Genomic DNA, 141,886 nt, shown 5'->3' with positions numbered 1-141,886 from the left:
ACTGCGAGCAGATCCACAGCCGAGTCCAGAGAATTCTGCAGACACACAAAACCACCTGGGGACCACCAAATGACCTTTGACCTTTAACTTCCTGATCTGTCCACAAGGTGACCAATAACAGGTTACAATACAAAGACTATTCCCAGTTAAAATAATCACTTTAAATTTAAAGTTTAAAGGAATGGATACACTAACACACCTTAATCTTAAAATCTTACACACAATTGTTTTTCCTGGTTAGATTTTAAAAACTTACAAAAACAATATTGCAAGCCATGTTTTCATGATGTGATGAGTTTAATTTACGAGAACAGTTACAAACATTGGTGCCAGTCATCACAAGAAAATATTTTAATGTTCGTTTATGCATGTATATTTAGAAATACTATGATTACTGTGCAGCAAAATGTTTAATACAGGTCCATTTGATTAAAAAGTTTGTTTTAATTGTAAATATAAGCAAGTACACAATTTTTCTGGGCAACTGTACAAAACTGACTATTTTTAATATCATTCAACAGCAACCCACCTCCTGCAGTTATTACATAATACTATGAAAAGCCATTCAGAGTCCGTGTTCATCACATCACGATTCATTTCTTATGGAATTTATTCTTCTTCTTGTTCCTCTTGCCAGCTCCTTGTGCTGCTTTCTCCGTCACAATGTGCTGGTACTTCTTTTTGTTGTTCCTGATAAGACAAGAGGAAAGTATATTTTGTCTGCAGAAATGGCAATATTCTGTCAAGCAAACACCTAACAATGTGCCCACACGTTAGCAAATGAGGCTGTGGTGTTGCAATGCATTCCGTGACCCATCAGATTCTGTAACCTGATGAGAAATTAAGTTTATGATGGTTACATACTGTATTTTGATAGCAGTTTGTCATTAAATAGATTTGAAATATGGTGCCCAGTATAGATTTGTCTGTACATCGCTATCACCTCACATGTCAATATTTGGTCAAACCATCAGTCTATAATAACAATAAAGCCACAGTGAGTATAAGTGTTTCTTTTCATTTCATCCAACTTACTGTCTGAACTCAGCATCAGAGAGCAGCTCCTCCACCATGGTTCTCTTCCTGCTCTTCTTGGGAACACGGGAATGATAGAAGTCGACGGCGCTGTCCACCACCGTACCAACCTGTATCACATGCACACATAAGTTACTCAAATACACTACACAGTTTGATGTTGATAATCCATAAACATAATTCCCCCGAGAATTGCAGACTACATTTGGAGCTTGATACAGCAAGATAAGTTATCTACAAACTTATAGGGAACTGTTCAATTTTGAAAATTAACATGGCCATGATTCTTGCCTTGTTATTGCAGAGGGTGTTTGAGGGGCAGGGGACTCCTGATTTCCACTGACCTGAAAATATTTGGGAAAGCCATCCCTGTCGTTCTTTTTGTAGAACCTCTTGGGATCCATGGAGCCTCTCATCTTCAGGACTTTGAGGTCTCCTTTCAGCTCCTGAGTGATCTCGGGGGCTTTCATATTAAACCAACCATCTCCCGTTGATTTCTCCCTCTCCGTCTGGGAAAAACAGTGATTTAAATTATTTAACAAGCATTGTAGAAGCTTTTGAAGCACAGCATTTGAATGATTACATGTTAATGTTTTTGTTATTTGGGGCAGGATGTGTCATTGTAACTGACTCCACAAATGATTCATGATCCAAGTGATAGAACTTTAGCACATAGCACAGATAAGCTATAGACCAAAGCATAACTTTGTAAAACTTACTCTGTTTTTCAACTTTTGGGCTTGTTTGGATTCACTGTACGGAGGCACTGCATCCTTCTTTTCAAAGTCTGGTCCCATCACACTTTTCTTCATCACCTGCGTCAACAACAAAAACTGCAACACTGCAAAGCACCAAACTCTCAACACCCCACTACTCCGAGATAAAAGGCCAAAGTCACGGAGAACTGGAGAGAGACCATGAATAACACCATCTCAGGTGTTATTGGATTTACTCGTCCTTGCATAACTATAAAGTTCATTATTCATTCTGCATCACAGATCACCTTCAAAAGGAAAAAAAAACACTTATTTACCTCATCTTGGATCTTCTTTTCCTTTAGTTTTTGCAGTGAACTAGAGACAGGTTTTGATTTGCTGCCATCAAAATTGATGTATAAACCCCCGAGCTCCTTCACTCTGATGCCAGGGTCAATACGGCTGGACAACTCTTTCCTGAAACAAATTGGCACAGAGAAAATTCCTCATTTCTCATCTCTGCAGGTATAATATATAATAAATAATAATGAGTGTGGCTTTACTATGGACTCCGTTAACATCTGGTAATATTCTACAGTTTCTATTATAGACAAAGCCCAAGAAATGACCAAAGTCAGAAAGAGTATTAAGAGATACACTAACACATTGTTGGTTTTGGTCTTTTTGTGGGATTTGAAAAAAGAAAGAAAACATAGAATAACACCAGCCCTGTCCTTTGGGATCCATTTTGCTGTAGAATCAGCTTTATTACAGACTTTGACTTACTTCTGCTAAACAGGCCACTCCTTTCACTGGTGCATGAGTTTAGCAGAGTTGGAAAGAGTACTAGAATATTGTACTCTAGTAAAAGTAGTTACTTTAAAGAAATTGTACTCTAGTATTTCTGTACAAATGTAGTTAAATAAAAAGTAGGCCATTTCATTGTTGTGCATCTGTACTATTCCAAGGTGCGACCATCGTTCCGCACACTCTTCCCACCCCTGACGGCTGACCCTCTGCCGGTGAATGGAAATATTTAAACATCAATCTCTTCGGGAGTGTCAGCTGAGTGCAGAGTGTCATCTCTATTGAGCTGTGCCCTCCTGCAGCTGCAGACTGTAACAGATGTGACTTGAAATGTAGCAAAGTACGATACTTGTGATAAAAAGTACTTCAATAAAAGTAAAATTACTAAGTAAAAAAAAAAAAAAAAAAAAAAAGTACTCGAAAAAAAAATATGCTTATTGTCTTTCCTACCAAGACTCAGATGAGAAGGCCAATGCCACCCTCTCTAATCTGTCTTCTAAATATGAAGCTGGAGCCAAGAGACTTAGTTTAGCAAAGCATGAAGAAATAGGGGAGAACAGCATCTCTAAAGCTCAACAGTTAACACATTGGACAGAGCCATGCTGTCTGTCCTCCTCCCGCCCCCTCCGTTTCAAGTCTTTATGCTTAAGCTAAGCTAATCAGCTGCAGCTTCATCTTCTCATCTCTCAGCAGGAAAGCAAATACGTGTATTTCCCGAAATGTCCAACTATTCTTTTAATGGGATTTGTTGACAACAGTAAATTATTATTTACCAATGTGAGGCTGCCACCTATCACATACTTACAACTGAGGATTTCTACTCGAGAAGAGGATTTCTGCATCTTCGTCATCATCATCCTCCCCATCCTCATCCACAAACTCCTCATCTTGCTCCTCCTGCCCAACTCTCTCTTCCTTCGGGGCTTTCTCCTCATCATCCTCCTCCTCCTCTGTAGGCTTCTCCTTGTAGTACTGTTCATCAGCCTCCTGTCCGGGCCGCGTGTCAATCATAAATAGTCCATCAACTGATGTAGCAGCTGCCGCTTCACACTTCTGGGTAGGTCCTGCTCTCTCCTCTGCCTGGTAACCCAAATCCTCCTCTTCAGAAACATCCCTCTCCTCCTCTTCAGCATCTTCATCTTCACTGCTCTCCAGCAGGGTGATTATTTTTGCCTTCTCCACAATGACATCTTTAGATTGCTGTTCTGGGTCAGTATCCACTGTGACATTGTGCTGCTGGCTGGATGCCATCTGAATGGACTCAACTCGGACCTCACTGGAGTCCGCCACCTGCTGAGCGTCTCTAAGCAATGTGCTGACTTCCATTTTCTCCTGCTCACTGGGCCCGGTTTCCACAACAGCATCCTCATCCACAACCTCAGCTCGCTGTGATGAGTGGGTGTCCACATCAGCTACTTCCATAGCTTCATCCTTCTCTTCAGTCTTCTTTGGGATTTCAGAAGCACTCTCACAAAATGTTACTATAACTGACTGGCCAGGCTGTAACACCTCTGATGGTGCGATTGCTTCCTGTATCATTTCCATCTCTGAGATGTTCCCGTCCTTGTTCTTAGCACACGTCTCCTCCTGCTGGCGTCTGAGCGTAACTGCAGGTTTACTAACAGCTTCCTCAGCACAACCAGGACTGTCTGATACCAGGGGAGACCCATGGGTGGAGTCTTCCTCTGAAATGACAATTACTTTCTTTTCCACGCTCTTTGTATCGGCTTCTTTTGATGGGAGATCAGTACTATTCACACCTTGTTTCTCTTTTTCTTCCAATGTTTGGTTCACATCTTCCTCTAACAGTGTGGAGTCTGCATCCTCAAAGATCACTGTACTTTCTAGTTGAGAATCATTTAAAGAAGCGTCCTCTTCAGCTGGCTCCCTGGCTTTTTCAAGAACAATACTACAGGCCTTGACTGAGCTCCTGGTGGTCCAAGCACCTCGACTGCTGCTCCCCGAGCCTGTGCGGCTGCTGCAGGGAGTCCCTCTGCTCTGCGCGGAGCAGGGGCTGCCCATCGGAGACTGCACGTCGGCCAGATCCGAGTCAGAGTCTACGGCTTTAGGACCTGTGGATCGGGTCTTTCCCCGTCTACGAGTCATGTGGATGGGACTGTAAGTGGGCCCGGACTCATGGCTTTCAGACTCACAAGACTGGGGCTCGCTGACATCCGCAGTAGCTGCTGCCTTCCCTGTAGCTGCACAACTCCTTCGAGCTCTGGGGGCAGGGGACTGAGAGCTTTCTGAGCCTTCGCCTAGGTAGATGGGAATGGGACAGGTTTGCCTTTTGGATCTCGTAGCTCTGCGTGCGGTGGACTTAGAAACTTCAGCTCCTGCGATGCTGTCAGCATCTGAGAGCTCCGAATCCTCAGTTTGTTGTTTGGCAGATGATCTGGTGCGAGTAGTTTTTCTCTGACTTCTGGTGACCCTCTGGGAATCAGACACCACAGAGCTGCAGGACTCGGTCTCCAGTACCAAGTCGAGCTTGACGTCCATCGCCTCAACATGAGATGGGTCAAGGCTTTTAGGAATCGCCTCCCTCCTTGTGCTCCGGCGGTTACTTTGGCTAGCTTTTGATGCAGATACTGCAGAAGAGCACGATTCCACCTCAGATATGTCCTCGTCTTCCTGACTTACTGTGCGGGGCTGACCCCTCCTCCCACGGGCGCGGGTCATTGGTAGTGCGATGTCGACCACAGAGCAGCAGGACTCCACATCTGACACGTCCGCTTCGTGGGTGGAGCCCACAGGTGTGCACGGCTGCTCTGGACTGTGGAGTCTGGAAGCTCTGGTGCATCTTTTCAGTGCAGAGGTAGGTGGAGATGCCTGGGGTCCTCCCTCGCTTTTTTCAAGTTGGCTGCTGGTCTCCTCCTGGGCATGCTGGGTAGGGCTCTCTGCTCGTTTAGCAGTACTCCTGGTTCTTCGACCACTGGAAGGAGTGGCCTGTGTGGCAAAAATAACACAGTTATTAGTACAGCTGCAAGCCTGATCCCCAAGGATAAGGTAGGTGACATTCTTAAGTTTTTTTATTGTCAATTCCCACCCCCCTCTAAAACAGCACGGCACTGTATTTTTTCTTCAAACGGAAGCAAGTTTTCTATTTGATGCAAACAATTTTCACCTGCGAATTAATACACATTTGCTCTAGTGAGTATGGAATTGATTCAAACAGAATAAAGCCACGGTTCATAGTGATGAAGTAAAATGTTACCCTGTGCAAAGGTGATACTCACTGATAGGGCTGTCCTCGACTAAAGAAATTCTTAGTCGACTAACACTTATACGATTTTGTCGACTAATCGATTAGTTGATTTAATTGACAGAGCTGTGCGCTTTGAGAGGTGGTTAAGACTAGAAAAGCACAATATAAATGTAGTTAATTAACCATCTGTAAAACTGAGTTTCTCCACAATTAATCCTGCAAAAGCACCACTTTAAATTGTGTGTTTACCATAAATGTGCTCAGAAGTTTCTTGGAAATAAGTAATTAAGCATGAATAAGCATAAAAAATTACTAATCGACTAAGGAAATCTTAGTCAACGAAGACCAAAACGACCGATTAGTCAACTAATTGACTAAGAGGTGGCAGCCCTACTCACTGATGGGTTTAGTTTATGGACTGTAGTGAAGCTCTACGGCACAGAAGAATAAGATATACAGGCTTTGGTTACACAGACAATGCTTGTTAGTAGGATCAATTAATTGTTAGTTCTGCTTTCCAACACATTTGCTGACGATACCTAATCTGAGCAAAGTTATTAAGTGCTCCATCAGTAATGTGTAGGATCGTAAATCAATGTATAACTCCCTCTGAGAGTGTAAGGATATTAAAAGGGAAGTAATTTCTCTCACTGTTAAAGACACTGGTAACTGCTGCATTCTGTACAACTTGTCTGTGGTTTGTGATGTCTGCCTGATAAAAGACCTAACAGTGGTCCAATCGTGAGGCACTGAAAACATGTTTGATGAATTCAGTAGTATCTTAAAGTAATCTTTAATTCAATAGCATTCAAAGCTGCACTGTTGGTCGACCCACTCACTGAAGTCTGCCCAAACACGACTTAAGTAAACTGGTAGTTAAGCATCGTGTTTACGGCATCGTCTTATGCATTTCATTAGACCCTGTTTACTCTACTTGTGTCACAACATCGAAACGTTTACAAACTCTGAAAGGAAAGATGGTGTCCACGTGAGCTTTGAGCAGCTGCACACAAACACACCAGCTAACTGACACGAGACGGGCTTCCTTCACCTCGGACTACACCTTTACATGGCCTCTGATTATATACAGGTTTAAAGAACATCTCTTTTTTAAACGTACCGGGACATCAGAGGGTTGGTCTGAGTTTGTTTTAGTTGGGGAGTACACGCGTACTCCTCTCCTGGTGGCCACCATCTTGCATGCTAGCTTCTCTCTCACTTCCGGTGTGAAAGCTAGGGCCAGACCCGACAAATCGACACACGGAAATAGATATAGGCCGAGCGGACGATCGCAGAGCTGTGACCCAACTTCAAATCATGGTGGCGAGAGAAATGTTCATAGTAAAAGTAAAACAATCTATTAAAAGTACTGCATTGAAAATGTTGCTTAAGAAAATGAACGAATTATTAGCGATGTTCACTTTACTATCAAAACTAAAAGTGTTTAATATGTGAGTGTTGGACAGACTATTAAGATTAGACATTATTGATCCTGCAAGGGGAAATTATATTAGCCTTCTACATTTTTTAGATTATTAATGATCAGTTAATGTGCAAGTAACTTAATAATTGTGTAGTTGCTTGAGGTGGAGCTTATTTAAACAGTAAAAAAAACAAACAGCTAAAACAAAAGCTATATGTAGTATACCAGCGGTACCTGCAGGATGTGTTCACCTCACTAGAGGGAAGACAGAGGACAGGAGGATGGACTGGTACTGATGTCTGTGTTCTTCATTTTTTCTAAACTTCATTCAGTATTTTGATGTCTGGAATATTATTTATTTTATTGACATTTTAGATTTATTTCCAGTGAGATATTGAGTTTATATAGTGACTTTGCTGTTGTAAACATTAGTGTCATTCCAGAAATATTTAGCGATATTTACAATATTATTTATAATCCATTTCTTAAATGTATTATTTTTTAAATATTTTTTTAAAAGTAATTATTCAGTAATAAAAAAAAGAACTGAAAAGAGTATCAATAAAGAACCAAACCAATACGGAGTATCGATAAGAGTAGTAGTATTGATACAATCCTAACGATACCCATCCCTAAGCACTACACAAGCCTATTTTAATCACTTAAAATTTAGGCTCAAACTAGGGTTGACATCACACATTCTGCAAGAGGAAATTATTCAAGTTTTTGTCTTTCCATTATAACTAAATCAAAGCCTGACAAGCTGATTCAAAAGTCAGCGGGAAAGAGTGTGAAACAGTTTAACAAAGTTGGAGATGCTCTTCAGAATCAGATTTATTGCCAAAGTAAGCCTTCACTTGCATGGAATTTGCCTTGGTGTGATTGGTGCATACAATAAACATATGAAAAGGGAAATAGAGCAAAGTACTTTTTTTTATTAATTTAGCTCATACAATAACCATTTTTTTCTATTTATTTGCATCACCAAAATCTTGACTGCAATATCAAACAATCACACTAGCCCAGGTTTATCCCATTTTTAAAATATCTTACACCAGTGTTGACCGAACAAACATTGTTTTATAATTTTACTAAAGCCAATTCATGATATACAGATAAATGACAACATTAAATATGTTTACAGTACAACAGATAACTCGCCTTCATGAGATTAACTGGATCCTGTGTGGAAAAACAACCATGATTCTTAAATAAAAACTTCCTCAGAGTTAACAAATTTTAACAACTCATTGACGCCGAGTTTCCAGTGCTGTAACAATGCATATAGAGGACATAAACCTGCTATGCATGTCAATCTCAAAATACTGCTGTACTCTCAATCCTCAAATTAATCTCATGAACACAGAGTGGGTAAACATTTCAATGCATCATCAAACACAGTGCATGGTTAGAAAAAAAATGCATGATAAAATAAAGTTATATATACTCACATAGTTGTCTGCTTTAGCAGTTAAAGTCAATCAGCATCATAAAATAAACATCTCATATGTAGTTCGATTTGGATTAGCGCATCATTTTTCAAAATTGAGGAATGCAAACGATGTTATATACAGCAGGAAAAATTCAATGCATGAATAAAATCACTTTTTTTCCTCATTTACTCTTTCAAAATGTTTGGAATCATTCCGTACTAAAAAAAAAACAATAAATCTCTACCTCTTGCTTTACCTACTTGTAATCTTTTATTCAGACTGATCAATTTAAAGCTTGATTCACACCGACAATGCAGGTATGAGGACAAAAGACGAAAAAGATGAGGCACTTTAAGTCAGAACAAGGTTAAGAAACCCTCACCTTGGATCAAAGTTTAGCAACTAACACTTTCCAGCATTAAAGCAGCCTCTACTGTGTAATGGCTGATCTGTCAATGTACTGGTCGTCTGTGAAACTCTCACTTTCATAGTATATTCTCTCAAAACTGACTCTGGAGTTGATCTTGCATGTTCATTTTCTATTTTCTCTCACTGAGACGAGGGTTATGAGTAGATGCATCAGTTAAACTGAATAAAATCATACATGATCAGGATTATCTGTGGGATAAAACAACGACTTCAAGACTCATGGTGGATGGCAGCATCCATTATTCAGAGCTGTTACTTTGCAGGTTGTATGTATGTCAAATCAAAAAGGAGGAAAATGGCTTCATCCATGCATCTTCTTCACTAGCAGGGAATGCTAGGGGATTGCCTTCCTTGCACTGACCAGGTAGCCCTTAGCCTTGATAATGCCCCTGCTCTTAACAATAATGGAGTAACGCAGGACCCATTCCAGCCTCCAGTCAGCGATGCTCAGGTCCCGCGTTCCCTCCTGCACCGCCTCCTGGAATGTGGCTGCTGACATCAGCTCTGAGGAAGCATGACGCCAAGAGAGGAGCGGTTTTAAACTTTCACAGGTACGAGTGAACTGTGCAGCTTACACTGTGCAAACAACTTCAACATCAGATTTACCAATACTAAGGTTGACACCAGCAATGCGTTAATTGATTCATAAAGAAAAAGCTTTGAAAAGGTCCCATGGCATGACAATTTCACTTTAAGAGGTTTTTTAACATTAATATGTGTTCCCCCAGCCTGCCTATGGTCCCCCAGTGGTTAGAAATAGTGATAGGTGTAAACCGAGCCCTGGGTATCCTGCTCTGCCTTTGAGAAAATGAAAGCTCAGATGGGCCGATCTGGAATCTTCTCCTTATGAGGTCATAAGGAGCAAGGTTACCTCCCCTTTCTCTGTTTTGCCCACCCAGAGAATTTGGCCCAACCATGAGAGAGAGACATCATGGCTTTCAAACAAGCAAAGTGGCAGTTGGTCAAGGCCACCCCCGCAACTGGCTCTAGTGGCTGTAATTCTGCACCAAGGCTGAATTTCGGGAAAGAGACTTCAGATCCAGTATTAGAGGACCACTAAGGTCTATATAAAAAGCATCCAAAGAGAACCATGTCATGGAACCTTTAAGAATAAGGCTGGCATTTTTCTGTAATTATTTTATTGTCAATAAATCACATAAAAAAGACCAAATAAACAATGGGTCAGTCTGTTTCACAACACTCTTCTAACTTCTCTGTGGCTCTTAGGTCCAAGACCAATGGTTTCTACTAAAGACATCAATCTTTAAAAACATTATAAATATATAGTTTTATATAAAAAACACAGGTCCAAAACACCTGGGCACTGCTGTTTTTAGCAAACAGGATCCAGCTGTTGAACATTGTCCATGTTCATGAAAATGAAGAAACATGTCACCCAGCAGTGCAGTGGTTCATTGATATTTTATGAAAACAGACACCTTTGGCACAGAGGAATAGGATATATCAGGCTTTTTCTACACAAATAATACTTGTTAGTGAGATCAATTCATTGTTGGTTTTGGTCTTTTCATGGCATTTGTTAACAATAAGAAAAATAATATAACAAAACTTACATCCTTTAAAAGGAACACGCCGACTTATTGGGAATTTAGCTTATTCACCCCAGAGTTAGACAAGTCGATACATATCCTTCTCATCTCCTTGTGTGCTGTAATGCTGTCTGACGGCTCCAGCGGCATCAGGCCAGCACAGAACCTGCAGGTGAATGGTTCCAGTAATCCTACTGCTCCGAATAAGTGACAAAATAACGCCAACATGTTCCTATTTACAGGTTGTGATTTATAGAGTCACAGTGTGTAGAAAAAAATAACGTAACATGAGACACAGCCTTCTTCTAACTGTAAACAAACCGGGAACTATATTCTCAGGCGGAAGAATATAGTACTTGGGCGGAGTGATATGCTCACAGCAAGCCTGTCTGAGAATATAGTTCCCGGTTTGTTTACTGTTAGAAGACGGCTGTGTCTCATGTTACGTTGTTTTTTGTACACGCTGTGACTATACAAATCACAACATGTAAATAGGAACATGTTGGCGTTATTTTGTCACTTTTGTCACAATTTGGAGCAGTAGGCTAGTTGGAACCAGTTACCTGCAGGATCTGTGCTGGGCTAAGCTAATGCTGGAACCGTCAGACAGCGTTACAGCACGCACGGAGATGAGAAGGGTATGTATCGACTTGTCTTACTCTGGGGGTTACAGTGAATAAGCTAAATTCCCAATAAGTCGGCGTGTTCCTTTAATGTTTGACTAAGGACTGAGAACACTTGGTTTGGGACACCTCACACTTCTCTATAAACCCATCTGACTGACAGAAGAAAATAAATAATTGAATTTCACCTTTGGGATCGTTGTGTGTGAGCAGCTGGATGTCAAACTCCTTAGCAAAGGCTGTCAGGTCAGGAGGCATCACACAGCAGGAGGCCAGGTTGACCTGGTTACTGCTGGGCTTCACCTGGTACAAGATAGGGGACATAATCAATGACTGGCTTTATTTGGTTCAACATAGGAAACTGCACACAGTGGTACAATGGCCAAAGCTCTTAATTAGGGGTGTGCAAAAAAAAATAAAAAAATACATCGATTCACATTCAAATCGCGATTCAATATCAATTCATACAATTCCAAATATTTTTTTTTATTGCATGTCTACTGCAATGTGGACTGAAAAATAACTATATTTACATACTGTGAGTCGTTTTCTTTTTTTAAATCGAGAATCGTTTGAATCGAAAATCGATTTTGAATCAAATCTTGAGCCTAAAAATAGATATTGAATCGAATTGTGACATTTTCTGAATCATGCACCCCTACTCTTAATAGAAAAACCTGCTTGCAATTTTTTAATCTGTAAACCTGATGTGTTGCCTTCTGAAGCCAGGCACACACTTAAGGTATTAAGCCCGACTTCTGATATTAATGAACGTCCATTACATTCACACCATTGCCTAGTGAGTTGTTACAAGGCCAATTAAGACTATCAGCTCCACACAACTCTCTCTGTATTTCTCAGTATGGCTATGTTCAGAAGATTGTGGCGTCCAGTGACTTTCCCGCGCAGAAACTCGAGTGAAGATATTTACCTCTTCTCAAGAGTCCATCATGTTTTTTAATCCTCCGTGTCCTCCCTGGCTACTAGCAACTGCATGGACGAGGGGGAAGGGCAGTGGGCACCCATGGAAGGCTTGTATCATGTGGACGCGCTGACAGTTTTGTTGTCATTACTTAGAATTCCTCATGGGGGAGACATAAACTACACACTATAGCTTTAAAAGGGCTGTGGTGTGTTTTACAAGCCACCAGATGTCACTGTTTTTGCTGTGTTTGAAACCCTAAAGCTTCAAATCAATTTTTTGGCACAAATAGAAAGAAAGCCCCAAAGTTTCATAAGATTAAGCTTCATGGTTGAATAAAATGTGTAGTACGAGTTAAAGCAACATACACAATTAATAAAAACACACAGTGTCTGTCCAGTTTAAAGATTACACAAATTAGGGTTCACATACACGAGATACAAGATTCCCCACTCACCTGAGCCCAGCTGTAGAGCTGTTCCAGCAGCTCTTTATCCAGGTCAGAGGTGCCAATGGCAGCAATCTGCTGGCTCCTGACCAGAGCCTCCAGCTCCTCCCAAGCTGGCTGAAGGTGAGCCAAACTTTGGCTGTCCCCCTCCAGCGGCCAAGGTGGCGCTATGATAACCGAGTCAAGCTGGGACACTGCCAGCGTCTGGCAGACTAGGGATATGAGACAAGGCAGTATTACAAGTAGAGTTAGTTTCATATCAATTGTGTGTCATTTTTAAAAGGCACATGAAAATTTAGCTGAAGAGATTTAAAGCTCACCCATCTCCACGGCATCTCTGATAGAGGATTGAACCGACTCGCACAGGAATAGCTTGACTGCAAAAAAAAAGCAGCCATACACATGTCATCCCCCACATACTGCAGTTATTTTGTCTAAATCGTTGGTATTTATTACTTAATTACTACTATTTATTACATGTTTAACTGTTTCCTAATTAATTTATTTTATTTTTATTTAGTCATTTATTGGGTCAGCCATCGTATCATTGATTTTCTTTACAAATTAATTGATCAGTTGTCCTTAACATAGATGAGGCAAAGAAATGTTTGGAATCTGTGAGTGACACACTTTTTAACAGCTTTTGTATGTACAGCTACCCTCTTGTTAAATGTACTGTAAATCACTACATTAAAAAGGTTATTAGAAAGAAATCAGATTGAAGCAGGGAATTGGAAAATACATTTACATTTTCTGCGTTAACCCTGGGTATCACCCGTGATAGACACTAAGGTTGACTAACCTGTAACCCTCAGTTCCTCCCTCTCTTCAGGCGTAATAGCATCTGTTGCCTGGGGAATGGAGCAGTCCAGTGTGTCCGGGAAGTCCTACATAACAAGGCAAGCACTTATTTCAAAAACTGTGTGACATGTTTTGACCCTTTTAGACATTAAAAATAGTAACAGTGCTGGCTTCATCCGCCTCTAAATATGACAGCTATTATTTAGGTTATTTCACAATTGACAAGACAGGCAGGAACTTTACAGAGAAAGCCACAATGCTTGCACAATATTTGGCATCTGATAAGCAAGAGGGAGTGATGGCACCGCTGAAATTAGCTAAGGTTAAAGGTTAAAAAGTTATAATATGAAGGGAGAATTGTGTTCTTTCCTGCCTTTTCCAGTCATTGCTGCATATCTTGGCACATTACCACCACCTGTTGATCAGTGGAATAGTGTGGCAGCATTTACAGGAACGTGTAACAAAACAGTACCCACTTAATTGGGACGATAGCAATGCTAGGTCAAAATCTCCACAGGTTACCTTTAATAACCATCATGAGCAGGAAGGACACTGGCCCCTCTGCTCAGAGTGATTCCATCAATTTCATAATTTGAGTATTCTCAAGCCAATTTTTTGTGCTCCGCAATGCCCAAGCATTCAATGACAAGACTTTAATTTGCCCACATGCTGAATATAAAGTGTTTTGACGGATACTCACAATTTTATTCAGGCAAGAAGAAAACAAAATATAGAGAGCAAGTGCTTGTCTGATTTTTTTTGGTTGTATGAGATTATTATGTACATATAATGTTATTTAATATTATTTTTTTTAAATCTTTTTCCCTGCATGATGAGAGGAAAAATAGACCGATCTATCAAGACAGGGATCTACTCAAAATGGTCTTATTCAGTGTTTAATAAACAGATTTTATTTTCTTTGTACAAAAGACTTGATAATAAGTGATACATGGATTACAGTAGATAAACAGGTTTTTTCTTTGCTTTGTCCATAACATTGTGCTGCTGAAGCCTTTACGTTTATCTGACAGCATTCATGTCAGACTTGTGCCAAGTGGGAAATGTTACTTGGTCCAACCTGCTAAGATAGCTGTTGTAACTTTAACGTAAAAGTGACTCTAAAGTGCATTAACTGATGGTTAGCATGTCAACCGTTACACAACATTACAAAGCTTCTGTGTTTTTCCTGAACAGAACTCAGGGCCCCATGACTGAAACATCCCATTCTTGCCATTTCCCTGTAGGGCTTGTGCCTATTTTGCTTTGTATTTGCAAGTATTTAAGACCCCTTAGTTCAACTCTTTCAAACCTCCCCCATTCCCATTTGAGTCCAGTGGGCGTGGTAATAAAAGCCGAAACAGATTAGCTGAGCCTAGCAAAACAGCCAGAGGAGGGGTACGTTCAGCAGGAATGGTGGTTCACTACGTTGGATCCTGCAGCCTTTTTAATCTCCATTTCAGTCTTTTCAGAACACGTTATTTTGACAAAACAGATTATCCAATGACTACTGCTTTCTAGAAATCCTATCACAGTTAATGAACAAAACCCCCAGAGCAAAGTTTGTGTGCCCCTACCCTCCACCCCTACAGACAGACGCACATTTGGAATGGCGCCTTTGGCAGCCAGCACTGCATGAACATTCATCATGACAGCTTCTTTTCAGTAAGCCTAGAGGCATCCTTTGATGTCCATCACTACAGCTATTTTTCTTTCCCAAACACTGGAACCCTACTGCCCGACAGTGTAGTAGCACATTATTGTGCAACTCATTCTCATACTGCTGGTCTGTCCATGACGGACTGTCAATGCAAATACTATTTCTCAGTGACAATGAAAAACACATGCAAAACTGGTTTAGTAGACTATACTCTCACATTGAGAACCCAATAGAACAACATGAAAACATTAATAAAACTGTTAAATGTTTTCCCACCTTGGATGGCGGTTTTGTTGCAGAAAGCCAATCACTCAGTGTGTCTTGAATGCAATCTTGAAGCTGAAATATCAAACAGAAAAACAATGTCAAATTAACATCTGTGAAACATGATATTTTCAGGAAGGATCCCTAAAACTTGGCTGAAGATGAACAGCTTTTTATCCTCAGCAGACCCCACACCAACATCTGGACAGCTGTGACATGCTGCTCCGCCAACTGTGTGTCATAAACAATGAAATCAGTTGGACAAATTGTATAATGTCCCAAACTGACTCAAGTGTGGGACAATGACAGGAGGGACATGTCAACTTTAAGTGTTGATGAATTTTAAAACCTAATTATTTACAAAAGGAGAAGCATGTGGCGAGGAGGCCAGCTGCATCAGCGGTGTAAGAAGTGTATAGATGTGTGAGAAATGTTCGTGCGAGTGCTAAAGCCAGCAGAAAATGTCAAACAAACTAAAAGCTGGAGATGTTGGGCCGAACACAGACAAAGGGAGACAGACTGGAAACATAGGTGGTAAACAGACCTGGTAGAGACTTAACAGGTAACACTACATGAGGCTAACAAACAAACCTCAGCTCTGCTCAGTCCCACGATTGCAGAGTTGGATGTGTGAAGGTTAAAAATAGGGTGATTTGACAATATAGCATTATATCAATTAAATTAGCTTGAACAACCGACTTTGGACAATGTGAGGCATCCATGTTGGTCAGCATTATTTAGTGCCAAGTCAGATATATTGGAACTTAAAAATAGTCTCTATTGACTGTAAGTCATAATAGCAATTGAATGTTGCTTTTTACATAACACAAGCATGGTAACTCCTATGACATATATACATTACTGCAGACTCTTGAAAGAGAGGAAAGGAGGGATGAAACAACAAGTTGTCTAAATCTCCTTTGAAAGCACATATATGTATTATGTACTCTTTATATTTTTTGTTTTTCGTGGTATGTCAGCCACATATAGGCCAGTATATGATGCACTATATGCCATAAAGATAAATATGTGATAATCCAAAAACCTGTCCTCTGATAACTCAGTCAAGCTCAAGTCATATTTTCTGCATTAATAGTTCAACCATGACATTGGCCCTTTATCACAACAATAACAAGTGAAATCAACTCTGGAGGACTAGGCTAGACAACACGTAGCACTGACTGTACCAAATTACAACCATGCTTTGGAAGAAAACAGCAGTTCCTTAAAAAAAAAAAAAAAAGAGTGGTTTAGTATCTGAAGCAATCATGAAAAAGTAACAAGTCTGACCAAACACTTTAAGGATATTGCAGCGACACCTTTATATAACTACAGTGAACATCTATGCAGTGCCAAAACAAGTAGTTGATTAATGGATTAGTCACACGACAGAAAATTGTCATCTATTCTGATAATTGATTAATTGTCTGAGTCATTTACTAAGCAAATGCCAAACCTTCACTAGTTACATCTAGATTCTCGTGTTACTTTGGAAAACACTGTTGATAAATCCACAATACTAAAATTATGTATTAAACAATTCATATGTCGCTATATTTCATGGAAGAGGTGAAATTAAAGCACAGCGATGAAACTCCAGCTTCCCTGAATGCATGAGCGGTCCCGTGGTTAGGGGACACAGCTCCTGTCGGGGCCCGGGGATACGTACCTGTAACAAACACTGTTTCCATGAAGCACCTGCCTGAAGGTAATGTATGTCACCTGTGTTATTATTCCAGGCTTACACTTATTACAGTGAGTTTTGTGCGAGCAGCCTACAACAATCATTCATCACCAGTTACTGTCTGAAAACAAGTCACCTTTGGCTGGATGATAAAGTTAATTATTTGACATGCTTTCATCACATTAGAAAGACACACTAGACTCAAACCTTTAAGCTACTTATCTCAGACACTGTTCTGTAACTATAGACATTGACAGGTACAATTTGAAACTACTTTTTAAAACATCTCAGAAAACATAAAATCAGCTTTTATGGCCAAGTAAGTGTGAACACATGCAGGGACTTTGACTCTGGCTTTTTGTTGCTCTCCAAGTACATGCACAGAAATAGTCATACACTAAAAACAAGGACAACAAAGCTGAAAAAGGTAAACATAAACATTTGTATATATACATATACGCATATGCACATACACACACATGTAAACAAACAGCTCTATGAGGATTGTAAACAGTAAGTAAGACAATAGGGCAATTCTAAAGGGCAAATGGCTGGAATAAATAAATATTTTTTTTAAATGTTAACATGTTGCTTATATCTGAGATAGGTGGATATGACAGTATATAAAGTGACAGATATGTATGTTTTTAGCACTATTATATATATATATATATATATATAATTTAATTGAAAGGTGGATGCTTGGTGTTACAGTTTATCTTTGAACACACACACACACACACACACACACACACACACACACACACACACACACACACACACACACACACACACACACACACACACACACACACACACACACACACACACACACACACACACACACACACACACACACACACACACATCATTAGCTAGTTAGAAATTTAGCCAGGTAGCCTATCGTTACCGTTAACTTAAAAGGTTAGCTAAGCTAATAAGCTAAACTGTCACACCAACACAACACAACTAACGTTAGTCCGTTTAAATTAGACAGGTTTTATGTATCTTACCTCTTCGCTGGGAGAGCACGGACATTTCTTTTTCAGACGACTTCGGTTGACTAGATTTCCGGTGTGCAGCCTGAGAGTCTTGGCGTGGGTCAACAACATCTTCGCCTCACTGTTCCTGTTGGTGATTTGAGGATCCATGTGGTTCTCGGTAGCGAGCTAACAAGTTGCTAATCGGTGTCTGCTACGACGAAGTATGCGTTCACCCTGACACCAACTGCTACTGTAACTCAAACAATAGTGTACAGCCCCCCCACAGCTGCTATAAAATGATGTAGTCAGGATGACTTGCACTCAGTGTTGACTGACCCAATGGTTTGGTGGTTGCTAGTGGCTGTTATGGAATCAAGCCGGTCCGGTCAGGTCACGCCCACATGGAGGTGTCGGTGACTGTCCCGTAAAACCTGGTGAGGATATCATGGAGTTAATGGCTACATGCATAAGGCGGAACTAAGCTATGGAATGGATTTTTATATCGAATGCAGTTCCACTTCTGGCCGTTAGATGGTGATGTAGGGTTTGTAATTATTTCCTCAAGCAAGGATAACAGACTGTTTACAGTCAATGTCATACTCAAGTGCTGTACTTATGTACAATTTGAAGCACGTGCACTAAGTATTTACATGTTCTGCTACTTTCTACACCACTTTATTCTGCTGCTAGTTTCTATTTGTATCTACTTCTATTCTTTTTTTAGTTTTTACTTTCTTTATTATCTGTCCTTGTGCTGCTGTAACAACTGGATTTTAATAAATAAATAAAGGCTTATCTTATCTTATCTTCTACACCATAACATTACACTACACCATAACTAATTATTTATATTTTCTGCTACTTTCTACACCACTACAACTACACCACTTTATTCTGCTGCTGTTGTATAGTTTCTATTTATATCTACTTCTATTCTTATTTTAGTTTTTACTTTCTCTATAATCTGTACTTATTTCTGTCCTTGTGCTACTGCAACTGGATTTCCCCTCTGATGATAAATAAAGACTTATCTGATCTTATCTTCTACACCATAACATTTCAGGGAGCAATATTGTAATTTGTACTCCATTACATTATTTTACAGCAATAATTACCACTACTGCAGATACAAATAAAATAAAACAAACACACATTAATGTGCATGGCTTTCCAACTACTTCTGGCCATATCATTTACCTAACTTGAATCTATAAAATATGCACATACTGTATCTTTTGATATTTATTTTACTTAATTGCAATGTTGTCTCAGTTGCAGCATTATTCTCACGTTCCTCAGCAAGATAATTTGGATTTTTTTGAAGTGGAGTTTCATGAGTATGAAATCTATGCAATATACTGCCCATGGATGGGGGCAGCAGCAAAACATATTTTAGCAACCTAAAAAAAAAGGCCCACCTAAAAAAATCAATATTAGTTCAGTGTGCCGATGTGCTGCAATAGCAGCAATCGGCACAATGACTATTGTTTCTCATACTTATTATTATTAATATTATTCCGCCTGTTTTTTGTCCCGCTAAGGCTCTCGAAGCGTTGCCAACACGCGCACACAAATGACATCATCACGTGGGTAATGCTCGGGAATGGTGTGCTATGACTTTTCTAAGAGATTTGCCGCACGGTTTTCACGAAATCGGCAAAAAACGGCGCAAAATTGTCCCATAGACTTGAATGGGAAATCGTCGAGAAATCGCTTAACATCGCTCAAAACAAGCCCCGTTTGGGACCATGCTGTATCGCCATACTTTAATGTAGAAAAAAAATTTAAAAGTTTAAACCGAAGACAACACTTTGGCCTTTATTGGGCTGAATGGGCATTTGGATATCAAGCACGGTTTCTACGAAATCACAGTTTACGTATCGTCGTCTTTTCAGACCGGTTCAGATTTTCCAATGTGTGTGTATGGGGCCGGAATGTTGAGAGTTAGAGTGGGAGTCAGAGTGGGGAGCTGAAGTACGATTCTCGGAAATTTTTCCAAACAAATTGCTCTACCTCCTACAGTTTTCACTCTTCATACATCAAACTTGGTCAAAATGTAGGAAATCTTGTGGCGGTCGCAGACCACCGGATGTAAACATTTTGCTATAGACACACCAACTGCCGATAGAAACACTGGAGCTGCAGTGCGATTCACTGAAAGTTTTTTCCGAACAAAATGTTCTCTCCCGTACAGTTTTCACTCAACATGCATCATAGTTGGTTAAAATGTAGGAAATCTTGTCCCGGTCGCAGACATGTGACTATGGAATCCATTGGACCTTTACTTTTTGTTATTTTCAAACCAACTGCCGATAGAAACTCTAAAAAACTGAAGCTGCAGTACTTTTTCAGACCGGTTGAGATTTTCCATTGTGTTTGTATGGGGAGAGAATGCTGAGAGCTAGAGGGTGAAACTGCATTATGATTATCTGAAAGTTTTCCAAACAAATTGATGTCTCCCCTACAGTTTTCACTCTTCATACATCATAGTTGGTCAAAATGTAGGAAATTTTGTGACGGTCGCAGACATGTAACTATGGAATCCACTGGATGTAAACTTTTTGCTGTAGACACACCAACTGCCGATAGAAACTGAAAAAAAATCTGAAGGATGCAGATGGTTCCCTGTTTGTTACCTGCTCTGTGTCCCATATGTTTCATACCACAAACATAAAAACCACATCAATGCATTCACCAGACTTTTATCTTTCTGGTGATCATAATATTTTGCCGTTTGGACCCACGGTTTTTGACTTACAGAACAAACTTAAGAGGATTAATTATCATTACATGTATATGTTTGACCCATGGAAGACACTGTCTCCCCCTCCCTACCCCTGCACTGTGGAAATCACCATAGCAACAAGTTCACACCCTCACACACCTCCACTTTACTGTAGGCCATGTTGTCCTCTCTTTACAGGAAAGCAGAGTAAAGGTAGCTCAGATAAGCTGTTACTAACGATATTAACTATATACCTTTGGTGTCGATGGCCTTTACTCAAGCAGTGTTGAATCACTTTAGCAACACATACTGCCACAGGAGAAGAAGAAAAGGAGAGGACAAGAAAACTTAAAACCACAACAATGCGTTGGCCAGACTTTTATCTCTATTGTGATGATGAGAGGAGGAGGAGAGGAAGGAAGGAGAAGTGTTATTTCTCAGCTAACATGATGTAATGATGGACTAACTGACCAACTGACTGACTCCTAACTGACTTCAGACCTAATCACCAAAAGCTGTTTTTCACCAGACTCCATGCAAATAAACAGTCATTTAAGCATCATAAAACACACTACATTAAAAGTCGACAGAAACCAAATAAAGCTATTAAAAGCCGATTTTGGTCTTCTCTACACTTTTCCAACCATCACAACTCTAGTGGTGGTTGAAATAAACACATAGGTTACCGATTTACATGTGAAAATATGTTGGCTCTATTCACGCTAAAAGTACTATTTTTTTGAATGGAGTCTGGTGTGTTTAACGCTAGCTACTTAATAGCTGTTTCTGGTAAACATAAAGGTCTTAAATAGGTTTTAAAAAGGCCTATCTCTGAAGGGTTAAGACACTTAACAATTCACTGTTAAAACAGGCTCACGTCGCTAACCCACCAGACTCCATGTAAATAAACAGTCATTTAAGCATCGTAAAACACACTACATTAAAAGTCGACAAAAACAAAATAAAGCTATGAAAAGCCGTTGTTGGTCTTCTCTGCACTTTTCCAACCATCACAACTCTAGTGTTGGTTGAAATAAACACATAGGTTACCGATTTACATGTGAAAATATGTTGGCTCTATTCACGCTAAAAGTACTATTTTTTAAATGGAGTCTGGTGTGTTTAGCGCTAGCTACTTAATAGCTGTTTCTGGTAAACATAAAGGTCTTAAATAGGTTTTAAAAAGGTATATCTCTAAAAGGTCAAGACAATTAACACTTCACCATTAAAACAACACTGTATGTATTTAAAATTTAAGCAAATCATATATATATTGTATTGCTGAGGCTTGTGTCGGTAAACCCACCAGACTCCATGTAAATAATCAGTACTTTAAGCATCGTAAAACACACTTCATTCAAAATTGACAGAAACAAAATAAAGCTATGAAAAGACGTTTTTGGTCTTCTCTACACTGTTCCCACCATCGCAACTATAGTGTTGGTTGAAATAAACACATAGGTTACCGAGTTACATGTGAAAATGTGTTGGCTCTATTCATGCTAAAAGTACTATTTTTTAAATGGAGTCTGGTGTGTTTAGCGCTAGCTACTTAATAGCTGTTTCTGGTAAACATAAAGGTCTTAAATAGGTTTTAAAAAGGTACATCTCTGAAGGGTTAAGACACTTAATGATTCAATGTTAAAACAGGCTCACGTCGCTGAACCCACCAGAATCCATGTAAATAATCACTACTTTAAGCATCGTAAAACATACTTTATTCAAAGTCGACAGAAAACAAATAAAGCTATGAAAAGCCGTTTTTGGGCTTCTCTACACTTTTCCCACCATCAAAACTCTAGTGTTCATTGAAATAAAAACATAGTTTACAGATTTACATGTGAAAATATATGTTGTCTCTATGCTCGCTAAAAGTACTATTTTTTAAATGGAGTCTGGTGTGTTTAGCGCTAGCTACTTCATAGCTGTTTCTGGTAAACAGAAAGGTCTTAAATAGGTTTTAAAAAGGTATAGCTCTAAAAGGTTAAGACAACTAACACTTCACCATTAAATCAACACTGTATGTATTTAAAATTTAAGCAAATTATATATATATTGAATTGCTGAGGCTTGTGTCGCTAAACGCACCAGACTCCATGTAAATAATCAGTACTTTAAGCATCCTAAATCCATCAAACTCGTATTCTCTCTCTCTCTCTCTCTCTCTCTCTCTCTCTCTCTCTCTCTCTCTCTCTCTCTCTCTCTCTCTCAGTGACAGTGTGACATATGTATCTACTTAGCTAGTGTTATTCGGATGTGCACCAAGTAGGAGGCACACTGTCAAAATTTCTTCCGGAAATTTTTTTTTAGTTTAATAGTACATTATATTTTGAATATTCTCAATGCTTTACTTTGCTGCCAGACAGCCCTTTCCGAGGTGGAACTGAAGCAGAGGCTCTCTTCAGAACCACCAGACTCTTTTGACAAAAACAGTAAATTTACCTCGCAGAACACGGAAGGTGCTGGTCTACCTCTACGTCGATCAGTTAGTTTGTTTGTGTTATTGTGTGACTTTGGTAAATCCGAACTAACCCTTTAAATCCTAGTGCCGTGGACAGTGGTAGTCCAGTAACTACATCAAAGATACTTGGGTGGTATTGACATGTGTCTTTAAACAGGTTTTCTCGTACTTTGTCTTTATTGATGATAGGATTATATTTTTAGGGCTATATAGTACCCCATAGAATCAGACTCAATGTCCTCAATCATAGCTATGACCCTCATGTTTCTACTTTGGGACTGTAATGACTTTGAACAGTCCGTGTGTGTTTGTGTGTGTGTGTGTGTGTGTGTGTGTGTGTGTGTGTGTGTGTGTGTGTGTGTGTGTGTGTGTGTGTGTGTGTGTGTGGTGGAGTATTGGTGACATGAGGAGGTGTGGTGAAGGAGGGAGGGCAGATTTCATGTGTGCACTATAAGAGTACAGAGCCACTACAAGCTATCCTGGACAAAAGGTTTACCTCCCAGGACATCTTATGAAATACTGACTGTGACAAGGTACGTTTCTTTGCATGCTTATGAAACAAATCTCAACCCTCATCATGCTCTTGGTGCTTTTTTAATCCGTTTGTTATCATGTTGTTATGTGTTCCAAGCAATGAGTTTGATAAGATATTAGAGATAAGTGCAGAGAGGGAATCCAGACACAATTTATCTCAAAATCCCTTGGGTTCTGTAAAACAACATTCAAAATGCTTTAAATAAAACAGCTGCGCACAGCTGGAAACCAGACAAGAATTGAAAATGTTTTAATCTGGGTCAAATACATAACCTTTCACAAGAGCACAGATGGAGGGGTTTGTGATGGAAAACATGTAAAATGTTGGCCAAACATGGTCAAAATGTACAAGCAGAGGGGGGTGGGAGGCTGTGCTTCCAATTTTTTGTTTTGCTCTGCTCTGTGATTTAAACTGTTTGTGTCTTTGCAGCAAGAACATCAGCAAACACAGCTATGAAGTTCCAAATGCTTTTCTTTCTTCTGATCCTCAACTGCATGTACCTGAGTCTTGGACAAGGTAAGTGGAACAGGTCAGATTTGATTTGCATCAGAACTATGATATTATAATAGCAAATTGGGATTAGTTTGAGTCTCGCTTTCACCAAATTTCACCAATGGTTGAATTAAGGCTGCAGCTGTATTGCATAATCCACATTCCTTTATACTAGTACTAAATCCTCTCTTTCAATGAGGTGAATTATTCTGCTCAAAACCATTCGTCAAAGCACTTCCTCCCAAATTGTAAGCTGTAAAAACAACACACATTACTTCAGTTACTGTAAGTAAAATAGCTAATTCTCATAAACATTTCCCCTCAGTGAATTACAGCACAAATGGGGAATTTTAAATCGTGGACATGTTGTGTGGACATTGGAATAAAACTGACAGTTTTTTTATTGATACATAAAAATTTAATCTGTCATTCCTCTATTTTTCAACATTCCTATAGCTGATTTCTGCTTGTATAAGTGATCACTGCAGCGTATAGCTCACTAGCTTTTCAGTACCATCATCACGGAATATAATTCGGACCTGGAGCATTGGAGAAAGGGGAAGGGGCACATGCAGATTTGTTGCAAGTATACAGGGTTAGATGATAAGACCATAGGATCAGACTCAATGTCCTCAATCATATCTATGACCCGATGTTTCTACTTTTGGACTATAATGACTTTGAACAGTCTGTGTGTGTGTGTGTGTGTGTGTGTGTGTGTGTGTGTGTGTGTGTGCGTTAGTAAGAGAGAGAGCTAAAGAAATTACATATTTCACTTTTTTCACTTTTGTTAGTTGTTTGATACAGAAATAATAATATCATGACATTCAATTAAATATGTGATTTTTTTTATGCATGATTATGTTTAATTAATATTATGTTTAATAATACACAAATTACAAATTTTAGATCATATCAAGATTTTTTTTTCATTAGCCTTATAGTTTATAGGCGTGCCAATTAAAACAGACAAAAAAAACAACAACTTACCAATGTTAAAATTGAGCTGTATTGTTTTCTCGTTGGACTCTAACTAGAGTATAAAAATTGAGTACTTGCTTCATTTGAGTGACATTTTTAAGTGAGGCAGTTTATCTTTCTCTAACCCTCGTTAACTTTAGCTCTCTCTCCAGGCTCGTTTGGCAACTGCTGTCTCGGCTATGTTGTAGGGATGAAACAAAAGGCAAAGAGAAACATTGAAAGTTACAGGATACAGGAAACAGATGGGGATTGCAACAAAAGCGCTGTTGTGTAAGTAACTTAGTTAGTTGGCTCTTAGCAAGCCTTTTGTTTTCCTACATTGTTAAAACTTCCCACTAAAAGAATTTGGCAAAGACCAATGGAAAAAGAAACGACCTGCTTACTAAGGATGTGATTGATCCAAGCTTAGAGCAGCACTTTTAAATGACTGGTGTCTTTGCATATAAAACCTGTGCAGTAAGATTGATAATATTAAATAATAATACTGACATGTGCAGGTTTCTGATGAAGAAGAAGCAGTCACGTAAAAATCCTGGGACTGTTTGTGCCAATCCAAAGGACCGTTGGGTCCAGGAGCTGATTGAGACTTTGGATAGGAGGATGCAGAATTAGGTAAAATGTTACACAACACACTCTCACAATAACATAATTTAATGCCGTACAATGAAACTCAGTGACTGCGTAAATCATCATCAAACTTTTGTCTCTGCAGACCACTTAAAGGAGAGAAACAAGAGAAGAATGGGAGAGAGGAGAGCAGATGTTTCACCTCCCTGTCAGGCATCATATATCACCTTAACCACTTGGATTATGTTTCAGTAGAGTTGGTATATGTGCTGACAGAGAATGTAAATGTACACGGTTCACTATAACATGAACATACCATATCCTCAATGTTATAAGCCAGTATAGGAAAATTCATTTATATGATTCTGTTCTTTTCTCTGTGATATACGTAGCACTTGCTGGGAATGAGCCACTGTTTTTCACTGTCATAGCTTTGAAATGTATTTGCAGTGTGTTTGTGCAGATGAGTGTGTGTGTGTGTGAACACTTTGGCGATAAGTTGAGAGTTCGTTTTTTTACGACAGATATTTTTATATCAGCAATATATATGTACTTTGTGTCTTTCTTTATCAAATAAAGGCAATACAAACCAGACTCTGGTGTTCTAATAATATTTTGTTATGATTTTTTTGGGGGTGATTGCACCACTCCTCCCGGATGACATGTTTACTGGATATCCATGTGAGCAGGCTCCATTTGAACCAATTATTGACTACATGAGCCATCCCTCAACACTTTAAAACTTGGCTCTCGGGACAGTTGGTCTGCAACGCTGTTTTTCATTGGTTTGATAATAACGCTGATGATAAATCATTGATTTGAAAGTTAATACAGTAATCTAATCTCTATTTAGATTTTCAGCCATTCAACAAGGCTGGATTAAAGGATAAATTCACAATTTATTTGTCTTAAAACAATACTCAGGTTCCCATATGTTCATTGAAATCATTCCTCTTGTTCATACTGGCTGTAAAGTGATCCTTCAATAAGTCTTCCAAGTGATATGGGACAAAATCCACAGTCTTCTTTAGTGTAAAGATGTATTTAAAAGTTTATTTAAAGTTATTATTAGGGTTCAGTTTGACCACTGTTGCCTCCAAATTCCTATCAAGAACAGTGAACACAGCACACTATGGATGGCAGCTTCATTATATTCTACCCTACAAAACAACCATTTCTCATATTGTGGTAAATCTGCTGCATTCCATTATAACTCTGAACTAACCACCATGATAATGATGAATGTTCGGATGGTGAATGAATGAACAACACACAGCACAGCAACACAATTCCTTTTTTTCCTTTTGAGTCTGACCTTGTCAGCGCCACCTTTCCCTTTTCTTTTTTGTCTTTCCATCATTAGAATCACACACTGTCTGTTAACGTTACCGACAGACTTCCAAACGTGACGAAGAAACAAAGAGGTGTTTGATGGCTTTACGTCATAGGCCGACCAGGGCTATGCCATTTGGGGAGAGGCCGCTCACTGATCCCCCTATATTTCTGAAAATCCTAGACATGGTTGTGACCTGCACTTCGTTAGTGCTTTCTCATTACCCTGTGTTTGTATTGAAATAAAGAGTCTGCTGCGGCCCGTCGTACGGGTTGAGCAGAGGCTGCACAGTTAGACCAGCGGGCAGCGGCCGGGCAGCGGCACAATATAAACTAAAATAATAAAGGTTAGAATCAGATTTTGACACAGTGCTCCTCAACAAGAAAAGGACACACAATTACATGAAAAGGTTGAAGCCTAGTTGATATTGAGTAAGAAACTATAGTATTAAAACGCAGCTGACACACAGTTAACCTGGAGCTTTTGAGCAGTTACACATTGAGCAGTTACACATTTTCCCCCACATAATAATCCAGCCTTGTCAAAAAGTGAGTTAAGTCTTTAAAATGTTTCACCAGTCATTAAAGACGCCACTCATTTGCCAGAACAAGATAATGGATTGTGAAATGTCCTCAAACGCCATCAACAAGTTCAAGACATCATGATGGCCTAGGGGCAAAGACATGTACCATCTAAAGCATGATGTCCTTGGTTTGAATCCAGCTGCACGGGGGCTTTGTTGCATGTCATCCACTTATCTCTCTGTTTCCTGTTTATATCTACAAACTATCAATAAAGGACAAAAATGGCTAAAAAATTAAGCTGTGTCCCAAGTCCATAATAATAATAATTTCGTGCAGAATTTACTATGTTCCATTCTCATAGTATAATGTTTTTGCAGTTAGTTTATAACTAAATCAATATACTTAACATACCACTAGATTCTGCCAATTACACTTCATAAACAGACAGCAAAATGTTTATCCAAAGATTTAATACTTCCTGTTTATGTTCTGAGTTATTTCTGAAGCTGTTTCACCATCATCCATCTTCCATTTCTTTTAATGTCTTACAGCTGTGAGCAGCTCCTCCATTCCCTTTGTGTATTGCATTGTGGGACAATGGTGTACATCAACAGCATTTCCAAAAGTTAAGCATTTCTTAAGAATGCATGTTGGCCTTTTTGGGTAAATTTTTCTGGTGTGAAAACACTCAAACCTGACTTAGAGTAAGTTGGAATACAATCATAATTTAGAAATACTGACCTCTCAAAACTAGTTCAGACCTGATTTATTTTAATGTCATACATAAGTTTGCTTTGATAACAGAAAATAGACATTTAAGAAAAGGACAACAAGTCTCCAGATTGTGCACTGAGCCCATTGAACCATTTAAAAACAGGCATTTATTGTAAGGGTGTCTTTTGTTGGAATATTCTGGACAGATGTGACTAATTTCTTTCCGAACACTCACTCCACGGCTTATGATTTTAAATGCTGAAGGAATGTTGTCTAGCAGGCATAGATTCTGCAGATAACATGCTGAATATGAGTCTCAGTTCCACTGCATTGATCCAAATGAATGCCAGGATTAGACTCAGTTACTTTAGCGTTAGAGTGATCAAGTTCAGGTCTCTGATACAGTAGGCACGGTACAGAACAAGAAACCAGACTGTGACCAAAAACAAAAAAGTGCTGGTGTTGATGGTGGTCCTTGTTTTTTATACCATGAAGCATTAAAAAAAAACTAATCAGTTAGTTGACATCCTTTCAGGCTCAGAAAATTGGTGAGAAAATGAATGTGGACTGCTGTGAACTGATGTCGGTTAGTAAAAGCTTTGATATGATTCCTTTGTAATGACACGTCACCTGTAGTTGCTGCTGCATGAGAGGTTGGTTTGCTCCAACTGTGCCCTATTTAAAAACATTCTTTGTTTCTTGCTTTTCTCAAACACTATAGAATAAAGCAACTGGTCATGCATTGATGAATGTAAACAAAGGGCCAAAGTTAGTGGTGCAAATACTGCTGATTTAACACATTCATCTTGCTCTACTAAATAGTTTTTGGGTAAAAGTGAAACTCTCGCGGGACCATTCATCTACTGGTGCTCGGGTTAGGTAGACCATAAAGTACCATACAGGGTGGATACAATGATATAAACAAATTTACTATATAATGTAATCAGAGGTGTCAAGTAACAAAGTACAAATACTTTGTTACCTTACTTAAGTAGAAATTTTGGGTATCTATACTTTACTGGAGTAATTATTTTACAGCATACTTTTTACTTCTACTCCTTACATTTTCACGGAGTTATCTGTACTTTCTACTCCTTACATTTTAAAAATAGCCTCGTTACTCCTATTTCAGTGCGGCCTGTTTTCATTCCGGCTTGTCATCGTTCAAAAAAACACACAAAAAAACCCTATCCAGATAAATCGCGCCATCCGGATAGAGTGAATTTGATTGTGGTTGGATGAGAAGTAGAAACATATACCATTCCGACACACTATTGGTTTGTACGCGATCCATCGCACCTGCACAGACCCGGTGCTAATACGGCACCGGTACCTTAATCTATGCAGATTTCGGTGCCTTGTTAGGTGCTACTTAAATGACTGTGCTTCTCTCTGATGCTCCGAAGACGGACGTTAGAGGAAACTGAAACATCGCCGCACGGGACTCTAGTTAACACTACAGTTTGCAGCAGATAACGTTAGTCTACCATTAGCTAGCAGCTGGAGTAAACACGGTTAAAATGCTGACAGCTAAACGGTGTAAAAGTGTGTCTGTATTTCACTGGAGAGGATTGTAACACCAAACTGTAGCTACCGTTGTCTGAAAAACACAGAAGAGACGTGTCATCTTTTTCAGCCCTTTTTGAGTTTATAGGTATGATTTTAATATAACATTATTATAGTCCTTATGACTTTTAGAAAAATGTTTTTTTGTGGAGGTGGGGTAGTGCACTATTAGGCCCCTGTGGGGCAGGCTAAGCTTTTGTCCTTAATGGCAATTTTTCCACCTTACATTACTTTTACTTTTATACTTTAAGTAGTTTTGAAACCAGTACTTTTACACTTTTACTTGAGTAAAAAGCTTGAGTTGATACTTCAACTTCTACAGAAGTCTTTTAAAACCCTAGTAGGCCTATCTATACTTCTACTTGAGTAATGAATGTGAATACTTTTGACACCTCTGAATGTAATCCATTATAAGAGACCTCCAATCCCTTTTTATGTTTGCATTTTGTTCAGAACAGTATCCCAGTCCAAGTTGTACTCTCCTGCTGTTATAAAGGAAATTGTCCATATAGGGCAAAGTGGTTACTGTTTTGCAACCATCTCAACCGTGTTTTTATGAACTGAACAGATTTGTCTTTCATCCAGAGCTCAAGGCTGCTCTGGAGCTGCCAAATGCCATAACAGACAAATGCTGACTTGCTTTGGGGATTAATATTTTGAGTCCCTATGATAATCACAGAGGGTAAGGAAAGGTAAAGACAAATAAATAACAGAAAAGCAGAAGAGAAGATATGAGTTTTTTTTTATTGTTGAAACCTAATTTCACTAATCACTTTTTTTATTTGAATTAAAGTTTGTTACTGGATCAAAGAAAGCATTGTGTCAAATGACAAGCCATGACACCTTGTGAGTCTATGTGTGTGTGTGTGTGTGTGTGTGTGTGTGTGTGTGTGTGTGTGTGTGTTTGGCATCATGGCAAAATGTGGTCCTAGAGACACATAATGTAGAGAGGCAGTTTGGAGTACTTTGCTGGGTGTTTATATGTCTGTCTGTCTGTGGACAGATTTTGTCACCATGATGGAGTCTCAACTGTGCAAGATGCAGCCACTAAACCTGGTCTGTAATTGAGATCAAAGTGAAGGCAGAGTTCGTAGACGGGTGTACGAGCAGGGGCGCCAGAAGTAGGGAAGTTTACGCTCCTGGCCCAGTCTGGCATCACTGCTGGTGTGATCCAATGCCAAGAAGATCTCTAGTTATATTATGAGATTGATATCTTTAATATCTTCTGTGGCATTTATCTGAATTGTTAAGATACAATACACATCTGATTTTGAACTGATTAAAATGTGATTCTTCCCTAGTAAATAAAAACCTTTAAGTGATGTTAAAATCATTGGTATCATTATCTGTTTTGATTTAAGGATCTCATTTCAGGCTTTAAATATTTAGCTAAAGGCAAATTTCTATGTTTAATGAACCTGATTGACATGTCATGCTCGCCCACCTTTGATCACCTCAAAGTAGGCTAGTCTCGCTTTGCCAGACCATCCTCCAAGGTGCTGCGAAGGAGGGTCTGGCACACAGAAGTCCACACAGAATTCCGGGATTCTGGGAAAGAAACGGGCTCTTATTTATTGGCATTTCCTTAAAACCAATCACAATTGTCTTATATAATAGCCTCGTGAAGGAACTTCTTTTGGTGGAACGTGTATGTTCAAAAGTTGTTTTAGTCGTGCAAGAGAAAACTCAGATTGGACAGATAGTCTAGCTAGCTGTCTCAATTTACCCTGCAGAGATCTGAGGAGCAGTTAACCATAGTCCTTTACCATAGAGTTTAAAATTCCAACAGAAAGAAAGCGGAAGGTAACGGAAATCGGCGAAAAGACATGCATCCGGCGGAATTTCCTGCGGCATCGGGGCAAATCTGGAAGTGCAACGTCGCGGATATAGACCAACCTCAAAGTAAATTATTTACTCTGGTTTAAAACAACTTACTGTCCCACAATGCATCAGTTCAGCTCATGATGTATCAACTCCCTTTTAAATTTGTTTTGAAACGCTACAGACAGATACTGCCGGTTGTTTCATTTCACTGTCACAAGGAACATTATTCACTGCTTCCTTAATCAGGGTTTTTCACAGGAGGGATATTAAGCAAGAACAGGTTTCCTACATAAACAGCAAGTCAAGACTCCTCCTTGGCACTCGTTGGGGCCTTGATAATTAATTTCTGTTTGCTCCTGCCCACACAATGTGTACACATTCCTGTGTGAAAAGGCTGGGGGTCCAACACTTTATTGCAAAATATAATGCTTATCATAGTGCCAAACACTCATAAAAAATACAGCAGGTCTGTGCACACACTGGCAGAATTGGCACTACATTGCAGGGTGACGGTAAAAGGCAAAGAGTGATGCCTGGCTCACAGGGACTGTTGTACCCTCGAGGGGAATTCACAAGTGTGGTGAAGTTGAAGTGGAAGTGAAGGGCCATTATGTGGAGAAAGTTTGACTTCACAGATTAGAAGTGTCACAGACTCAAAAGAACTACCAGTTTTATGTTTAATTAATTCTATAGAATTCACAAATACACGAATGCTTCGTAATTCAGTTTCAGCTCTTTTACCGAAAGTGCTTGAGATGGCTCCAAAATTAGTTCCTGGAAACTGGCTGAAGTGTCAAAGTGTTTTTTCAACTTCAGGGCTTATAAGGAAGCAAGGAATAATTCAAGATTCCACTGGAAATCACTTTGTAAACAGCTGAAATATTGGCTGGAGTCTTGTATGCAGCAGAAAAAGACAATAATAGTATCCTACAGCAAGGAAAGATGAAGAGATTTGAGAAATAACTGTTTAAAATCATTGTTTGAAAATACTTTTATTCTGGTTATATAGAATATGGTCTCACTTATTGCTATAATCATTAATCCTACTAGGTCGACGCTGTAGCCTGTGACAGGAGAAACACATACTTTGTGTATAATTTAATATTTCCAGATCAATACAGCGTAGACTTTTTTTCTGAAGCAGAGAAATCTGCCGTTTCAATGAGGTCCTCTGAAAATTGTAGATCATCCAGAAGCGTTTTTAATCCATCATGGAATTACAGTGTATTTGTAACATAAATAAATCCTAATTATGAATCCAAAAATCAAATCACAAATCTCTGTTTCGCTCCGCAACCTTTCAACCCAGCATCACGTCTTGTTTTTAGCTGTGCAGCCGTTTCAGGCAATATGTTTGGTGTCTTTGTAGCCCTTCCAGAAGTTTAGTAATCCGGCCGGGGAAGACAGTGACTTTTTCAGAGACTTTGCACGAGTAATTCCAAAGCGATAAATCCATCTGAACGGCTATTTAGTCATTGTTATGTATGAAAATAATAATAATACTCCGCTCCATTCGCCCAGGATCAAAGATTGCGTTGACTGACGGGTCTATGAACCAATCACATGCAGTTTGTTAGCTGAATGTGGCGTTTAGTCAGCCAATAGAATTTCCAAGCAGGAGGGACTTGTATTCAGTGTATGTGTATTAAGGAAAAAGACACAGGAAGGCCAGCTGCTTCATGAAGCATTTATGAAAGTATTGCCTTAAAACATATGCAAACATTAGCACAATACTTAAAATAGATATTTACAAAATTAGATTCTAATTGTGCAAAATGTAGAATAATCTGTGCACTCTAGACTTTTTGTGACAATCTGAAAAATTGCATAATATTACATTACATTTTAATTAAATATCTACATTAAATGAAGGCATTTTAGGCATCAGTTGTTGTTCAAAACACACACAAACATTTAAGTTGGCTGCAGACTGGTTTTACATTTTTTTCTTTTGTTCTGGCCTCAGTTGGTCCTAATTTTGTAAGAAGAATTTCTGTTACCCATGCATGTTCTCAGTGTCTATTTTAAGATTTAGGATTATCTGTAGCCCTGGATTAGTTCAGTAGATTTATGCACTGTCTAAAAGGGATTGGAAGATGCTGATAGCCATACAATGATTGATGAATGGTGTGCGTCAGTAAGATTTTGTTCTAATCAGAACACAAAGTCTTAACTAATCACCTAAAAGAGGTGCCCTAGTCCGTAAGATATAATTGACTTACACTGTGGGACAGAAGAACCATCCGACTTTGACCTCAACCTCCATTTGCTTGCCATTTCAGTTCAGTATTGCACAACACAACTTGAGTATTTCTCAACATGTAACATGACACCTCACTTTAGGGAGCCTGAACTGATTGAAGGAGTGTTAGTGAGCTAGTGGACACATGTGAATGTGATAAAGTACCACAACTAAAGCAAGTCCAGTCCAGTGATTTCTCATTAGAGTACAACACAAACAGCCGAGGGATTGTGTTTGTTCACAGGTGATACGGACCACTTCTTTGGACTCCCGTACTCACCAGGGTGAAGCATTGAATAACCCACAGCCTCCACTGACCTCCTCTTCTGGACCCGATGGAGAAGGATTCGGTAGGTCCCAGTCAATGGGCTCCTACAGTCTAAGCAGGGATTGTTTTGGAAATGAACTGTCACAATACCCAGATCTGACAGCAAACTCTTCACCTCCTGCTCCTCCACACTCAGAGCCTGGCTGGCCTGGGCAAAGTGTGCCGGGGACAGGGGCAAAAAGACGTACGGACGAGGGTACTCAATCCCCTGCAGCCAAGTACTGTTTGTAATCTCTGTGAGAGATGAGCGATCAACAGGCACGGGCCGCAGCATGCCCTTAATGACCAGCTGGCATGGTTCGGGCACATAAGGAGGGATACTGAAGGCCCCCTGAAGAATGCAGCGCTTCAGCTTTCCCAGTTTGTCCCCATAAAAGGGCATAGTGGCCGTCACCATGAAGTACAAGAGAATACCTAAAGCCCAGGTGTCTGAATAGCGTCCAATGTAACCTTTATCCTTAAACAGTTCAGGAGCAGCGTATGGTGGTGAGCCACAGAAGTTGGTGAGGAGCTCATTAGGGCCGCTCTCTGTGCTGAAGCCAAAATCTCCGACCTTGATGCAGTAGTTAGTGGTGTAGAAGATGTTCTCCGCCTTAAGGTCTCGGTGAACGATGTTGTTGTCATGCTGAAATAATACAATCAATGGAAAAAATCAGCAGGGGTTCTGTTGTGTCATTTTAAATTTACTTTCAAGTAAAGAAAGTGTTAACAATCTCTGAAAAGGGCGCCTGGGTAGCTCAATTGGTAGAGCAGGTGCCCACATATAGAGGCTTGCTCCTTGACAAAGTGGCCACAGGTTCGACTCCGCCCTGCGGCCCTTTGCTGCATGTTGTTCCCCCTCTCTCTCACCTTTCATGTCTTCAACTGTCCTATATAAAGAAAGGTCTAAAATGCCTAAAAAATAATCTTAAAATAAATAAATATAATGTTTCGTATTTGTCACATGTTTAAAGCACTGTACAAATAGCATTCTATCAATTATTGTTATCATTATTATTATCAATGGTGGAACGTAAGTAAGTACTAATTTTGTACTTTTAAGGCCACTATATTTATCTGACAGTTATTGTTATTAGTTACTTTTAAATTGAGATTTGGTGTAAAATACATATCTACATAACATGTAAAACATAGTTGGAACCTATTGCCATGTTTCAGATGCTTGACTTGTCAGCAGTTCCACCAAAGAAAGAGTTCCCCTCTAAACTTCTCAGATGTTTTTTATCTAAACAACTGTTTTTGGCTGAAAGAGGTAAAATTATCCAATACTGTATTTCACAATAAAAGCAAAAAGCCAAGAACGAAAGAACTTTGTGTTTTCTCCCATTTAATTATTATCTCATGGCCCCTTCAGATTTATGTTGTGACTTTTTGGAGGGGTCCAACACCTAAGTTGGACTAAACTACCAGTATATGAATTAATTAAAACTAGCTCCACTTTGACCAGTTTCAATGGTACTGATGTTGCCAACACATTGATGCATCACTATTAACGATCAAATAATGTCACATACAACAACGCTAACATATCACAGGGGGCATTTTTCTGCAGCATGAGATTTACTTTTGATAATTCAAGTATATTTTGGTGAAAATACTTCCATACTTATAGATAAATTAAGATTTTGAATGGAGTATTTTTACACAATTGCACTGGCATTTTTATTACTGAAGTAAAGGATATGTATATACTTCCTCCAGTACGGATGATTATTATTATTATTATTATTATTATTATCATTAGATTCAATGTTTTCATTCTGAAATAGAAGTCACTGTGATCACAAACACTGATCACAACTTCCCTGGTTTAAGGCTGTCTGATGAACATTTGTTGCATGTCATCTCCCCTAATTTCCTGTCACCTCTCTACTGGCCACTATCAAAATGAAGGCAAAAATATCTAAAAATATATGCATGTAAATAAACTTCAAATTAATATGGTTAAAACATTTACAGATTGAGCCTTTAAACAATTAAACATGGCCTCAAATTCACTTTCGAGTTCACTTTTTCACTTTGAATGTCTCAATCATGTGAATGTTGAATACCTCACAGACTGTGCAGTAGATGATGACTAGGACTGACATACAGGCTCACCATGTGTTTAACAGCACAAATGACTTGTGCAAAGACCAGCTTGGTTTCCAGGTCGTCAAGCTTCCCCCTGGTGGTGATTCGGGAGAACAGGTCTCCACTGCTGCCGTACTCCATCACCAGATACAGCTTCCTGCTGGTCTCCATCACCTCATACAGTCGTACTATGTTGGGGTGGCACAGCTTCTCCATGCAGCTGATCTCTGAGGAAATCATCGGCTGGCTCCTCTTATCCACGCGTGGCTTGTCTATAATTTTAATAGCGACTCTCTCTGAGACAGAAGAAGAGAGAGGATTAGATGTCAGTGATGGATTTAGAGAGGGCATAACAAGATGACAGGTCAAAATAAGGACAGGCATACTTAAGAGATTTAAACACGAGACTGTTACATGCACATGAGAGAAGGCTAAAGAAATGTATTTTTGGCATCTCATTTCATTAGAAGATTGTTGCAGGATTATTTTAAGGTATGACAAAAAGGTGGCTTTTCATGAAGGCCTTTCAACAGAAAATGATAGACTGCAGGGGTCGGGGAAAAACTGGGGTAAGAAAGTTTTTTTCAGGGGATCAGTCTACTGACATGAGCATTGTTAACATCATATTATTCATGTACATCTTACTGTATACATAACAGAAAAGACTAAAGTCTGGCTGCCCACAGGACAGGAGGGAATCTGCTTCCTGTTGGATAAAAGACTCATTATGAAGGTAACTCTTTAGAGTTTACTTTCAAAACGATTACAGTCATCTAAGTGATATTGATGCAAAAAGAGGTTTACATTTTCGTTTTTTCCTTGCATATTTTTTATTTCTACAGTTTTCCTTGATATATATTTACTGTTGTGTTTATTTCTGTAAGAACATAAGCAACAATTGTCAGTCTTTACGAGCTTAGAACTCTTTAAACAGATAGATTCACAGGGCTCTGTAGCTTTGTGCTTTCAAACAATGTACAGTTTGTCAAGGTTGAGGTGAGAATTTAGCTGGATGCTACAAGAAAACAGCTGGTTATGGATTTAAAAAAGCAATGTATGAATTGTAAAAAACACATAAACAACATTTCATTCCTGACCTTTCGTCAAGGCATGGATGCCCAACCTGACTTTGGAGAAATTTCCCTGCCCAACCTCTCCACGGAGCTCGTAGAAGCCAACTCTTCGACCGAGCATCAGGTCGTTCACGATCCTCTCGTTGTTGGTCATGTCATAGACGACCCTCTCAAACGGTGACTGCCTAATTCTCTCTGCTTCGCTCAGCTGTGGGATGGCACACATGGCGGAGGAGGCCGGGGGCTTCTTGGCTGTCGTTTCCACCACTGGAGCCTTGTCTTTGGATTTTTTGCTCACTTTTGGCTTTGGCCATAGGCGTGCTTTGATGGCTTGAAAATAAATGTAAGAAACTTTTTAGAAAACAATAAAGAATTTGAAAGAGCTTTGTGTCACCATGTCCTCCAAGTGCTCGTTACTGCTTTCAGAGTCAACTCACAGAGGTCAAGCCACTAGATAATCGGATATGAACCACAGAACAAACATGATGGGGATTGTTCCACAACACTCTTCCATTTATGGAGCATTGGTAATGAGATTGACCACCATGGTACAAATGTGGTAAAACATTTGGCCTCTTTCACAACAATCCTAACCTGGTTTAATCTTAGTTAGTGCTTAGTTTATAAGTTGTTGGTGTCTGTTACGAGGCAAATAATAACTTATTATGTAGATGTTAAGTTAATTTGCAAATATAAATATTTACGATTATTATCCTTTTGTTTCAGACATACAGTGTACGCATGAACTGACATGATGCAAGGAGAGTTTTGGCATTTTATTTGTCAGACTTCCAACACCTTTGTGGTGCTGTTGTTTTGTGAATAAGTGTAGACAGATGCTGATATCTAATTTTTAACATGTTTGCTTTTCTTTCTTTTTTAATGATGGACAAAAGCAGGATGTGTTGATCTTTCCTGTTTTTTTTCCTTTCTAGTTCACATGTTCTTATTCTTTGCACACAGTTTTCAAGTCTCAGCACTTTTTATTGGCCAAAGCGTTTTCCCAAAAATGACTTGAATGATCCAGTTTCTTTTGTTTCACAGGAAACTCTTGATTAAGGTTTCAGTATTACACAAAGAAAAACGAGCAACAGGGTCAGATGTCGGAATGTTTATCCGTCAAGGCTTAAGCTCTGTGTGGGCATCTTGTAGATCAGGGGTCTTCAATGTTTTTTAGGCCAAGGACCCTTTAACTGAAAGAGAGACGGAGCAGGGACCCCCTACTAAATATGTTGTATAAAAGGAAGTTACATATTAAACTGGGCCTAAAATAATGTGTAGGGTAGCCTAAAACCTTTATACACATCTTTTTTGGATAGAATACTAAGCAATTAAAATAGCCTAATAATTGTTGGCATGATTTTATAAATCATGTTTTTATGTTAAAACTTACATGTGGCACAGTGAATCCTTATGATGAACTGTATTTGGGGATGGATATCTAACTGACGACCTTACCTATAGGCCAGTAAGTCTATCATCAGTGGGGATTTATATTTGCTAATAAAATGTTGGATTCAAAAATTTCAAACTTTTGCAATAATTTGGAGGTCCCCCTGCATTGACTCGGAGGACCCTTTAGGGGTCCCGGACCCCCCTGTTGAAGAGGACCCCCCTGTTGAAGATCCCTGTTGTAGAGCAAATATAACCTCTTCAAATTACAGAACATGGGAAAAATGGGTTACTGAGTTAAATTAAGTAGCCAATGGTTAATAACAATGATACCTGACATTAAACTTCTGCAAATCTACAGTGTACCATATTATTATCAAGCCAGTTCTTCTATTTTGTGTTTTTTTTCATAACTTAAAATCACCAATAAGAATAAACTATTAAAGATGACTCATTTAATCAGCAAACCCATTGGTATTTCTACCCCCAATTTATCAGAGTGTGTCACCTCATCCCTGAACCCCACAGCACTCACAACCGCACATGACCCAGAACATACACTCCACTCTACCCCCTTCCTTCTGGACGCAGGTGTAAACTAGTGAAAGAAAGGAGCTTTGTTCCTACAGCCATACGAGCTATAAATAAGAAACCTCTGTAAGTTTTGGTATGTATGTCTTGTTTGTGCTGTATGCACCTCCTATGGAAAATAATTTCATCATTGAGGACAAATAATAAACTAATACTGTACCTCCTCCTGGTCATTGTGGGCTAAATTTAGCCCCTGTTAGGCTTAAAGGACCCAAGATTACTAGCTTCTTTTAGAAACAGTATTAGTCTGTCTAGTCAATAAATAATGGACAAAATTAGACTACTTAAAAAAACATTCTGTTACTGCTGCACTTTCTAGTATTGTATTTGTTGTAATGTTTGCTGCACATGTTACTTGCTGTATGCATTTTAACATAAAGCACTTTACATTTACATGCAGTGAATTAGGCTATAAATGTAAATAACATTGCCTTGCCAAAAATAAAATAATTTGGGGCTAAACATGGATGTACATTCAGTACCCACACAACCATTTTTCAGTTTGAATGGGCTAAAAAATGGGCTTATAAGTATGTATGTTTTGGCTTTAGTGAGTGCTAAGACATATTTTACTAATGCCTAACAGATTGGTTAGAAGCCATTAATAGAAAGTAGTTTTGGGTTGCCAGGTTATGAAGAATATCGCCGGCTGGTGTTTATCCTTTCTATTAGGTAACAATGCAGTATATTAAACCATAAATTCATGCTAATATGGGTTTTCACTTTCTAATAAGCTACAGAGTCTTTTAACTTGTCAATTATTAGACAAAGCATATGTCATGCTGGAGGACAAACACAAGCAAAGGGTTTATTATTGGCTTAACACCAAAGTTAAAAGCATAAGTAAATAATGTATTAGCCATTAATGAAACCATGAATTACAGCTTATAAACCCTATATGAAGAGTGTCTTATTAGAAAGTACAACCCACATTATAATATTTTCTGCAAACGTTTCTACAAATCTGCAGACAGAAATATTAGAAAAGTGAAGCAGATACATTTACCTGGGAGCTGCAAATCCTTCATGTCTGTCCCTCGGGCTACCCTGACTGTGACCGTAAATAAGTCAGGGAAACCTCAGAGGATTAAATCACTCCTCACAATCCTATTAACACAGTGTATTAGTGGACTGCGGGTTATCTGACATAGACTAAAATGAAGGAAATGCTGCATACACTCTTTTAAAGACTACTAATCACACCTCGTATTAGTTTGCATACTGATTAACTGGTGATAAACTGCTTCTTTATTTAACAATTTACCTTATGATTTGGAATATATAACTGTTGAATATGTGCTCAGGCTGGTGAATATAGTGGAGCATTAGCATTAGCTTTGGCATTACTGCGGAAGAAAATAAGAGACATAAGTATTTTAATTACTTATACTAATACTACTTATTACAGAAATATTTTAATTTGAAAACCATTTATCTGAATGTATTGGTTCTGAGTTCACTTCTTTGAAATTAAAATATGAATTTACTTGATTTACAATTTCAAAAGCTGAATTTGATTATATTTGTTATATTCTTTCTTCAGTGGTCACAAATTCAAATCTCAAAATTCAAGTTGAAATAATTTGAGCCCTGAGTTTGTACATAAACAGCAAACTGGACGATTTACTGGAGCCCTGTTCTTCTTCTGTCATCTTTGAGTTAAAATTTTCGAGCCGCTATCTTGGATCCCATGACTGACAGGCCGTGCTCTGATAGGCCAGAAGTCGGTTTGATTGCCTATTATGTCCTGGGTAACCTAAATGTTGCTATGTGAATTATTTTAACTTGATTTTTTTGGAACGGAATTTGACCATCTACATTTTTATTATATTTTAATTTTTTGTTTTTATTCTGAAACTTTAAGTTTTGGATCTGAATTTTTGACCTTTGAAAAGAAAGAAATTCACATTCAGCTTTTGAAATTGCAAATCAAGAAATTTCTTATTTTAATTTCAAAGAGGAGAAGTCAGAAAAAAACAAATTCAGATACATGTTTCACAAGTTAAATGTTTTAATATTTAGTGGCTATTAAAATTAAAATACTTTTGTCTTATTTTCTTCCATACACTTCCCTCAGGAGTTGGTGGGGATCAAAACAGGACCCTGTACACTAACTTTTTGAAACCCTCCCCTCTGGCTGGAGGCTGCCCATCAGGATCAAAACCTCATGCCACAAGAACAGTTTTTTTCCCAACTGCAGTGGGCCTCATTAACAAGGCCTGGGATCCCCACTGACAGCCTCTTAACCCCCAACCCTCAGTCACTACACTTAACATTAACACACATGCTAAACTATTACCCCTGGCCATTGCACATATTATACATGTTGTGAACTTTTGCACATCCCCTGATCAATATTTTTTCACACCATGCACTAAACCATATAGCATTCCTTATTTCCGTTCCTAAACAGTTATGATGTACACTTATTTTTTATAGTGTCTTTTTACATACTTTTTATGTAATATATCTATTCTGTATATGCTATTTATGTTCTTGATTGTAGCAGTACTTTGCCATATATTTAATGTGTTAATGTATGCACCAAATACATACACCAAGGCAAATTCCTTGCAGGTGAAAACTTACTTTGGTAATAAATATGATTCTGATTTTGAAAAGAGCTAAAGCAGAGTGAATGGATGAATGCTAGGTGATAACATGGCAGTGTTGTTTACAGCTTGTCCACTCTGCCCCCAAGTGGACAAAAAGGTTGAAGAAAGTGAGTAAAGTTGGGTTTTATCCATGTCAATTTCTTACCAGTTCAAGTAAGAGAATAACATTCCCTATCCACAGTATTATTTTCAAAACAAAGAAGACACTTCGATACTATATACAGACATCGCCTCACTATCTTTATCGTCAAGGCAACTTGCTTTGATTGACGTTTATTTCTAGCCAATAGCCAGAGCTTGGTAAACATTCTGGCCAATCAATAACGAAGATTAGTTGGCGGGAGAGGAAGAGGCAGGGCGTCATGGTGACTGGCTGACAAATCAGCGCAGGCCCCTCACCGACAGGCCGGAAACACATGCTGCTGGCGCGCTGTTGTATGATGTTGTTGTCATCATCTGTGACATGTTGGTAGAAAACGGTAGTGAATTGTGTGTTTTTTGAAGTATAACGATCGGGTTAAAAACGGAGAATGGCAGCAACAGCGGCTACACCTGTCACCCCCACGGAGCCCGACCCTGACCGGTGTGTGAATGAGGAGGAGAGCCGCGGGGCCGAGGCGGAGGAGGTGAACACCCAGCAGCAGACAGGCCCCGCGGCCGCCGTGAGCCACAGCCGACTGTCCAAACTCCCGCTGGCTCGCATCAAGGCGCTCATGAAGACTGATCCAGACGTGTCGCTCGCCAGCCAGGAGTCTGTGTTTATCATCGCTAAAGCCACGGTAAAAACAACAACGAAGGAAGTCCTGCAGTAACACAGAATACTCCCCATGCTTTCACAATGTGAACAGCAAGCTAGTCCGTAACGAGTCTTCAATCTTAATGTGATTCTTCTCTAATATATGATCAATATTATGTTTACTAAAACTCCACCAGCAAAGTAAAAGTGGACTAAACCTCTCAAGATGCGCACACAACCTGCAACCATTGAACCTTTTACACTCTTATCCCTGCACCTTTATCAGGAGAGTTGTGCTCCAATTATACAAGTATACAGATATACAAGTTTTTAATGCAACATGACAAATAAACAAAACAGTGACAAATACTGTCTAGAATATTCTCCAGAATAACCTCAAAGGTACTATATGACCTGAATGTAACATTACTTGGTAATACTAACACAAAGTAGTGTCACACTTTACACTTGTAAAGGTTAACTTAACATTCCATTTTTTTAAGCAGTTCATCACAAAACAATGGACCTTGTGCTTTACAGCAACAGACATATTGTACAAGTACAGTACATTGAGAGCTAGCCCAAACTACAGAGGGAATCGTGCATCAAAAAAATGAGTGCCCTTTAAAATGAATTTGGCAGGCAGCTGGTGGGAGTTTATAATCTCTAACTAAAAAGTTAAAGTGAGAATCTGAGCAGAATGAATATAGCAAGGTAAGCCAGGCGAAGAAGCATGGAAAAAGTCAGGAATGTGATAAGTGCTGTGCAAAATCAGGTCCCATTTCTTTTGGGTTCATTTGGGCTCCGGTCCATATCGATATTGGGGGGAAAATATCAATTATTACTATTAGTTTCTGAATTTGTTTTAGTTTCAAATGACAGAATATTAACGCATTTCTTTCTTCCAGGAGTTGTTTGTTGAGATGATTGCCAAAGATTCCCTGGTGTACGCCCAGCAGGGGAAGAGGAAAACTTTGCAAAGAAAAGATTTGGGTAAGTGCTAAAGTTGATATGGTGATGATTTTTGTAGAGGAAAGTAGATTGTTAACATGCTCACTTGGATGTTTTAAAACCTGTATTTAATAGCACATCTGTATAGAAACCTGGAAGGTCTATTAACCAGTTTTGACTTTTATATCTCCCATTTCTCTTTTCTTTGACCTTTTTGTTACCAACAGACAACGCAATAGAGGCCATAGATGAATTTGCCTTTCTTGAAGGTAAGCCTTGCTAGGACAATGTAGTTTTAGGGTCTTTTTATGCCTGATTATAATTAAATTCAGGTTGAATACATTTGTAAAATAAGAATACCACAGACATAACATACAGCATGATCATGCTCATCTGTGCACATATAATATAGACTTTAACACATTTCTTTTTTTAATTCTTTGTACCAGTACAGATTGTTCTAATTCTTTTTTTATTTTCTCTGTAGGCACACTAGATTAAATGCTGCTTCAAAAGACGAGAACATTACATATCTGCAACCATCCAAGTAACTTTCCGTTACAGGGACACGATTTGTTGTGAACACCTTTCTGGTACTTTTTCTAAGTCAAACTCTCAAAATGGATATTTAGAAATTTGTTGTTTTTTACAATGTGCCATTTAGATTTGTCATGCTTAACTTTGAAGACATCAGTGGTAATGTGTAAATTTCTTTGTAAATATTTGTGAAATACTACTGTACAATGGAATAAATGTAAGTTTTAAACAGTTTCTTTTCAAATGAATTAGTCTTCATCAGTTTGTCACATCCCCATTTGCAAGATAAATATTGTCGATCTGTCTGTGATCAATGTTAAAATACCAGTTTATAAGGGCTTGAGATTTTCCACGTTGGTAAATAATTATACTATTACATTAAAAAACAAACTATGCAATGTATTACTTTATCAGCTTTACTTTTTCAGTCCCAGGCTTGACTGGGATGGTAATTCAGGCTGGGAATCTTAGTGCCATTTATTAGGTTTTTTTAAACTCAAGAATGGGAGTTATTATTATTATGAATCAATCTCTCAGGAATGACGGCAAGATGTTTCTAGGTGAGACGCAAGCAACGTTCACTCGGTTGGGAAACCACATTGTTCTACATTACTACATTGTATAGCTTCCTGCTGTCTTCCTGAACAGCTTAGGTGGATCATTTTTACAGTTTTTCACAATCGCTATGACACTTTTTTCAATACTTTTAACAACTTTCCTAAGCTCTTAACACAGTTAGCACAACATCCGTCTGTGTAGGCTATACAATTAACACATTTCTTGTTGCTTTGACACAAAATGCATTCAGTTAACACAAATTTAAAATGCTTGAACTTCTTTTACACACAAGCTCCACCAAGACCAAAACAATGGATCTTCACTGCCAAATTTACAAATGCTTTCACACTGTATGTCAGAACAGATAACATCATGTTCTAAACCTAACTTATAGGCTAAAGTCAAAGTGAACAGCTGATCATATTGTAAATTGAAACACAAATATATTCCCTGCATTTTATATATGCATTTATTGAGAAACAGCTGATTGAAGTAATGCAAATAGATCGATCACAGCTGATTCCCTTCTAGGAAACACACTCAGGTGTTGAGGTTCTTTCAATCGCATGATCATATGGTAGTACAGTAAAAAATGACCTATTTGAACAATATACTGTAGATGAACACAGAAAATAAGAAAATGCCTTCACGAGGGAGAGGAAGAGGAGTACCAGGACAATTCTGTCTCTTTCTCCTTTTTTTCACAAACCGTACTTTCTATAAAGCTACTCTGAGATGGGTCAATCATTTTTTGTATTGAATCTCTGCAGCAAAAGAAAGAAAATGGTGGCTGGGTTGGCTCAGTGGGTAGAGCATGCACACATATACTTGGAGGTTTATGCCTTGACGCAGATATCCAGGGTTCAAATCCGACGTGTGACTATTTCCTGCACGTCTTCCCCTTTCTCTCTGCCCTTTTCTCAACTAGCTGTCCTGTCGAATAAGGGCAGAAAACCCCAAAAAATAATCTTTAAAAAAATTTGCTAAATCCAACAAAACAAAAATGTAGAGGCTTCAACAGAAACTGCAGTCCAAAACACAATCTATGATCAATACAGTCACTTTTGTCTGTTGTATAAGGGCAGACCTGATACATAAAATAATGTAGTTTCTGTTATTCCATGGGATGTTAGTGTTTTTATGACATTGTGCTATGATTGACTAAATGTTCCTGTTGGGAGACAACATGTGTTAGTGTTTTGGAAGAATTATTTGATTTTGAGACATGATTGCATTGTTTTGGTAAACACAGTGTATTGTGTTAGTGAATTATTGTATTTTGAAAATCGGTGTTGGAGTTTAGTTTACAATGTGTGATTTTGAGCATGAAATTAACTGTTTTGCCAATCGTGTGTTGTAGGTGTGTAGGTGCGTTAAGAGTTTAGGAAAGTTGTTAAAAGTATTGAAAAAAGTGTCATAGCGATTGCGAAAAACTGTAACATTCTAAACAGTGTGTCAACACCTCTGTCCAAGGTGCTGATCCTGGGACCTCCAGGGATTCAAGCGCTATCCAGGTTACTGCCCTTGTTGACACGTTTAAAGGAAGGCTCCCTGCTACTTAAAATGGCGAGATGTAATCTTAATTGACTGGATTTTCTGCGTTAAACTGATTTTATTATAGGAAACCTGGCAGCGAATTCAGCTTTTGTTTGTTTATTCTATCATTTCAGGGCACCACTCTGGTATTTTCTTTTCATTTTGGTCATTGGTCTCAATGCAGATACGTTAATGTTACCTAATTGTACTGATTTGAATTTGCTGCTTGATATGTTAATTAGGACCAAAATACACTCATACAAAGCATGTGTAAAGAAGAGGAAATATGCCTCAAACTATACTTTAACCCTTCAGTATTATGGCTTAAAACACTGTGTGCCCTGTTTAATTTTGCTTATAATTTATACAAGATCCTTTGGATTATTTTGCATTGTTGAAAGGTGCGGCCAATATCGTTCCTATATACTGTAGTTCATATATTGTGTTTATATATTATAATAAGAGGTAAAAAAAATAAAGACCATATATTGGATGAGGTTTGTTTTTAACAAACATATCAAAATATTTCATAATGATTTGTTTTTTAAAGAATTGTGACTAGGATATGTACAGAGTGGGACATTATACAGTTGGAAAATACAATTAAGTTAGAGCCCAATGGTGGACAAACTACATAATGGTGACACCAAATAACTACAACATATCTTTGGCATTTCTTTACTGCTATTTCTCTGGTTATCAGCCAACTGATTCTGATACGTCTGTTAAGCTAATGTTGGCCGGGCTCAGTCAGGATCATTGGCGAAAAAAGGACAAAGATGTTTTTTGTATTTTACATATATATTAGATCACTTTACTTTCTCAATGTTACTGACAGTAAATCTCTTGGAAGAGTGTAAATGTAAATATTTGTGTCATTAGCATTTGTTAAATACGCCATTTTGCTGCTGAAGCAGTACATTTCAGTGCAATACGAGCCAGTGGTGAAATGGTGAAGGTTAAATGTCTTGCTCAACACAGTGACTGTTGTAGGACACTGGGAAAATCACATAGAGCTTTGAGTTTGCATTAGGAATGTGTCTGAATCTCTCTAGACCCGAGATGTGTGTTGTTCTTCCTGGCAGCATTTGTTAAACACATCCAAAGTGTTCACTTTCACACTCTAGGCACAATCAAGACCCCTTGAGTTTTTACAGCGGGGATTTTCAAAATAAATGCCTGAGTGTGTTTAAGCTGATTTTCTGGGTTTAGTGTTTCGGGGAGTAATGAAACAGACCTGTGAGAAGCACAGATGTTTGGTTCCAGTATAACACCAGTCAACTCCCTGCAGAGGAATGCCTGACTGGCACAGAGGGACATGGAGTGCTCTTTTCTAATAAAATATAATCACATGTCAAAGGATTGGACATAATTTTAGTTCCACAGTCAATAAAGACATTCCATTAAGGAAATCTCATGAAAAGAAAATGTAGAACCTCCCCCTGCCCAGAGCAGGACATGAACAGTAAATCTGGGGCTGGCCTGATGGTCCTTGGTGAAATTGATGGGAAAATGGCATGCTAAGAGAATGCACTTTTATTATGGGGATTTTTTAGTTATTTCAAATAAACTAGTAAAACAAATTAGAATGACTTTTGTAATACGATCACAGGTACAAATTAGAGTAAAATTATTTTATCTTTAGATAAAGTACAACCAGGTATTTCCACTGTGAATATATTGCTTCTCCTTGATGTTAAAAGAATATTTTAACATTTTGTGAAAAGCGCTTATTTGCTTTCTTGCTGACAGTTAGATGAGAAGATCAATAGCACTCTGTCTGTATGCTAAATATGAAGCTAAAGCCAAAGAGAAATTAGCTTAGCTTAGCCTAAAGACTGAGGTTGTACTGAGGTGCTTTGAGCCAACTGTTAATGTCAGCATGGTGACATGCTCACAATGACAGTGGTAACTAACACTTAGCAAATATGATGTTTAGCATGCTAACATTAGCTGATTAAGTACAGCTGAGGCTGATGGAATGTCAGTTTTGCAGGTATGTGGTCAGAAAAGAAGGTCAATTTAAAATCTTGACCCGATGATGGCACTAGAAGGAAAGGTGAAACTAAAAACAAATGTGAACATAATCGTGGTGCAAGAGGAAAAGTCAGGGAATCACCAAAGTGATTAAAGGTCCTATGACATGCTGCTCTTTGGATGCTTTTATATAGGCCTTAGTGGTCCCCTAATACTGTATCTGAAGTCTCTTTCCCAAAATTCAGCCTTGGTGCAGAATTACAGCCACTAGAGCCAGTCCCACAATGAGCTTTCCTTAGTATGTGCCATTTCTGTGTCTGTAGCTTTAAATGCTATTGAGGAGGAGAGGGGGAGGGGGGGGGGGGCAAGGTGGAGGGTGGGGTGTGGCCTTGAACAACTGCCATGCTTAGCTTGTTTGGAAGCCATGATGTCTCTCTCTCATGGGTGGGCCAAATGCTCTGGGCGGGCAAAGCAGAGAAAGGAGAGGTAAACTTGCCCCTTATGACAATATAAGGGGAGATTCCAGATTTCCATTTCTAGCCACTTGGGGACCATAGGCAGGCTAGGGGAACTCATTAATGTTGAAAAACCTCATTAGGTGATTTTTTTCATGCCATGGGACCTTTAATGCACATTGACAGACACATGTCTGGGCACAGCATGAATATCCATATATTGAGCGTTTCACTAAAAAAAACAATGTCAATAGACTTATTTTAGTTTGGACCTAAGTGGTGGACTGACTGACTCCTTCTCATCCAAAAAGCTGCCCATCTGCACCTTTAAAGCTTACTAATTACATATCTACTTTGTTTAATACATTTAACAACTACAGGGAGTTCCAACTTAGACCATTCCTTTAATTGGGAGCATAAATTTGCGTAAGAAAATCATATAGGCTAAATAATTATCAGATCATCTTAATGTCTTTAGCGCAGAAAAGAATGTGCTGTTTATCGTTCTGCATTCACAACTGCATTCCATTCACCTGGTTGTCTTTTTCATGCATCTTCCGGTTTGCCTCATTTCAAGGATCAGTTGAAGTATTGCCCCCTGCATTTTATCCTTCTGAAATCCCATTCAGGTACAGTAAGGCTCCTAGTAAGGCTACATATTTAGTGAACCCAGCCCTCAAATACATCTGCAGGAGGCCATACTATCCCTCCAGAAGACATTACCCCCTCAGCCCCTCTTTTCACTGCTGTTGCTTTTGTTTCCGATTGCTCACAGCTTTGTGAGTCCGCACACGTTGACATGAGAGATTTTAATTGCTGCAAAGATATGCAGAAAATGTATCTGGCTTACAAGCCGACCTGTAGTCATGTGAAAGGTATGTTTTTGCAGCTGACATCACACACACACACACACACACACACACACACACACACACACACACACACACACACACACACACACACACACACACCTTCCACCAAGTGTTTCAGGAGCCAAAGGATAATTTGCTTAATGTTAAGATCTATTTAACCACAGGAACTTTGGCTGGCCCATATTCCTCTACCCTTACAAATGTGTCCGTTTTATGTCCCACATTAATGTCTAAAGCAATAATTCCTTGCATGAGAGGTGACTCATGGTTTCAATATTGCCCAGCCAATGTAATTAACATTTGTTTTTTTTCCAGAGTACAGTATGTCCAAAGCATTTGACTAATGAAGTGTAATGTATTGTTGGAATTTGTACATTTATGTATTTAACCGTAGGAAGTTTTGTAAGTAATGTAAAAAAAGAGACACAATTACAGATGTATCTTGTATTTCTCTTTCCTTTTTGTTTAGTGATACATTCTTGTTTCTCCTTGCGGATAACTGGCCAACATAAATAACATGGCTCCATGTACGACGTTTCCAAGCATATCTACAACGGAAAATGATAGCAGAAGCCTTTTCAGCTATCTAAACCATTTACTATAAATGTCAGACTTTGATATCAATCCAACATGAATAACTTGAGGGAAGATACAAGTTTCTCCACCCTCCAACAGCAGCCACAGTAGATTCAGAATGAAGTGCACTCAAAAGGCACGTTACATTTTTACGGATGTTCAAGGATGCAATTATACACAATCCTGAATGTCTGCTAATTTGTTGTCATTCTGTAAAGACATACAGGGAACTTTAAATAACCAAAGAGAAAATAATGTAATTACCTGAATAAGTGGCGGACTAGAACCTCAAAGCACGAAACAAAAGCAATCAATGTAACAGGAAAGTTCAGCTTTACTTTGTTCAAGGCAGGCAAGGGTCAAAACCAGGAAATCAGGCAAACAAATCCAACGAAGGTTAAGTTTTTGGGGCAGTTGGTTTATGTTTCTCCAAGAATCAGGAAAAAAAAGTTTAAACAAACAAGCAGGACTCACAAATGCTGCAAAGCTAGGCAATGCACACTAGACAACGTGGCAGAAAAGAATGGCTCTGGGCTGGTAAATATAGAAAGTGGCTAATGAGGGAATGAGGTGCAGACAGGGAGATGGTTGGGGATGCTCAGGTGAGGGGAATGAGATGATTGCAGGGCAGGAGGGAGTGTCAGGATCTGAAACTACAGAAGAGTTAGTGATATGGCATGAAAACAACACATAAATAAATAAAGTTGGCACGGGTGGTGACAAATAAACAGGTTTTTAACAAACTGGTAATGTGTCTGGGGGAACCTGGTGCTCTGGGGGTTAAGGCCCTGACCATGAACCGCAGTGTCCTTGGTTTATGTTCATACACTTCTCTATCACTGCAGCAAGATAAATCACTGGAAGTCAGCTAAAACAAGATTTTCAACTTGTGTTAAGATGCTCTTTAAAGGGTCAGCCATATTACAACAAAACACAGTTTTACAACTCACACATTTCATTTAGAGTTACTCAGCAATTCCAGCTATAATAAAAAAGGATTAGTAAACTGCTGAGGTCTGTGTATTATCAGTACCCAGGATATTGTTTCTCGACATGATGCAAAGTTTTATTGCTTTGTGCTTTGAACACCACAAAAAGACATTCCATTCACCTCCATGTATTTGAGTGGTATTGCTGTTTCACTGGCAAATATCTCAAAACCTCATCAAGTAAAAGATTGATATCTAAAAGGCTGGTTTATACTAAACATATAGGAGATTTGGGTGGCAAGACCTTTTAAAGGACATGGGAATGAGCAGTGCTCCAAGCAAAAAGCAAACAAACAAACAAAGACATTCAAATATTTCCTGGCCCCACAGTCTATATATTATCATAAAGTGAATCAGACCTGCTAGAGTAGACAGAAACACAATCATGTATTTCCTTATTAATAACAATAACATCTCAATTATAGTTAGTAATTAGCAAGGCACATTCAACATTATGTCATTTTAATGTGTCAGCAATGAGATGTAGCAACATTTGTGCATCTGTCATACCTAATCAGGCCTTTGATTGACCATATTTATATTATTGTTATTGTTGGCAGTATCATCTGACTTGGCATCTGTGTTTGTCAATTTTCTCTACCCACAAGGTTGGTTCAAAGGAATATCTTAAAACAGATGCAGACCTCAATTTCTCTGGTTTCTCTTGGTATAATCAGGTCCTGATGCGGCTTTCTGTTGAAGCCACTCTGTAATGGATGTAGATGCTTGACTCTCAGATAGAGCCTCCAGCTTATTCTTGTGGTGTCCAGTTATGGAAACTAAGTAACAATTTTATAATGATTTATGGTCAGACATGGAAAGTCTGCAAATACATATTAAGGGCATATTTTTCAAACATCCCTTTACTGGCCACAAAGGCTGGAATCAAATAATGCCCAGGGATTGGTTTCACACTGGCTGCCAGACTTTCAAGTTTGTTCTGTAAATTAGAGACACAGTTAGAAGGGCCAAACAAAAGAATGTAAGTTTGTCTTTATTTGTTTGAAGAATAATTTGTCATTTATCACTGGAGAAGTGTAGCACACCCCTAAAAAGAAGCTACATTGTAAGTTTAAAATTGAACATGCAGCAGTGTGTCATCAGCATAGAAAGAAAACATTGTTTTGATGATAACCTGAACTAGCAGGAGCATAAAATCTGAACACAGCAAGAGGCCGAGTACCGCACCTTGTGGAACTCCACTTCCAAAATGTGCAAATAAAGAGGTGATATTACCCATAACAAACAAGCAAAATGCATTTACTGTATACAGTATAGCACTTTCAATCAGATAAAATAGAACAATAAAAAATAAAATCAAAAATGGGTCTTAATCTTTTAAAGCTGACTTGGCTTCAGAGTCAATAACAACAAAAGCACAATTACAGGTGGAGTTCAGTACAAGAATAACATACTGTACATTTAATATCACAATCTACAACAGGCATTTTTGAACCATGATTACTTTAAACATGTTGTCTTTTAGGGTTAAGTTAAGACATTCAGTTTATCACAGTTTCTAGTTGTGTTTGGCATTTTGTCTGGAATCCTACAGAGAGAACAAATCTGATCCAGATGCACTAGTCAGACATGCCTACTGTTCTGTCCGAGAGTTTCCACAACTACATTATACAGCTGCAAACCAGGGTTAATTGGATGAAAATTAATGTTTTGTGCCATCTAAATGTCAAATCAGGACTGATCAACCTGAAAGGCACAGGGTGAATCCTTGTCGATTTCACCCATTAAATCTTTTTCAGTCCTAGAGGAGAACATGCACTAAGGACAACAGATGAGGCAGGATGAAGGAGAAATTTAAAGCCTCAAATAAGACAAATCAGGCTTGCCATCCTGAGTGAAGAAGCAGGAAAGAAGAAATGAGTGATAGGTGAGATGAGTGTGAAAGGAAAAGGGGATGAGGGAGGGAATTGAGCTGAGCGTGAGAATGACTGAAAATGGATAAACAGAGGGTGGGAGGGGAAGACGGTAAGACAGAAAAAGAGAGGTGGTGGAAGTGAGTGAGATGGGCAGGGAGGTATAAAGAGAGGGAGGGAGTAATATAAGAGAGGCAGCCATAGAAGGAGAGGTGACAGAGTAGATTATCCTCCTCTCCTCCTCTCTGCCAGCCTCATCATGTTCATGCTGCAGATGTTGACTGTTATCTTTCTGACTGTTATTCTCCTGGTATCTGTGGAAGGTAGGACACAACCATACTTAATATATGTGTGTGTGTGTGTGTGTGTGTGTGTGTGTGTGTGTGTGTGTGTGTGTGTGTGTGTGTGTGTGTGTGTGTGTGTGTGTTTGTCTGTGTGTGTGTGTGTGCGTGCGTGCGTGCGTGTGTGTGTGTGTGCAGGATGCATGGCTTGCATGCACCCTGCAGGTGGACAGTGTAGCAAAGAGAGCGATGGCGAAGACAGAAAAGGAGAGAAGAGGGACAGCAGCAGGAGCAGCAGTGAGGGAGGCATGGATGTAAACAGAGGGGCAGAACGACGCAGGAGGACGAGCATCGTAAATCAGACAACACTCAACACAAAAAGAGTCTCAAGGCTCAGTCTGCGTGATTGGTGTCGTCTCGTCTGTTTTTTTTGTTGTGAAAGCACTGGAAGTGCAGTGATGTTCCTGAGGATGGATTCAAAATCATTTGTGGCATAGCAAAGCAGCACTGTCCTATTTTACAGCTTTTATTGCTCCTGCTTTTTCCATTACACTTTAATTTGATTACACCTTTGATTTGGATGAAAAGGCATCATGGCACCCCCTACACACAAACACACACTCCTCCTCTCTTTCTCTCACTTTCTCTGCCTCTCATTTCTGTATGTTTTGCAGCACAATTGGATGCGATTGTAATTCCTCTGACATTCTTGTGTGTAATTATGTGTCCATATGTGAGTGTGTACATATGAAACTAGAGGGCATGTGCACAGTCTGCAGAGCAGATAACATTCAGCTGTTTACTAAAGCTGTTTCAGTCTTTGCTCATCAGAATATTGACTTCGAAGTGTTTAAAAATCATAATTCTGTGAAATAAATATAAATGGGAAGTAAATATGAATGTTAAATGTTCCTTATCTAATGTCCTGTCCTCACTTGAGAAAAATGTTTTCACTCCGAGATTACCTTGTAAGGTGTGAAATAGAAGACAGTAAGCCAACATAATGAATTGAGCTTGACACCAAGGAACTTCAGTATAATACTTTTGATTTGCTTAAATTTGACATCCTTTCCTAATGTTTTTTCTTTGTTTTCCCCAGGTAAAGGTGTGCAGATGCAAAGAGATGTCCAGTGCTGCATGTTGTACTCCCAGGGCAAGGTGCGTACCAAAGATGTGTTGCGGTTTGAGGTGCAGACGGAGGGGCCCGACTGCAGTATACAAGCCATCATGCAAGTATTTCAACTATCCACTCCTGGAGCTAAAGAGCACACAGCAATCTGCAGGCATGGAAAATATGCCTCTTGTTAGAGGAGGGCAGAGCCGGGCTGAGAGGCATTGTCATCTTTCCAGGTCATGTTGTTATGGCAGGGCTCAGAGCTTTATTTGCCAGGGAAATAAGAAAGGAAATATGTGGGAATAACAAGCCATCTGAAAATACCTTCCAAGCCAGCTGTACCCTGCCGCAGCCATTCAGTCAGAACAGCAGGGTTTAGTTAAGTAAACCATTCCACATTATGATACCTATTGTTTCCAGTGGGTCAGAGAAATCTGATGTAGCTGGGGAATGAGGAGCTTGGTTTTTCATGCGGTCCAGTTAAGAAAAACATGAGAGTTTCTTTTGGTCCTCTATATTTCAGTGGTTCCCAACCTCTTTTCTTCAACTTTGCTCACTTTTGATCACAGTTTGACTTCTCACTACCAGAGGAAAAAAACATTATTTGACTCTATTTCCAGTCACCATCTTCTTTGTGATTCCTTTGGGCTCAAACTCTCTCTGTAACCCTCCCCATTATTGCTAAATCATTGTTTTCTTTGCTAATCTTGTGCTTCCAGAAGATTAAAATGTGGGGTTTGTGCACCTTGTACTGTCACCCTGTGTGGTGTAATAAGTACTGTGTTATTTGTATTAGTCTTTACACAAGGAAGGCGGTGAAGTGTGCAGACCCCAGAGACCGGAAGGTGAAGAGGTTGCTGAGGAAGCTCCGGCAGAGACAGAGTGTCAAGCCCCAACGAACCATGTGGTTCCCTCCTCGTGACAACCTGCCTGTCATGTCAGAGGTACAAGCTACTTCACGGCTTCTTCACCTCCAGCAATACACTTATATAATAATAATAATATATTTTATTTATATAGCGCTTTACATGGTACTCAAAGACCCTTTACAGTAAAACCAGCACATTTAGCACATTAAAAACAGATGAAGCAATAAAACCAACACATGAAACGAGCATATTAAAAGCAATTAAAACAATAAACCCAGTAACTAACAGTAGATAATATGTAAGACTATTTTATGTGGAAGGCTAATCTGAAGAGGTGGGTTTTGATGAGTGATGGTTTTGAATGTGTCCAGGTCAGTACAGTCAATGCAATTAAATTAAATGTAATTAAATCAAATTGATTCAGCCAAAAGTAGATAATGTGATCGATGATGGTTGATTTGAGATATTGAGGGCATTAGCTGAGACATTCATAGATTTCTTCCTCTTGTGATCATCAGGACAAGAAAGATAACTGGGCAGTTCTCAATGTGGAGTGATGGAGCGCCGTCAAATATGGAGGAAACCCATAGTCATAAGTACGTTTTTTTCAGTGCTCGTTATATAATGTGTGAAAGTACCTCTCTTAAATGTCTCACCTTATATTTTTGCATACTTTTCTACAGGCCAAGTAAACTTTCAGCAGCTCGTCATTCTTACACGGCGCAGCTTGCTGACTCTCCAGTCGTCTCGTCTCTCTCTCTATCTACACTATCCGTCTCCCTGGGACCAGACCAGGGCAGCAATACATATTTAAAATGGCTTTAGATATTTAAACATGAACTGTGCTTGAAATATTCTCAAACACATGGCTGGAACAGCCTCAACCGAGGAGTATTTACTTGTAAGATACGTTGAATTGATTCTTTTTTTTAAATGGCTCATACTGTTATTTGCCAGAGTCTGACTGGAAGTGTCTCCCTCTGCAACATTACTACTTGTGGCTGATGTGAAATCAGTGAAAAATGTGTAATTAAGCAAACGATAAACAAGCAGTGATATTTATAGAACGTTGTACATCAGCGAGATACTCTATGCTTATTTGTGACTTGTATTCCTTAGTAATGTGTTTATAACACTGCACACAGTAAAGTAGTAGGGTTTCATCACAGTGCAGTGTGCAAAATATCGGGGAACTTCTCTCTATATAGTAACTTTGTTTGGTTCCATCCAGTTGTCTTAAAGTTTAAAAATCCTTCTTCAGGCTTTGACCTGATGTATTTGACTGTTAGACAGGTGAAATCAAAGTGGGATCAGAGAGAAGATGTCAACATGATACAACTTCCTGTGTCACATAAAGAGCAAATGTTCCTAATGTTCCTGATATGTTGTCCACTCTGTAAATTGACTGTTTGTACTGTAAACTCAGCATGAAACCCGAATCAATCTGTTAAAATGAGGCCCTCAGGCATCTACCCGAGATTTAAATATCTACGCATTTGCAGTTTACATTTGTCTATTTCACCAATAGTCCGTCACTAAACTATGCCAAAGTATTCATGATTCAATTCACCACATGGCAAGGCTGTTTAAACTTAGAGGGCTCAATTGTGTGTGAAGCACACAAGTATTGTATTGTAGAAGAATGCACTGTATGTTAAAACACAGTATCTCAAGTGAACTATTTTATAAATTAATCTGAAGTAATAACCAAAGCTGCCTCACTGTCTTTTTCTAGGTATCTTGTGTGTGACTGCGTGTCTTATTTACTGCAAAGTACACTTTATTTAGCCATGCTGCAGTAAAAGGGACTCACGTGCAGATAGTTGAGGCAGATAGGGGCGATTCAATGAGTGAAGATACAAATAAGCACAGGCAGACAAAGGTAAGCAGGCAGGTACAAAGCAAAGAAACATGACCACAAAGACATGACAACAAGTTGACAACTGACTGGGAGAAAGGGCAGCAGAGCTGATGAGTAAATGAGGTGCAGATGTAGACGCTCAGATGAGAAGAATTAGGTGATTGCAGGGCAGATGGGTGTGGCGGGATCTGGAATAAAAACAGTCTGAAGGCATTTGGTGGACAGGTAAAGAATAACACTGAAGGGGTCTGGTGGAAATGTGTCTTAAGACAGGGACAGAGAGGCAGAATGTGCAGGAATCCACACAGTTGAGGCAGACCTGTAAAACTAAAGACATTCTCAACAGCCTCAGCTGTACTTTGTGTTTAGTACTAACTAGCAAATTATAAGCATGCTAACCTGCTAAACTAAAACAATGAGCATGGTAAACATAGTAAACTTTCTTATATGTATAATATACTATATATATATATATATATATATATGTATGCATTGTCCCTGTGAGCATTTTAGCATACTGATCGATGCTGATGTTAGTATATTAGGCACTGCGGCCTCACAGAGCTGCTAGCATGGCTGTAGATTATAGTTAGGAACCAACACATTCTCTAGTTGTATATTATTATTATTATTATTATGAACTTGTTATCTCATCTTAAATCTGACCCATGTGTGTCTCTAATGAGAACAGCTTCTGGGCAGGAGAATATCCTCCACCAGGGGTAGCCACAAACACAATAATGAGAATCGCACTTCAATTCCTGAGCCATTTATTTGTCACATTTTTTCATAAACTGTCCATCAAAAATGTTAAGCTTTTTACTGAAATAACATCAAGCCTCGAAACTAAAGTCAGACCTCGTAATGGGCATACAAGTGACACAAAGTCATTTAAAGAGCTTTAAATGATATATACCTTTTAACTTTCATAATCATACACTACACCTTCCTCAAAAACAATCAACACCAAAAAGCATAAAGCAACTGTACATTAAATTACTCAAGGCATTCACAAACTTTCTTCACAGTACCTTTTCACAAAACTAAACAAATCAATCATTAGCTTGCAATATATTATCCAGTCCAAATATAACAACATTAAAATTATTAAAGTTCATAGACTTATAATGCAGAAAAGGCAGATAGGCAGGTGTACTGATGGTAAGCACATTGTTGTAACCAACAACAAAAAGTTATCTAATGGTCTTGAAACGACACTTGTTTATACTTCATAAACCAGTAATCTAAAAAAAGATCCAATACAAGATCAATTAAACCTTACGATGGAAAAACAAGAACGTTTTAGAAAAAATGAAACAAAAATTGTTCTCATTCTCTTGTTTAATATTTCCTTCTACTAAAATACTAAAAAGAGAGTATAACTGCAGGTATTCCTGTAAAATGACTGTGTTGCAGTACAGTCTTTTACCCATAATAGTTTTACCCAAAAGCAATAAAACAAAAGAAATACAGGAAATACACACCAATATAATATTTATAAGAAATCACTGAGTGAAAAACATTCTACCAATTCACTTGAAATAGATCAACTTCAAAATGATAAGTAGCAAATATTTTTCTTCACACTACCCTCCAGTGTTTAACAGTCAAGTACATTCAAACTCAAGTAACTAATATTAACTAAAGTAACTAAATATTCTAAACAATTCTAAGATGATATGCTCCATTGAGTATGTCTGTGTGTAGCACTCCATATCTAAGTCCTATGAGAGGTAGTCGTAATGAGAATGTCAATGAATAAGTGTTTCAAAGAAATAATATGTATTAAGTGTTAAGTCATGCAACAGCCAAACTGCAGATTTTCAACTGTCTTTGACATTGAACTTGCCTGACATTATATTAAAACAGTTATCAAACAGAAAAATGACCCCAAATAACTGGCACTCCAGCCAAGAAACAGATTGTAGGCATTAGATGTGTAACGGCTGTATTGTTTTGTATTTTCTTGTTTCCCAGAGAAAGATGTGAATTGTCGTCTGCAACTGCGAAAATGATCTTCAAACCCCAAGCGCTGGCTGAGTTGACCATGAACTATGAACCAAGACTGTCCCTGCACCTTTGCAAGCCATCCCTCTAGCTAAAATGCTTTTGGTACATGAAGCCCTTAAGGGTGTTGCTCTAGTCTTCACATTGGGGTCTCACTGTTGTGGTGGTTGAGTGAATCGTTTTCCTGACAGATAAGCTGGTAGGGCTTCTCATTCTCCTCGATAACCGAGTTGCGAACCTCAGCATCCTGACTCTGCAGCTCTCCACGGGAAAGGTGCTCCACGATGCCAGCCCCGAGCGAGTCACCCAGCACGTTGGTGGTGGTCCGCAAACGGTCCCTGGGGAGAGAGAGAATCAGAGGAGATGTACAGTAGAGACAAACAGACTGGGAAATATTGTTGTATATCTGCTGTACAAACACCTCAAAGCTTAAAATGTAAAAATGTGCCTCTAAACACAGGCTTTCTAATCTGCCACTCTGCATTATGCATCAATAACCTTTGTAGTGATGGGACCTCTGGGCTCTCTGAAGCTTTACAATGACATTTAGGCTGGCAGACCCACAGAACAGTACACAGACCAATCCCCTCAAGCTGACATTTAGTGGGAACTCACAAGAACCAATCCACAGCGATGATCAGTGTTATGTCCTCTGTGGGCAGTCCCACCGATGTCAATACGATCACCATGGTAACCAGGCCAGCCTGAGGGATGCCTGCTGCTCCGATGCTGGCAGCCGTTGCTGTGATACTGAGTGGGCGGTGGGAGGGATGGAGACGAGAGTGAAGACATTTAATAAAAGGGAAACAAACAAACAGCACATGTGCACTCCTGGTGGGAGTAGTAGAGTATTAAAAACACAAGGAATTATAAAATTATGTAAATTATCTACAAGCTGTTCACAGTTATATTTTCTATGAAGTGTAGAAAGTTGTGCACATGTTGTCAAAGTGGATTATACCATAAAGTACTTTTAGTATGAAACGGTGACTATATGTAATAAGATGTATATTTACACACCAGAATGCTCTGTTAATGAAAAGGCTGTCCAGGTGAATCATGGTGTAAATAAACTATCATCACATGTTGATTCTCTGGAGTGAGGTGGTAATAAAGATGATGCAGAGAATTCATGTGGAAGAACATTTCTGCACACAAACTGTGCAGTAAGAGCAAATGAAAGGTGTTGCTAATAAATTGATAATAATAAATTAGACTGCATGAGTCCTTTTTTATACATCATTTAATTGTTTTGTGTTCTCTAGCCAGAATCTTTTTTTTTCGGCCAAAAAAGTTTTCTTTTTTCTTTTCTTTAATACATGGTGATGCTTCAGCAAGAGCAGTGTGCTGGAGTTTCTCTTTCTTCAAAACAATAAGTTACAACATATTTTAGAATGATAAAACAATGTTAATAGATCAAAATAAAAACATACAGAGAAAAAAGAGAGGCAGTATACCACTGGTAGGCTAAGCATTGTACTTGTCAGATTTACGATGGACAAAAAAAGAGATCAAAATCAATGCAGCGGAACCAGAGATACTGTCTTTTTTTATTCTGTGCAAATATGAACAGACAATTCTTTTCCACTGATACTTTAGTAAATTGGTGTGCAATATGTACCGGGTCTACATTTGTACGTACTGCCTCCAGGAAATAACCCTACGCTCGACCTGATTCTGTACATCTGCACATGCAATGAAACTCTAGATTTTGTACTTGACATTTGAGTCCCCATGCCTCCACCATCTACAGTGTTTGTGTCTATGGTGTAAACCAAAACTAAAGTAGGGTTACCTGATGGTGAGAATCTGCCCAAAGTTTAGGTCCATGTCATTGACTTGGGCAATAAAGATGGCTGCCACAGCCTCGTAGAGGGCGGTGCCATCCATGTTAATGGTGGCACCCACAGGCAGGATGAAACGTGTCACTCGTTTATCCACACGGTTGTTCTCCTCCAGACAGCGGAAAGTGATGGGCAGGGTGGCAGAGCTGCAGTGTGCAGGGAGAGAGAGATGTGAAGTCACGATTTGGAACCACTCAGACACACAAAACAATATAATATAATACACAGTATCGTAGCAATGTTACTGTCATTCAGGTCCTGCTATACTATAGGTAATAAGACAACTTTCTTTTTGTATCTGAAAGTGTAACCCTGTAGTTGCCCACTGTTGATTAAGTCAGAATCTATAGTACAGACTGTATGTATTCCTCCAATCAATGACACACCCTTAAACACACTGGATGGGATACAAACATTGAGGTCATGGACTGAGCTGGACAGAGGATGAGATTCACCTAGATGAGGTTCCCAAAGCAGTGATGAGCGCCTGCAGCAGGCCAACAATGAAAGTGTAGGGATTCCTCCTGGTCACTAGGAAGTAGAGCAGTGGCAGGACAATGAGGCCGTGGATGAGGAGACCCACAATGACTGACACGGTGTACATCCCCAGCTGGCCGCCCACCTCTGCCAGATTCTTCATCTCCACAATCTTTCCCGCAATCATGAACAGGATGCCGACAGGAGCATACCTGAGATGTGAGATAATTGTGTAAGATAATGATAGAGAGACAGACACATATGTTAAGCTACTAAAGTGAGTTCCTGTAACTAACTTTGGCCTTCAGAGCTATACAACTGCTTAACACATTTTTGTGAATCTACAGTTTTGTTGAAACTACAGTTATCATTTACTGTAAAAGTTACACACCATACAAAATATTATACTTATCTACTTGAATTATCTTTAGAAGCTTTGGGATCTCCACTGGAGTTAAAATAACGTTATTTGGGTTTGAAAATGTTTGGCTGCACAGCTTAAGTTTGTAACGGTGATTGACCCACCAGCGAGTCAGCAGGATTTAAGAAGGTAAGCAGGTCATGTCAATCAAGTCAAACTTCATTAATATAGTTATAAAGTTATAAGTTATAAATAGATAATCTCAATATGTCTTAAAAACAAGGAATTTAAACTGCATTTGAAAGTTCTATACTAAAATCAAGAGCTTCTGGAGGTGTGTCTTTACTGACCAGATGATGATGGACACCAGCCTCATGATGGCTTCATTCAGGCAGTCAAAGAAGTCTCTGAGGGCCTGGCCCTGCTGCTTCATGTTGCCAATGACCAGACCGAAGCACATGGAGAAAACCACTAAACCCAGAGCGTTCACTCCACTGGAGGACCCGGACACAGGGACAGTCTCCTCCACTGTCTCCTGTTGTAAAAAGTGTGAAAAAAAATGTGTAAGGAAACATTATATGAACTCCTGCTGAGGTGCTTCACAAAAAAATGGTAAGATGTTGTAAAAAGTAGAATGCCCTGGGTTAATGGAGCATTAATGAGTGGATATGGACAGACTGGACAGAACTATTGTTCTTCCCACTTAGACCTGTGTCGTTTCCCCCAGATGAGATGTCTGCCACCGCCACCCACCTGTATGGTATGCAGCACCCTGCTGAGGTTTACGCTCATGTTAGACTCTGTCATGTTTAGAGAGTCGGTCAGGTTCAGGGCCACTGTCACGTTCCTTGTGTGCACAGTCTTCTTGTACACAGTTTTATACTGCAATAGAGAGCATGGGAATTAAATAACGCATTAATTGTGTTTGGGTGTTGAAGTTTCTGACAGTGAAATGTGAAGCAATAACTGTGATTTCACAGTGAAATAATGTTTTTTTTTTTCTTTGAAGTACACTGTGGTTGGTTGAGATGGATGATGGGAGTTGTGTTATAATAAGAAATGTATGTGTTTACTGTTTCTAAAAATGAAAATGAAATATTTTCAATGAAATAATATTAATTTAGTATGTGACTAATGGGAAAAAACCTCACCTGCTTGAAACAAGCCTCTACCAGATTGGGGGGAAACATGTTCCTGAGATAAAATAAGGAAAAATGATTATATTTGTGCTCTTGTTTCAATAAAACAACACCACATGAGCAACAGCAGGTTGTCAATTTTGTTATACTACAATATGTTAATCAATAACCATGTGATAATCTTGTGTGAATGGATGTGTGCATTTCCTATTTTTGTGGATGTCTGAATGTCCTAATAACTATATAAAGCATTTTAAAGGATAGTTCAACATTTACAAATTAGGGAAATACACTTGTTAATTTTCTGGATGAGTTGGATGAGAAGATTGATACCACTCTCACATCTGTCCATTAAATATGAAGCTACGGCCAGCAGCCAGTTAGCTTAGCTTAGCAGTAAGACTCAGAAACAGCTAGCATGCTCTGTCCAAATGTAAAACTGCATTTCAGCATCTCTAAAGCTCACTACTTTAAGAAATATTTTGCTGATTCAAATCCAGCTCTGTGTCTCGGCAGTGTGTGCAGATGAACGGTGTGTGGATTCCTTACTTGGCCGCAGCGCAAGGAGCTCCTAGCTGAGCAGAGCGCCGTGAACTTGCACCAAGGGGGAATCCAAACACTGTTCATCTAAACACACTGCCCACACAAAGATGACACAGAGCTGAATTAAAAATCGGCAAAGTATCCCTTTAACATGGTGTATCTTATGTATTTCAATCCATACAAAAACAAATTGCAAAAGCGATTATGTGTGGTTTGTGGTGTTATGGGCTAGACTATCCCTTTGCCGCTGCTAAGCTAACTGGCTACTGGCTGTAAAACGCAGATATGAGAATTGGTGTTGATCTTCTCATCTGACTCTCTGCATTTCCCAAAATGTGAAACTATTACTTTAAACGTGAAAGATGATACAGTGACAACACCAGTGGTTACCTTCATACGTTAGAGTTTCTAAGCTTTTACCTGATGAGATCCAAGAAAGCATCAGCAGCCTGAACCGGCTCTATGTTTCCAGTGTTGGCCACAGGACTGTCCCTGCTGCCTTTCCCTGGCTGGATGATCATCACGATGACAATACCAATGAACACAGCAATCAGGGTGGTCACCATGTAGTAGACCACTGCACGCATACCCATCTTACCTGACGCTTTGCTGTCCAAGGAGGAAATGCCTGAGACAGAGAAAATTAATTTGAGAATGTAATCAGTTTGCTGCTAGTTTAGATTTTCTTATCAATGTATCTGTGCATGTGAAAATCCAACCTGTGACCAGACTGGAGACAATGAGAGGCAGCACCAACATCTGTAGCATTCTCATTAGTAGCTCCCCTGGAAAGGCAAAGTACTTGATCTCCCTCAGGGACAGGTTGTGGGGGCGTAGAGCAAAGCCCAGGATTACACCTGAATACATTTGCACATACACACACAAGCACAAATGTACATAAAGTCAAATTAACCCAAGTGACTGCACAGAAAACAGAGTTCAACCTCCACTTGGTTTTCCTCTTCCCTCACCCAGAGCCACAGCGGCGACAGTGAACAGAACAAACAGGTTCCTCTTGAGGAAACCTTTGATGCTGTCCCGACTGATGGAGCTCATCCTCTCCTTCATGCTGCTGGCTCTCCTCTCCATGGCCCTGCGTAGGCGTCTCCTCAAGTCTCCTCTCTCTGGAAGGGGGGGTTTATCCACGTCCTCGTTTAGGAAAAGACTAGCACTGTTGGGGGGCTTCTCGTTCATAATCAGCTCCAGCACCTGGTCCAGGAGGCAGGTCTCGTGGGAAACTGGGCAGGGAGAGGACAACAGAGAGAGAGAAATAATCGGTCACATATGAAGTTTTTTCCCATGTGCAATTTTTGGCATGGTGGAGTATGCCTTAAATGGATATCAAGAATGTCCACACACTTCAATAGTGTCCAACAGGCAGAAAGCATCCGCTCCCAAACCAAAAACAGATGATGGAAAATTGCTAAGTGTAAACAGGAGGGAGAGTCACATCGAATGGAACAGGGCTGCTTTTTTTGAAGGATTTAACTTAATGTTTAAGATTGCAAATCAAAACCAAGCCAAGCATTGACACAATATTTAGAGTTAAAGTGAAGCTGATGGTGTAAAACATGTAACCCTGCAGGTCACTTAATAAGTGGTGACAGATACATACTGGCTGGGACAGATATTTAATGTCTTCATTTTAGTGCCCATAGAGTATTCATATAAATTCTCAAATGTGAGGGATTATTGCTTTTTTCCATTCCATCATTGGGGGAATGCTGTTCTACAGCATTCCACCTTTTGTTATTCGATTTTATTTATTTTTATTCCGTATGTTTTTTGGCTCTCCGTAACTTCTGCATACTTTCACCTATTTAAACCATTCAACTTTTCAAATGTTCAGCTCTTTCAGCTAATGATGGGACTTCTTCAACTTTTTTTCTACTATTTATACGTTTTAAAATATTCAGCTTTTTAACACTTTTTTTTAACATTGAAGTCAATGAGAGGAGGCTTCAACTCCTTAAAATCTTCTTCCGCTCCCAAAAGTTTCAGCTCCTTCATACTTTCACCTACAGACGCCAAACAGTTTGATATCTTTTACAGTTTTTGTTAAAAAGCTGTTTAAGTTTAGTGATCATTTCAGGAAATGTTATCAATTTAAACAGAGTGTGTATGTGGCTGGTTAGAGTGATGATGTCATTGCTCAGAGGGTGAAGCTTCAAAAAATGTATCTTTGTCCCTTCTCTAAAAACTGCTCTCACGCCCACAATATCTACTTGTCATACACAATTCATACATCAAAACGTAGGTTTTTTTGTGTCTAGTTTCAGAAAATCTGCTCAGTGTTGTGATATGCCTTTTACTTTTGGCTGGTTGAGCTTCCAAACAACAAGAGTAACACAACTCCCTCCATTCACTCTCCTGTATAACTTTCTTTGCATTTCCCAGCGAAACGCACAGCAAACCACTTTTTTAAATCGCTGATATGCCCAAATTTTTATGTTTATCCATATACATGTTATACCGATACGTTCACAAAGGCCTTGTGGTGCTCAGGATCACGTCATTTGAGTGATAGCATTTATAGTTTTTCCAGTCCGAGGCTTTGTTTGAGAGCTTGCTCTCAGTGTCTGAAGTGCTGGTGTGTGCTACAGGAGACATATTAAGAGCAGGTGCTATCGTTACCAGATCAAAGAGATGTTTATAAACATGGCCCAGGCCCTTAGTAACCATGACAACCCTTTCACAGACAGTCTACCTGATTACTCCAGTCTTGCTGTAGAAGTCAACTAACTAGACTAACTATGATCATCAGGCTATATCATTTCCGTTCCACTTCTGTCTGTCTGTCTATCTGTCTGTCTCCTTATCTGTCTGTCTCCCTCCCTCCTGTCTCCCTCTCTTTCTCTATGCCTCCCTCCCTCCTTTCTCTTTTCTCTGTCTTCCTCCCTCCTCTGTTCCCCTCCTTCCTTCCTTTAGTCTCCCTCCCTCTGTCTCTCCCTCCCTCTGTCTCTCCCTCCCTCCATCCTTCTCAATCTCTCTCTCCTTCCATCACTCCTCTGTCTGTCTCTCTCTCTCCCTCCCTTCCTCTCTTTCACTCCCTCTCTCCCTTCCTCCTTCTGTCTCTCCCTCCAGGGTCATTTGTGATTTGTGATTTCATCCATGTATATAGCCTGTTTCTTTTCAGGCAATATATCCACCTCTCAGCTCTTTAGGGTCATGCTTGTTTGTTCTACGCAATGGATATGGCTGATAATAATACAAAGTCTTTAAACTTTCAGCCTTTTTAGTCAATGTTAGTCAAAGTTGCTGTCTTTCTTTTCCTCTCCTCTCTTTCCTCTCTCTCTCCTTCTTTCTTTATTCTCTTTCTCTCCTCTCTCCTCTCTCCTCTCTCTTCTCGTCTCTTCTCTCCTGCTCTCCTTTCTTCTCTCTTTCTCTCCTCTCTTTCCTCTCTTTCTTCTTGTTCATTCTTTTCACCTAATATATTTCACATCTCATCTCAGCTAGATTGATGCTTTTTCGTTCTATGCAGTGTATATATCTGATAATAATAAAAATATTTCTTCTTTCAGCCTTTTCAACTTTCATCTTTAACAGTATTACAGTATTAATTTGTTTCATATTTCTGCATATGTGAGTCATTATCAGTTAGAAAATCTACTCAGACCTCACAATGTTCTACATATTTTGTCATTATTCAACCTTTAAAGCAAACAGTTCAGTTTAGCATAAACTTTTAACTTTTTAATGAAATTCATACTTATTAAAATGATTTCCGCTTTTTCAACTATTTTCACTACTTCAACTTCTTCTTACGGATTTAAGCTATTCAACCAGTTTAGCTTTAGCAATTCAGCTATTCAGCATTTTCTGCAGGAAAGGCATTTTCTAGTTGTATATTAAATAAATTTGGGATTTGGGCCGTTCATTGAACAAGCAATCAATGTAAAGGCATTCCCTTGAACCCTGAGAAATTGTGATGGGTATTTTTAGGACCTTGTATAGACTAAATGTTAAATGAAAAAATTATCAACAATAAATAAAGAAAATAATTAGCTGCAGCTCTACTCCAACCTGAAATCACCTGAACCAATATCTAATAGTCCATTATAGACTCATTCATTACTCAGAAATGATTGCCAGAAATGAAAGAAAACATTACCAGTAACAACATAAATATCCCGTTTCTCCATTCTACTTTCTACTGTAATGACAATATATAACTAAAGTACTTGATATATTAGTAACTGTGTATCAAAATTAAATTGTACAATACTTACGGCAATTTTGTCTCAGTTGAGATTATGAAAAAACACTTGATAAGAGTGATTTTGATAAGACAATGCACAGTGAGTATATCAAAACAGAATATAGAGCTGTCCTGTTGTTGGTCCTCTCCAACTGGCAAAGTTAATATAAACAGAGAACATGTTAAACTATAAATTACACTGCATGACCTTGAAGTGTAGTTCTGGTTCCCTAATTACATGACTAAAGCTGAATCTACTGCCTTTGTTGTACTATAGCAAGAAAGTAAATATCAACTCTGTGTTTCTGAATCTTTTCAGTGATAATTTTTCCAATACTTTTAAATAGATACTACGAGCTATAACAACACTGTGAAAGTTAAAAACATTGAGCTTCTGCAGTCTTACTGTGTTTTCCACTCAGTATGTGTGTAGTACGTGTCTGTTGGTCTCACTTCTCCTTATCTATCTAGGTTGTTAATCTGTGTTTCCTCTAAATCAAACTCGACAAACAGACCTGCGCTTAAAGAACAATATAGTATACAACCAGCCTCTTCATCTGCTTGTCCTCTACAATATAATCACTCTGAGCTCCAACACCTTTATATTTGTATTCTTCCCTGGGGGATAAATACTTACCATACAATCTCCAAAGACTTACTCTCTTTGCACCATTCTTGTGTATTGATTTTCAGTGTCCGTTCTTGTAAAGTGCCCAGAGTCAACAATGCAGCTAGAAGTTCTTTTTTTTATACAGGTATAACATTGTGGAATAATCTGCCACTTTGCCTCAAAATTGTAAATACCAGGGGGGCTTTTAGACACAAAGTAAAGGTATTTTTATGGAATAGAGTAGCCAATATTTTTTTGTTAGAGTAGACTGATTATTTTATGTGATTTATGATTCTTTGATTTTAGAATGCTTTCAAACCTTGGATGATTTGTATTATATGTTATTGTCTTTGACCAGAAATAGGTCTTCGTTATGTGTTGCATGTTTTAACACAAAGGACCATGTTGGAAATAAGTGTTTACACTTTAACATGCTATCCTTTGGATTATGTTGTTTGTCAAATCCAAAATAAATCAAATCAAATCAAAAAAAATGCCAGCAACTAAACACAGCTTTGAAATTACAGATTTGTAAATACATAAATTTAAAGCTATAGTGCCTAGTTTCTGTCGCCCCCATGAGGAATTCTAAGTAATGACAACAAAACTGTTGGCGTGTCCACGTGATACAAGCCTTCCGCGATCGCGCACAGCCCCCACCCCTCCGCCACGCTTATTGAATATTTAAGTGTCATCGCCCCATGGCCAAGGAGGTAAGGCAGTGACCATGAACCTCCGCCAGCCAGGTCAACAACTGTGTGCTGAATGCCATTTTAAAATATTTAATTTGTTTTAGTAATGAACAGAAACACTGCCAGAATTCCAGATTTTTATTTCATTCACATCCTGAGTGAACAGCTGCAGTTTTAACTGTATTACACTGTTTTATTGTGTTTGTCACTAAGTTTTATTTGAGCAGCTGTGTTCAGTGCCATGCCAAAGACCAAAGACGCAACTTCCAGTCTAAAGCCACCAATTCTGGCTCAAACTGCTCAGTCCTGGTTAGTTTGCAGGCAGCGCTCTTCTGTCTGACAACCCAAACATCCACCAATAAATGAGGACATCACCAGTGATAAACATGCAAGGAATTTAGGGTCTATAATAGTAATGGAAAGAATCAATTACCCTGAGATGGTTATACAGATATAACATATATTGCCATTAAATCTACAACCACTGCAGCACTAAACACTAGCAAACTTTTAAAATTGAACTCAGTGTCATACAGCTGGTAAGGCAGAGCACATTTCACACCTTGACAGAAAGCCTCTGTCATGTTAAAACATACTAGAACACAGAGACCTCATATCAAGCTGTTACGTACACATTTCTAAAACTGAAAAAAGCCTTTTCTCAATGATTTCATAAAACAAGAATTGTTCCTTCAAAATCAGGCAGGGTGCACCTTATATGCTGCCATAGAGGTACAATAATCTCAAAAAGTTGCAAATGTTCTGTCCTGGTAAATTCTAATAACCCGTATTCTCCACATAATCACACAAAATATAGAGGTAGAAGAAGCTTTTAAGCTTTGCAAACTTCAATGAACTGCTTGCTGGTTACTCACCACTCATGGTGTCAAACAATCCGATCAAAGTCAGGTAACACTCTCAACTATAGAGACAGAGAGTCAGGACGGTGTGTGTGAGAGTGTCCAGAGCTGAGCGGCACAATGACAGGATGTCTCACGGCTCTGCTCTCATAAGCAGACAGACATGAAAAGGCCTCTCATATGGCCTGACCTTCTCACACACACACACACACACACACACACACACACACGCACACACACACACACACACACACACACACACACACACACACACACACACACACACACACACAGAGACACATACACACATATACACAGACACATATACACACACACACACACACACATACACACACACACACACACACACACACACACACACACACACACAGTGGAACAGCCAACCTTTTGCAGTCCATAACAAGTCCATCAAAGTCAAATGCAGCCATCTAGTTTCTGTCCCCAAATACGACTTTGCACCTTCAGCAAAGCTTTTTGGAGCTTGACCCACATTAGGAACTAAAGGTTGATATATAGTTGTGCAATAAGGAGTTGGGATATATACATATCTATGTACTAAGGCTCAGTCCTTACCGCAGCGGCCCAGGACCGAGTCCGACCATTCCCCCGCTCTCTCTCCCCCCTTTCCAATCTTCAGCTGTCCTCTCAAATAAAGGCCACAAAAATCCTGAAAAAAAAGATACATTCACGTGCTCCAAAGCTGACGTGTGCCTCGTCTTTTTTCTGTTTTTCAACATACACCAACAAAAATCCTAAAATCCAAAAAGCAAAAATCTAAACAAGCAAACAAGCAAACAAACAAACAAAACAAAAAATACTTATACAACAAATACACACAAAATTCAAATAAATACAGGGGTTTGACGTGCACCTCCTCAAAAATGTAGCTACAGGTCAGGGCGGCTAGGGTGATACCACTGGGGGACTGCAACAACTGTGATTGGCCGATTGTGTATTCTTCCACAAGTTTCTGATGACGATGGAGATTGTTGAGAGTGAAGACAACATTAAGGAAGACTCAAAAGTCACTGAGTGGCGTTACATGAAGAAGCTGAGAAAGTTTCAACTTTATGCAAACTACCCTCTGACGCATGGGAGAGACAAGGCCCAGTTGTTCAAAAAGTTTAATGGAAATCCAATGTTTTGCTATCCAGGATCAGGCAATCCACGTTACTTTTGTGCCAGTTTTTCAAAGAAAATTGGATTGGATCACCTTTATTCAGATAACAATTTTTCAATATTACGAAATCCAGATTACCAGGGATCTAAAGTAGCCTACAGATCACAATGTAAACTATCAGCTATGTAAATAACAACAGGTAAGCCAGCATGGGTTCACCACCACATAATACTGGCCTGTTTGTCCTGCACAACATCGCTACCTGCCGCAATGTCCCTCTCTGTGATGATGTTTACAGTATGATGCACCTGAACCTGTTGAAGACACAAACCAACCTCCGGCGTTCTCTCAGAATGGGGGACTGACAGGACCAAGATTGGATTATGTTATCTAATCTGATTTCAGAAGCACAATGGCACATCAATAGAATTGTCATTTAGATTATCATGGTATAGTTTTTCGCTCAAAAGCTGTAAAAGTGCTTTAAAGTAAATGGAAGAACATCTAATTGTCAGGGGCAACGACATCCCACTTCTAAATGATAACTTTAACATCCTATTAGACGTGAGTATGTATAACATTTCCCCAGTGCTAAACCCGCCTGCAGCTGCAGTTCACTGGAGGCAAAAGGGAGATGTGTGAACACACGTCATGATATCTCAGGCACTACTGCGTTGATTTTGTCCATTCAAATGTAAATCTCTATCTCACAAGTCCCCCAACTTTATGGAGGTGCAATACTAAATTGCTGGAATATCCCTTTAATTTGTAGTCAGTTGAGCATCAGTATGCATCAAAATGATCAGAATTTCATAATGGATGGATGGATAGATATACTGTAGATAGATAGATAGATAGATAGATAGATAGATAGATAGATAGATAGATAGATAGATAGACTACATGAACAGATTTTATTACAAATGCATGTTTTCTTTCTTGTAACCCTCTTATGAAAATGCAAGAGCTACATGAAACTTGCTGCAAAAGAAAGAAAAGATAAAGCCAGGTACCCTGTTTTCTGTATTTAGTTGTGTCAAGCCGTCATCAGATCCTTCCGTCTTCACCTGGTTGTCCTCCCTAAAGAAGCTGCAAAAACAGGGATTCAAACTTCACAATCTCAGGCACAACTTTCACTCAAACAGTGTCAGACCTATCTATAAAGTGATCACTTATTAGACGGCTACAAAAACGACAAATTACAAATAAAATCTCACACACCTCTGTCTGTCCAAGACGCTCCTCATACACTCATGTGGATGCCTCTCTCTCTCTCTCTCTCTCTCTCTCTCTCTCTCTCTCTCTCTCTCTCTCTCTCTCTCTCTCTGTGTGTGTGTGTCTCCACCACGCAGCCAATAATGAACTTGTGGTGCCCACACACTGTATCTCATCTCATCAATTTCACTGTATCTCCCGTTTTACTATCAAGCGGCATGTGCGCGTCCATGAAGCCTCCGGTGGAGAGGAGCGCCTTGCAGGTCTGCGTGGGAGGAGGAGAGGTTAAAGGATCCTTCAGGAGAAAAAAAAAAAAAGAATAGATATGAACCACCTGCTGCCCGTGCACAACAATGAAGCCTGTGTAAAATACTCTTAATTAACTGCTTTCTTAATGGATTTCGTAATTAGAAAAGCAACGTTATGATCACGTGATTAATTGGCTTCACATACCATCAGTTTATTAAACACTGACTTTGGGTCCTGAAGGAGCCTGCAGTCTACTCGCTGCTCGCTCACTGCTCAGAACCTCTCTGGGGAACTCGGGTATTTTTAACCCTTTGGCACCCAGCTGCCCAGCTTTCCATTCTAACACCTACTCATTATGTTCACGTTCACAAACGTTGCATTAATATGCACGACGCCTACCACAATCTGAAAAAAAAGCTGCACCAAATGCGTTTTTTTTTCACATATTCAAATATCATGAAGAGGAAATTATACAGTGCAGGTTACAGGTAGGCTACTAGCGGTGTGCACTTAAACAGCTAACTTTCAACAGTAAATTGTTATTTCAAAAAGTTCAATTCAAAGGTTTAATGCCATTATAAAAAGTCAAACGCGATGTGCTTTTGAGCACATTGCTTATTATGGAGATACTTATTATGGAGATACTTTGAAAGGGAACACTTGTACTTTGTTTGTTTTTTTAAATAAATTTTGAAAGAAAAAAAAACATGACAATATTTTGCATTATCTTGTTCCAAGCTTCATAGCAGATGAGATTGAACCACTTACCACAAGGTCCATAGAAAATGTTCTTGAGCTTTCCATCAAATGACAGGATCTTCCTCGGCAGATGAAGTTGCTCAGTTGTCATGGAACTGCAGATGTTCAAGGTTTTATTTTTCTCAGCACTTTAATATCACATTGCTGTGATGAGATTGTAAACCACAATGGACGAGAAGTCTTTAAAGTGCTCAGAAAAAAATGAAATTTAAACTTATAATTCCAAGAAAAATAGACAACTCCATGTGCTGAAGAAGATTGTGTGATACAATCGAAAGCTTTAGAGCAGCAACTAAATACACTGTGTGCTGAGATTATTTAGTCAGCGTCATTGCAGCTGTTAGATGCAGACACTTTGTGAAACCTTTGAATCACAATATGATGTTTTTTTATAACAGCTACATGACATGGACATAATATTCTATTATAAATGTAGCCAAACATCATTTGGAAATTAAAAGTTCTTTGGGTTTGCACAATTTGCCATAGTTAATGAAATATAAAAGTATCACACTTCTCTGCCTTTTATTAACATAATGAAAACACACAGATAACCTCTGCATGCCTGCACATTCACTGCAAACATTCAGCAAGCTATTATTGCACCTAACATGCAGATGAATCTGAGGCTGTGGACTTCCCTCTGGTTCCAATCTGGTGGAGGACCAAAGTGATAGGAGCAGATTGCATCGCCATGGCAACACAATTATGCTGCCATAACGTGGGCGGCAAGGATCATGTACGATCCACGGTTAGATAGTATAATTATTCACCCGCCTGAAGAAAGTAACGTTTATCTCATGTGTTACCTTTTAGCATGCAGAAATTGCATTCTTCTTCTAGTTCAACAAATCAACAATTTTGTTTAGTTTGATGTGTTTGTCTGAACGAACACATTAAATAGATTTCAATAAGTCAAAGTAATCAAATCAGTTTTGGGGACCATGGCAACAAAATTATGAAGAGTAAATTTGTAAATGCGGATTAAATTATAACACACAGTACCTCCTGCGATGAAGTTATGTGGTCATTGCTCCCACTTATAGCTGCCCATTAGTTACCTAGCAACATGCAATATGTCAATGTTGTGGTATTGGGTACTGGCTGTGATGTTTGTGCAACCACTTTATTGTCTCAACATGGTATAATAGTATTATGATGGCCAGGCAAGTGGAATGGAGCATGCTTCCCTCTGTCCCTGGAACAAAAATAACACACACACACACACACACACACACACACACACACACACACACACAGTATGCTCATCAATTATTTCTCAAGGAGGGATATTAGCTCAGTGTTGCCCTAAATCAACCCATGATGTGACAGGTGTTATTTTAAGACCTAAAAAACATTACATAGCAAATTCAGCTCAGCTATGTTTAGGCTTCAGAAAACAGACAATTCCTGAGTAGTACATTATATGCCATTACAAAGTTAATAACTAATCATCAGTACAATTACAAGCAGCTAATAAATCAAAGATTATGAAATACACTGAGAAAGAAAATTAATGGCAACTGACTAACTGGAAATGTATCTAAGTTGCTTGTTCTTTCAGCTCTAACTGCAGTTGCTTAGGAGAGGAAATGGAGGAATAAGTGCTTCTAAAAGACTAAATGGTTTGGTGCAGCACATTTAAATCTAACTTTCTCACAAGCTTCTTTAATAGTGAGTCGCTTTCTGCAAATAGTTTTTCTAATTTTGTGGCACTGTTTGTTTCCCAGAGTCCTCAGTTCAAAGGCGAGTGATTGTTTCCAGACTCCCATATTTAAGAGATGAAAGTAGGGAAAGCTCTCTGTATCAAAATGCCTTGGTAAACACAGAAAGGTCAGGGAATAGATTCTTTGCTTTGAAATGTCAGCTGATTACTTTATAACAGGCAACATGAAGCTATTTGAAGGGCCTGTAAGATAATAAAATAAAAATAAAAGGGGCTTTGCAGTGTGGAGCAGAGGGGGTAAAAGATAGACTTATTCTGGATCATATTATATTGGTAGTTTATCAATAAGAAGTAGAGAGGCATATTCAGTTTTCAGTTTTTTTACATCAAAGAAACATGTATATAATAAACTGTATACATCAAAAGCAAAACTTTTGTACTCAAAACAAAATCTGACGTAATTCATACAGGAAATACTGCAAGTGACTTGTCTCTCATGTTGTACTCATTTCTACATGTACCACTGTATTGAAATTCTGTAAAGCAGTGGTTCCCAACGTGGGGGTCTGGAACCGCCAAGGGGTCCTCTTAAGATGATAAAAGGAATATGACGAAAAACAACCTGTAAATCTGTATTTCTGTTAAACAAAATTGTTTCGTCTTTCACCTTGTTAGACCTCTAAAGATCCTTTAAAATGAAATGATTTTAAGAACTGGTCATAATTGTTGTCAATACTGAGGCCATAATCTGTGATGAGGGGTCACAAGCAGATATAGATTGATTTTCAGGGCTCACAAGCCAAAAAGTTGGTAGTCAGTGCTGTAAAGTATCAGAAGGTTTCATTCCAAAATGTTTTTTTATTGTAAAAGTGCAATATTGACTTCACCGATTTAATATTTTGACTTGTTAGAGAAAACATTGCGAGACATAATTTAGGCAGACTGTACCTTTAACATTCATTTATTGCCATCAGCATATTGTTGACTCCCTATTACATTACCATATACCTGTTTTTTTTTTTTTTTACAGTTCATTTTGGAACAAAAACGTAATTACACACTTGAATATTAGATAAGGTTATTAATATTATACAAATCAAATGGTTGTATTAAACACAAAATATATTATATAAACCACTAGCATAATAAAAAAGAGCCAATAAGATCACCCAAGGATGTAAGATTAATATTGTAATTAAACTAACATTTCAAAGCCAAAACATGGTTTATGATTTGTACTAAATCACTCATCTGTAATATAAATGCTGCATCGGAGACAGGAAATAATTTTCATCAAACTCAGTGGTATTAAGTATTCATTTAAGGCTACTGTGCAAATTCTTAGTTATCAAACAACATTCACTCCTGCTTGGTTAAGGCTTATAGTTTCATCTTGTACTTTTGGTCATTGACAAAAAACAACTTCAACACATTTTGAGACAGTTTTCTCAACGTAGCTGATTCCAGTGTGAAACTATAGTGGGTCTGCTTCTATTAAAACAGCAAATGACCAACTTTCCCTTGCTGAACCTGATAAAGGTGAGAGTGAATATATTGAAAAATGATATGATAGGTGTTATCCAGAAGTAGGTCCAGCTTCTGGAATGTTGTTTGTTTGAGACATAATTAGTGTGACTTGGAAGAAAAACATTGTTGAACTACAGTTGTTATTTTAACAGCTGCAGACACAGAAAGAGAGAAGATACTTTTCCACATGTGATTGACATCAATAAGAAGCAAGATAAATAGAACAGAAAGAAAAATTTGTGAAAAGACATTGGTATGCATTAAAACATTGTGCATACAGGTATATGGTTTGTTGTACAGAATACTGTACCGTTATAATAAAAGATTACAAACACTGCTTAACATATTTTGATCACTTTACAGTGCCTTGGCTTTTACTTTGGCATTTGATGCTGTAATCTTGACAGGAATGAATGCAAAGCAGTTTTGTTTTTATTTAAATGAGATGAAACGCTGATCATACAATAAACACCAATGAACAATCTCGATGTATCCAAACCATCAAGACCAACTTTGGTCAGCTGTAGGCAAAAAGGATCGAAGACTAGGACTGCTTCCTAAGAACTCATATCAAGCATGGATTGAGGACATTTGGCAAATATCTCCAAAGCGGGAATGAATCAAGAAGGCTATGCTAAAATCAATTTAAAGCTCCATTGTGTAATGTTTTGAGTGTATTCTTAGCAAAAAATAAATAAAAAATAATTCATTCATGTGTAATTACTTCCACCAACTAATCAAAGTATTCTCGTTAGCGTAGAATCTGCCATTCAGAATCGTTCAGAATACATGTCATATTCATGACATGCCAAAGAGGGACATACCTCCGCCTTTCGCGCTTTTACGCTCGGTGGCACCGTGACGAATGCCGGGGGGAGATTACTTGATCTGCCGGCAGATTTGAAAGCCTGTTGAAGATGGAGGATCACGCGGATACTTTACTAACATTAGCTTGCAGTCATTTGGGAACCTGATAGCTGAGGTTAGCCATGAAATGGTACCAAAATAACGAGAACGCAAAACTATTATTACACTGGAAGGAACACTCACGGACAAAGTCGTAATTCTTGGAATAACGCGGCCACCGTAGGAGTTAAAACGCGATCGGAATGGGAGGGGCTAGAAAGTAATATTCAGTTGGTTGACATATACAATTTCACCGCTAGAAGGAAGAAATTCTTACACAATGTAGCTTTAACAATGATGTAGCTGTGTAGCAGAGAGATACGGAAGCATTATTTTATGAAAAAAGGTCTTCAGAAAACTCAATTTCAGCTCACTGTTGTTCAAAAATCCAAATTATAGTAATAATGATGAATATCTGCCTAAACTTTTTAATCCTTAATACTTGTTATACAACAAAATTCTAAAAATGGGCAAAAATGTAAATTGTGTGGAACACTTCTCTTTACGTGAAAAGGTCGGCAATAATTGGATGCCAAAGGTGGATCTAAAGACTGACTCTCTCGCTCTCACGTTGAATTCTTCATTTAATTCGAGAACAGATTTGGATTAAATGTATTTCAGCCCTGTAGATCTGAAAAAGAGTTTTGGATTGCTCCATATTTGACAAGGATAGGCTACAGATATCTATAAAAAAGTAAAGCAGATAACTTTGAGATGAGTAGGAGTGTGTTTGGAAAGAAAAAGCACCATCTCTTTGTCCAATGACTATCCTGCACAGACTCAGGCATCTGGATAAATCACCTAGATATTAACCGATCTGTTGTGGTCTCCTTAATATTTTTGCATTGACGTAGTTATAAAGGCCACGGTGATACCATCATCTAAATTTGTGGGAGTCTCAGTGTATGAGAGTGTTGGGTCCTGGGTATTGCATTAGTCTGTGGTTGTAAGTAGTGCCACTACATTACTGCCTGGGGAAACTGCCCATAGATTGTTTGACAGCCTCCTCCAACGACTTCCTGGTTACCAGTAGCCGCACCACGTCCTCGTTCTTCTTTGTTAGTCTTTTACGAGCCTGGTCGTGGGTCACCATGGTCATATCCCAGCCGTTCACCTGGGAGGAAGAAACGGATTTTGTTTCAGAAAAGCTGAAGCCATTTTCTCTAATTTGAGTTGATTACCAGTAGGTGAGCACAGTGCCTATCTGACTCTAGTGTACACATGGTGCCATCTTGTGGATGTAGATCAAAGCTCTGTTTCACTACACACACCTGCATTAGTTTGTCTCCCATCCTCAAGCCTGCCGCATCTGCTGGTCCTCCGGGTGTTATCCTGGTCACATAGATGCCCTTTGGACAATAAAAAAATACATTCACTATTCCATATCATCGATCGCATAAGAAATACAGACAGATACAGATCTAAAAACACCAAACAAATTTAAGAAAAAATTTGAAATTACAACATTTAACAAATACTGTAGTATAATATAGTCTCTCTGGTTTGATGATCGTAATTCTTGGATTATTATTAATTACATCTACGGAATTCAATTGGTAGCACAAACTGGGGTAAGTCAATTGCCCAAACCACCAGAGTGTATGTCTGGGAAAATACTGAATAGTATAAACATTGTGAAAGTAACACTGTTTTATTTTTATTTTATAATCTTGATTTAAAAAAAACAACTCTATAACCTCAAACTATTACAAACAAGCAAATTATGATGATGACAAAGATGGCATTCATTTTAATGAGGGCAAATTTTAATGAGGGCAATGTCTTGAGTCAATAAAAGAGTATAATGCTGATTCTATTTTTAAAAGTGCCTTCTAATACCCAGCACATAAACCACAAGAACTTGGACTGCAATTTTGCATTATTTATATATTATTTTTGATTAATCTGCCAATTATTTCCTTGGTTACTCGCTTGTTGTCGTTTAGTGAGAAATGTCACAAATTGCTTGTTTCAAAGTCAAAAGATGCTAAAATAACAATAAAATAAAACACAAAAAACGGCAAATACTCACATTTGAGAAGCTGGAACCAACATATTATTGGCATGTGAGCTTGATGATGACTTACACGATTAATTGTAATTAAATGGGTAATTTTCAGCACTTTGCAAAACCAATACTTAAACAAAATGAGACAGAAGCCTATTGTTCTTTGTGTTCAGCGGTATTGTGTGATAAGAGCACAGCTCTGTGGGAGTTTTCCAATAATGCTCATAAACATGTCAAGAATATCTAAAGTAAAGCCTGAAAGCTCAAAAGGTAGAGGCCAATATCTAAACTTATTATTCCCCGTAACAAGATATCTTTGCCTGCCATCAGTTGGCCCATTTCCATCTCTCCAGCTCACACTGTATACAGTCAGCAGGTCAGACACGACTCTGTGTAAACCTGCAGTATTCCTCTCTATGACGACATCAGTAAGGTGAGTCTGGTTTGTTCCCACCTGAGGCTGCAGGTAATGTGTTCAGGCTTGTCCCTCATTTATAGCTCACCAGAGTACTGCTCTAGTACCACTGTGCTTCAACAGGTCAGAGATGTGATCAGGAACAGAAGAAAAAAACAAGTATTTCACTATTCCCATTTATCATCTTTGTTACGGCTTTTATGGATTTCTCTGTGTATATCTTTGTGTATTTTGAATTGTCCTTGTGTATTTTTGAATGCCCAACTATGGATAACAAATGAGACTATGGATCCTGTGATTCATTGAGAATCACAGGATTTGGTTTGGGTAAAATACTTAAAATGTATTAATGGGTTGAACATCAGTTTGACCTTTTACCGTTTGATTTTGAATAATTGAGCACAAAAATGTAGGATTAAATAATGTCTTCATAAATAAAGACATGTTGACACACACACACACACACACACACACACACACACACACACACACACACACACACACACACACACACACACACACACACACACACACACACACACACACACACACACACACACACACACACACACACACACACACACACACACACACACACACACACACACACACACACACACACACACACACACACACTTTGTCAGTCTTGTCATCAGAGAAGGGGTTCTGTCCAGGGTCCTGGTCTATCCCTCCTCCGATGCTGAATCCCAGGATGAGATTTTCTCCCTGCCGCAACTTCTGGATCTGAATTCGTTGCTGTTCAACAGAAGAAAAAAACTAAATCAGATCCATCTGCATAGAGCATTACTTGGCCAATTTATAAACCCTGACACACAAAATGCATTCAGTAGTTTATAACTACTGTTTTTTAATGACATGATTGCCATGATTTCCCTGATCAGGAAAACAGAAGACATTGGATACTGGCTTACAGACTTAAAACCAATCACTTCCAAACTGTAGTTATTTATTGGTCTCAAAATAAATAAAAGCCCAAAAATTACACACGTTTCTCAAGGAAATGTGTCACTTTGGGTGTTCTTATGTGGTAACTGTCATTAACCTTAACTGCAACATGAACTTCACTGTTTGTGGTAATTTAACATGTGCATGCACACTAATTTACATAACAGATGATGTCAGTAAATAATAATGAAGTGCAACAGTTTTGAAAATAATGTGCAAATGCAAAAGAAAAGGAGGGAAACCAAGTTGCAATGCATGACAAATGGTGGGTTTGAGAGGCTGTTCCCTAGTTATGGAAGTCCACACTGGAACAGACTTTGTTAGAGCAGCCCTGCCCTTGACACTGACAAGCAGCTGCAGGGTCACTAACCAGATGGATGGATGACTCTGACAGTAGCACTCCTTGCAACACTCCTCAACACAAAGACTGCCTGTGTGTGTTGGGATGAATAACCAGACATTCACTGAGTGGGGTGGCTGATAAAATGAAGTCTGAGGATGTCTGGAACGTTGTTAATACTATGTCAGTCAGTCAGGACTTGCTGGCACTACAATACATTTTTCTCTTCCAGTAAAAATAGGTTTATAAGCCTGACTGATAGATCTTCTAGCACCAAAAAAAATTATGCTAATCAAGGTTTAATTAAATCATGTTAGTATTAATAGGTATTTATATTAAATCCAATAAATTGGGCATGTCAATATATTGGCTGATATTAGTCTATTGCAGATATATCACTATGTACATGTCAGCCAACAAGAAAATGGCCAAAATATGTTTGAGGTCATTTAGAAAGAGTGTCTTAATTTCATAGTTTTTCAACCAGGGAGCTGTGACAAGTTTCTAATGTTAAAGGGATGGTTCGGAGTAATTTCACCCTGGGGTCCTTTGCAGCATGACCTCAAGCCAAACAACCCCCCCAGAAGCTTTTTTCCCTTGGTCGAACATTGGGCGAGCATGACATCTATTGCCGGTAACGGTAGCAGCAGAGAGTAGAAGCCATCAGGCCAGTGTTATTTAAATAAACTCCTGGTGTACTTACAAACGTTCCAATGCCTCGTTTTATGAGTACAGAACCTATTTGTACTACTGTAGAAGTTTGGTACCATTCCGGGCATTATTAGTGGGGTCATTTACGAGATACACCTTTGGTTCCATTAGCGCCTGCACTAAGCCATTTGGCTGATAATGCTAACTCGCCCAATGTTAGACCAATGGAAAAAAGCTACTGGGGGGGGGTGTCTGGCTCGAGGTAATTGTGCAAAGGACCCTAGGGTGAAATTACTCCGAACCATCCCTTTAAGTGTCCCACTCAGTAAATACCGTGGTCACAACTCTTTGATAACTAAATGAAAGGGATATTTATCAAAAAAAATCACATTGGCTAATATAACTCTTGAAGATCAATTTCAGTATCAGCTTCAATAATACAGCATTAGTCAGGCTATAATAAATCATTTCTTTGATAGTTAAGCCTTGTCTGGCTGGGAGTATTCCTGATTGTATAAATTGTCTAAGCACTTTTAAACTATAACGTTAGACATCCATGATATACAAACTTAATGGTCCTTTTACTGATAGTGGATGCCACACCATGAGGAAGTTAACCTGCATGCTTTCTTAACACTTACCTGCTCCCCACCCCTCACATTAAATCTTCGCAACTCTGACCTGGCAAACTCCCTGCTACCCCGGTTATATCTACCACCTCTTTGGCCTAATCGTAAATATCTGTTTGCAATGGTGACAAGTCCGACTTCATTTGAAGTCACTGCAAAAAAACCACAACACTTTATATTCCGTAACTTTGCATTAAAGTCAAGTAGGGCTGCTCCATCTTAGTCGATTAGTCGACTAATCGGTCGTTTTGGTCATAGTCAACTTAGATTTCTTTAGTCGATTAGTCATGTTTTATGCTTTTTTCATGCTGAATGACTTATTTCCAAGAAACGTATGAGCACATCTCTGTTAAACACAAGAATTAAAGTGGTGCTTTTGCATGACTCTTTGCGGAGAAACTCAGATTTACAGATCTGTCGATCAAATCAACTAATCAATTAGTCGATACGATTGAATGAGTGTTAGTCGACTTAGAATTTCTTCAATCGAACACAGCCCTAAAGTCAAGCAGGAAGAATGAATCACACCGATGGTGACGCCCTGTAAAAGAGTGATTTGTCAAGACAAACCCGACGCGGTTTGATAAGTTGTATGTGGTTTGCTAGCATTAATATTTTATAGCGTGTCTTCAGGTAGCTTTTTATACTGCAACACTTTTCTTTGTAAAGTGAGAAAGCTGACAGAATAAAGTCTCTAGGTCTCCCTGCCAGCTCGCTCTCTTTCAATGCATTTACCGTAATGGTCAGAACATGGGTGCCCCTCAACTTTAGGGGCGGCTGGTTTGACCATGGAGATGCAAGTGACGACTAGCTTTGTTGTGTAGCACTTCGATAAACAAAGTAATTAATGTTAATGTAGCCAGCTAACATTAGTGAGCGCATTATGACTAACATTAACGTTAGTATATTCAGAGTTTTGTACTGATACGGTTTCACGTTAACGTCGGACCAGAAGCCGAACAATAGAGACCCGTTGAATGAGCACAGCCCTACTCCCAAACTTACCACAACAGCAGTCAACGGCTGTCCCGGGACGAAAGACATTGTGTCGCTACGATGTGTAGAGTAAAAAATGTGGACACTTGCAACAACTATTGTTAAAGTCTCAGAAAAAAGGTGTCGACAGTTGGGCAACAACTTCCCAAATCACTAGCCAGCTACATGAGTAACAGCAGGCTGATCCTGGCTAGAAACCGAAGTGCTTCCCAGGTGACGTCACCTCACCGCCCCAGCCTATCAGCTCTGCGCGTTTTGCAGCACGGGGTAGCCAGGCGGGCGGTGTTTAACAGTTGACCGTCGCCCCCACTGACTCTGAAAAGACATGCGTTACAAATCAACTCTCCAAGGGATTGTATGTCCCCATCTACCCCCCTTGTGTCCCGAGTCAAGGTTGTGTGTTTTCCTTAAAAGGAACTTTTATGTACTTATGGGGGTCTTGTGCAGTAGGCCTAATATGACCATTGAGAGGGTAAGTGACTAATTTTACACTAATAACTAGCTTTGATCAATTATACATAGCCTACTTTTTGGAGAAAAAAAGTAATTCCCCCAAACACTGTGTATATGTTATCAGCTTTCAATAAACATTGTTAATTATTGGACACTTATGGAGCAAAGAACAGTTTGTTTGGTTGGCTTTACTTTTAAGTCTTTATTTTCTAAACTAAAAATCTTGTATGGAAACCAATCACCACCAGGAAAAAGAAAAACAATCAAATTAGTTAAATAACTAAAAATCATTAAAATAAACATTCCTAATTATGACATAGTTATATAATATTAAGCAAGTAGCTCATTTTTTTCTTTATTATCTCAAACATGGTGAAATATGCATGCAAAGTGTTATTTTTATATTTTTTAAATGGTTATCTATTTGTTTTTCCTGGCAGCAATGTGACTCTATAATTAGCTTTGTACGTCCATTGAACTAAAATGTCAGAGGCAATTCTTCTTGAGTAGGAGGATACTCACAGTGGTGGAAAGTAACTAAGGACATTTACTGTATTTAAATGCAATTTAAAGGGGTCTCCTACTGTACATGAGTCCTTAGGCTACTTTATATTTACACTAGAAGCAAATATTGAAGTTTTAGCTCCACTTCCATTGTTAACATCTACAGTAACTTTGCATAAAACAAAACATATGTTCAGATTATGACATTTGCTACACTGGCTTTATTAAACATTTAAAAGCATACTTGAAATTGCATTCTTTTATATTGTGGTTAACAATCTGAATGCCACCAAATACTCTATGAGCATCTGATGTGGTTTACTGCCACTAGATGGTAGTCTATAATGAGACATTTGTTTTCTATTAGTTTAGAATGGAGGGCTCTGAACTGATTTGACTATCATACACCATATAATCCGAACCATTGACAACCTTTTCAAAAATTTCAAAAATAACTAAAGAATAACTAAAGAATTGATCAGATTATGCCAAATAACAAGCAAGTCATAACATCCTTTAAATATCTTTTGGCACTTTATGAAAACATTTAAAGTAAAATAAGACAGAAGTCTGAAAGGGACTGCTATGTCACACAGGTCCGTGGTCAAATTAAAACCCAGGACAATACACCACCACAGAAGGCACACTACCACTGAGTGACATCACAGAAGCCATAACATGCAAATGTCAGAGTGAGAAGTGAAGCAAAGGAGGAAGAAGAAGGGGGGACATGAGGAACTGCATAGATGTAGAGCAGAAACAGAAATGATGTACATTTCCAGTATGGGTAAATAAAATGGTGTTCCTGGTTTGTCATAGTCAAAATTACATACGTCTCTTGTTTTACACTGCAGACAGATGTTCCATGAAACAAAGGACTGCAGAAGAGCTGCAACAGCGTTCGAAACCAATACATATTAAACAAAATTTCAAAGGTGATTTATTATCTAAGTCATGTAACAATATTTGATGCTTTGTATACAATTATTAATTTAGTTACAGACATAAATGTGAAATATTCTTGAGATCACACAGATGCTTCATAATAATAATAACAAGGGTCTGACAAAGCCATCTGCAGTAAAAATGAAATGTGTTTAGCCCTTCCATGTCCAGACACCATGTAAAGGTCAATTTTGTCTCACCTGTATGTTTCTAATTGTCAAACGAGTTTGACCAGTGTCTGCATCCATCTTCCTTATCATGTTGCTGATAACAGACCCGCATCTGATGCTACAGTATCAGTCTACTGTATTCAAAGCAGCTGACATAAACCATGCCATTTCTCATTTACATACACTGCATCAAACTTCCTCCTGCTACCTATTCATAATTTTCATTCATGGGCCAGGGAAGAGGCTTGTAATTAGCTTCAACGAGATGCATACACTGTATAGAGTACATTTGTTGCATTACTTCTCTTTATGTAACAATGTTTATCTGTATTGTCAGTGGTTAGAAGGTTGAAACGATGCACTATCAAACTTTTGTAACTTTGTCAATAATCAATGTGCGGACTACCGCTCATTTATTCTCCACTTAGGGTTTGATCCATCTTTACATTCTTTTTTCTAAGGGAGCAGTTGTGTTTCAGTAGCCTGGAGCAAAAGATGGAGGAGGAAGGTACTCGTCAGGTACCCATCCATCAGTCAGTGTCAGCTCAGTGCAAGTGTGGGGAAATGGTGGAGCTTTGAAGGTCTGCTGCCCTGTGATCTCGTGGTACTCATTCTCCGCCACATTTATCTCTGCGTACATATTCTCGTGTGATATGCTTCTCTTCTTTTGGAATTTCTTCTTGAGGTTGGAAATGACTGATGGCTTTGCTTCCTGGTTCTTTACAGACTGGATGTTGGTGCTGCTGGGGTGTCCAGTAGCTGTAGGTGTTGGGGGGCTCTCAGGTGCAGATACTGTTCTGATACAAGCCTGGTTCTGCTTCAGTGGAGGGACAGAGCTCCGATCAGGAACCTCCGGAGGCTGGTTGGATGGAGGGTTGTCGCCGGTGTATCTCTTTCTGGTCACAGGCTGGAGATTATAAACATGAAATTTACAGCATTGAAATTTGTTAGAAAATAAAACCCTTACATTTTAATGTTAAAGCCGCATAAAACTTGATTTCAAATCTTAAGTATATCTCTGAAATTAAGTACTCATGACTAAATAAGCAACACTCAAAAATCTTGAGTTATTTTCAAAGAGTTAAACAGTCAAAAACTAAAACTAATCTGTGTGTTTTAATCAGATTTAATTGACAGTGGCCCAGCAATTTAAGGAAACAGCCCCCACAACTGCCATCAGATTTTGATTTAAAGATTGCTAAATTCTGAATAGTGCACAAAGATTATACAAAACTTCCCCGCCCCTGCTGAGCCCACTTTAAATAAGTGGAAATAAATAAGTGGAAAAAAAAACAACCAATAAGACCACCATTACCATGGCTGGAAGAGGGGAAGTGACACGTGGAAATTCTTCTTCCAAACTTGGGTAAAGTTTGTTTGAAGACGGGACTGGAGAGTTCCTCAGGTTATTTGGTCGATAAGGAAGGGCAGGTGGGATATCCTCTTGTGATGTTTGGTGGCTCATGCTGGGATGCAGTGAGTTGTTTGGTAGCACACTTGTCTTAGGGTTTAGATGTCTTTGGGTAAACAGCAGATCTGCATAGTCAGTCTTGTCTTTCGAGGTCTTCAGTGAGATCAGACAGAGAGAGAGAGAAAAACAGAACAAGTTGTAATTGTTTTTGCATGGTGCACAGGTGGCAAGCAAATAAGCAAATATTAGTTTTAACTCTGAATGCATACACTGTAAATTCCCAAATGCAAATATGTAGTCTTGATGCTCTACAGAAATGTACACAGTTAAATTAAGTTAATTTCATATCATGCACTTAGTGAGCACAGTGAATACAATAACCTACAAACCACACACATGTATAATGTATGGAACAACTGTTCAGTTAGGGAACCTGTAGTCTCACATTGTCAGACCTTCCTCCACAGCGCTGCGGAGAAGGGTCTGGCTAGTCCACACAGCAATCCGGGATGGGGGAAAAACTGTGCTCTAGTTTATTGGCATTTCTTTAAACCAATCACAATCATCTTGTATTCATGCAAAATAATAAAACATTTCCTCACCTGTCCACAAGCGACAGTCAGCACCTCAGTGAAAGGCACAATGGGAGTCCTACGGTGAAAGTCCACCAGGTCCTGCAGAAGCCGGTGGCGCCTGTTCTCCCCTACTATGACGTAATGGCCGTCCTCCAATGCATCGATCATGAAATGTCGGCAGCGGTCCTCAGCGCTGAGGATTAAAGAGAGGGCTTTGAACCATCGGACCAAGACTGTGAGTGTAAACTGTAAAATACAGCTCTTGTAATCCTTCAAACACTCACCGGTATGAGAGAGTGTAGCCAATCCTGCTCTCACTGACTCTAATGAGGAAGTAGCCAGGAGGCTTGGTCATCAGCAGTTCCTCTGCCATCCTGCACAAATAATTAACACCCAAATTACCACAGACAAATATAACTCTCACACAAGCACTTTAATAATTATTCATAATTAATAATGATCTAACAATTTAATTGGGTGGCACTGCATGTGAACTGGAGCATGAGTCACAAGGAAATGTGTCATCTCAAGATGTGTAGTAAACAGCTTAGCTTTTAACACATAACAAAATGTTCATCTCATGCATGGTCTGATAAATACAGGACATTATAGTCTTGTCAGGCAAGTAAACTGATGGAGTACACTATGCCTAACAGTAATCCACACATATCCATTATACAAAGTTGTAAATGTGTACACTGGGTGTGGAGGAAGAATAAATAGGCTGCTTAATTATAAGGGGTAAAGTCTACCATTTAAGAGGCTACTAAAACCAGAGGGGATCTATCTTTTCAGGCAGTGGAATGCACTGCCGCTCTCTTTACACTGTTCAAACTCTGTTGATTCTTTTAAAAAGCAGAATCAACAAGACATGGCTATTCAAACAGGCTTTTAGTTAGACAGTGGCTTTTATGGCTGGCTGATTTTGTGTACCTATGTTTTCCTTGTATTCTTATGTCTTCTCTTTCTAGTATTCCAATTTATTGTAAAGCACTTTGGGATTTTTATCTGTGAAAAGTGTTATATAAATAAATTTTACTTACTTACTTAACAGACAAATCTGTGACTAATGTGCATTATAAATAAATGTGTATAACCAATGTGTTGTCCTCGTATTTAATGGCCAGGGTGTGCCTGTGCCACCCAAAGAGGCTGCTGGCACTACCAAAAATCAAATGCAGAAGGAATTTTTAATTATAGCCTTACTAAAATGTTTTGTTTGAAACTTAGGCTATTATGGTCTTATTATAATAATTGTTAATTTTATGGAACTCAAAAAAAATCCAGAGTGCCTGGACGCACCCCCTAATTTAGCCATTCTCATTTTACAGCACAAACGGCCATTTGCTTAGCTCTGGGGCTTACGGTAATCTAATGCAAAAATATTTAGACACCAAAAAGCATTAAATCATTGGCCAGCGTACAGTGCATCTACCGGTAGGCCTATATGTGGGGTTGTAATGTTAGAGATAATTAGATGTGGCACACTTGTTTTTTCTGATGCACACCCACACTTTGTTGTACCAACACTTAAAGGAGCACATGCTTTATTGGGTTGAACAAGTGGTGCCAAGAACTTCCTGACATTTTTTTATTAATTCCTGAAAATCCAACATTTCGGAGATTCAACATCTTTTTTTTCCCTGTTTAGACTTTGTTTAGATATTTTTGTATTTTTACTCATTACTCTTATATTGGGGCTGTATTTAATGTCTTAATGTTGTTGTAGTGAAGCACTTTGTAATGTCTGCTCTAGAAAGGAGTTACATAAATACAGTTTTACTTTTACTAACCTGACATTGATATTACACATACAGCATAATAAAAAAAAACACGTTGGATCCTAAAGACATATATGACTATAGGCTACTAGAACAGTTTTAAACTTGAGCAAGTCACTCAAAACAATCACTGCATGCTGGAACACCGTATCGATATCTTCATTGTGTATGATTTTCAAAACATGACTTCTCACATTCCTCACTGTCTGCTATCCACTGCTACAGATGACGGACAGGGATAGATTTTAGACTTTGAGAACTTACTTCCTGGAAATGATCCCATGAAACCATTCAGGGACGATCCCGTTCCTGATCACAAGCCGGAGCTGGGACTCTGTGAACCAGATGAAAGCATCACGCTGTCCTTGTGACGACTGACTCCACTCCATCATCCTGAGAAACGGCTCATTTAATCCTCTGTTGGAAAATTGAAAATGAAAAAACAAAGACCTGTAAATAACTTACAGCTCACTGAGTCTATACATAAGTTTCTTGTACAATGTACATAGAGTACATACAACACACATCACATAGAGATATATGGGATAACGAGCAGATCATGCATTCAAATGCCAATTATTTGATCACCTTTTTCCTTTTACCATGTATATTGTTCCTTTTTCAACTATAAATAAGGTCACTGAACACAATCTATGGTGTGTACTGTAAACATTGCTCCATTTAACTTTTACATTAAGAGAAACCCCATAATACATTCTTTTGTGTTTTTAACATGTTTTAAAGACGATTTACAATACAAAATGTAAATTAGACAGAACTGTACTGTACACTGTGTATTTGGTTTAATTATTGAACAAGCCATACCTACTTTGATTTGGTTTATTCAATAGGCTACATCTTACATTTGTAGTTTGAACATTAAAAAAGATTTAAAAATGGCACTGCTTTAGTAAATAAAATTCAGAGATGTCTAAATTCAACAAGGCTCACAGCAAAGGTTACTCACCTTGTCTGGCAGCTCCGTACTAAAAATGACGCAGCAGATCTCACTCACCTGACTACACCTGTCTGTTTCGGGGCGGAGGCAAAACTCACACCACATATGGTGCGTTCTTTTATGAGTAGCTGTTGAACAGTCCCATGTGGATAGGACACTACATAATGTAGCCAAAGAGTAAACGCTTATCTGGAAGTGTGACAGTCTATCGGATTCTATTAGGAATTTAGCCACGGATATCATAAAGCCACGTGTGTGAAATTAAATGAAATTAAATGAAGTTAAACGTTGAACGTTTCGATCTATCAGAGAGTAACCAGCTCAGATGAAATGAGAGGCTTCAGTCCTGCCCTCTTCAACCGTTGCAAAACGTTATTATAATATTCTAATGCGGAAAGTAGCTAATGATAAGAAATGATTGAGGTTATCTCAACCTCTGTGCTGCAAATACACTTTTTATTTCATTGTTGTCGAAAGACAGTAGTGCACACAGCACTAGACAGCTGTACAATTTAAGGCAATCGAACGTGTTCAATCAGGGACATTTCAGTGAGGCGTCTTTTTACATAAGCAATATTTGTGGGTTTTTAAAGAAAACAAGAAAGTTGCTGCTCAGCTGATGATTTAATAATAATATGCTAATGATGGACAAAAGTGTGCATGTGCAAGTGATTCTCCGGCTTCCATCTACTGTTCTAGAAGTAGAGGAAGCATGAACTATGTATTGTATAATATATTTACAATACAGTACACGGTACTCTTTGGTGTTGTTGTTGACATATGAACCGATTCAATGAAATGAATGCTGAAGCAGCTTCAGGGACAGTTAAACAACCAATCTGGGAAGTTTTCCTTCCTTTTCCTTCCTTCCTTCCTTCCTTGTTGATTGTTATGAAAACAACAAACTTAATAAAGGTCAAAGTCTTACTGCCTGTACTTGATCCTGCTGCCTGGCAGTGTACAAAGCGGAAGTGATGTACTTGCCCAAGGGTTCCTTATTCTCCATTTACAAACTCCACGACCTTCTGCATCACGTGGGAACTATTTTCAAACTGTATGAGTCCTGTTACAAACTTTTTTTATATTCCATTTGCTCGAGCAAACAATTCAAGCATACCATGTAGCCTTTTGATTTATTTGTTCATCATATTAGGAACCGAAAAAACAACAGCATGTGAAAAATACATGCTGTACGTACTCTTAGACCAGTAAGCTGCAGGTAAATGCAGGCCCAGGAAGTTGGAGGAAATGGGCATATTGGCAGTATGCTGTAGCTGGCTGGCTGGTTGGGTCTGGTGATTGAACAGTTCAAGTAAGCAGCTCGGACTGTGAACACACCTTTACTCCAGCTTTAAGGTTGAAAAGGGAGTGTGTGAGGAAAATATATTTAGTTAGAAGACATGACATGGCCGCTAAGCAGCCACCATCAACATGACCACTGCTCCCGAATCCCCTACTTCTTCCATGTATTTATAAGTTTATGGAATATATTAAATTGTGTTATTGATAATGGTTCTAAGTTAATTATCACATAACTTTATTAATAATGATATGATTATTAATAATATGGATGATGTAGTAAATGGCTTCAATAATTATTTTGTAAATGTTGGACCAAAACTGGCAGAAAAAAATCCTGATTCTTCTGACGAGAAGAGTGTTGAGTTCATTGATAATAACCCTTACTCAATGTTTCTTTCAGCAGTGGAAGAGAGGGAAATCATAGAGATTGTTCATAAATGTAAAAACAAAACTTCAACTGACTCTAACGATATTGACATGAAAATAGTTAAAAACGTAATTGAGGGAATTGCGAAAAAAATGAAAATTGCAAAGGTCATACCGCTGTATAAAACTGGAGATAAACACCACTTCACAAATTACAGGCCTGTTTCCTTGCTTCCTCAATTTTCTAAAAATATTAGAAAAACCCTTTGTTGGTAGGCTAAACAAATTCATCAATAAACACAACATACTAAATGAGAGTCAATACGGATTCAGACCAAACTGATCTACATCTTTAGCAGTTATTGAGCTAATTGAAGAAATCACAAATGCCTTAGACAAAAAAAATATGCAGCTGGGATATTTATTGATCTCAAGAAAGCATTTCACACAACAAATCATGACAGATTAATCAATAAACTTGAACGGTATGGTATCAGGAGGGTTGTTTTGAACTGGCTGAGAAGCTATCTACATAACAGGCAGTAGTTTGTGAAGTTGGGTGAATACATGTCGTCTTGTTTGGACATTACTTGTGGTGTCCCCCAGGGGTCAGTGTTGGGGCCAAATCTTTTTATTCTATACATAAATGACTTATGTAAAACATCAGAATTTCAAAAATGTGTCTTATTTGCAGATGACACAAATAATATTTGTACTGGTGAGGTGACTATTGAAAGAGTGTATGTAAATACATTTCTCAGTGTGATTATATTATTATATATTCAGAAGTTCTTTTTTGATAGAGAAGGGGGTTATAATTTAAGGGATAAGTTTAAATGAAAGGTTCGAGCTGTTCGCACAACTACAAAAAGTCAGTGCATTACAATCAGTGGTGTGAAATTGTGGAATGGTCTATGCAAAGAACTAAAGCAATGTCCAAACAGAATCCAGTTCAAAAAACGTGTGTATGTGTATATGTATCTATATATGTGTGTATGTATGTATAGTAGATATATAGGCTATATATATCATAAGATAATTGTGAATAAGATATAAATGTGTTAAATGAAATAATTTACTGAGTTATGGAAAACGGGTAGGATTAAATAAGTGTATACTTCTTCCTACTCCTTTTCAGTTTTTTTTTATTTAAATAAATTTATTATTTGTTTATTTTTGATATGTCTGAAATAAATTTCTTCATTCATTCATTCAAGTATGGAAATGTGGCCACCTATAGTGTACCTGGCAATGCTCCATACTCTTTGCACCACTTTTGAGCCAAATATTGGAAATTAGCATACTAACAGAGCAAAAATAATAAAGGTGTAGTGCTGCACATAGTAGCAGATTCATTCAGAAAAATGCATGCTATGGAGGACCAAACATGAAACCTTAGGAAATATAATTTTGTATAAAATGTTCTTATGAAACAAAATATAAATCAAGTAAACAAACAACAAAAAATGTTAATAAAAAAGTAATTATTAACAATAACCTTTTCATGAATACTTTTTTTTCCATAATGGGACAGCTTGATTTCACTGACCAAACCCTCGGGAGTCAACAGAATCATGACCAATCTGTTACAGCACACCTAACTAATTCTCAGTGTTGTTTCGGTTATAAAGTGTCTCCACTTGATCACAAGTCAAATTCAAATATCAAACCTAAACAAAAAAGGCAACGTAACCTTGTTCACATTGCTTTACATATTTAATTGTCTACATGAATTTCCAAAAATAAAACGGTGCAAAATGTGATCAGTTGCCACATTTTTTTTTTAAAGAATCTCATTTTTAATAAATCATCAAAACACATATCTACAAAATGTGTAGATCAATAAGATTCATGAACCTTCAGTACAATCACTGTAGATCTTATTTACAATTGCTGACTTGTTTAATTGACTCCCAATGAAATCCATCAAGAATCAGCGATGAAATCCAAATTTAATTAGGGAATGCTGAAGATATGCTAACATAGATCTGACAAATGTATAGTTGGCGAGAATTACAGATGACCCCAATCAAAAGAAGAACCAAGCTCATTTTACAGAATGAATTTAAGACAAATTCAAGCCATGAATTAACCTAATCTTTGAGAGCCAATTACACCGAAAGTGTGCCTAAAGTCCAACCATGTTAAAGACAATGATTTAAATCCACAGGTTAAACCCTACACAGTTACATATTCAATGACTCCTCGGCACCGCTAGAAATGATTTGCTCTCACTGTAAAACGTAATTTTCAATTAATTTCCTATTCTTAGGGCTGAACAGCTCAACTGTGCATTTGGAGTGACAGCAGAAAATAAAACGACAAGGATCCTTTGCACATTTCTGATCTCAAGTAAAGCTCGTCAAATCACATGTGCAAAGCTTTTTGAGGTTTAAATGCATAGTTCAGATGGCCATGATACTGGGCCAAAACAAGACAAGGGATGTCTGGAGAGGGGAGGGAACAAGAGAGAGACGAGGTGGGTGAGGGGTGCGTGCATCTGGGGTTCCCAAAAGCATCATTGGAGATGCAATAAATGCATAAAAAGCTGGAAAAAGGGAAATATCAATTATTAGGAATGTTGCAATGGGGAAAACATTTCTAAATCAAAGGCCTTCTGTATATTTTCACTATACCAACTTAAAAGACGAGGTTTCAGTGCTCAGATGTTTTTCGGAAGCCCAGAGAGGGTACATGGAAAACTTGTGCATGAATATTCTTTGCTTTCAGTTTAGACTTGCAACGAGCACAGTCAACAAATGTTAAGAACGTTTTTTTGTTTGTTTTACAGAAAGAACAAAGGAAAAGTGCATAATAATCAATAAGAACATAAAAGGGCACTTGGTCATTTTGGTGCTATGTTTTGTTTCACTCCATAAATACTGCTACAGCATGGCCCCTATCCCAAGGCCCAGAAAACAGTTGTGTACATGTTCCCCGATTGGAGAGGAAGAAGTATGAATGCATAAAACAATGATTTCATCATTGCTGTGATTCCTTCTGTGCCACTGCTGTGTAACGGTGTGCATCCAGGTGTTAGGTATTGCTAGTCCACCAGTTGAAGTGCATCAAATATACCTCTACCTCACACCAATCACATCTTATCTCATCCATAGAATTTGCAATACCTGAAATGACGAGGCAAGCAAATACAAAAGGAATCGGTGTGCCGTTCAAACAAGCATACTTAACCCAGTCTTACTGCAACCATGTAAAATACTTAAGATGGGCTAAATCTGGGCCCCACATACACATTACATTGCACATTAAAGAGGAATGTTTAAGCCTAAGAAATCAACAGAAAGACACGAGTAGAAAAGGTGGACAGAGGACATGTAAAGCCCAAAGTTGATATGAGTAAAATGCGCTGGCACTACCGTTTCATATGGTGAATCATAATCAGCGATATACATTTACATGTTGCGTTTACCTTATGTGGATATATAAAAGGTTACCCAGTCAGTACACAAATGTGGTATAATAGCTTGGATTGTACTCTCATCACCTTGGATACATACATCGTATTATTTGACAGATGGAGTATATTCAAAATTAGGAAGCACATTGAACTAGTAAGCCTTTTCTGGAAGTATAATTTGGCCTACTTTTAGTGATGAGGATCGAATATGTAAGACACCAAGTGACACTGACAAGAGGCGAAAAAAAATATCTTGGAATCAGACATTATTGTGAGAAGTAAAGGTTTGATCATTTCTAGTATCTCACAAGGAGGCCATCTTTAAAAGTCAATAAAATCTAAGGAATCAAGTTGGCGCTGTGAATCTAATGAGCAACCGTAACAAAAGAAACCAGACTTAGCATCTAACAGAGGCCACAGCAGTTAGATTCACAGCTGTCGAGGGAACCGAGAGAGCGAAAAACTTCTGCTTTTCCTTATAGAGAGAAAGAAAAGGAGGAAGACAGGTGAAGAAAAATAAAAGAAGAGATGCGAGTGTGCTCTGTCCAGTTCTGTCCAGTGGGGGACACAGTTAAGGCGATGGTGGATGCCGACACTCCCGTCTCCTCACAGGAGCGTGCAGCGGAAGAAACTGCTCTTCTTGGGTTGTTCTGTAATCTTTACTCCTTGACTGCTGCCCTGCGGGTTGTTGCCCTCCTAAAATTACACACAGATGAGAAAGCACCTTCAAATATGAGAACAGCAACAACACCAGTACATGGCAAAACACAGATACCACACACGGTGACAGCTTTATAACAATTACGTTTCCACTCTTCTTCATTCTTACCAGCTTCTTGTCCATTTTTGCTTTGATGTCTCTGGCGAGGGTTAAAAAGGCCTGCAGACAAAAACAGGTTAAACAAATGAAATCATTTTTATTTTATTAAACCACAGTAGTGGCAGTTCTCTGGGTGGCACCAATGGTTGTGGACAAGGAAGATTGTGGGTTTAAATTAATTCAACAAAATCAGAAGAAGTTTGATTGATTCTTAGACATCAATTATTGTATATAAGGTATGCACACAATCCGTTGGTTTGCACTGAAAAAGTGGTTACAATGTAATTATGCCTGTAATGTAATGGTTTAATATGATTATTGTCTTATGTGTTATATGTGGACTGGCTGGTTAGCTGGTTATAGTTCAGCTAATGGGGATCCTGTCATAAAGAAATACATTTTTTTCATTCCACTCTGACAGTGTATTAAGGTATCCTACTTTATTCTGGTGATATGGTCTACACACCACTATGCACTCTATACATGACAATTTGTCATTAATAGATAAATATTTTATCTAATCCGTTCTGTGCAGGGAATTACTCAAACACTATGACAAGGCCATAGACAACAATGACCAAAGGCCCAACTCTTGGTAACAGTACTTTCAGCTGTGAATGAATAATCAAAAGGGAAAGTGGGAACTCACATTCTCGACGTTGATGTTCGCCTTTGCACTGGTCTCCATGAACTTGATACCATACTCCAGCGCCAGCTGACAGCAGGCAGAAAAGAGACAGAAATGTGTCAGTACTCTGGCACGATGAGCCAACATAATCAATATGTACCCCATGAGAACGCAGTTTAAGTGTACTTTTTAATCAAGTTCTCAGTGCATTTATTTTGCAACTTTATCATCCCACCTTCTCTCCTCTTTCTTTGGACACCTGTCGCTTGTCATTGACATCACATTTGTTCCCAAGGACCATCCTTTCCACATCTGCTGAGGCATGCTGTAGAAGACAGAATGGCATAGTGAAGCGACAGGAAATGATAAGTAATAGAAGGTAATAGATGTATGCATGTGCTCTTTAGCTCTTTGTAAAAAATCAAATAAAACACATTCAACCATGCACACCGAACAGATGAATATCACCATTTTTTACATATAGAGATGGGCAAACACACACATAGTCACATCCACTAATGTAAAACATTTACCTCTTCTATATTCCGTATCCAGTTCTTGATGTTGTCAAAGGACTTCTCATTGGTAATGTCATAGACTAACATGATGCCCTAGAGAGTTCATAGAGGAAAAGACATAAAACATGATGCAGTCAGTCAATATGAAATCATTCCTTACCAACAGTCATTAGTCCATAGGGACAGACTTAGAAATGAAGTGTCTAAAATGTGATTTTCTGCTGTCCATGTCAACCTTATTAGTAATGCTGGGTCACATGTTTTTGCAGCCTCAAGTAAAAGCATGGCACTTGAATACCAAAGGCAACAAGGATCAATTCGCTTACTAAAGTAAAATAGGCAAAGTTATCCAGTTTAGGGCTGGGCAATATGGAGAAAATCAAATATCACGATATTTTGGACCAAATACCTCAACGATATTGTAGTGTTGACTATTGGTGCTTTCACAAAATATTTACACAATGAGATTTTTGATAAATAATCATCAGTGATGTGGATATAATGTCTAAGTGGGTAAAAGCAAATAATAGAACAGTTACAACAGTCTGGTAAGTTCAGAAAATGACATCACGTTACTGTAATGCAGCCTTTAAAACTAGGAAAAGACAACACTTATGCCATATTACGATATCCAAAATCTAAGACGATATGTAGTCTCATATCACGATATCGATACATTGCCCAGCTCTAATCCAGTTAAACTTGAACCAAAGGAGATTCTAACAAAAATAACATTTCAATGCACAGAGTGACCTCTGATTTCCCAGGTGTGTACAAAATGAACAACAATAAAAACAATGCTGGGTGTGGTTCTGGTGAAGGTTGATGCTTCAGTGCTCACACCAGGGGCCCGTTTCAGGAAGGAGATTTAACAAACTCTGAGTCTAACCCTAATCTCTGAGTTGATTTACCCTGAGAGGGCAAACTGAGTTTTTGGTTCCAGAACAGCTGATTTGAGTTGGTTCAATTTTGTTAAAAAAGCAACACGGCGGCTGCTGCAAAAGAGCGAGAATTTGCGTGGGAGAAAAATGTTGCTTGAGTATATGCGTAAGTTCCAATATAGTGTATTAATTTCATATTTAATCACAAGTATAGCCTAATATTACTGGTGAAATGGTATTGAATCTATAATCTATTTAATTTACGTGCAATCTTGCGGGCGAAAAAGTACTACTAATCCCATTCTGAGGGTGCAGCACCATCTTTAACAGAATTATAATTGAGATCTTTTATTTCAAAGGGTTTACATCATTCACACGGCAATACTGTGGAACTCCTTTTTAATGGCTCTTACTGGTTTGTGTCCAGGGAACACTACAAAAACGTTTAAAACACGTTTCAGAGCGAGTCACACTCTTGACGGCCCTGCATACAATGGCTTTACTAATATGCTCCGCATCACTAATGTTTAAAGAAAACGGAGGTCTGCAAAAAACATAATGTGACACAAATAATCTGCTGGAATGTGAGAGCATGTCCATGATGGGTGACGTTAGCGATAAGAAGATGGATAAGGTTATATAAGCCTCAATATCTGATGGACTGTGAAGAAAAATGATACCGCTCAAATAGGAAGTTATCTGAGGTTAAGTTACCTCTCTTTCTGAAATGGGCTGGAGTTACCCCTCTCTCTCTCAGGTTTGATTAACCTCTCTTTCTCCAACAGAAAACCCAGAGTTTCCCTCACCTCAGAGTTAACAAACTCAGAGTTTTCACTAAACCTGCTTTCTGAAACGGACCTCTGAGATAACCAGAGAACCAGAGATAAGCTATACTAATGTATAAGTTGTTAAGATGACAACGCAACTTACCATGGCTCCTCTGTAGTAGGCTGTTGTGATGGTCCTGAACCTCTCCTGTCCTGCCGTATCCCTACATAGAAAACACATTGTTTTTCAACCTTACGTTGCAGAACCTAGCTAGATTAAGCTAGCACGATTTGCATCTGTGCATTAAGTAAAGATCCTGGATGCAAGGGTAAACCGCTAACCTCTGTGTAAAAGAAAATACATAATCAACTGTGTAACCGTCTTATTTTTGTGTTGTCATACTCAACTAGTTACCATTACATCAAAGAGTCAGCTAGATTTAGTTGAAAATAGCAAAATCAGCAACTTTCAGGACACTAAGTGTCTAGGGGCGGTACTAAGAACAGCACTTGTGAGATGCCTCATGTAACCACAGAGGACATCTGTTGTTGGTCATGATGCTCCGATGCTAACTGCTCTTTAAATCAATTTTTTTCTTTCTACACGTATTAAAGACACACATAGGCCTACAGAGTGTATATACGTTAGCTTTAGAATGCTAGAATACACATTGGACAGCACTAGATTAGACATTTTCCTCCTGCTTCCAGTCTTTGGGCAAGAGTGAAAATACCCCCAAGCTACCGTTGTATCGAAAGCACAGAAATAAAGCAGATGTTGATCTTCTCATCTCAGCTTTGGTAAGACTAAACAAATCCTCCAAAATATTCCTTTGATATACCAGTATTTGCTGACGATATATTGGTACAAACGTTGTTTCATCAGTACTCTAAAAATTAAAAACAAAATTTTAATTTACCGAGAGCTGGTATTTATTCTCAATCAAATACAAGGAAAATCATGAAGTCAATAGCATTGTCAAGAGAGAACACAAAAGTGGTACAAAGTTTCATAGATAGGAAACCTGTGTTGTTTCTTGTTTAATGAGAGCGTGATACAGATTATAATATTGGGGATAATAGAACGAGATATCAATAAAGGTTATAGTTATTTGTCATGAATATCGTACATTTACTAAACTTTTTACCAACTTGACTTTGGTAAAACCACATCAGCATTTTTTCTTCCTTAAATGCCAATTTATGTTGTGCTCCCATAAAGGAAGTCAGTTGTCAGTTTATTAGATACACAAAGCTAAAACTAGCATAGTCTTAAACAACCAGTCTGCAATAAGCCATATAATATTGAAGGACTATATATATATATATATATATATATATATATATATATATATATATATATATATATATATATATAGACTGAATCAATTTAGTTAGATGTACCTAATAAACTGGCAACTTAGTGCAATTATCATCCATCATGAATCTTTCTTCCCCACATAAAGGGTCAAGCATTTTACGTAGTGTGAGTATCTTACCATATCTGTAGCTTGATTTTCTTTCCATCTAATTCTATTGTTCTGATCTTGAAATCAATACCTGAGGAAAAACAAAAGTCACATGATTCAATTTAAGCACATCTGTCGCAGAAATTGAGGGAGTATCCCTTTGACAGTAACATTAGCTAATGTTTGAATTTAGAAGCATAGTGGTTGACGAGTTCATTCATATTTTCTGTAACGTTGGCTGCGAGAGTGCGAAGTACAGAGAGCTGGTTATATGAAAAATGACACTGCCAACTAGCTCACTGACAGCTTTGTAGCTTGTTAGTTCAGCTTACCATAGTTATATATTTGTTGTTAACGTTACAGCTTTGGTGTTACAGTTCATACATACAGGGGCTTTCCCAGTATTTCAACCAGTTAAAATATCATTGTCAGTTCAGGAAAAGCCCCTCTAACAAGCCGGCTGGGCAGCTTCCTGGCTAGCCACTACAAGATGAATGCTAGCCAGAAAAGTTAGCAAAAGAATTAGCATGACGGGATGGGCTGCTCCTGTACCATTTTTCGACAGAGACAATAATTATAATACGAATTTTACCCACCTATAGTGGAGATAAACGTTGAGTTGAAGGCATCTTCTGAAAATCGGAATAGCACACAGGTCTTTCCGACGCCTGAATCGCCGATTAAAAGTAGTTTAAACAAGTAATCGTAAGTCTTCGCCATGTTATTAGCTAGCTCACTAATGCGGATATCCCGCCCGTTGTAGAGACAAAGACGTCACTGCTTGTGAGCAGACTTTTGGTCAAATCAACTGTCACTCTTCTCTGTCGTCGTGGCTCCGGAAGTCCGTCGCTATCCCGTTGAGTTCGTTCGTTTTAATATCTACGGTCACCCGGATTAGAAATCTGTTAATATGTGAATAATAAGTCAATACCCTCACTATAATATATACTATATTATATATTCTAAAGTAGACTTTATCCTTTATCCTTGCACAATTGTACTATTTGCACTACCACCATAACATACTCTCATAGAGCACTTTACCATGCATACTGAATCACAGGGTCAGTCCGCCTTGTCACTGCAAGCTTATCATGCTTACATCCCTTAGTAGGCCTACATTCATATGGATTTTTTATTTTATCATCCTGTTTATGATGTATGTGTATGTTGTGTGTGGGACCTTGCATTTCCCCTTATCTATCTATCTATCTATCTATCTATCTATCTATCTATCTATCTATCTATCTATCTATCTATCTATCTATCTATCTAATTTCTATGTCCGGACCGCATAGTCTATTTGAAGAACAGAAAGGTTGTGTCAATGTAGCTGTGTTTGACTCTTTATTTGTACTGTCTGCAAAAGTAATTATTAAAGTAACATTATGAGTAGCCATTATCTGACTGTCACGCCTCCCCTAAAGAGAAAGACCCCGCCTGCCGCTTGATCTCAGTTTCCATAAACGTTCATCAGAACAAAAACAAAGTACAGCTGGTTCTGTTGGTGCACTTAAAACTAAACTCGCACTTACTACATCGTATTTGCATTGGACGATAAACCTGAGTGATTTGAGCAAAAATGTCTGTAAGTAAAATCTTTTTATTGCTATATCTGTTTTTCTGATTAGAAACGTTAGAACTTGTAGAACAGTTGCGATTGACAGAACGCTGCTTAAACAGTCTGTCATTTGATAAACATAACATTATACGGAATGATAGGCCTACATTGGTAATCAGTTGATAAATGACGTGTAGGCTACAGCGGGAATTTGCATAAATGTGCTTTAAAAATCATTATCTGTATTCAGTATACAATTGTAGCTTCTCAGGCTTGCCTGGACATGTTTGTGTACTTGCTCTAAGTAGCAATTCATTCATCAGACTGTAGGTGGCGTTACGGTATAACCAAAACATAAAACAAACTATCATCGCATCGTCATTCAGGGAATAAAGTTAATAACACAAACTATTAATTTAACTTCTTAAAATAACATATTTAATAATTCTCTGATGTCTGATCTCGGTTGCAGGATAAAGATCTGTTGTACCCTCGTCTTGCCAAGGAGAGGAGTAAACACAAAAAGAAGAGGCTGGTGCAGAGTCCCAATTCCTACTTCATGGATGTAAAATGCACAGGTAAGGACTGCATCACCAGCTAATTTTCCTCACTGATTTTCTAATGTGTTCCATTGTAATTTGTATTCTTCTCTATACTCACCAGGGTGTTACAAGATCACCACCATTTTCAGCCATGCCCAGACAGTGGTACCTTGTGCAGGCTGCTCTTTAATCCTCTGCCAACCAGCAGGGGGGAAATGCAGACTAACTGAAGGTAAAAAAAAAAAAAAGTATACTGTATACATGTTTTTAATGTTGCTTAGGTTATTTCTCCACGGTGTGTGAAAGTGAGTGGATAAATGATGATCACAGTTTATATAAAATAAAAGGTGAAAGGTTTCAATTCTACCCTTGTTACGGTTTTGCCTGTGGTAAGATATTGAAATGTTTGATTTTTTTTGTCTGTTTAGGCTGTGCCTTCAGAAAGAAATATTCCTGAGCAGAAATGTGCAAAATATTCATGACAGGCAGCAGAATGGAAGAATGGACCATGGAAAAATGAGTCTGAGCCTCACGCTATGTGCTTTTAAGTGTGTTAAATCCTTCGTAGAGAAATATGTATCTTGATTATTCTTGATCCATATCTTGATCTCGGTGTTTCATAGTACAGAGCAGGAGAGGAGCTATGGAAGCTCAAGTTAAATCATACACATCCAATATCAATACACATTCCAATATGCTCAGATTGAATTGTATATATAGCCGATTGATATGATGAAGCACTTGATGTACAGTGGTTTTGACTACTTCTATTGATTAACTAAAACATGTTATGAAATCTTCAAAATGCTCAAAGAGTCCAATGAGTCATGATTTCTGTAAAACATTTATTAGGTTGACATAGAGGGAGTTGGTAAATGAAATATTATAAAATGGTCTCGGTCATGTGTGAGACCCTTTCCATGGCCCTGGCATGAGATGAAACCATGATGACCACCACAAACAAAAATAAAACATTTTTTAGAATTTATTGTCTGTGTTATATGTGTTCTTTGGTCTTGAGAGTTCCCCTAGCAAAAAAAATGTGATGTAAATGAAACAAATCCAAAAATAATCAAAGCAATACAATTTCTCAAATACCTAACATTATTCTACTATATACAATAAGTATCCATGGTTGATACAAGTTGACTTGAGCTTCCAGTGGTTTGGGGTTCAGCTCGCTTATGTAATACAATATATTGTAAATCTGGTAAATATTGGCTACATTATGGCATGGCAATGATGAAGAATGTGTCAACGGTCAGGTCAAGCTTAGGGAAAGACAGTACAGCTTAGAAATGCATGTCACTGCTAGATACTGTACATGCACAGCTCTCAGCTTCTGCACAGATCCCCACATTAAAATAGAGTAGAAAAACTTTTGATGCAAAACTTTTGAGAAAAACAACACTGTTGACTATCTTCATATCACCACTGGGTGGCACTTCAGAGCCATACCAATGTAGACTGAGCGAAACCCAACGCCATCTGTAGCATATGTATTAAAATAGACAGAGGCTTAATGTATGTGCACATCAATGAAACTGAGCCAGTTTAAGTGGTTCAGTGACCAAATCTGAGGTTTCCTTCTGTGTGTCAGTTGCCAGTTCTTTCTAAATAAGTGGTCAAAAATCATTTCTGAGGGGGGATTTCTGCAATCACAGGTGGAGATAAAAAAGAAGAATGGGGGCAAAATGACTTCCCATCTTTAAAAAAAAAAAGAAAAGAAACAAAGGTGCCTTCGGAAAAAAAACAACTAGGGAGAAGCATTAAGTTAATCCCCCTTCACACGGGGAATAAAGATTTTACAGCTCGAAATGTGGAATGGAGTCGAACATTTAAGAAATGTTACATGACGATCTCATCCTCTCCAGCTTCCTCTCTGTGTGTTTATAAGCTGTTGAGTTCCTGCAGGGTCTGGTCCAGGACTTGATGCATGCCAAGATTCTCCTCTTTGGCTTGTGATAATTTCTCTGGAGAGAAGAAGAAAAGTGACACGGTGAAGAATCAACCATCAACAAATAATACTGCTCCGGTCATGACAATCTATTCTCCTTTATAGGTTTGTCAAACAACATCCACTGCAAAACAGCACATAGCACTGTTTTACTGGACAGATGTTTTGCATAACTATTTTGGTTAAAATTGTGCCACATGCAAAAACCTCAACCACGCCGCTGTGCCTTTCATGCATAAACTGCTGACTGTCATTCTCTGCCAGAAGACTGTTAGTAGATTACAGTATGGACTTTTTAGTGGACTTGTGTGCTACATTTGTTGTATTAGATGCTACCTTGTGTACTATCAGTCCATACTTGAGCACACGTGACTATATGTAATATCAGAAACCATCAAAATGAGATAGATTAACAAGCAAAAGAGTGTTTTAAAGGGTTATAGGGGATGGTAAACTGCATTAAGTCACACAAAAACCAGAGTAAATCTCACCTTGTCGCAAATAAACTTGCTGATAATTAGAGGTACATGTACATTAACCAACACGTTCACAAGATCAAACTGTTGGTTACCTAATTACAGAAATAACAGAGTGCATGGCAATGTACACACCGTAACGGAGGTTATACATCAAATGTTTTACTGAGATATACAACTTGTATGAATAATCAAGAACAGAGTGACAAAAGCTGTAAAGTAGGAAAGAAAAAATATTTTAATGAATTATTTTCTGCATAGTAAGATGGGAAGAAGGCACATACAGTATGATCCACAGAGAGAAGATGAATTCAAAGCACAGGACAGAAAAAGGGAAGCGAGAGAGAGATAGAGAGAGAGAGAGAGAGAGAGAGAGAGAGAGAAAGAGAGAGAGAGAGAGAGAAAGAGAGAGAGAGAGTCAGAGCATCTACAGAGATGTCATGTCATTGAGGGCATGGTCCAGCTCCTCACTAATGGCCTTGTACTTGAGCTTCTGAGCATACAATTCATCTGGAGGTCAGAGGTCGACAGGAAGTACAGGCAGGTGCCAGGGACAGCAGCGACACAAACAAGCCGAAAGCAGGACAAGAATGAGAGGCAGATGGAGGCAGAAGAAGAAGAGCAGAGGGAGAAAGGAGAAGACAAAAAGAAAAATAGGTCAGGCTTTTTAAAGATGCAGAAATGCATGGAAGAAAGAATGATGCATATCTAATTACGCTTGCGGCTCTTTAGCTGGGTGAGCTTTGAGCATTTAAGCCTGCTTTGAATGTCTCATAAAAGTGCTACAATAACTCTATAAGCTCAGCTGTCTGTAGTCCAACAACTTAATAATGCTGATCTAAAAGCCTCTGAGCACATTCTGTCCTCTTTGTGCCATGGCTGACATGGAGTAGTCCTTCAGAAACAAGGGTCTTCCATTAGCTTAGGGGTTTCAGTACATTTGGAAGGGAGCCCTTTCTTTTACACAGAAAATATGTGCAGTGTTGCTGAAATAGGACACTCCTTGTGGGGTCTATGTCAAAATGAATGCAATTGTGCATGTGTGCATTAAGATGGATTAGAGTTGGCCCCACTGACCTACAGGAAACTAAACTATTTGCTTGTGGTTCATAAACAAACATGTTACCTAATTTACTGAAGCTGAATGCACCCTTAGGTCCAGATGACTGGTTGGTCATTTAAAGACAAGTCATAAATTGCCTTTGTCTGGTTGTGTTAGAAAAATGTGAAACTATGCCATGTGAGTGGAACTGATCTCATACCTTCCAGGTCATCAATGGACTTTTCCAGTTTGGCCACTGTCCTCTCTGCAAACTCTGCACGGGTTTCAGCCTGACGGAAACACACACACAGTATGTTACAAGGTAAAGAAACAATTCAGCATACAGGACTGGTATGCTGCAGGTTTTCAAGAGCTTGTTTTGTATCTTCCAAAGTAATCACAGAAATTACAAGTTTAATACGTTCCCGCAACATTTAGGTTTTCAATGCATGCAGATATTAAGCTCATAAAATGAATAATGACCATCTCAAATCATCAATTCAGTAACAAAAATAACTGTGTACGATATAAACTTTATGATTACGTCGATTAGTTTTTGACATTTCGGCCTTTTTTTAAAGATGCATACATTGGAGGAAGATTACGGCATTGGTGTCGTGCCCGTTCATTGCTGATTTGTTTCACTTTAAAAACATACAATATATGCTCAAATTGTGTGATCACTAGAATCACTATCTCACCTCCTTCAGTTTGTCAGTTAGAACTTTGATCTCCTCCTCGTACTTGTCTTCTTTTTCTGAGTACTGTTGACATATGGAGACACAGAGAAAAACATGACCTAATCAGTGGCAGATATCCAAACATATGCTCATACTCTCTCTCTCTCTCTCTCTCTCTCTCTCTCTCTCTCTCTCTCTCTCTTCTGTATCATCCAAGGATTATAATTGCTCAAACAGCTACGGCACCACTCCCTCTGAGGAGTGATATGTTAGGATGAAGGTAGTGGCACGAAAGAGGCGTTGGCCTTGCCAGGGAACAAGTTCTGCTGTGATGCCAACCATGGTACACATGACTGAACAAAAAGATGGCATCTACTGAAAGTCGAGCAGTCATGTGGTTAGCCTGGCATGCCATTTTATTGCCTGTCTATACCTTGGGAGGAATTTTACGTTGTAAACAAGAAGAATGTGCTGCAGGTCTCTACTGGCTCCTGGATCACGTATACCGTAACACCTTATGCTGCCATTAGCCCTGCATATAAAAAAAACAGCCACAGTGGCTAATTTGTCATGCGGTGGATCACAAAGAGTTCAGGTCTTGCACTCTTGATACATTCAGATCTTAACAGCCTGAGGGGAAAATAAATGGTTGCGTTGTAAGTAGGACCTGATGATACACAATTATAATAGAGGTAGTATAAAACAATACTTTGGTGATTTGGCATCCCTCCCTACTCACTCAAATTACTGTCCATTGAGCCATGAGAACAGCCCAAATTATAGGATACAGGGAAATGGAGATGAGTATGTGCTGGGTGCCAGACCTGGTGCTCAGTATATAGGACTGTTGTATATATTTAGGTTGTGTATTTGTGGAAGAGAACGAAAGTAACTCCATTAACCATCAGCCAGCTTCATATATTTGCATACATTCATATTTGCCAAAATGAGTAGAAAATTAAGTTTTACCATTGATGCATTTTAAGTAGATACATTCATAATCCCAATTTGGTAAACAAGTGGTTTTTACTCACACTTTGTAGCTAGCCTTTCACATAGTCCTGACATGATGCTTATTTTGGACATTACTGGATAAAAAAAAGTTTGATGCATTTTTCCTAATCTGGCATCTCAGGAGACCAAAAAGTATAGTATAAAGTATAAAGTATTACTTTACACTAAATGTGTATTTCTGCTGCAGTGTCTAGTTATTGATAATGCATCATGACTCACACGCAGCATGTCACTCACCTTCTCAGACTGGGCTTCTAAGGACTTCAGGTTGTTGGTCACATTTTTCAGCTCCTCCTCCAGGTCCCCGGCTTTACTGTGGAGAGGGACCGACATGGTATGCTTGGTTTTAATGGAAGAGCAACGGGTGAGGGCATGTGTGTATTTGCGCTTGTGTTCGTGCGTTGACTGGTTTTACCATTCTGAGAGCTCGGCCCTCTCCTCAGCTCTCTCCAGCTCTCCCTCCAGGATCACCAGTTTACGGGCCACCTGGGACGAAAGACATTCAAACATTTTGGACTTGAAGCACATAGTCCCCGGAAGGCAAAAGCAGGTCAGATTAAAAACAAAATATGAAAATGAAAAGGGGAGCGCATCCCAATTTGAAGATGTCTGTCTTTCTCCAAACCAGCTCCCGTTGTCAAAGTCTCACCTCCTCGTATTTACGGTCGGCCTCCTCGGCGATGTGTTTAGCCTCCTTCAGCTGCATTTCCTGAATCTCCATCTTCTCCTCGTCCTTCATCGCTCGGTTCTCGATCACCTTCATCCCTCTGATTGGACAAGACATTAATAAGGCTTTAAATTATGTTGTGAAAGCCAGGTGTTGCAGTGAAAAAAATTTCTCACACACAGGCAATTGCAGGCATAAATGCACATAAACAATATTCTAATCTAAATATCAAAGTTGAATCTTGTTTTGCGACTGACCTCTCGCTCTCGTCTGCGGCCTTCTCAGCCTCCTCTAGTTTCTGCAGTGCCGTGGCCAGCCTCTCCTGGGCTCGGTCCAACTCCTCCTCCACCAGCTGGATCCTACGGTTCAGAGCGGCTACATCACCCTCCGCCTAAGAGGATGAGAAAATAGGGTGAAGAGAGAAATTTAGTCATTCAACTTTAAATCACCCAAGCTGGTCTTCCCTTCCCCCCTCTTCCCCACCATAAAACAAGAAGAGAAGGAAAAGGCACAAACTTTGTAGTGTATTTAAGGTAACTTTAGTGGTTTCCAATGTTTCCAAAGAAACTGTGCATCTTCTTTTGAAAGCTTTTGTCTGTACTCTGTACTATCATATTAAATCCACATAAAGAAGTCTAACTGCAAGTAAACCAAAATACATTCAATTCCATCTGTAAGTGAGATACTGTAATCTATTCTTTATGCTCTCTGGGGCCGTTCATGTTTGCCAAATCAATAGATGTCAAGCTGATGAAAAATAGGTGAAATTAAGACAGCTGGAGGTTCCCTGAGGATTTGATATAGAAGAGGGGCCTACCTGCGATGAACACAACTACTATCTGCTGAGTCTGGCCGGAAAATGTAATCCTTTTTAATATCTGAAGATCGCGGGACTTTGGATATGAATGAAATGTTTACAAAAACTCAATTTCCGGAGACTGTGAATGCAGAAGTGGGCCAAGTAGGGTGGACAAATGGGCTTTCTTCTCATCTGCCTTTGGTAAACAAAGGCAGAGAGAGGAAAAAGAAAGCAAACAGACAACTATACAGGCATTTCCTCTCTGTTGGACAGCAAGTTTATCCGACCACCACCTCCTAGGGAGCTGCTTTCAAACTGGAAACAAGCCCAACTCAGTTTTCATACAGAAGTAACCACAAAGAGACCACTGTAAAAAGTTCACAACCAGGCAGCTCAAACAGCACTACATAAATGCACTTTTGCTAAATTATTCTTTCAAACCCAGAGTACTCACACAGGTTTACTCCCTGTTACTAAAACGAAGCAGCCTGGGATTTCTTAGACAAACATATGTTCTTCTGTGCTCAGTTGCAAGGCAGCAGTTAGTAGGTCAGTGACTCATTAGCTAGTCATTCAGTCCAGAAGTCAGGTTGCCTGTCAGATTAACAGACAAAGTGCCTGCAATTCAGCTTACAGGTAGGTGAATCATTCTGATACACATTTGGCAAGATAAAGTCATTAAGAGAAACAAAAGAGAAAGGATTGGCACTGAGGAGGAAAGGTAGCACTGCAGAGAGAGGAAGAGTGATCTCAGAAAGCTCAGAGGAAGAGTTATTAAGTCTGTTTGTGCTGAGAATAAGAAGACCTTCATCCAGACTATTCTTCCATTCTGTCATAGACTTAATATTTCAGGAAATGAAAGCATGGTTTCCTGCTTGTTGGCAGCTGGCACGGGCCACATTTTTAATTTTTAAGATTTTCTCCCTCTAGCCTCCATGTCATCCTAGACTGCTGACTAGCCAGTCAGTCTTTCCACCTCTATTTCTCTCTCTCTCTTTCTCTGTCCTCTCCCAGGTCCTGCCCTACTGCACCCAGAGCTCACAGGGGAGGCCGCTGATATGAGACAGGAAATGTCTGTCAGACTAGCGCTGACAAGCCTTAAAACAGACAGCACTTGATAGAGGAAAACAGCCCAACGCTGAATGAATGAAAAGTCATAAATCGGTCGAACATCTTGAAATCTCATCAGCTATGTACTTCACACAGGTCTGTCGACACTACATCTAGCTCGTGAGAAATGTTGAACAGAATTAAACCGGAGCCTGAAATAACAGATATTATTGTTACTCCGTTAGTCCTGAGTGAAGCAATGTGCTGTGAAGAATATCGTCTGCACACAAACAAACATGCTATTCATGAGCTTTAGGTCAGCTACACCGGCACATCAGTCACTGTAATGCACTTCCAGACACACACACACACACACACACACACACACACACACACACACACACACACACACACACACACACACACACACACACACACACACACACACACACACACACACACACAGACACTGCAAACATGCAAACAGGCACTCTCATTCTGTCAATCTCTGCCTCTCAAACAAACATCACCAGCTAGTAACCGGCTAGTTTCCTGCCCAGTAAAATGTGTGTCGTCTGGCAACACACAAACACAAAAACCTAAAGTCTTAGCTAACACCACTATGGTGCTAGCAAATCTACACTTGCAAGCCAATATGTGCCACCTGGAGTGTTATCTGTCATCGGATTTACCCAATTACAGGAAGGGGAATCCCCTTATGAACAGAGGCAGCCTTGTGTCAACTAAAAATGCTAATGTGCATACAGTACATACTGTCATACTTCTTATTCACTCAGCCATGACGAGAGAAGAGAAGAGCTTTTTTTCTTTAAGTCCCGAAGGTTATGCTGAAAATTCATTTCCTTATGCAGCTTAATAAAAAATAATTTAACCAGTGCTTAAAGCACAGTAGCACAAGCTCTTTTAGTATTCCGAGCTTTTCGAACTTTTCCACGAAAATAATAAATGTAACAGCAATGTTTAGGCAAACATCACTGAAGAACCACTAAGTCACAAACGACAAATCTTTACTCTGAGAATAGACTCTAACGTCACTTTACAAATGAGGATCTTGAAAAAAGTGACAGGAAGTCAGCTGTCCAACATTATTTCATTTCCTCCCTTTGATTGTTCTTTCTTTCATTGCTGGTATTATCTGTGTCTCTGGCCATGCCCCTTTCCTTTAGCAACCACTTTGCATTCTTGGGCTGCCAGGGACGCACACTGCCTTATATGGTAAAACAAACTATGGAGAATGTTCGTGGTGGAGTATCAGGGAGATTGTAGCAGCCACACACACACACACACACACACACACACACACACACATATCTGTAAAGATACTGACGACAAGTAGCTGCTCTGTTATCAAGCTAGCTTAATATGTAACACCAGTGCTTTCCAAGAGGAGAGTGGTATGTCAGTAACTGCTGGCTACATAAGCCAGCTCCCTTGGACCAGTTAGTGCCTTGCTAAAGGACGAATGAAGTGTAAGATTTGTGAGGAACTGTAAGATTCTTGAAGGATTTTTAAAGAAATAGTTCAACATTTTAGGAAATTTGTTTATCTGCTTTCTTGCTGAGAGTTAAATGAGTAGTTCGATACCACTCTCACGTCTGTACAGTAAATATGAAGCTACAGCCAGTGTGCAGTTAGCTTAGCTTAGCATTAAGACTGGAACCAGGGGAAAACTGCTAAGCTGGCTCTGTCAGAAGGTACAGACTGTCGTTTTAAAACTTTCAATATTTTTGTATGGATTAAACAAACATGTACAGATATGAGAGCAGTATCAATCTTCTCATCTAACTCAAGAAGAGACTAAAGGCAAGAAAGCAGTATGCAGATTTCCCAAAATTTCAAACTATTCCTTTAACAGTCAGTGCTGCCTGAGCAGCATCAATAGGTGAGTGAAACAAACTACAACATGTTGGAATACAGGACCTAATATGCATTTCCTTTCACCTCTCTGTCACTAGTCTCAACCCAGACTACATTTACATTACTATGTTTTCTTTTGCTACATTTACGCCTCGCGGCCACAATACTACGGTATTTCCGAGCCCCTTAAACAGAGCCAGAGACTTGCTCAGTGTATGCAAATGGTCATGTTTCGTGCGTTGTCAGATGTGTTTATATGGACAAAACTATCGTCTGGATGGAGATCGCCGTTGTCTTAAAATGCTGCTTAAAGATGAGAAGGCAGTAGTGTAGCTGTGGCCTCAGTAAACAGTCTCCTTCCTGACTTGAAGATACAGCACAGTTCCACTGGGAATGACTTAAGAAATACCTGAGTGTATTAGAGACAAGATCAAGGACAATTGGAAGAGGAATCTAATTATTGGCTAATTCCAGGGCAGTAGGCTAATGAGCTGCACAATGCTTTTAGCGTTCAGGGGAAGTTATTCCTGACACTGCTGCTTGCTACTCTGAATGTGAATGTGTGTCTGTGAGTGTGTAATCTTTACCCATGAAGATCTGGCATGCAAAGAGAGCTGCATTCAATGTATAAGCCAACCTGTCATAAGGTGTGATATGTAAAAGAAGGTCATTAAACTTCCAGAGAAGCATCACAATGAGATCTCACTGTGCAAAAAAGAATTTGTCAGACTTTCACACAGGTCTTGTTTGAGTGTTTCGTTCTGGTTCTGCCGCATAATACTCAAGTGTCTAATCCTGACTAAAAGTTCACTGCAAACCGATTTATAAAAAGGCCCTTCTGGAATCCACAAAATATACTGGGAACCAAACTATTTAGACTGTTTTCCATCTTGGTTTTGTTGGAATTTACATCAACCTAATGACATTTTGGGAAAACACCATAGGTCTTTAATTGTGTGGTCTCTGAACAAATAGAGGGCGGGTGATTTAACTACTAGCAATCCTAGCAGCAGTTTATCTTAGCAGTAAAATGTTTTATACAGTTCTTTCAGGCTAAATGAATACCACTTGCACTATGCAATACTAGCACCAACATGCTAACAGAGGCAGAGATCCTGCTTTGACAAAAGCATCACTGAAAATGCGTTAAGTATCTCACTGAACTTAGCATGCATCCATAAATGAAAAGACCGGCATCATTTCCATTCTCTAAATGCTTCTTAATGACATTATAGCAAATTTAGCTTTGCTAGCACCAACCCGCAACCTTGGCCTGCATAATCAGCTAAGCCACAAGCCACTAACATGGGAGTTTTCTCCAGAATGCCAGCGACTGCCAAAACGTATCAACATGTGGCACTTATAAAGTTGAGCTATTCCCAGGGAGAAAGTCCAAAGAAAACAGTGAAACCAGGAAGTAAATCTTTCCACAGAATCTGCTGTAGTCTGCGAGATGCCTAGCAGAAAACCGTCAAACCCAGTGACCACACCAAGCAGCAAACAGATGAAACCTCTAGTTCAATTTGACAAACTGTTCATGAGCTAAGGGAAGTATGTCTAAATAACTTCTTGCAATTAGCTTTCAATATGAGACTGAAGGAGTGTAAAATGAGCACAGTTGTCATGTATGTAGAAAACAAATTCAGTGTGTCGAGGAAATCCAATGTAAATGTCTTTATGGTACAGTCGATGAAGAAATTGCATGAATGGAGACAGTGATGTGTGGACATTTAAGATGTGTATTAAGTATTAAAGGGGAACACCACCTACCATTTACAATTCCAATATGTTATTTCCATGGCCTAGGAAAGTACAATCAATATTTGTAAACATGAGCCGCTCACTCTCAAAGCCAGAAACCAGAAAAAGTAAGGGTCAAACTTGTGATGTCATCAAGTATAATGTCTGGGGCCATAGACAATGAATGTTTGTTTTCTTTTTATACCCAAACAAGCTTTATTCTCGTGTAGTGTTCTCAATTCCCGAAACCGAAAATGTTCCCATGTACCCAGAACATTCCCCTGGTGCCCTGTGTCATCTATAACATCTCTCCAAATTCATTGTCTATGGAGCAGTTCCGGACTTTATACTTGATGACATCAAACATTTGGGTTTTAGCACTATAGTTTTTGGATTTGGGTGAGAGTTGTTCATGTTTACTAATATTTTAGGAATAACATGAATTTGGAAAATGGGCGTAGTTCCCCTTTAAACGTTCCCTGAAGTTGTACACCACTGACTAGAATCTACGTAAACTTGTGAAGAAACACTCCAGTCCACCACACACACTAATCTTCCTGTTGATCAGGGACAGGAAATGTTGGGAGTATAAGCACAGGAAGTGCTGTACAAGTCGGCAGACAACATCCTGGGAGGGGCAGCCTGGGGAGTATTGGAGGGAGACCTGGTTCCTAACGTGTTAAACCTCAGTGGAGGTTTTGGAGTTCCACTTCCCTTTTTATCTGTTTTTTCAGATATCACCATGACAGCATACAACAAGTTCAAAAAGGGAAATAGATACTTTTAAGCTTTAAATTATATGCTATCTTTTATTGTCATTTTTGATAATTTGATTGTTTTTTGGTTAACCAAGTCATTATTTTGTCTCACAAATATAATAAAATAAAAGAATATGTGTATCACAGAAGCAAATATCACAAATGTGCTTCCATATTACAAAAAGGCAGGCAATCTGGTTGATCTGAGTTGCTCACACAGCTCTCAGGGCCTTGAATGAAGTAGAAATCATCATCTTTGGCCTGACTCTCAACTCTGAAAAAACAAGTAACTGCTGTGAACACTATGAAGAATGAACAGCTCATTGAGAACAACAGGCGTAAATAAAACACATCTAAGCAGGTCAAATGAGCCTTTGTCATGTCTCTGTAATCTGACAGAGCATTAAAGCATTACTAAGCGGTTGAGTAACATCTCTAGAGGTGTCAATACCACACTATAAATAACACAAAAGAACTTATTATTTTCTAGTTAAAAAAGTTTGCCAAGTGTTTTTTTTTTCTGATGCTTTCACATTTTCAAACAATGATTCATTACCTTAACATACTCAGCAAGGTTCCTGTTTTGATCTCCCCAAGCTCCAATGAAAAGAGTTTTTGTGCCAAGGAATAACTGCAGGTTGGCCTAATTATTCACATATGGAACCACACCAACCTCGCCACACAAATGCACTGCTCTGTTTGACTTTGAATTCACATGGAGTGAGCAGTGTGACAGCTGAAACTGCTTTAACACATTAAGGCTGACGGGGATGAAATGGAAAACATGTACATTGTAAAATGTAACATTATCTACTCTGCAGATAAAGAACCAATTCATCCCGCCTATTTAGCATTCATAAACAGTATTGAAACTTGTAATAAGTCATTTTCACACTATAATGTAGTTATATGCTCATAGGTTCATATGCTCATAACACATTTAACTCCTCTCTGAAGCATCCATAACTGGGTGCTGGTATATACACAGATAATGAATGACACTAAAATATAACACAGTTGTATCTATATCAAATGTCTTAATTGGAAAAGTTGTTATTAATTGTTGAGAATACTGTAAAATGTCCTTAAATCTGCTTATGACAACATTTAAAAACAACAATTTTGGTATGTTTATATACACAGCTCAAAAATTATAAATAGGGGGCATTAAAGTGTCATTGTTACCGTAATATGTCTAAAATGCAGTTTTTTAAGTGCCTGTTGTTATTTTAAGATTTGAATTCTGAATTAAAATACTGTTTTACAACAAACTCATGTGTCACTACCTTTGGCTCTTACGCAGTTACTGCACTCGTACAAGTGGCGGAAAATGCCTCATTGAACATCAGAAATTCATAGGAGGTGTGTGTCTTACTATCCCAGAAGATGAAATGTTAATATGCACTACGAGAAATCTAATACAAGTCATCCATCCATTTATTACACCCACTTCAATGCTTTTGATTAAAAGTATGCCTGCAGGTTGGAGATTTCTCTGAACAAAACAAACATATAAGCTCATTACATGAGCGAAGAAGAAGAGAAGGCCTCCACCAGCCAATCACCACGCTTATTGGTGAAGTCAAGATACTTTATGTCCCAACATGCATTGACAAACACTGTGACCTCGAACTTAAAGACTTTAATTCATTTAAGATAATGATTACTGTCACCGATGTGAATATACAAGTTCATACAGAACGAATACCCACAAGCTGACCAAACGCCCAATTGTCAAATTGGTTCAAAGTTACTTAATAGGCTGTCTGTAACAAAGGGGTAAGTCCTTCAGCACGCCAGCTCCTTTCATCATCTCAGCTCCCATATCTTTATAGCCACACCTTGCCCTCCCACTCTCCTTCAATCTTTCTGCTTGTCCTGTCATTATCCAGCCCCTATGCAAAGGATATGGCACCGAATGCCATAAAGCAGCACGTGAAACAAGTCAAGACTGTCACCTAACTGTGTTGCTAAACATTTTTTCTCCAATCCCGCCTCTACCTTTTCTGTGTAAAGCTGCAACACTCGGATGTGGGCTGAGTCAAGAGACAGGCAGGTGACAGACATGGGTGAATACTCAGAAGAAAAAACGGATGAGTCACTTTCAAAACTTCCATTCAATGTGTCTAGTTTGAGAAACCACACATTTGTGGAACTTCAAAAATGACTTGCTAATTACTTCAACTGCTGCTAATACTGTGTGTTTAAATGTAAACACATGAAAGTGTTGAAAGTAGGGCTGCAACTGACGATATCTTTCATTATTGTTTAATGTTCTGATTAACAGTTTGGTCTAGAATGTCAGTAAATAGCTAAATATGGCCATCGCAAGTTCCCAGAGCCCAAAGTGACATCTTCAAGGTTATGTTTTGTCTGACCAACAACAGTTCAAAAACCCAAAGATATATTCAGTTCATTATCAGGGAAGACTACTACACCATAAGACATTCACATCTAGGAAACTGGAAACAGTTTTTGCAATTTTGGCTTTGAAAAAATAAATCCTTAACACGTAGCCTAACTAATGATCAAAATGGTTACTGATCTATTTTCTGTTGATCGATTAAGTGAGTAATAGTTTCAGCTCTTGTTGAAAAAGGCACATTTTCCAGACTATTCCTCTGAGTCCCTAATAACAGAGTAGGCCTTCTTTTAAGTATATGCCCTTTATTTTCCTATCATCAGTGGAGGCAGGATGGTATGGTGGTTGGGCGTTCAACCAGGCAGCTGCTGCTGGCACACATCCACCACCCTGCTGAAGTACCACTGAGCAAGCCATTGAAAGAGTAAGAAGTGAATTTCCCTGGAGAATCACAACATTATCCCCTTAATCTAAATGCTGGCAGCTCTAAAAGCTGCTAAGACCTCATAAGTAAGTAGTTACAATATAATTATGAACACAATTTGTATTATTAAGACGTAATCTGGTCAGTCGAATAGATTAATTAAATTATGTACAATAGGTTCAATGCTGTCTACGTGGTCTACATTATTCACTGTAGTTTTACAGAGGCCTGTGACTCAGACATCACTGAGCATGCGCAAAGACCTGCAGGAATCCAAACTTTTTTTCATTACAGACCAACGCCTTGCATTGTGGCACAATCACGCCCGCGAATGAATCAATGACATGAACTAATATGACTTTTTAAGAGCCTGAGAGGTGAGTCTGGCAGATGACAGCAGAGCGGAGCGAGGATATAAAAGAGAGAAAAGACCTATATATAAAAAAAAAAAAATAACAGTCGAGGATTTGATTGTCTCACTTTCTCTCGGAGCTCCCGTTCACTGTCCAGCTCTCTCTGTAGGACCTGAGCCCGGTCCTCTGCGTCGTCGGCCTGCTGCTGCAAACACTGAATCTTCCTCTTGACAGCATCCAGAGAGTTCAAACCCGCCATTGTTGACTGTTTTGTTACTTAATTTAAGACTACACTTAGAGAAAAACGCTGGACTTTTTCTAGGTTGTGCAAAAAAATTAAATTAGCTACTGCCTCCTGCTTATTTGGTCTATTCAGAATAATAAAATAAGGGGAAAAAGTGTTTGATTGTTGATTTAAAAAGACAAAAACCGATAAGGTCCAAGGCCAAAGTCTTTGGAATGTAAAGGAGTCGTTCAAGTGCAAGAAAAGTTATATAACCAGGAAGTCACGGCGTCCAGGTGTTCTCCAAATGTTTCTTCTGGTCTGTAGGAATGATACGTTGATGTGCAGTATAGAAAGTTGTCCTCAGGAATGTTGCAGTTTTTGGTCCGGACACTTCAGAGTTTGAGGAGGAGGATTGGAAAAGCTGCGCGATGAGGAGAGCGGAGACCGCCAGACTGTGCCGGAGGAGGAGAGAGATGATTGGGATGATGAGGTCAGAGAGGGCGGGGCGTGTGTGTGTGTGTGTGTGTGTGTGTGTGTGTGTGTGTGTGTGTGTGTGTGTGTGTGTGTGTGTGTGTGTGCCTGCGTGTGAGATCCCTGTGACTGATGTGATCACTGCTACGACTAAGTTTTCAAAAGAAAAAGGAAAGCCATGATGAATTAATTTCAGATCAAATGGCGCAGTGCCAATAGTTTAGATGTCACACACAAACTTGATTTGACAGCGATATTTTCCTTTACAGACTGAAGTTCAAAGTTTCCACCCTGCTTGAAAACATAGTATATGCTGTGTATTTGAATGCTGCAGCATGGTCGGTATTGGCCCCAATACTGACCTTATAAAGCGGATACCATGGATACTGTGACATTAGAGGTGCAGTAGGTAAGATTTATAAAACTAACTTTCTGTCATATTTGCTGAAACTGACCCTATGTTCGAGTAGAACTACATGAAGCAGGTAATTTAAAAAAAAATGTGGCTCATCTGGCACCACCTATTTGTGCTATTTGCAAAAATCCACCTCTCCCCGTTCAGATCCAATCAGGGCCGGGGGGTGTCATTCTCCCTTGTGGGGGGAGGGGTTTAGGAGACCATTTTGGGCTTTAGCAGAAAAGGGGGAGGGGCTGAGAAGTTGTCCATGTTCAAATTTTGGATCTTCGCAATCCTACCTACAGCACCTTTAAATACAGTTTCTTTGAATGTCATCATAAAATTGCAGTGATGTATAACACTGGTATTGACCACCGATATCGGCAAATACCCTGAATTAGGGTCTCAGAATCAGTTTTGGTAGAGAAAAATTTGGATTGGTGCATTTCTACTTGATGGGTTGCAATATGCTGCTACAGTCTTTCTTTTTTTCATCGTCCCTTTTTAATGGGAAACCTCAGAAGGCAACATCTCTTCTTAAATGATTTAAAGCTCACAGATACAAGGTCATGATTTAGCATCACCATGGCAATGAATGGTCACAAGCTAAAAATATTAAGATGAGATAACATGGTATATTGTTTAGAGCTAGACCGATATATTAGACGATATTAACTTCGTTAACTCGTTATAAGCATACATGTCAATCGAAAAGTAGTCTCGCATTGCCAGACCTTCCTCCGTAGTTTCCGGCAGCACATGAACAATCCCAGAAGTGGAACATCGTCAATATAGACTAATCGAAAACTAGCAAGAAATTGCATTACAGAAATATTAAAAATATGATATAAGGTATTTAGTGTCCCATTACATAGTTTGTGTACAAGTTTATTTCTGTAGCTTGTTCTTATCCTTTTTGTAATAACCAAATTTAAGGAATCCTTACAAAAATGTTTATGTTATGTGTTTATATAAAACACAAATTTTATTAAATCAATTATCATTATGGATACTGTCTGCAAAAACCCAGCATCAGCGAGGCTATAATATCATTTGATGATGTGATATATGATAATGTCATATGATGCTTACATTCAGTGAAAAGTTTTGGTTGCGCCGTTACATTGTTAGTTCTACTCTTATGCATCATTTTTTCAGTTTACTGTACATTTCAGTTTCAGTATTTTTCAGTTCAGTACTTTAAACATTTGACAAGTAAATGGATGAATCATTAGATATAACATGCAGCAAACTAACCACATGGGGTATGTATAAATTCATAAATGACAAAGGCGTCCTCACAAGATGATATATTACGGGCAAATCTGTTAAGTAATCATGCATAATCATAATAAGTATTTCCATTTTTGAGGAACCGTCTGACTATTTGTCTTAAAGGAGTGAGCAATCAAACATCGTCCACCACCCGCCTGCTCGTAGATGATGTTCACTGTGTGGCTGTAAATCAGATTTACGCTGCATCCTTCAATTTTCTCTGCTGGCCCTGCCTGTGTTTACTCTCTCAGTTTCCTATTCACACAATCGGCCCTGTGAGCAAACATGTTGTCTGGACAAGCAAGTAGCAGGCCAGAAGATCTGTTCTCGACTCGCTTCAGTTCATGTTCAGCTCAAATTCATTCCTGCTGTTCACCGTGAAGAAGAAAATCTCTCACAATCAATCTCATCTGTTGATTGAACCCCTCTCTGTCTGATTTGCCCCTTACACCGGAAAAGCTGGACGCATTGATTTCATTAGACACAGGAGTGTGGGGCTTTCTATTTGCCTTAGCTGCATTCCTGACATACCAGAGCCCCCCTGTCTTCTCCCTGCTTTCTCTGCCCGGCCGCCCCCACAGTCCAGCTTTCCCCTAAAACAGTTGTAACTATTGCTGCTGCGAATGCTGTTATCAATACCTGTATTTAAAAGTACAAGATGCCACCCTCTCTGACTCTTACCACCATTAGCTCTCGGCATCCTTTATGCAAATGTTGTGATCTAACCTCCTTAAAACAGACTCTTTTTTATATATCACAACTGCTTGCTTTTGTGGGGTCTTTGACTCACACTGTTGTGCTTCCCCAGCCCCCTCCAGGTTTCCAATCTGGTCGTGCTCTCTGTGTGAATTGAGATGTGTAATGACTTGACTGCTGCCTCTAATAAGTGACATGTGAAGGGGGATTCATGGAAGTGGAGTAGAGCAGCTTTACTAGCTGGACATGTTTGTGTGAATATAATTCACTGTAAATAAAGTAAACATCTATTTTTAGCAAACGTTTAGAGTGGAAGGAAGCCTTACCTAGTCAGGCTCAAACCACAACTTCAACAACTACTTTTTCCAGGGGCCCACTTGACCCACTTTACATGTGAGGCTTCTCAGAACTGTTTTGAACTGAGTTTATTTAATCACAGCGTGAGGATAATCCAGTGTGTCTCAGCCTTAGTCCCTGTGTCCGTATGTCAGACACTTCCTTTCTCTTTGTGTGTAGTACAACACTGCATTTCCCTGGGATATCCTCCACAAGGCTCAAACAATACCACATCTTGGTGGCAGCTTTGAGAATTTTAGTTTTTATGATGCTTCTTTTTGCTTATTTACCCTGCACGGTTTGCTTAGTAATTTAGTTGGAGTGACTGGCTTCTAAGTGATTGTTACTAAAAGTAAATGTCACTGCTAAACTAGTATGATAAGTGATATTTTATCCATATCTTGGAAATAATTGACTCCCTAATAAGGACTTTGTTTATATTTGAATTCCCCCCTCTCTCTCTCACACACACACACACACACACACACACACACACACACACACACACACACAAACAAACAAACGTCTGTGCACAGATGCAGGGAGGAACCACCACTGACAGATATACAGCGCTGTGGTTTGCGGTGTTGCCAACCATCTAAAATATGATCCATCTTTCCAGATTGCAGCTGATTAGCCACAGGACAACTGACATGTCCAATGTTCCGCTACATTTACTGAAATTAATTATTTGTGTATACAAAAACATTTTCGCCAATTTGAGTTAGTTTGTGTCTGATGTAGAGGACACAGTCATCCCCTTGAATGATGACTCTATATAAGATTCGTATAGGATTCAGATCTTTTACTACAATAAACGTGCCAATACTACAGTGTAAAATATTCCATTACAAGTAAAGGTCCTGCAATAAAAGTTTACTTAAATGGGAACTACACTGATTTTACACATCAAAGTCAGTTAAGTTGTATAAAACTGTAGAGGGAGCTGCACAAAAAGTGTCTGAGGCAGCATTGGTTGGGGGGGGAAATTACGATTTTGAAAACGAAAAGATCAGAGGGGTGTGTGTGTGTGTGTGTGTGTGTGTGTGTGTGTGTGTGTGTGTGTGTGTGTGTGTGTGTGTGTGTGTGTGTGTGTGTGTGCGGGGGTTACAGTTTATCCATGTGCTCATCTTTCAGGAGTGGCTACACAGGAATGTATCAGTCTCTGAAGTGCTCCAACCATTCACTGTGGATCAAAGTAAACCCACAGCTGGTACTGGCTTAGAACCATCCAGCTGTGGAATAATGGGCTCTGGTTTTCAGCGCCATGGGAAGTGAGTGTGTGTCAAAGTCGGAAAAAGCAAGTTATTAATGACAAAAGCAGAAGCCTCTTGTCAATAATACTTTCAAACTCTTGCTAATGATTCAATAGGAACAGTACTCTTCATTTTCATTCAAGTGAAGTTAGTAAACTCAGTTGACCCAGACTCCCCTGTGTGTACGTGTGTATGTACAGTATGAGTGTGTGACCTTTCACTTACGTCTGCAGCTTTTATCTCAGACAGTTCCAGCTTCTCCTGAGCGTCTTTCAGGCCCTCAGAGAATTTGTCCAGTTCGTCCTCCGTCTGCTTCATCTTCTTCTGGAGGTCCATCAGCTCCTCCTCCAGCTACAACAGGAGAGACTATTAGTCCAGTTCACTACACTGTCTTTGCTCAGTGTGTTTTTATTTAAATGTTATAGATTATTTATCTTTTTACCCAACTCCGTTCGGCATGGAAATTTCCTGTGCACTGCTGCCTTTGTGCTAACTCCACTATTGGATTAAGCCTGGCAGGCTTCCAGCACCATACAAATTGCAAATCAAACACTTTATTTCAATGGCTTCTTTTCAGGTTTATTGTTTTCTTAAATTATTTAAATGTGTTGACAAAGGACATTTTGTGATGACCTAATTATATGTGTCTTATAATATGTCAGCAAGCAATGCATCATCAAGGCTGTGTTGTAGATGTTGATGAAAGCCTTTTACCCTTGCACAGTTAACCATATGCAGTGCACCCATCCATATGATGCACATTGCACACATAATTTGGGTGATATGAATGTAGATTGCAGAAGTGACATTGATCTGTGTTTTTGTTTATTATTTTTAAAGAAATGGCAGAGCAAATTCCGAAATCAAATCCAATGTGGCAGGGTTTACATTTTTATGATGTAAATTGAGGGAGCAAAAGCAGTATCAGCTCCAAATATCGGCTCAAGAAAATCGGCAGCCCGTATCGGTCATCGGCTAAGGCTGATGGAAAAAAATCGGTATCGGCATCTGGCACTAAAAAAATCCATATCGGTCTATCCCTATTCTATACAGTTCCATTCTATACTGCTCTGTTTTGTTATGTTCCGTTCCATTCTGTTCAGTCCAATTTTATTATATTATGCTCTGTTTTGTTCCATTCTGTTCATTCTATTCTATTCCATTCTATTTTACCCTATTCTTTTCTATCCCCTCTTTAATAGACAAATCTCACTCTAACAAAGTTAAATGAATGCACTGAACCCTGGATGAGTTTTAACCCCAAACTTTCACCAACTTAAAAAAATCCTGTTTATATGAGTACAATAATAGATCACAATCCATTATGTTTAGTGTGTTTGTTACTGCGTCTAAATAATAGTTCAGTGTGATAGGACGCCGTCAAAGCCTAGGTGTTTGAATTTAGACTAGTGATAAAGCAGCAGATTTGGGAGTCTAATTGACTTCATGATGTATGGGAACATTTAAATGGTAATGGTTTACTATCAGCCTCTCATGACATCAACCCTGGTATGCAGAGCCTAATCCTCTCTCTCTCTCTCTCTCTCTCTCTCTCTCTCTCTCTCTCTCTCTCTATCTCTGACACACACACACACACACAGGGTTAAGTGTTCCACCTAATCAGTGCCCCCCCCCCCATGAAGTGCTTCTGATAATCCTACTGAATTCCATACTGTTCTCTTCTGCTGCCTAAAAATACAGCTCTTATCAGTAAGAACACACGTGCCTGGGACCGTGTATGTCTGTGTGTCTGTGTGTATATTGTGTCCAAATGTATCCATTTGCATGCTTCTTGTGTGTGTTGTCTCTTGTGCTGGCTACACCTGTCAAATAGGCTTTGTGAGAGACAGACAAACTCTCTGCAAACTGGTGCTGGAGGGATGTAAACAAATCATGATCCTGGGTGGTCTCATCACCTGAAGTGGCCAAATCCACTATGAGGGGGATTTTAACAGTTTTCTTTGAGCTTCACTTTAAACAGCATTACTACTGCCCTATTGATACTACATTCATCTCCTATTGATTCCTTTAAGTTGTTTGTGGTGTTCAGGTGGTGTGGTGACTCAAGTGATGTCCCCATAAATAACTGCATAGAAATCCACCATGATGAATAAAAGTTGGTGTATTTTTGTGATGCTTGCATATGTTCTTCCTATAACATGTTATATTTTAGCTGGAAATGAAGTACATGATTATCTTACACAAAATTGAGATTTCAACAGTTTCAAGAGCTTATCCTAAGAGCGTTGCCTGGCCTTTTAAGGAAGTGTTTGCGTTTCCCATACCGTCACTAGGATTTGTTGAATTTACCCTCCAGTCTCTGAGCGATATTTATATTTCTTTAGCTGTGATTCAGCCAAGTAAAGCAGTAAATTAGCTGTGAGGAATGTGGAATAGATAAATGTGAAACGTGTTTACAGGCAGTTTCCTTAAAGGTATGTCTGGTATGATGATTATCTTAAGAACTGGATGAAGAGAGAAGCCTTAAGTATGGCTTATTCTGAGTCTGGAGCAATTTTGGCAGTTATGTTAATCCATATCTTTAATATTACTATTTTATTTGCTATTTCATTAATCAAAAACATTTCTGATCTCTGTAATCTCTGTAATCTCTGCTCTTTCATTCTCACCTGCTTGCATTTGTCCTCTGCTGCCTTCTTGTCCGTCTCTGCCTGCTCTGCCCGGTCAATAGCATTCTCCTTGTCCAGTTTCAGCATCTGCATTTTCTTCTTGATGGCCTCCATGGTGGCTGCTTGGTTAGATTTCCCTGTCCGAGATGTTAAAAAAATACAGCCTCAAAAAGCGCAAGTCTGTCTCCTGTTGTGTTTAGATGTAGGAGGTCTTATGTACAGTACTGGAAAGAGCTGGATTCCAACAAGGCTGCAAAGAAATAGAGAAAGAGAGAGACAGAAACGGGGAGAAAGTAGAAAGGAGACAGAAAGAGCTGTGAACAGAGATGGAGAGTTGAGCCCTATATGGGTAGTTATTTAAACTGCAACAGAACCTGCCTCTAGTCTCTGATCACCTCCTCCTCCTCCCATGCTTTCACCCCTCCCTTCCTCTTTTCAATCTTTCTCTCCATCCTCTCCCTCTCCATCTATTGCTCCTTCACTCACCACTCTGCTTCCACTCTATTCTGGCTCCCTGACTATCATTCTCTCAGACACGTACTCCACCCTATCAAACCACCCGTCCAAGGTCTCTCTAAGGATTGGTCTGGCTTCTCCACTCTACTCACTAACTTTTCCAACGTGGCTGATCTCCTTATTTGGGTTGTTGTGTTTTCAGAGAGGGCCACAGATCAGACAGGAGAGAGAAACACAGGTCATGTCTCCACATATAACCTCCTGTCAATAGATAAAGAGTCCTGCTGGCACAAAACATCTCACACTCAGGGCCTTTAAGAGTGTGTATATTAGAGGATGAGAAAGGGAGAGAGTAAAATGCAAAGTAGGTGGTGGGAGAGTTTGAGAGATGGATGGAGAAAGTTCCTATTCTGTAATCACGTCATAATATTTGGGCATTAAAGTCAAACGCCAAGGAGACTCAAACTAGCTAGGCCATAATGTGGAAGTAAAAACACAAAACTACCTGGTATGAACAACAGATGCAACAGGGATTAGTTTGTTTCACTCAGTTGCAATGCTCTATGAGGTAGTGTGATGATACAACCTTCGCATCCTTCAAATTTCTATCATGGTACCATCAAGCTGTTTTGGTTTTATGACTATATGATGCAATTCAGACAGCTCCTGTATGGTTATTTTAACTATGATCATCAGGGGTAGTAGAATGTAAAAGAATGTATCAGAAGTTGTGAGAAGTTAGAAAAACTATCTGAAATTTGAACCCGGAGCTCTGTGCACCTGCTATTTGAGTTTGGTGACTGAAGGATGAAAGCAGACTGAGTATTAGAGTTTTTGCGAACAATGGACACCAGTGTCCACAGTTGCTCATAATCATAGAGAGCGGGATATGTAGAAAGATGGATGGCCCTTGAAGAAGGAGATCCATGGATATGAATCAGCACACAAAGACTAGGACACTTATTCCCCAGGACTGGGTTGCACCAGCTACTTGTTAACCCATCACTAACTTTGTGTGACCTACTAGCTAATTTCAAACTAGAGATATTCTAAATCAGGTTTCACTATTACAACTTAAGAAATGTCTTAAATAGTAAAGACTAGTAATGTGAAAATCAATTGCTAGTGAACATCTGTTGCTCCATGTAGCATCACAAGCTAGCGTAACTTACAAATAGAACCATTTTCAGGGACTACAAATGGTAGCCTACTGATAGCTGAAAATCCTTTGTAAATGTATGAATGACTTTATTTTATTTATATTTGCAAACATGGAGAAAAATGTGTTTTTTGGAGTTATATTCATTTAGAATGAGAAGGAAATATCTGATTATGCCAACCTAACCAATGTTATATTTAGTCAATCGGATAGCTTGGCAAACTTTATTAGCATAACATTATGTCATTTGAAGTATATAGACTATATTGTGTATTTTTGTGAAATGTAATAAAAAATTTCTGCAGTTTACATCATTATTAAACATTTTGATCAAGTATCAGGTTTGATATGTCAACCATATTCCTTTAACGTTACTTATTTTACTCTTTGATAAACTAGGCATATGTTAGCAAGCTAATGTTAGCTTTGTCAGTTGGTTCAGTCATGCGACGTAACAGTTACACCTGAAGTTAGGTGTAAACATTTAGCTAGTAACAACTAATCTCACTGTAAAAAAAACTAGTTTGTGTGGTTGTGTTGATTTAGTGATATATAAATAATATTTACTTATGTTGTAGTAGGCTAGCTTTTAACTTATAAACATGTGGTGCAACTGGCTCCCAGACATATCATCTTTGAGCCATTGTGTATACAGCTTTTAGTATCTTGGCAGCTGCACTTCCCCAATTTAACAATTAAATTAAAAAATAATGGACATTGTTCAGATGGTAAGCCATGGTGGTAAACCAATAGTCGGCATGATGTAGCTTTAGCTGCCACTTTAGCAGTGGACCAAAGAGACACTCATAATGACCAGTTATCCTTTTTCTTTGCTCTGTTTCCTTTATCATTCTTTATTCGCAGGTCAAATTCAGCAGAAGCTTCTACTTGTTATATTACCATTGTACCTATAGGTTGCAGTCAGGAATGAGCTATTGGGTATTATCAAAATGACAGTGTATCGTATTATTATATATACCCTACAATAAATCAATATTTGTGGCATTCTAAGACAGATGCTATAGATGTAAATAGTACATTACATAACATGGCGTTATTCACAAAGATCTAGATATGACCAGTGGAATGCAGAACTTTTGACCACTCCACCTCGCCGTTCGATCCCATAAAATATCAGGTTTTGATTCAAAGCATCTGTTCTCTTTGCCTGCAAAGCATTCAGAACAAAGGCCAGGATGAAGTAAATGGGAAATATCCTAAAGAAATTTCTCAATAAGGTTTTATTAGGAGTAAATGTGTTGCACAGTGCGAAGAAAAACCCTACTGAAACTCTACACTGCTTTAAGCTGCTGATGTGAGTTACAGCTGTCTGTGGTATTGATGTGGAGGTAGGCCTACTCCACAGTGTTGTGGAGATAGGTCTGGCAATGCAAGACTAAGGAATTGCAAAACTGATCCACATCCAAACTGTCCCTCCTTCTGTGTAGCAGGAGAGAGCGCCTAGAAGAAGAAAAATGGATGAAAAGAAAGATATATCACATAATCATCCGTCTAGCTACACATAATCAACTGTTGACAGTCTGGCAATATTTTAAGGTAGCAAGTTGTGTACAGTTTTAAAATTATTACTTTAGACTAGTTTTAACTGCTGGGTGGTTCAGTGTTATTGCTATGTAGCCTACTGTCAAGCTCAGGTAATACAGCATGAATAAACTGCATTACCTGCAGCGTGGGTTGTTTCATTTTTCTTGATATTGGGATAGGATGCATTACAAATAGTAAATGATTTTCATGGATTTTGATGAAGCCAGCTAAAGCATCTGTTGCACATTTCATGGCAATCCATTCAGTATTTATCAATAAAACTCATTCAAACCCAAAGATCATGGTTGGGCTAGAGGAAAACGCAGGGGATCACCAAAGTCATTAGGATTTCTCCTCTGGGGACCATAAATGTATGTTCAAAATGTAATGCATCCACTAGTTGAGAGATTTCATTCTGGACCAAAGTGGTGGATCGACAGACAGACAGACAGACAGACAGACAGACATGAGAGCCATGCTAGCAGTGTGGCTAAAAACACAAACTAAAAGAATGTCTGGGTGCAACATTAGTTCATTTTCAAATTCTTCATCTTGAAAGGACTCTTGCATTACGAAATATAACGACAATAATAATAATAATAATAATAGAAGTTAAGTGTCCTGTGTGCATGTTTTACAGCAGGATGGAAAATAGTGGCTTTTATTAGAAAATGTAATATTTAGGTGTCCTGCTTCTATAGTTTCCAACATTAATCTATCTGTTGAATCTGTTGCCACTAAAAGCTACCCCTCTGCCCTTATACTGTATGTGAAAGGCACATCAGCAGTCTCCTGCTCTGATTTGTGAGGCTGCAGCTCTAAGTCTCCTGGCCATAATGTCTGGATGTTGCTATGTTCCACCAAGCCTCTCAGTGAGTAATTCAAGAGTGTAATTTAGTGTTTTCAATATCCTCTCTCGACGTTCCAAGTATGCTTTCCCTTACTGCTGCTCAGCCACAGAAATGCTGCGGAGGGGCCGAGACTAAACATGAAGATATTTTGCAAATGCAAGTTAAGCGGCCAATTAAAGTGTATGCTTTGGATTAATGATGGAGAACAGGGCATTTGGAGAGGATGAGTAAGGCACAGAAAAGGAAGACTCTCTGGTCTGGTGTCCTGAAAGATAAACAGAAAGGGGAGCGTGTCTATGTTCCCGGCTACAGAAAGGCCTCATGGTTTTAACACAATAACAGCTTCAGTCCCTGCAGTAGGATATGAGGTCCTCTTAGTATGCGTGCATGTGTTAACGCCTACGGCCTTGGGGCGGAAACATACATCATGAATCACTTAGACATGACAGCACCTGGACTCTGACGACACACACGCTCACACACACAGTGAGTTGCATCTCCTCTGTAACACTTTGTCTGTACAAGCAGAAGCACAGGTTTCCTGTATGACGATGAGCTTCTGTGCTGCCTGCAATGACGTCATGACCTTTCATGACCCCCATAACCATTTGTTTACCTACACACACACAAACACACACACACACACACACACACACACACACACACACACACACACACACACACACACACACACACACACACACACACACACACACACACACACACACACACACACACATTCATACACCTTTCTCAGGCATCTCACATATTTGTATCATAGCTAACCAGTCAGAGGTGAGATTGCATGTCTGAACACTTCGCTCTGGGGCAAGTACAGCACGTAATTGTTGGTAGTAATGATAAAGGAGAGATTACAAACAATACAGATGGGTAAAGTGATATCATAGGGTGCACATTTGACTGTTTCACAATTTCACCTTTTCTCAACATCACAGCATCAGAAATGTGCATCTGTGCAATGAAGCAAATGTCCTGATGAATGTGTTGTCGTGCACATTGGACCCGTGTTTGAATGTGATGAATGTCAGTCAAATTGACAAGTCTGTCAGGTTTTTGATTGGTACCAATTATTTCCACCACGTCTACAAAATAATTAGTAGTACTTGATAAGTTTATACTCAGTGCACAATAAGGCAGCGTGCTGACAAAGAATTGTTGTCGGGCCACCTGGAGACAGAAACCTGCAGTTCAGGTTTAAAAGGTGAGAATGAAATCACAGAGCATAAACAGGAGTCTGACTTCTCACATATGAAGTGGTGAGATCAGGGAGGGTGACATATTTTGCTGCATGCCATGTGTCTACCTTTACTTTCTCTGAGTCTTACAAATACACAGAGGTGTAGGTCTGATGGGTCCCAACAACAGCATTGTCAAATTATTGTTTTAATAAACCTGAAACTTTAGTTTGGGAAAACCATGTTTGTGAAATTGATGGTCTAGTCTAGTCTTGTAACATTGTAACACCCAATTTTCTAGATTAATTTACACAATACACTATGAGCCCCTAACTGTGAATGGCTGATTATGCAACAACTTCCTCTGCGTAAAAAACAAGTGAGAACATTCCAGACTCATTCTTGAATGACACATCAAATACCTTAGGTGGAAGAACATACAAAGACAAAGACAGGCAGCAAAACAGATGACACAGAGACGGAGCCCACCTGAACATTTTGATTTAACAATATGATAATAGCCCTTTAAGACATACATCAACTATACATACTGTACATACTACACAACATGCACTCATACTGAGCAATGTCACAAAACAATCTCAATTTAAGGTCCACCTTCTCGTTCCGGACATTTTGACTGTATGCAGCAGGTTGATTCAATTCAACACAATTCAATGCGCTTAAAAAGATATGACCAAAAGCTCAAGCACATATGAGTAAGTAGACCTTGAGTTGAGATGGATTTGTCAACTACTGTTTCCAATAACTGTTAAACTCATATTCTGTAGCTTTCCGCCATATCACAGGGTCTTTATCAGCAGATTGAACTGAGTTGAATTGAATCATGTTGCTGATGAAGAAAAGCTCCAGAACAAACTAGTAAGTGGCACCAACCAAACTGGTTTTCCATCTCCCTATATTAAGTTCTAAATGTCTTGACTACACTGCCTGAATCCACTTTCATTTATTTTACTTTTTGCTTTTATATACTTTTAAATTGAGACAGACTGACAGAGACAGAGGCATAATGATAGAACACTAACACCCTATGAAAAGGAGGCTGGGTTTATAGTCACAGACAAAAGGAAATAGATGGAGAAAGTCAGACTGGGTACAGTATGTGATGACTTCATGCTGACATGGTGGTGATACACCAGCAGCTGTAGCTCAGGCCTATAGTGCAGCTTCAGCACTGACCTTATAAGGACAACATCCCTCTTACTAATTTACTATCTATCTGACTAAATGACAGGCTAACTGATAAGCTGACTGTTAAAGGGAGAGGATGCAGGGAGCTGAGGCATGCAGTAGCTTCAACCTCAAATGATCTGCCGTTTCATAAAGTTGCGTTTATTATCACTGCTCCACACTTCTTCCCTGTTTGTAAGGCCTCTCATTTGTTTCCTGTCTCCTCCCACACTATAATCCCTGACACCCTTTCTTTCTTACTTTCCTCTCTTGCCTGCTTGTCTTTACTCTTTGTCCCTCTGATTACCTTATTCTCCTGTGTGACCGTGTGTTCACCTGTTGTTAAGTAAGGAGGTCAGCATGGATCACACACAGACACACATGAACACACACTCATACATACACATCTGGCTGTAGCTGGATTTCACCACTTTGCTAGGAGTGTAAAAAAGAAGGGTGTGTGTATGTGTGTGTGCGTGCGTGCAATGCGTGCGTGCGTGCATGCGTGTGTGTAAGTGGGAGTGACTGGAGCAGTCAGGGTGAGAGAGGATGAGAATGGGCCCGGCCTCCAGCTCCAGAGTCAGAGAGAGGAAAGCCCTCCCACAGGAAACCAGCGCTCCACTCCACATGGCCTTTTAAGGTAAAAAACTCCCCAAAACTCTTCTCACTAGGGAATAGGGCTAAGATATAGTCACATTTAAAGCTACAGAGAGAGCAGCAAAAAGCCGGATGGAAGCCTGTAAGGGGGGAAAGACTTTATGAAAAATTAAACAAAATTCAATGAGAGACAAAACTTGGAAGGAGAAAAGTCTACCTGAGTATTTCCCTCTTTTTGTAAATGAAGTTATGTATTAAGAGTGCAGACATGGTTAGGTATAACTCACATTTTCATAACATTTCACTATCAGAACATTTATTACTGAAGGCACACATTAGGTATGGTCATGACTGTATCTTTATGGCAAAGCCGGTGACCTGCTGCACACAGATGAGAAACATTCCTGTCGTCTGTCTGAGTCATATTAAGTGGAGAGGAGTGTGGGAAACAGATCCCATGCATTTCTACCATATGGGATAATGATCTGCAATTTAAAGCAACTGTGAACAAAAAATGCATCTATGCACTAAGTCATTATGGGAAATTGCTGTGTATTGTCAAGAGAATTACATAAGTTCCTGGCTTTAGGTCATTATCTCTTTTTGTTCATTACAGCAAAATAATTTCACTTTCACACGTCAGTAAGAGTATTAGCTTTGAGTCTGTTTGCATTTGACATGACTGTATTGTTGATTTAATTGCCACTGTTGTCAGAGACAATCATGTCACCAAGAGATGTAATTATGTACAAAGATTTTCATGTGATGCCAGGATGGTTTAATATCCCTCATAACCTGTTCTGTGACATCTGTAACACTCTGGATGTTGTTTTTGAAGACAAAGGCTGGAGGATGGCAATGTCGGTCTGTGGTGCAGACTTCCCTGACTTGTGTTGTCTTCCCGTCAACCTTGAAAAAAGGTTTTTGACGTGAAATGTGCATGAAATTTAGTACAGACATTCATGTTTCCTAGAGGATGAAGTCTTCTGACTTTGGTGATTCCCTGACCTCTCCTCAGACATTCACAGTCCCCTCAGGATGAGATGACATCATCGGACAAGGTACTGCATTGGCCAATCATGTACTTGAACACATTCCTGGAGGATTACTTTGTAATGCGATCGCCGAAACAAAAGAGAAAATAATTGCCACTGTGATAATTTCCCAGAGTTGTAAAATCCTATTCCAAAGTATTCCAAACCTCTGTGCAGTGTTTTGGCGTCTGCAAAGCCTTCAAATTCATGGACTTGTTGCTCAAAGTGGTCCTCCTAGACGCAACACACCCCCACCAGATCCATGCCATGTTTTACTGTAACACTTTGCTGAATGTACTGTATATTAGAGATATTGAAGCTGTTCACAAATTGTTAGCAGGTTAGGATTGGCAACCACAAAAAAGACGTGCCATGCCAAGTGTGTGTGTGTGTGTGTGTCTTCCCCTGACAGACTTTATATTGTGTGTGACTCCTGCTCCCGGCGCTGACCCAACGAGGTCATGACAACATGTTAATTCAACCCTTGCTTCCCTTTATTGCCTTTGCCGTGTGTGTATGTGTGTGTGTGTGTGTGTGTGTGTGTGTGTGTGTGTGTGTGTGTGTGTGTGTGTGTGTGTGTGTGTGTGTGTGTGTGTCTGCGTTGGTGCGGCCTCATCTTCCCCCCTGTTATCTGGCCTAACATTTGCCTCTTTGACATTGCTCACAGAGGATGTGTAAATAAAGATCCCTATGGTTGAATGGCTGTAACGAGAGCCTGTCTTGAGCTAGTTATTCAGTGTTTATCTCCTCATCACACTCATTCATGACAGAGGGGCTGACATGGAGAGAGGAAGGAGAGGAGGGGGAATAAATAGTAGACCGTTTCTGGTGGCGGAGGACAGAGAGAAGAGAAAATGAGAAAAGGGGGAAAACTTTTCTCACCTGGCACCTGGTATGATGAAGTAGAAAAGGAAGTCTTTTGAAATCTATAATAATGTATACATATCTAATAATATAGCCTTGTAAAGTTGATATAGCTAATGGGTAATGGCTCTTGCCTTCATTCTCCTTGCTCCACTTTATATTTTTACTTTGTATATATAAAAACATAGATTAGTGCAGCTTTATAAGTAAGTTACATGTTGCAATCTACGTGATTGTGCATGTATCAAACAGCTTCTCAGAATGTACTTTACATTGTATGTACACAGCATTAAAATAGACCTCATGTCTTCCTAAAAAGGTGGGTATCCGAGGACAAAGCTACTGCAATTAACAAAGCAACAAGGTTATCTAGGTGCCACACTTAAGAGCCCATGCAGGAAGAATGTATGACGTTAGGCTGCTGGTAGCTGCCAGCATAGCCCGGCTATGTGAAGCACTGCCGCTGCCAACATAGTCATGAGAGGTGAAAGGTCACTGTATGAGTGATCAACACCCTTCCTGGATTAGAAATGAAACAAAAAGGAAGGCTGCTCACATTAAAGTCTGAAATCCTGATACTAAAGGAACTCCCCCAAACGTACAGACCAGGTCAGCCTTCCTCTCCAGCGCTGCATTGTGCTGCATTTCTGACTGCTGGTTTGACAGCCTGGCCTGAAATGTTCTCCCTTCTGGTTTCCTGAACTTCCCACCCACGTCAAAACACATTGGTCACTCCCTAACTTCTTTTGTAAACCTACAGCTAGTTCCTCTCTCTGCAGCACCGTTATCTCTCTGTAAAAACACACCGGCCAACTACCAAACTCATGCGTCATGTATAAAATACATTACAACTGCATATGAATAATATGTTGGCTGGCGCGGCTGACCACAGTGTGTGTGTGTGTGTGTGTGTGTGTGTGTGTGTGTGTGTGTGTGTGTGTGTGATGGTGGTGGTGGTGGTGGTGGCTGAGAACAGGTCTCTGTCTTTTCGCCTCGCCCACATACTGTTAAACATATGGCTTCATTTAGGGACTAATAGAAGGGGTCATTTGTCATCAGCAGTATAAACAAACCAGGATACACTCAAGCACACACACACACACACACACACACACGCACGCACGCACGCATGCAAACACAGGCCTCATGTTTATGTTATCTTTTTTATTTATGTTGCTGTTACAATATATTCTGTTTTACCATTCATCCCAAACAGTTTCAAAATAATTTTTAAAGTTGTATCCTCTTTTTCTACTTTTGCTGAGTTCCACCCATTCTACCTCTATCCCTGGTAGAAATATTGCTGCTTTCCATTTGTAGGGGTGTCCCTTCTTTCCTCACAAAATGCAGTGACTTTTATAAAAAGTGTGTGAGCAGCTCCCTCTTCTGGGCTTGCAGAGTATCCCGAATGTCAAAAGACAGAGCAGCAAACAGGCCCTGATCATTGGGCCTCATTCACCAATATCTTCCTAAGTTTTCTCTTAAATATGTTCTTAAGAAGGTTCCTAAGAAGAATCTGCGTCGGATTCATGACGTGTTCTTAAACAGCAGATTTGTTCGCATCTGTGTTCTTAGGATTGATGAATCCCACGTCTTCGTAACTGAAAGCGCGTGCCAGTTGTTCCTAATTAGCATAAGATAATGCCACGCAAATTCCCATATAAGGACATGACACTTCCTGTGCACCTCCTGGGAGACAGGTTTTCGGAGATTGTCGGAGCCGCGGTGGACGAAGTACTGAATCTCAGTACTTAAATAAAAGTACAAATATCCAGAGACTTATTTACTTTAGTAAAAGTAGAAGATGTCCACTACCACAAACAAAGCCTGGCTTTTAAAAAAAGTTCCTATCCTAACCAGCATAAAACGGAAATGTGTTGTTAGAATCAGAATGCGGTTGGTTTTATTCATGGATGTATTTTCTTTTCTTTAACCATGCAAGTAAGCAAATACTTGTGTGTGAAGCAGCGCAAATGGGGAGATGTGAAGAGGTCCAGCCAAATAAATAAGATATGAATGCGTCTTACGCAGCCTGGCGGAGGAGTAAACGACGCTGTGGTGAGAAATAGATGGCAACTATGATTTAAAAACGGGAATAATAAAAACAAACGTTTTCATTTTCACTTTTACCGGAGGTTGTATTACCGAGGGTCAGCGGCGCCGCGCCCGGGCTCTGCAGCACCGGAGCCGGCTTGGATCAGCGGTGCCCCATATATACAGTATCTATGGCAACTGAAAGAAATAGATAATTGCTGCAAAATGTAACAAAGTAAAAGTCAAAAGTAGGCGTAAAGTAAAGATACGTGAAAAATGTACTTAAGTACAGTTACGAAGAATTTGTACTTTGTTACATTTTACCACTGCATTTTGGCCCTATAAATAGCGATCAATCACCAAATAACGCAGGATTTAATCAGTTTAATTGCTGATGTAAATTGCACTGTTAGTGTTTTTTTGCATAATATGATTTTGTTTTTCAACAAATGATCAGAAATACATTACAGTACAATATTATCATTGTAAATGACTGTAGAATTGAATAAAATGCAGTAACCAATCATTTGGAGCAAATTGTCATCACTCAAATGTGCGTAAGAGTGCTTTTCAGTGTTCGTAGATTTTGTTCTTAGCTAAGAACAAATCCAAGTTAAGAAAACATTAGTGAATGCCAGAATCTTCGTAAAAAGTGCGTAAGAAGGGTTTAAGAACACATTTCTTCGTAAGAACGGTTGTTGAATGAAGCCCATTGTTCTTTCTTAGCATCTGTTTCTTGCAAGTTTCTTGCAACCCATTTCATTTATGGGTTGACTGAGAAACTATGGAAAAGTTCCCCACAGTTTAAAATCTCCCAATTGGACAACTGCATCTGAACTTTAGACTCTTTTTTTTTAGCCACCTGGTTTATCATAGGCATTTCTATAATTTATTGGTCTAACATTAAAAAACACTTCATGAAGTTTTGCTCTAATTATGTCTTTAAAAAAACAGAAGAAGACACACAAATGAGAAATCAGGAATTAAGCCTGTCCTATTGCCTTATCTGATTCGAGGAATCTACAGTATCTAAGCATAGAGGGTGCTACTAATAAATTCCATTTAGCTGCTTTAGTTTCAGGGTCCTGGTACAGTGCATGCTGGCTCACTGTCACACTGTCATGGCTTACTGGGACACCTGAGTAATACAGAGCCATCTTGTATGTTACACAAATCAATTTGACATGACAAGTCAAAATGTCTGCTATGAAAAAGGTCTATTATACACCAGATCATGTTGTTGATCAGTAATCAATAATTGAGACACGATTACTTGACCAACATATAGTTCCTTATAGGTTTCTTATTAGGTCTGCCTGCCTCTTAACTTACACACTCACATGTAAAAAAAACCCTGCTACTTCAATCAAAGGGGGCAGAGAAGAGGTTGTAGAATAATGAAACCATTCTAAGTACAAATCAGTGTTGCCTCCAGCGCATACAAAATGTGGCAGTATGTAGTAAAACTAAATCTCCCTAAAAACATGACACATCCAAAATAAAGCTGCCTTGACTGTTGCGTCAGTCTACTGATCAAAGTATCATTGACACTGAGCGGCCTTTTGTGCTAGATCATGTGAAGACAGATGTATGGCAAACCATGTTTTTCTTTTTCTTTTGTAAATAGACAAACAAACCCAGTAGTACAAGTATGTCAATATTATCACCATTACTACTATTAATATTTTTTGCGTCAAGCTAAAAAAAAAAAAAAAAAATAATGACAGCGAGACATATCTTACTTGTATACACTTAATCTTTCGAAAAAAGCACGAATGGAAAATGTGTGTATTTTAATGTGGGAACACTGGAAAGAATCTGTGATTGGACACATTGGCATTTCTTTTTTTTTCAAAATGTAACAAAAAGTCAAAACTCCTAACAAGACACTGAACGTACTGCATTCCCAAATGTGTCAAGGTTAATGGATGTGTTTTAGAACAAGTATTTGACTTCAGAGCCATACCAAATGGTTTTATCTGGATGTTAGTTTGATGGGCAGAGACTGTTTCTATCTCTGCTGATAGTCCCTGCACTTGTTGTTATTGTTTTGGGTAGCTGTTAATGTCATGACCTTGGATATTATATATCTTGATATATATTTATACAAGATGGCAGTGGTGGAATGTAACTAAGTACATTTACTCAAGGACTGTACTTAAGTACAAATTGAAGTATTTTCTACTTCTACTCTGCTACATTTCAGAGAGAAATATTGTTCTTTTTACTCCAATACATTCATCTGACAGCTTTAGTTACTAGATAGTTTACAAATTAAGATTTTTGCAAGTCGTTTATAAAATACAATATTTTATTACATATTAAACTACCCAACAATATACAGGCCTACAAGTACAGTTGAAATGATTAGCTGATTAAACATTTAGCTGGTTGACAGAACTATTTTGACCATTTCCAGTTTCTAAAATGAGAGCTTTTCTGCATTGAGTACTTTTACTTTTAATACTTTAAGTACATTTTCCTGATGATATTTTACATACTTTTACTTAAGTAACATTTTCATTGCATGGTTTTTACTTGTAACAGAGTATTTTTACAGTGTGGTATTAGTACTTTTACCCAAGTAAAGGATCTGAATACTTCTTCCACCACTGCAAGACGGGGGTATAAGCTCAGCCTAAATATCAATAAACAAACACTACTACAGGCGGATGTCTGTGCCCAGAATCAACCAGAGTGTACTGTCCATTTAGTCATTGTTTGCCAATGTTTCCCAATTCATCCTGACTTTATGGCCTCATTATTTGGAAAGGCAACATGAAACTCAGAAGGGTTTGTAGTGACAGTTGAAGAGAATATGGGTCATTAAAAAAATCATCAAGCAACAAAGACTTTAAAGCTCTTTCAAAAACACTAAAACGGAAATCGTCATGAAGATGTGCACAATAACACAGCAATGAAAAAAGTAAATAAAACTGCATATTAATGAACAAGTCCACCCAGCTGCATGGTCTTTATGCTTCATTTTTAAAAGCTTTCCATAGGGGGAAGCATTGCATTGCAAGTGAACTGACTCCTGCAGTTAAACCCTGACACTTCAGCTGGCCTCCTGTCTTTTCCTGAACTGAGAGATTACACATAGAGGTTCCCAAATGTTTTTGTTAGCTGCAACAAGGAATTTATAGTCATGCGTTACCTTAATACATTTTAACATATAGCTATATATATCTTGTTTACGATTAGATAACTGACATTTAACCATGAATTGCATAGATTTATGATACATGATTACAAACAACAAATGGTTTCCAGAATGTGCTATCAATATTTTTCTCAAAGTTTTTGGTTAGAACAACATTGTTATTTATTTCTAGAACTACAGTGCAGAGCCATGTTGAAATCTTTTGACAGATTTTGCCACAATAAGTGTAAAAGTGGCCACTGCGCACTAATATGTATTTGATTTGAAACAAATGGATTAGCATGAAGGACAAACATACAATCAAGCTGTCAGAGTCCAGGCGAAGGCATCAGATGCATCAATAACGAGACAGAGATGGATGGCAGCTTGCTTATCTGCTTAGCTCAGATCTATGTCAACGCCTTGAATACAATGCATTCATTATGGAGTGTGACACAGACTGAATATTGTGCGGTGCCCGGGCATGAAGAAAGGGAAGGCCGCGGCACTTTGTGAAGTGGGTCAACCCAATGAAGAGGTTACCAGTTGGCTATGTCAGCAGAATGATGTGATTTGATAATTCCCATAGCCTATGAACCCTCAGAGAAGCAAAGAAACCTGCTAAGGGCCTGCCGTCGGACCAATTATCCCATAATCCTTTGTCTCCCACTAAATACTGAGACATTTGTGGGGACAGATTGGATGTTACGTGTAATGTTGGTTTGAATTAGTCTTAAATGCAACCAGAAACCCCCATGATAATATTTCAGTCAAGCAGTGAACAAACCTCATGAAAACTTCACATCCTGCAAATCAGTGTTGGAAAGAACATGAATGTTTAATGCAAAGCAGATAATCTATATGTGGACGTGTTCCCAGAACTGACAGGATCAGTTACAGTTGTGAAGCCTGAAAATAATTTTACTTACATGTGAGAGTTTGCCATTCATGAACAACAACAAAAACAAGATAGATAGATAGATACATACATAGATTTGACCTTTAAATGCCTCCTCTGTTAAGATTCTGGTATGCTATCTCTTTTCCATATGTACGGCAGAACTACTTTGAGCCTGACATGAAACGTGAGGTCAAAACACATTGATGAGAAAAAAAGCTTTCAGTATGCTTTCCGTCTAAAGTCAACGTCCTAGAGTAACCTTTCCACACTTCTACATTAAGGTGATTACAGGAGAAGTAAATGTTTAACAAGGGATCTTCAGTAGGAGTAAAAGCTGTAGGTGTTCAATGTACAATTGATTTTCATTTTATTATGTGGTTTTTAGATGGGTCAACATGCAAAACCGTTTAAAATAGCAAAACTTGTTAAAATGATTCAAACTTTGTACACTGGTACTCCCAATGTTAGGGTGTTAGGGTGTTGAGTTACAAGTAGACAACCTCGATATGGGAAAGTGTAAGTGTGTGTGTGTGTGTGTGTGTGTGTGTGTGTGTGTGTGTGTGTGTGTGTGTGTGTGTGTGTGTGTGCAAGCCTGTACTCATTAGTGTGTCTGAATCTGTGGGTGATCCCTTCCCGGCCAATCGGTTTGAAGCAGGAGTTTTCGGGGGGGAGGCGGTCCATGGATGATCAAGGATGGGGGAGGTTAAGCTCTAAATCAGGCTGTAAAACATTGACCTGAAGGAGTAAGTCAGTGGTGTAGTATGTTGCCTGTAGTAGCGTCTCAGGCCAAGAACCTGTCTTCAGCGACACGAGGGGGACATCTGTTGCTGGACATGAATCAGCTAAGACAGAACATAGTCCTAAACTATCATCAGCCACTGGCTTCTTCTTGGACACGCCTTTAGAAATAAATTACAAGCTAAAGTTTAGAGGTGGTTTGGTGTTTGTTAACGCACGATAGACCCTGATCTGTACACTGTAAAGATCTCTGCAAAGCCTTCCATCTTGGCATTGACAGTAGGATCAAAATTAGTAAGGCTGTTGAGACAACTGCTTGAGTTATTTATGATTTTGATAATTGTACAAGAAAAGCTGCAGTGGTTTGGTGCATGTAAGTTAGTAATTGGGCTCCTGTGGAGCAACAATTTCCTGTGGTGATACTGTCGGCACACTGTAAACTTTCTATCTGCAGTTTCTTGACTTGTAACTATCTGAAACATATGTATGGAGACCAGTGAACAGCTGCAGCACAGTCTGGAAATGTTTATCTTGTTCAACTATCAATTTATTATGCAACATAGCAGAAACATGCCAAATGGAAATAAAGATACACATACAAATAAAGATAAGTCATATAATATATTCTATTGTTCAGAAAACTGTTGCAAACTTGTTGCTATTCATGAAGAATACATCAAAGAGGTGATTTATTTGTAGCAATGTGTTTTAACTGACCTCATTTCCAGGTCAAATTATGTCCCATTTCCTCTTAAAAGGTTATCGTTCCTCAAAATTACCTAAAACTGTCACACTTTGTTTAGAACGAGCCTCTGACACAGTGCGAGTCATTCAAATAATTGCTTCCTTCTATTATTTGGAACCATTTTAGGACTTTCTCTACCACACAAAAGTCTATAATAAGACCCGTAGGAGGCATTTTCCTTTGTCAGGAAATAGAGACAAGTATTCAAAGTTCACAATTTGGCATTTATTATCAATGACACACTTTTTTTGCCACACTCGTGGCATGGCTCTAGTGAACTGTCTGTCAGTCGGTTGGGCAATCCACCACTTTGGTCCTGACTGAAACATCTCAACAACTATTGCCATGCAATTTGATACAGACATTTATGGTCCCCAAAGGATAAATCCTAATAACTTTGGTGATCCCCTGACTTCTGAGTGAAATCAAACTGTTTTTGATCGATGTCATACAATGTCTCCACTTCAGGATGAATTGTTAATTGTTAAACTTGATAT

The 141,886-nt window shown here is 38.9% G+C and overlaps 13 protein-coding genes across 20 annotated transcripts in view; 5 read left to right on the top strand and 8 right to left on the bottom strand.

Annotated features, from left to right (window-relative positions):
• Window positions 1-990, top strand: part of spata6 (spermatogenesis associated 6) — a 31,752-nt gene extending 30,762 nt beyond the window's left edge. For both annotated transcript variants that reach the window (XM_028587486.1, XM_028587485.1), the window contains exon 11: window positions 1-990. This exon is cut by the window's left edge and continues 20 nt beyond it. In XM_028587486.1, the coding sequence (XP_028443287.1) occupies window positions 1-80 (80 nt within the window). In that variant the 3' untranslated portion in view covers window positions 81-990.
• dnttip2 (deoxynucleotidyltransferase, terminal, interacting protein 2) lies at window positions 275-6,986 on the bottom strand. Its single transcript, XM_028587483.1, has 7 exons — window positions 6,863-6,986; window positions 3,343-5,483; window positions 2,069-2,207; window positions 1,755-1,850; window positions 1,380-1,544; window positions 1,036-1,145; window positions 275-690 (listed from the first exon to the last, which is right to left on the bottom strand). Exons 1-7 carry the CDS (start codon window positions 6,935-6,937, stop codon window positions 594-596), a joined length of 2,823 nt encoding a protein of 940 aa, XP_028443284.1. The 5' UTR covers window positions 6,938-6,986; the 3' UTR covers window positions 275-593.
• Window positions 6,987-8,080: 1,094 nt separating this feature from the next.
• Window positions 8,081-23,186, bottom strand: gclm (glutamate-cysteine ligase, modifier subunit). Its single transcript, XM_028587179.1, has 8 exons — window positions 23,127-23,186; window positions 17,990-18,390; window positions 15,305-15,367; window positions 13,373-13,457; window positions 12,891-12,947; window positions 12,580-12,782; window positions 11,389-11,503; window positions 8,081-9,531 (listed from the first exon to the last, which is right to left on the bottom strand). The coding sequence occupies exons 2-8, from the start codon at window positions 18,125-18,127 to the stop codon at window positions 9,362-9,364; spliced, it is 831 nt and encodes a 276-aa protein (XP_028442980.1). The 5' UTR covers window positions 18,128-18,390; window positions 23,127-23,186; the 3' UTR covers window positions 8,081-9,361.
• A 385-nt stretch (window positions 23,187-23,571) lies between these two features.
• Window positions 23,572-26,314, top strand: ccl25b (chemokine (C-C motif) ligand 25b). Its single transcript, XM_028587180.1, has 5 exons — window positions 23,572-23,678; window positions 24,110-24,196; window positions 25,306-25,423; window positions 25,651-25,765; window positions 25,866-26,314. The coding sequence occupies exons 2-4, from the start codon at window positions 24,133-24,135 to the stop codon at window positions 25,763-25,765; spliced, it is 297 nt and encodes a 98-aa protein (XP_028442981.1). The 5' UTR covers window positions 23,572-23,678; window positions 24,110-24,132; the 3' UTR covers window positions 25,866-26,314.
• A 7,184-nt stretch (window positions 26,315-33,498) lies between these two features.
• On the bottom strand, window positions 33,499-50,687 carry LOC114561562 (serine/threonine-protein kinase NIM1). Of its 2 annotated transcripts, none has more exons than XM_028587619.1 (4): window positions 50,458-50,687; window positions 37,422-37,727; window positions 36,352-36,620; window positions 33,499-34,876 (listed from the first exon to the last, which is right to left on the bottom strand). In XM_028587619.1, exons 2-4 carry the CDS (start codon window positions 37,621-37,623, stop codon window positions 34,124-34,126), a joined length of 1,224 nt encoding a protein of 407 aa, XP_028443420.1. In that variant the 5' UTR covers window positions 37,624-37,727; window positions 50,458-50,687; the 3' UTR covers window positions 33,499-34,123. The 2 variants fall into 2 exon arrangements, with proteins under 2 accessions (XP_028443420.1, XP_028443419.1); XM_028587618.1 differs by lacking the exon at window positions 50,458-50,687 and adding an exon at window positions 42,141-42,241.
• pole4 (polymerase (DNA-directed), epsilon 4, accessory subunit) lies at window positions 42,361-44,467 on the top strand. Its single transcript, XM_028587620.1, has 4 exons — window positions 42,361-42,774; window positions 43,640-43,724; window positions 43,910-43,951; window positions 44,170-44,467. Exons 1-4 carry the CDS (start codon window positions 42,526-42,528, stop codon window positions 44,181-44,183), a joined length of 390 nt encoding a protein of 129 aa, XP_028443421.1. The 5' UTR covers window positions 42,361-42,525; the 3' UTR covers window positions 44,184-44,467.
• Window positions 50,688-53,276: 2,589 nt separating the features above from the next.
• Window positions 53,277-56,993, top strand: ccl44 (chemokine (C-C motif) ligand 44). Its single transcript, XM_028587168.1, has 5 exons — window positions 53,277-53,379; window positions 54,437-54,566; window positions 55,248-55,395; window positions 55,839-55,916; window positions 56,004-56,993. The coding sequence occupies exons 1-4, from the start codon at window positions 53,316-53,318 to the stop codon at window positions 55,875-55,877; spliced, it is 381 nt and encodes a 126-aa protein (XP_028442969.1). The 5' UTR covers window positions 53,277-53,315; the 3' UTR covers window positions 55,878-55,916; window positions 56,004-56,993.
• Window positions 56,994-58,011: 1,018 nt separating this feature from the next.
• On the bottom strand, window positions 58,012-72,342 carry slc1a6 (solute carrier family 1 member 6). The gene is made up of 12 exons (XM_028587167.1): window positions 72,275-72,342; window positions 72,067-72,142; window positions 64,524-64,790; window positions 64,272-64,409; window positions 63,973-64,180; window positions 63,022-63,064; window positions 62,624-62,752; window positions 62,221-62,405; window positions 61,488-61,721; window positions 60,984-61,178; window positions 59,804-59,938; window positions 58,012-59,526 (listed from the first exon to the last, which is right to left on the bottom strand). Exons 3-12 carry the CDS (start codon window positions 64,744-64,746, stop codon window positions 59,328-59,330), a joined length of 1,689 nt encoding a protein of 562 aa, XP_028442968.1. The 5' UTR covers window positions 64,747-64,790; window positions 72,067-72,142; window positions 72,275-72,342; the 3' UTR covers window positions 58,012-59,327.
• A 5,599-nt stretch (window positions 72,343-77,941) lies between these two features.
• Window positions 77,942-83,621, bottom strand: tax1bp3 (Tax1 (human T-cell leukemia virus type I) binding protein 3). Its single transcript, XM_028588352.1, has 4 exons — window positions 83,390-83,621; window positions 80,435-80,554; window positions 78,647-78,724; window positions 77,942-78,489 (listed from the first exon to the last, which is right to left on the bottom strand). The coding sequence occupies exons 1-4, from the start codon at window positions 83,426-83,428 to the stop codon at window positions 78,340-78,342; spliced, it is 387 nt and encodes a 128-aa protein (XP_028444153.1). The 5' UTR covers window positions 83,429-83,621; the 3' UTR covers window positions 77,942-78,339.
• A 1,734-nt stretch (window positions 83,622-85,355) lies between these two features.
• On the bottom strand, window positions 85,356-90,458 carry hsh2d (hematopoietic SH2 domain containing). 2 transcript variants are annotated; one of them, XM_028588277.1, is made up of 6 exons: window positions 90,235-90,458; window positions 89,484-89,636; window positions 87,723-87,812; window positions 87,466-87,631; window positions 86,768-87,016; window positions 85,356-86,359 (listed from the first exon to the last, which is right to left on the bottom strand). In XM_028588277.1, exons 2-6 carry the CDS (start codon window positions 89,609-89,611, stop codon window positions 85,928-85,930), a joined length of 1,065 nt encoding a protein of 354 aa, XP_028444078.1. In that variant the 5' UTR covers window positions 89,612-89,636; window positions 90,235-90,458; the 3' UTR covers window positions 85,356-85,927. The 2 variants fall into 2 exon arrangements, with proteins under 2 accessions (XP_028444078.1, XP_028444079.1); XM_028588278.1 differs by having other exon boundaries at window positions 90,187-90,254.
• A 3,084-nt stretch (window positions 90,459-93,542) lies between these two features.
• Window positions 93,543-101,177, bottom strand: LOC114561920 (ras-related protein Rab-8A). Its single transcript, XM_028588082.1, has 8 exons — window positions 100,943-101,177; window positions 100,377-100,437; window positions 99,041-99,101; window positions 97,245-97,322; window positions 96,947-97,036; window positions 96,733-96,798; window positions 96,093-96,143; window positions 93,543-95,959 (listed from the first exon to the last, which is right to left on the bottom strand). Exons 1-8 carry the CDS (start codon window positions 101,064-101,066, stop codon window positions 95,870-95,872), a joined length of 621 nt encoding a protein of 206 aa, XP_028443883.1. The 5' UTR covers window positions 101,067-101,177; the 3' UTR covers window positions 93,543-95,869.
• A 576-nt stretch (window positions 101,178-101,753) lies between these two features.
• On the top strand, window positions 101,754-103,437 carry LOC114562151 (40S ribosomal protein S27-like). The gene is made up of 4 exons (XM_028588445.1): window positions 101,754-101,934; window positions 102,380-102,485; window positions 102,571-102,681; window positions 102,878-103,437. The coding sequence occupies exons 1-4, from the start codon at window positions 101,929-101,931 to the stop codon at window positions 102,904-102,906; spliced, it is 252 nt and encodes an 83-aa protein (XP_028444246.1). The 5' UTR covers window positions 101,754-101,928; the 3' UTR covers window positions 102,907-103,437.
• tpm4a (tropomyosin 4a) lies at window positions 103,275-125,506 on the bottom strand. Of its 5 annotated transcripts, XM_028588441.1 has the most exons (10): window positions 125,423-125,506; window positions 124,937-125,186; window positions 122,532-122,657; window positions 108,543-108,676; window positions 108,268-108,385; window positions 108,034-108,104; window positions 107,856-107,931; window positions 106,626-106,688; window positions 106,145-106,214; window positions 103,275-104,422 (listed from the first exon to the last, which is right to left on the bottom strand). In XM_028588441.1, exons 2-10 carry the CDS (start codon window positions 125,048-125,050, stop codon window positions 104,340-104,342), a joined length of 855 nt encoding a protein of 284 aa, XP_028444242.1. In that variant the 5' UTR covers window positions 125,051-125,186; window positions 125,423-125,506; the 3' UTR covers window positions 103,275-104,339. The 5 variants fall into 5 exon arrangements, with proteins under 5 accessions (XP_028444242.1, XP_028444241.1, XP_028444243.1 ...); XM_028588440.1 differs by lacking the exon at window positions 125,423-125,506 and having other exon boundaries at window positions 124,937-125,302; XM_028588443.1 differs by lacking the exon at window positions 125,423-125,506 and having other exon boundaries at window positions 104,333-105,392; window positions 124,937-125,305.
• Between the last annotated feature and the right edge of the window lie 16,380 nt (window positions 125,507-141,886).

This window comes from Perca flavescens, chromosome 9, assembly GCF_004354835.1.
Source record: "Perca flavescens isolate YP-PL-M2 chromosome 9, PFLA_1.0, whole genome shotgun sequence".
Taxonomy (NCBI): Eukaryota; Metazoa; Chordata; class Actinopteri; order Perciformes; family Percidae; genus Perca; species Perca flavescens.
Note: the sequence above shows the minus strand (reverse complement) of the source record. Positions and strands in the feature narration are given on the sequence as shown.

Excerpts from the sequence above, each read along its gene's own strand:
- LOC114562151 (XM_028588445.1), top strand. Across the intron at positions 102,486-102,570 it reads CATGGATGTAAAATGCACAG|GGTGTTACAAGATCACCACC; the intron begins GTAAGGACTGCA and ends TATACTCACCAG. Across the intron at positions 102,682-102,877 it reads GAAATGCAGACTAACTGAAG|GCTGTGCCTTCAGAAAGAAA; the intron begins GTAAAAAAAAAA and ends TTGTCTGTTTAG.
- LOC114561920 (XM_028588082.1), bottom strand. The coding sequence starts at position 101,066 with ATGGCGAAGACTTACGATTACTTGTTTAAACTACTTTTAATCGGCGAT. Across the intron at positions 99,102-100,376 it reads AAAATCAAGCTACAGATATG|GGATACGGCAGGACAGGAGA; the intron begins GTAAGATACTCA and ends TTTTCTATGTAG. Across the intron at positions 97,323-99,040 it reads CCTACTACAGAGGAGCCATG|GGCATCATGTTAGTCTATGA; the intron begins GTAAGTTGCGTT and ends TGAACTCTCTAG.
- tax1bp3 (XM_028588352.1), bottom strand. The coding sequence starts at position 83,428 with ATGTCTTTCGTCCCGGGACAGCCGTTGACTGCTGTTGTG. Across the intron at positions 80,555-83,389 it reads AGCCGTTGACTGCTGTTGTG|CAACGAATTCAGATCCAGAA; the intron begins GTAAGTTTGGGA and ends TCTGTTGAACAG. Across the intron at positions 78,490-78,646 it reads TGGGAGACAAACTAATGCAG|GTGAACGGCTGGGATATGAC; the intron begins GTGTGTGTAGTG and ends TCTTCCTCCCAG.
- dnttip2 (XM_028587483.1), bottom strand. The coding sequence starts at position 6,937 with ATGGTGGCCACCAGGAGAGGAGTACGCGTGTACTCCCCAACTAAAACA. Across the intron at positions 2,208-3,342 it reads TCGAGTAGAAATCCTCAGTT|GAAAGAGTTGTCCAGCCGTA; the intron begins GTAAGTATGTGA and ends AATTTGTTTCAG. Across the intron at positions 691-1,035 it reads TCTGATGCTGAGTTCAGACA|GAACAACAAAAAGAAGTACC; the intron begins GTAAGTTGGATG and ends TTGTCTTATCAG.
- tpm4a (XM_028588441.1), bottom strand. The coding sequence starts at position 125,050 with ATGGAGGCCATCAAGAAGAAAATGCAGATGCTGAAACTGGACAAGGAG. Across the intron at positions 108,677-122,531 it reads CTGAGATAAAAGCTGCAGAC|GCGGAGGGTGATGTAGCCGC; the intron begins GTAAGTGAAAGG and ends TCATCCTCTTAG. Across the intron at positions 104,423-106,144 it reads GTCCATTGATGACCTGGAAG|AGAAATTATCACAAGCCAAA; the intron begins GTATGAGATCAG and ends TCTTCTCTCCAG.
- gclm (XM_028587179.1), bottom strand. The coding sequence starts at position 18,127 with ATGGATCCTCAAATCACCAACAGGAACAGTGAGGCGAAGATGTTGTTG. Across the intron at positions 15,368-17,989 it reads CGTGCTCTCCCAGCGAAGAG|CTTCAAGATTGCATTCAAGA; the intron begins GTAAGATACATA and ends TTGATATTTCAG. Across the intron at positions 11,504-12,579 it reads AGCTCTACAGCTGGGCTCAG|GTGAAGCCCAGCAGTAACCA; the intron begins GTGAGTGGGGAA and ends ATCTTGTACCAG.
- ccl44 (XM_028587168.1), top strand. The coding sequence starts at position 53,316 with ATGTTCATGCTGCAGATGTTGACTGTTATCTTTCTGACTGTTATTCTC. Across the intron at positions 54,567-55,247 it reads TGCAGTATACAAGCCATCAT|TCTTTACACAAGGAAGGCGG; the intron begins GCAAGTATTTCA and ends TATTTGTATTAG. Across the intron at positions 55,396-55,838 it reads ACCTGCCTGTCATGTCAGAG|GACAAGAAAGATAACTGGGC; the intron begins GTACAAGCTACT and ends TGTGATCATCAG.
- hsh2d (XM_028588277.1), bottom strand. The coding sequence starts at position 89,611 with ATGATGGAGTGGAGTCAGTCGTCACAAGGACAGCGTGATGCTTTCATC. Across the intron at positions 87,813-89,483 it reads CATGGGATCATTTCCAGGAA|GATGGCAGAGGAACTGCTGA; the intron begins GTAAGTTCTCAA and ends TTATTTGTGCAG. Across the intron at positions 86,360-86,767 it reads CTTCCCCTCTTCCAGCCATG|CCTGTGACCAGAAAGAGATA; the intron begins GTAATGGTGGTC and ends TATAATCTCCAG.
- ccl25b (XM_028587180.1), top strand. The coding sequence starts at position 24,133 with ATGAAGTTCCAAATGCTTTTCTTTCTTCTGATCCTCAACTGCATGTAC. Across the intron at positions 24,197-25,305 it reads GTACCTGAGTCTTGGACAAG|GCTCGTTTGGCAACTGCTGT; the intron begins GTAAGTGGAACA and ends CTCTCTCTCCAG. Across the intron at positions 25,424-25,650 it reads TGCAACAAAAGCGCTGTTGT|GTTTCTGATGAAGAAGAAGC; the intron begins GTAAGTAACTTA and ends TGACATGTGCAG.
- pole4 (XM_028587620.1), top strand. The coding sequence starts at position 42,526 with ATGGCAGCAACAGCGGCTACACCTGTCACCCCCACGGAGCCCGACCCT. Across the intron at positions 42,775-43,639 it reads TTATCATCGCTAAAGCCACG|GAGTTGTTTGTTGAGATGAT; the intron begins GTAAAAACAACA and ends TCTTTCTTCCAG. Across the intron at positions 43,725-43,909 it reads TTTGCAAAGAAAAGATTTGG|ACAACGCAATAGAGGCCATA; the intron begins GTAAGTGCTAAA and ends TGTTACCAACAG.
- slc1a6 (XM_028587167.1), bottom strand. The coding sequence starts at position 64,746 with ATGAACGAGAAGCCCCCCAACAGTGCTAGTCTTTTCCTAAACGAGGAC. Across the intron at positions 64,181-64,271 it reads TGTCTCCAGTCTGGTCACAG|GCATTTCCTCCTTGGACAGC; the intron begins GTTGGATTTTCA and ends TCTCTGTCTCAG. Across the intron at positions 59,939-60,983 it reads GGGCAGATTCTCACCATCAG|TATCACAGCAACGGCTGCCA; the intron begins GTAACCCTACTT and ends CCGCCCACTCAG.
- LOC114561562 (XM_028587619.1), bottom strand. The coding sequence starts at position 37,623 with ATGTGTGCCATCCCACAGCTGAGCGAAGCAGAGAGAATTAGGCAGTCA. Across the intron at positions 36,621-37,421 it reads CATCCATGCCTTGACGAAAG|AGAGAGTCGCTATTAAAATT; the intron begins GTCAGGAATGAA and ends CTTCTGTCTCAG. Across the intron at positions 34,877-36,351 it reads TTTGTGCTGTTAAACACATG|CATGACAACAACATCGTTCA; the intron begins GTGAGCCTGTAT and ends GTATTATTTCAG.